This window comes from Medicago sativa, chromosome 7 (genome assembly GCF_051527215.1).
Source record: "Medicago sativa cultivar Bolivia chromosome 7, Bolivia_mono, whole genome shotgun sequence".
Lineage (NCBI taxonomy): Eukaryota > Viridiplantae > Streptophyta > Magnoliopsida > Fabales > Fabaceae > Medicago > Medicago sativa.
Window position 1 is genome coordinate 47,240,155 of NC_140755.1, and position 144,179 is coordinate 47,384,333.

The 144,179-nt window shown below is 34.4% G+C and overlaps 1 protein-coding gene, 3 long non-coding RNA genes and 1 pseudogene across 6 annotated transcripts; 1 reads left to right on the plus strand and 4 right to left on the minus strand.

The window, feature by feature from the left end:
- The first annotated feature begins 19,204 nt into the window (after positions 1-19,204).
- LOC146906273 (uncharacterized) lies at positions 19,205-83,625 on the plus strand. 3 transcript variants are annotated; one of them, XR_015020531.1, is made up of 7 exons: positions 45,579-45,830; positions 45,926-46,036; positions 46,660-46,689; positions 62,988-63,451; positions 66,325-69,175; positions 69,264-69,377; positions 83,383-83,625. It is a non-coding gene; the product is annotated as an uncharacterized LOC146906273 (long non-coding RNA). The 3 variants fall into 3 exon arrangements; XR_015020532.1 differs by lacking the exons at positions 45,579-45,830; positions 45,926-46,036; positions 46,660-46,689 and adding exons at positions 19,205-19,461; positions 19,557-19,667; XR_015020530.1 differs by lacking the exon at positions 46,660-46,689 and having other exon boundaries at positions 45,576-45,830.
- Positions 44,056-45,451, minus strand: LOC146906274 (uncharacterized). Its single transcript, XR_015020534.1, has 2 exons — positions 45,157-45,451; positions 44,056-44,930 (listed from the first exon to the last, which is right to left on the minus strand). It is a non-coding gene; the product is annotated as an uncharacterized LOC146906274 (long non-coding RNA).
- Positions 83,383-83,704, minus strand: LOC146906275 (uncharacterized). Its single transcript, XR_015020533.1, has 2 exons — positions 83,493-83,704; positions 83,383-83,456 (listed from the first exon to the last, which is right to left on the minus strand). It is a non-coding gene; the product is annotated as an uncharacterized LOC146906275 (long non-coding RNA).
- A 16,584-nt stretch (positions 83,705-100,288) lies between these two features.
- LOC146906276 (uncharacterized) lies at positions 100,289-101,282 on the minus strand (annotated as a pseudogene).
- Positions 101,283-122,117: 20,835 nt separating this feature from the next.
- LOC146906277 (cyclin-U2-2-like) lies at positions 122,118-124,365 on the minus strand. Its single transcript, XM_085730324.1, has 2 exons — positions 123,770-124,365; positions 122,118-122,573 (listed from the first exon to the last, which is right to left on the minus strand). Exons 1-2 carry the CDS (start codon positions 124,177-124,179, stop codon positions 122,306-122,308), a joined length of 678 nt encoding a protein of 225 aa, XP_085586450.1. The 5' UTR covers positions 124,180-124,365; the 3' UTR covers positions 122,118-122,305.
- Positions 124,366-144,179: the final 19,814 nt, after the last annotated feature.

Below are 144,179 nucleotides of genomic sequence, written 5' to 3' on the forward strand. Positions count from 1 at the left end.
AGTTGTTAAATCTAAAGTTGTGATCTAATCAGAACCCGAAGCTTTTGATTCTAAGAATGTGAATATTTCAAAGTCAAAAAATCCTAGGTCTAAGGTTGTGCCCAAATCTGAATGTAAGACTCCAAAGATTCAAATTTTGAAGAGACCATAACCTAAATCTCAGGTTCTGAAGAACTCAGAGTCTGGAGTCTTAAAGTCTAAGGATTAGAGGAGGAAAATAATTGAAGCTTCATGGGATTTAGGACCAAATGGTGCTAAACAAAAAGTCTTGAATGAACATAAGCCAATTAACTTCACGCATAAGGCACAAAAGAAAACTAAAGCTTTCAGGACTGACCCTATATGACTCATAAAGATATGAGTACCTAAGTATAAAATTCTTGATGATGTAGACATGCTTAAGAGGAAAGGATAAGCAGAGGTCATAGTACCTGTACAGTAGCTTCTCATGACACATGACAGGAGAAAAGTCTATGTTCATAACCCTAACAATGAAAGAGGGAGGAACAATGGTATTTGGAGGAAACCAGACATGCAAGATCATTAGTATGGTAACTATTGGTAACTCTTCTATCTCTATTAATAATGTGTGGTTTGTTGATGGACTTGGACATAACCTACTTAGCATTAGTCAGTTTTGTGATAGTGGTTATGAAGTGATGTTTGATAAGAGAAACTGCACAGTAATGAATAAAAATCATAAGTCCATAGTGTTCAAAGGTAAAAGAAAGAATAATGTCTATAAAATTAATTTTCAGAACTGGCTGATCAGAAGGTAGTTTGTCTTCTATCAGTGAGTGATAAGAAATGGTTGTGGTACAGAAGGATGAGACATGTTAATTGGAGATTAATCTCTAAGCTTAATAAGTTACAACTGGTCATAGGCTTACCAGAGATTGACTATGACCCAGATACAAATGGTTAAAATCTTCTTTTAAATCTAAAAATATTGTTTCTACTTCTAGACCCTTAGAACTACTTCATATTGATTTATTTGGACCAGTAAGTATTGCATCTATCTATGGAAGTAAATATGGATTAGTCATTGTTGATGATTACAGTAGATGGACTTGGGTTAAATTCCTTAGAGCTAAAGATGATGCATATGATGTGTTTAGCAACTTCTGCACTCAAGTACAGTCTGAAAAAGAAATGAAAATTTTAAAAGTCAGAAGTGATCATGGTGGAGAATTTGAAAATGAGCCATTTAAATCTTTTTGGGAAAACATGGAATTGTCCATGAATTCTCTTCTCCTAGAACTCCACAAAAAAATGGGGTTGTAGAGAGAAAAAATAGATCTTTACAAGAAATGGCCAGAACCATGATTCATGAAAATAATTTGGCTATATTAGACCAATTTTGAATAAAACAACATATGAACTCTTTAAAGGAAGAATGCCAAGTATCTCTTACTTTCGTCAATTTGGATTGACATGTTACAATCTAAATAACAAAGTCTACCTAAAGAAATTTGATGATGAGGCTCAAAGAGAAATCTTTTTAGGTTACTCTGAAAGATCCAAGGCATACATAGTGTGTAATTCAGAAACACAATGTGTTGAAGAATCAATTCACATAAAATTTGATAACAAAGAGCTTGGAAGTTAAACACCAGAGCTAGTTGAAAGTTTTGCAGATATACAGGTGTCTGAAGAACCTTTAGAACCTGATCAGACTCCAGAATCTGATGAAAGTTTAGAACCTGAACCCATTCCAGAAGCTCAAGATGAAGAAGCTTCTGACGAAGCTCAAGATGGTTCACATCAGGCTATTCAATCCAGAAATACTTTCAAATACAAGTCTTCACATCTAGAGGATCTAATCATTGGAAACAAAGATATCCCCAGAAGGAAAAGATCAACCTTAAGACAAAAACCTTCAATGTTGAGATTGTTATCAGTGATAGAACCTACTATTGTTGATGAAGCACTTTCAGATGATGGATGGATAGTAGCTATGCAAGAAGAGCTCAATTGTAATATCCCGCCTGACAATATCGGTATATTACCCGTTGACCGTGTTAGAGGAATTAAATTATGGAAAAGTAAGTTAATGGAAATATTTTATGACATGTCAGCTTTTTATGAGAAAAGTATCTGAGTCGTTTTTAACACGTTCAAGGCAAGGGTAAAATGGTAATTTCACGTGGAAATGTTATTTATTTGGATTTACCCGCAAAATATCTCATTCTCTACTTTCCTTTCTCTCTCTAGGTTTTGGATTTGGTTTTTGCTCTTCCTTCTCTCTTCTCTCTCACGTGTCTTTCTCTCTTCCTCTCCCTTCTTCAATCTTCTTCTTCCCTAGCAAGGTTTTATGCTTTGATCTCTCATGTTGTCCTAAGTTTGAGAAGCTTGGGGTTTTGCTTGACTCTCCCCTTTCCTCTCTAGAAACCTATATCATCTTTTTCCCTTTGAGGTAGCAACTTTACCAAGTTTTTGGAAGTGGTGAGTCAAGTATGGATTGCTAGCAATTAGTGAGCAAGAAACAACCTTGATTTTGGATAGAAGCTTTGAGAACATCTTGTAATCAAGAATTAGGGTTATGGAGAAGAAATCATTGGGAATGGAATAAGGATGATCAAGCAAGGATCATGATGTATTATATTGCAAGAAATGTCAAGATGGTTATGGTTTAAGCAAAAGAAGCAAGTGATCACAAACTAGGGTTTTGTCATGTTGGAGCTTGGAGCTTGTTGATGCTTCAAGAACTTGGTTTAGGTGAGTTCCATAGATAGAATTCCCACCCTTTGGGATTATGATTATGCCATGTATGTTTAGTATGAATAACATGAAATTCTAGGGTTTATGCATTAGTCTAGTTGCCCCTTTCTATGTCATGCATGCTATACATGTTAATACTTGCCATATGCATGTTTTATAAGTTTCCTATGATCAAATATGTTCCAAAACTAATAGAGACACTTGGTTTGAGGTTTTTGGGTCAAAAATACCATTTTTTAAGTGTTCTGGACTGTCCTAACTCGCCACGGCGAGCTATTACTCGCCACGGCGAGCTAGAACTCCGAAAGGGGGGTCCTGCTCGCCCCCAACTCGCAGCTGCGAGCTGCTGCTCGCCTCCCCAGCAAATCTACTCGCCTAGGCGAGTAAGACAGGGAGAAATCCCATTGTTTTGCTAGCTTCAGGCAGGCGTGGGGATACGCGACGCAGTTTTCTCTGTGGTGTCTTTTAACGAATGTAAACCCCTCAAACCAAGGTCCTAAATGATTATCAATGAAAGCATGATCTTTATGATATGAGGCAAGTATTAAGCATGTTAGTAAGGCATGGCATACGAGAGAAATCATGTCATGAAACGGGTAGCAAACTATCTATTAAGCAAGAAGAAGATTAGAGCCTCGACATAGTCGTTGAGAACTAGCAAGACTCCTAGAATGCTAAGACGCGAAGTATAAACTCTTCGCATATGTTAAGAGTGTTTAGAAAGCATGATAAGATGTGGTTTGATTAGTTAATCACTCCACCACGATTAAGTATGTACATGAACAAGTATAAGTTTACCGCTAATCGGATCGACTCAAGGGTCCGAGGTAATAAGCAAGTAAGTATGTATATGTTTAACTTATGCACGACAAGACCATGACTAATAAGTGTAGGTGGCATGTCTCTTGATATCCACATCAGGGGGATACAAGGGGTTCTCATTATGAGAACGATTTAAGCCGTAAGGGACCCGCATGTCACTGAGTAACAAGACGTAGGTGCTCGTGTCTCTTGTTATCCACGCCAGGGGGATACGGGAGGTTCTCGACCTAAGGGGAACGGTTTAAGCCGCAAGGGACCCGTACGACACCGAGGGAGTCCGATGTACGTACATCGGTCATGTATGGGATTGATCTCGGGGTTACTCCACCCGGGACTATCCGTAAAATGAATCAAGATAATAATTGTTTGTTCAACGCTAACATAATTGAATGAACTTAGATACGTTTATGTATGATATGATTATGATTATGTTATGTTATGGTTATTCAAGAGTGAATCCATGCAAGTTTATGTTTAAGAATAAGAGCATTAGATGCTACATGACAAGAGTAAGTAAAGAACATGTTATACCGATGACGATCTTAGGTTTCCCCTAATCGTCCGGTTTAGAATCGTGCCATGATTATGTTATGATTAGGCCTCGATACGTAAGCGTATTCTTGGCAATGCGGTCCTAGGTTCCCTCGGCCGCCATGACACGTATAGGAAGTGAAGCCTATAACAAGTTAAGGTAAGACTATGACGGCCCTAGTATGCACGACCGTCAAGTATGCAAGTCCCCACACACGTATAATCAACCGTCAGGTTGTAATGTAGACACGTGGTGACCGTAGGTTTCCCCTGAGGTTACCTATAGCCTAGGATTTAGGGGAACTCACTGAGACATTATGTCTCATCCCAATCCTTATTTGTTTCAGATAAACAGGATGGATGGCAAGCTAGTAGCCGAATGGATTTTCAGCAAGAGCTCGTTCGTACCCGAAGCATGAAGAATATGGAATCCAAGGATGCATTTATTCTAAATTAGTCAAGTTATGTTGTATTGATATTGTACGAACGCGTTTTGTTGTATATAAATTCATTCGAAGTTTTTATGTTGTAAATATTTAATGTATCCAGTACTAAATTCAACGCACATGCTAGACTTTCTAGATACGTCTAGTCTGGGATGTTACATTTGCCAAGTGTAACATCCCAGACTGCTTACAGGATTGCCGACTAACCCCACAAACCAACACGAGTCTTTTCAGCATGCTTTGTCCTCACTCACATGCTTACCGGGAAACTTCCCGGTAGGTCACCCATCCTAGTACTACTCCAAGCAAAGCACGCTTAACTATGGAGTTCCTATGGATTGAGCTCCCGAAAAGAAGATGCATCTTGTTGATATGGGTAGTACCTAACAATTCTTATAAGCCTTCCTTCAACCATGTAGTCCCATACCTACACGGCCTCCGGATCCCTCTCATTCCGATGTGTTTTGGTTCCTACTATTGTCGTGGGGGTCCCTTGCGGCTTAAACCGTTCCCCTTAGGTCGGGAACCTTTCATATCCACCTAGCGGGATATCGAAAGCCACGACGTGGGTGTTACATGCCCACCAGCTTCCGCCTGGTTCGTCCCCGAACCACACCGTACTGGGAGAGGTCTGCTCTGATACCAAGTGTAACATCCCAGACTGCTTACAGGATTGCCGACTAACCCCACAAACCAACACGAGTCTTTTCAGCATGCTTTGTCCTCACTCACATGCTTACCGGGAAACTTCCCGGTAGGTCACCCATCCTAGTACTACTCCAAGCCAAGCACGCTTAACTATGGAGTTCCTATGGATTGAGCTCCCGAAAAGAAGATGCATCTTGTTGATATGGGTAGTACCTAACAATTCTTATAAGCCTTCCTTCAACCATGTAGTCCCATACCTACACGGCCTCCGGATCCCTCTCATTCCGATGTGTTTCGGTTCCTACTATTGTCGTGGGGGTCCCTTGCGGCTTAAACCGTTCCCCTTAGGTCGGGAACCTTTCGTATCCACCTAGCGGGATATCGAAAGCCACGACGTGGGTGTTACATCAATCAATTTCAAAGAAATGATATCTGGGATACGGTAGCTAAACCTTATCAGAAGAACATTATTGGAACAAAATGGGTGTTCAGGAACAAGTTTAATGAACAAGGTGAAGTTGTCAAAAACAAAACGAGGCTTGTTGCACAAGGATATAGTCAACAAGAGGGTATTGATTATACTGAAACATTTTCTCCAGTTGCAAGATTGGAAGCAATCATTTTACTTCTATCCTTTTCCGTTAATCATGACATTATATTATATGAAATGGATGTTAAGAGTCATTTATCACTGGTGTGATCTTTGAAGAAGTGTATGTCAAACAACCTCTAGGTTTTGAGGATTTAAAACATCCTGATTATGTTTATAAGCTTAAGAAATCAATATATGATATGAAACAAGCTCCTAGAGCTTGGTATGATTGACTAAGTAATTTCTTACCTGAAAATGATTTTAAAAAAGGTCAAGTTGATACAAAACTTTTCAGAAGGACACTTGAGAAAGATATCTTAATTGTACATATTCTACACCCTCGACTTTACGTTATTTTATTTTGACTCCTCCTTTCATTTTAATTAAATTCTCATATAATTCCTCAATCATCATCAATATTCCATTTTCTCAATAACAAAATAATAGTCAAGCATAAGCAACATCAATAATAGTATTAATCAAAACTTCGCCTAATGAATATGAATGAATTAAATAGAAATTGAAAGTTGGGGTGTTACAGAGGCTCCTAAGAAAACCACTTTCTTTGAGCCTCCTTCTGTCATACCATTGCATACTCTGCAACCTGGAGAAGATTATGATGGTGATACCTTGATCCCCCAGGAATACCTTGATGAGCAAGCTAGACTAGATAGGCTAGATGATCAAAGAGTTAAGTGTGACTACCAGAATCACATTAAGGAAAGTCAGCTTAGGGCTAGAAGAGCTGCAGAATTAGCTTCTAGTGTCTCTAGTACTTCATCATCAACCAATCCTCCTCAACCTACACAAAGTTCATCATCTGTTATAGTAAGTTTATCACAACACTTACATGGTGAACTCCCGTCATATCAACTTCAACCAAACCAACGAATAACCTCTGAAACAGTCCCTGACTTAATTGTTTTAGAAAATCAACAACAACATATACCCTCACCACAAAGAGCCCCTGGCCTATGTACTACTCTCATAGTTTTAAAACATCAACAACAACCAAGCTCTCCATCACAAACAACCTCTGATATACAAAAACCAAGATTGGATGATAATGGTGTTTTGATGTTTCCTGATCGAGTTTGTGTACCGGATATACTTGAGCTTAAGACGCCGATTTTGGAGGAAGGTCACAGGAGTAGTTTGAGTTTGTGTATGCTTTTTTGGTTCGTCAGAAATCTAAGATTGAACATCAGAAGCTGTCGGGTTTGATGCAACCGTTGTTTATGCCTGAGTGGAAGTGGGATAGTATTTCTATGGATTTTGTTGGAGCGTTGACGAAGAATGTGAAGGGATTTGATTTGAATGGGTGATTGTGGATCGGTTGACGAAGTTGGTACATTTTATTCCTATCATGACCGATATGTCTGTAACGAGGTTAGCGGAGATTTACATTGTGTAGATTGTCAGATTGCATGGTATTCCTTCTAGTATTGTGTCAGATTGAGATCCGAGGTTTACTTGTAAGTTTTGGGAATATTTACAAGCTCCTTTGGGAACTAAGTTAAGATTGAGTTCAACTTATCATCCTCAGACTGATGGGAAGGCATAGAGGACTATTAAGAGTTTGGAGGATTTGCTGAGAGCTTGTATTTTGGAACAAGGTGTTAGTTGGGTTGAGTTTTTACCGATGATTGAATTTACTTACAACAACATTTTTCATTCTAGTATCGATATGACGCCGTTTGAGGCATTGTATGAATGGAGGTGTAGGACGCCGTTGTGTTAGTATGAGTCAGATGAGAGTGCCTTGTTAGGATCGGATGTTGTGCAAGAGATGGCGAAGAAGGTGAAGATGATTCAGGAGAAGATGAGAGCGTCTCAGAGTAGGTAGAAGACTTATCATGATAAGAGGAGAGAGGATATTGAGTTTCATATGGGTGATCATGTGCTTTTGAGAGTGAATCCTGTAACCGGTGTTGGATATGCTTTGAAGTGTCGAAAGTTGACACCGCGTTTTGTTAGACCATTTGAGATTATTGAGAAGGTTGGATCTGTAGCGTGTCGAATTGCGTTACATCCATCGTTGTCGAATATTGATGATGTGTTCCACGCATCTCAGTTGGGGAAGTATGTTTATGACACGTCTCACATAATTCAAGTGGATGATTTGGATGTAAGAGATAATTTAACTGTTGAGACTTGGCCAGTTAGGATTGAGGATCTGGAAGTGAAGGGCATAAGAGGTAAGGATATCGTTTTGGTGAAGGTGATTTGGGTTAGACCAACTAGTGAGAGTGCTACCTTGGAATCAGAGAGTAGGATGAGACTTTCGTATCCGGAGTTGTTTTCTTCTGATAATTTTCGAGGACTAAAATTCTTTTAGTGGGGGAGAGTTGTAACAGCCTGTTTTTTGCTAGAATTATTTTATTCATTTATTATGTGTGTTTAAATGCACTTGTGTGTGATTATTTGAAACTGTGTATATTTTATTTGGGATTAGTGGATTTTTGACCTATAAGGTTATTTTAGGCATTTTTAGATTCAGGGGTATTTTGGTCATTTGGTGAGTGAGGGCAAATTAGTCATTTTATTAAGAAGGGTATTTTTGATGTTTTAAGTGGGAATAATTATTTTTACCAAGTTACTAGTGAGTTGGTGTAATTATTTAGAGACGGTGATTATTCGTTATTTTGACGGTTTAAGTGAGTAGTAACTTTTGAGAATTAGTTGGTAAGAATGTTGAGCCCATTAAGACAATTAGAAACCTAACCCAATTAGAAAGTTGTATATAAGCATAACTCTTGTGAGAATTAGGTTAAACCTTCATTATTCATTTCACAAAAATATAAGAGGTAGAGAGAGAAAGTGGATCAAGAGTATAAAAGAGGAGCTAGAGAAAGAGAGCTTGGGGTTTGAAGAGCTAGGAGCTTTAGTGAAGCCAAAGTTAGGATTCTTAAAGACTAGAGGTAAGGGGGATGGTTTCCTTTTCATAGTTAAGCTATAATCTTCTATTTTCAATTATGGGTTTAAGTGATTTTGTGTTAATTGTGACTTTTGTCAATTTTGAATGATGAAATTCGCGCTCCCAATTCAACTGAATTTGTGAGAATGATAAACTTCATGAAATTGTTCTGTTAAGAGCTTAAACATCATAGTTGTTGTTGATAAGTTGTTTTAATGATTTTTGAGTAATTGAGTGTAAATCATGAATTGGTGAGTGATTGTTGTTGAAACATGTTTAAATTCACTTCATGAATGTTTGTTATGATTGCGTATTAATGGGGTTTGAATTGGTGTGGTTGTTTGTGAAGTTTGGATGAAAATGAGAAAATTGAGGGTTTTGATGAAAAATGAACATAATGATGATTTTGGTGAAAATTGATGTTATGATTCCATTTTTGATTGTCTTTTGATGTATAGAAACTAATGTACAAGTTTTGGGGACAAATTTGGGTCAAATGGGATCAAAAACGGGAATTTTGGGTCAAAATTGGAGAGTTCCTGAGAGGGAACAACCAAGAACAGGGAGTCTGTTCTGGTGCAGCTCGATGTGGCGAGTTGCATGTGCAGAACCCTGTGTTCTTGGGTGTTCTGGGTGCTTTGGGGCCGATATGGACTGTCCAAACTGATTCTTTTGATGTATTTAACTGTTGTTATGTTTTTTTGTTATGCTTATTGTAACCTTGATTTATAAAAATGTTTTGGATGGTAATCATGAGCCTTAACATGGTTTGGCTTTGAAATTTGGAATTCTTTGGAAAAATGACAAAACGATACGAACTTAGTGAAATTTTGGAATTAATTGGAATTGACCTATGATGCCTATATGCATATGCTACTGTGATCATATGTGAGTAGTGTATATGCTTAGTTGGGGTGTTGGATCATGTTTACCTTGTTTTGTTGAATTTCTTTGAAAATGTAAAAAGTTATGGAAATAGACGAACTTTGTTAAAATGTGATTTCTTGACCGGATAATTTACAATTTGTTTTAGAATGTGAATGAATTAATGTGAGTTTGGTGTTTAAGATGATGAATGTCATGGTGTGCTTAGTTATCCGTCCTTGTTGTGAAATATGAACCTGAAACGATAATGTTTCTTTTAGGCGAAAGATGTTGTTTTCAAAGATGATTCTTTTGGTGAATTTTGATTTGATAATATGGTGATGACTCTTGTTTGAATTATGACTTGTTGATTGTGTGGATTGTAAAACTTGATAATTACTATGGTACCACATGCATCTAGATGAGTCTAGAACATTGCACGTATTTATTAATTGGTGAGTCGAGTCATACATGGATATACGAATCAATGTTTATGTGCATTGGTGAATCTTTGGTGACTGTTGTGAATACTTGAAAAAGATGAATTGTATGCCTTGCTTGATTGTGCTTGTATACTCAATGGTTTAGAGGTGTCCGTATGTTTATTTACATTTATGACTTGTGGAGATTTTATTCCCTCAGTATGTTCAGTTGAGATTTTATATTTGGTGATGTAGTATGATTATGTGACATGGCTACTTGAAGATGTTTTATTCCGCTGCGATGTTTGAGAAACTTTTATGCATGTTGAACTTATAGAAGAAGTAGCATCTAAATCCTTTGCATAATTTGTATTATTTACGTAATTTATCGCTTTAAGGGTTTAGGGTGTTACAATGATCCTTTCAGGGTCGGCCCTAGGCATAAGCCAGTTGTGCGACGGCCTAGGGCCCTAAAAAAAATTTACGATAGGGGGTGTATATAGAAATAATTGGTTTTTGTGGGGGTGTGTATAGCAGAGTTTACTGAAAGGCCCAACCATGTTGAAAGGTTGTGCTGAAGCCTGATAATGTTTATGGCCCTTTTGTCTTAATTTGCTATATATACCACCTTATATACAAAGATTTCTATATACACCATCCCTATAAATTTGTTAGTTTTTCTCAAATAAATTTGTGATATTTTTTTGGGGCCTTTGTTTCTAATAATGTGCCTCACTAATATTAAATATATTGGTCATATTTATTATCAAAGAAATTGAGAATTTTATAACAAAACAAATTATATTTTAGTTGAAAATAAGTCTACTAGAGAAATTAATTTTAATGTTGTCTTTCTAATGCTCTAAAAAATTAAATTATATCATTATGCTAAATCATGTGAGACGAATTTAGGATCATGTGGCCCACTCATCTTTCTTTGTTTTTTTGTTCTTTTTTTGTAGTAAAAAGCGGAGAAAAACGAAAAGAAGACCTGATAAAATCACAACAATGAGCTAAAAAAAATTATGATGTATTATGTAAGTGGCCCTGTTGGAACATATGTGGAAATTGAGTAATTGACTAAACACAAATTCCCACAATGGGTAGAACCAGATTAGTGTGAATTGAAAAAAGTTGAAGTCCCACATCAGATGGATCAAACATTAGTAGTGTTTATATAGTGGGGGTGTACCTGTAATTAATAGGGGTACATAATTAAGTGAATGAAGTAAGCACTAGAAAAAATATATATATTGATATATATTTTATTATTTGGAAATGATAAATTAAATGATTAATTTAAGGCTTAATAGCAGTTTTCGCCCCCTAACTTTCACGAAGTTGCAATTTTGAACCCAATGAAAAAAAACTATGAAACAGCCCCCTAAGTTTTGCAACTGTAGCAGTTTTGGCCCCCCCAAGGCCAATTTTTTTTTGCACCTACATGAATTTGAAATAAAAAATAAAAAAAATAACACATGGCACCTCACTTAGGGTGTCACGTCAGAGTAGACCGAGTCAAAATTGGTCTTGGAGGCAAAAACTGCCACTTGTGCAAAACTTAGGGGGCGGTTTTGTAGTTTTTTTTCTTAGGGGACCATAATCACAATTTTGGAAAAGTTAGGGGGCTAAAATTGCTATTAAGCCTTAATTTAATCATTATTAGAAAGTGTTTTCTTAGTCCCTAAGTTTTGCTAAAAAAAATTTGGAATGCAATCTAGAATATTTTGGAACACAATCTAAAATATTTTAGTAGGTAATCTAATATATTTTAGTGCATGGTCTGAAGTATATTTTGATACTCAATAATATATTTATGTTCTAAATAATATATTTTTGTACTCAATATGATATATTTTGAGACTCAATTTGAAATATTTTTGTACTAGATCTAATATGAGAATTACTTGCTCCCAAAGTTTCTCACTTATTAGTTGTTAACTTTCTCTATAAATAGAGAGCTCACACAGTGCATTCTATACACCAAAATTCACAGTTGATGCTTCCTATGCTTTTCCTCTCTTCTCCCTCCTTCGACTTGTGTTGATAAGTCTTTCTCCTTTTTCTACTCCTTTCCGTCCCTTCAGAATTAAGAGTGTTCTTAAGACCATAGTCCATCTTCCATTTATTATTCTTTCAGAAATAAGAATAGTCTTAAGAGCATAGTCCCTTCAATTATTTATGTCTCTTTAGAATAAATAATATTTTAAGATCATGCTCCTTTTTTTGGTATAATAAAGATGATCATAAATATATATTTTTCTTCAATTCATGGAGAAGTTAGATGTTAGAATGGTCGTAATACCATATTTGAGTGGTCATAGTACCATAGTTGGAGATGTTAAAATTAGAATGGTGGTAACACCATATTAGAGTGGTCTCAACACCATTATAGAATGATAACAATACCATATTGGTTTCAGTATTAATGAGTGGTCTTAGTACCATATTAGAGGGTGTTATTTCTGAAACGATTATTTACAGTCCATTATTTAATCGAACAGGTGAACTGAGCTGTTTTATCCTGGAGGCATATGGTTGCTAGTCTACTTTGCACAATTTCGGGTAGTGTCGTGATTTTTCCTAAAGAAAGCGACCTGGTCGTGACTCAACCCGGTAGGACTTCAAGAAGACTCAACATGGTAATATCTTCGATGGTGATTTTGATTTTTATCAAAAAGGTACGTTTCTGAATTCGAAAAACAACAATTTTAAGACAAATCAGCTGCTATGTCTATCGAAGAAATTACTTATTGAGGTTTCGTTGTCCCTAAATACAAGAAGGATAAATAAAGTTATAGAAATACATCTTTTCGACTGAAACAATGAAGTGCTTGTTGTTATAACAACAACACTAACGAAATTCATATATGCTACTTTGAATCTGTTTGAAATTTATTTTCAAAAATCAGAACCAAATAGTGAATTAATAACTTTAATTGTCAATAGAATCGGAACCTCAAAAATGTCCTAAGTGAAAATCAGCAGCCACCATCAAGAATTGACATTGGTTCACGATTTATTTTAATACAATTGTGAGAAACCATGTCATATATCCCGCAATTATATGAACATGTCAAGTGCTGCTTTGTAGCCTAACATGACTAAAGAGGAATTCACTGATATGACTAGTTAAATCATTTTAGTTGGTGAATAAGTAAATGGTGAATAAACATTAGCGTATTACACTATGTTTTCTATGATTATGTTATGTTCAAAAACAAATGTTACTGCTAAGAATAAGAAAGTGTTGTTACAATATTATAACACCATTAATGTTGTTGGCATTGGAGATATGAAGTAAGAAAGAATTTGAATTTCAAATTTCTACTGAATAAGACTAAGTTGAATCAGACTTAAAAGAGAGACTTGTGGAAAAGACTGCGCTTTGATGGTATGTTCAAAATTAAATTCTTCTTCTATTTTATAAGCTGTGTGATTTTAATATTTGACATATCAAAATTTATTATGTGATCAAGCGTTTAATTTTATACTTGATTAACTTGGACTTACTTCCAAAGTTATATGATTAGACAATTTTATTTTTTGCAGTTAAGATAAAAGAACCAAAAGTTCATATAAATAGTTTTTGCAATTAAGATAAAAGAACCAAAAGTTCATATAAATCTGTGTTTAGAGAATTTGAATCTCTAAACTTAAAATTATGATATGTGCAAACTTGATGGCACATAACCTAGAAATGATAAAATGATATTTTATCATATTTACTGACGACTGCGAATTTTGAAAAATAAAATTGATATGCTTGATATGTTCAATTTACATAACGAAAATTGCAATCTATGTTGGATAGAGTACCAAAGTCTATGAAAAAAAATTCTTATTAAGAAATTTTTGAAGAAAAGATAATTCAACTTGTCTTATTTTTTGAACTTGGGATTGTGTGACATAAGTTCGGATTTCGAACCCAAGAGATTTAAACTCACTAGTAGAGCCTAGGTTGATTTCTATGGAGTAAGTACGCCTGTAAATTAAAAAATAGTGGGGGCACTAGTGGAGGTAAACTAAATTCCTCTTCTATATTAAGAACTAGTGGGGGAACTATATCTGATCACATTCCAGTAATCAGAAATAGTTATGAAAACATCGTACGAGATGTTATAGAACCTCGAGGAGGTAAGAAAACAAGAATTGTTAAAGAGTATGGACCTTATGGTTTATACATTGGAAGAAGATCCATTAAGCCTTAAAGAAATTATATCCTCATTGGATGTTGAATTATGGAAAGAAGCAATAAACGATGAAATGGATTCTCTAAAGTCTAACGAAACATGACACTTAGTTTTCTTGCCTCATGGTTGCAAACTAATCTGTTGGAGTTGGATTTTGGGAAAAAGAACTAAAACCTGATGTTACGGTTTATGAATACAAGGCCCTCCTTGTAATCAAAGGTTTTAGACATAGAAAAATATAAACTTCTTCGACATTCATTCACCTGTCACTAGAATCATATCCATAAGAGTACTAGCCCCTTTAGCCGCCGTTCATAACTCGATAGTACTCCAAATGGATGTGAAAGTTGCCTTTTTTATGGTGAAGTAAAAGAAGAAATCTATATGGAACAACATGAAGGTTTTGTGATTCAAGGACAAGAAAACGTAGTTTGTAAGTTAGATAATTCTTTGTGAGGTCTAAATTAAACTCCTAAGGAATAACATGATAAATTTGACATTCTAATGTTATCGAAGGAGTATAATGTGAATGAAAGTGACAAATGTATCTAAAATAAATATGAAAATAATATTTGCACGATCATATGTCTCTATGAAGACAACTTGCTCATATTTGGTTTAGAGATTCATGTTATGAATTATGTGAAATCATTGTTTATCAACAACATTGATAAGAAAGACTTAGACAAAGTTGAAGTAAAACTTGGTTTCAAGATTACTAGATCAGAAAAGAGAACTTTTCAGATGAATCTCACAAAGTTGAAAATATCTTAAGGAAGTGTAATTATTTGACTGTAAACTTGCAAGCACACCTTATGATCCATGGGTAAAAAATTTCAAGAACACTTGAGATGGTGTTAGACAAACATAATATGCAAGCATCATTGACAGTCTTTAGGTATGCCATTGAATGTATTAGACTTGACGTTGGCCACGTCGTGAGACTTTTCTTAAGTTTACTAGTATACAGATGAGAAACATTGTCATGCTATTGAAAGAGTCATAAGGTGCCTTAAGAAGATTAAGACTCTAGGATTACATTATGAGAAGTATCCTATTGTACTTGAATGGTAGAAGATACTTATGAAAAGTGTCGTATTGTACTTGAATAATACAAGATTTAAATGAGAAGTATCCTATCATACTTGAATGGTACAAGATACAATATAGAACATCCTTCAGATGAGTCTTAAGCAACCAATTACTACACATTGGGCATCATTGGAGCAGTTGTTTGTTGAAACAAATGATATTGACTCAGTCCACTATAGAACGAATCTGAGATAAGAACACTAGAGAAAACTAGTGAAAAAGCAAGTTGATAATATGCCTGCTAGTTGAGAACCCTTAGTGGGTAAAACTGTTTCCAGAAGTGTCAATTCATTATGATAGTACCACAACTATTACAAAAGTTAAGGATTAGAGAGCTAGCTACTCTCAAAAGGAACGGTTAAAGTATATCATGTACGTACTGATAAAGAATTAGTCAATCCTTTGACGAAAGGAATTACTAGAAAGAAAGTCCTAAACACATCCAATAGGATGGGACTAATGCTTATAGATCACTGAGTAATGGGAACCCGACCTACATGACTGGAGATCCCAAGACTTATGTTCAATGGGTAATAACAAGTCATGAAGTGATAGAACATGCTATGATAAGGATTAAGAAAGCATGATCCTGCAACGAAAGAAGTCTGAGGTAATAGAAACTCTTAATGAGATCTATACTCTATGTTGAGTGGGGTACCTAGTTACAGGAGTACCTTTGATAGACTCACTTATACGAATGTGGAACTGAGGCCGGTCCAATGGAATTTCGTGGCAAAATTCCTAGAGCGTTCGTTAAAACTGGGATACACGTGCAGGGCCTTAACACACACAGGCTTTTAGAATACACCTTAAGGAAAAGGTTTGTGTGTGGGTTCTATGTCTGAGATAGAGTTCAATGTTGTAGGTAACTCTTGACAAGTTAGAGTATTATCCGTTATGCACAGGTTCACTTTGTTTACAACACCTTTGTTTATTAGTAACCTTATGGAAACGTCTTTGACGTTATTACTGAAATCATTTTTTTAAATTCAAGTCGGGGATTGTTGGAACATATGTGGAAATTGAGTAATTGACTAAACACAAATTCCCACAATGGGTAGAACTAGTGTAGTGTGAATTGAAAAAAGTGGAAGTCCCACATCGGATGGATCACACATTAGTAGTGTTTATATAGTGGGGGTGTACCTGTAATTAATGGGGGTACATGATGAGTAAAACCACAAGTGCACGGTTTATCGAAGTAGTAATAAAAGATATCGTTCTGACAGGGAGTTATGAATTCAATTAACTTTCGATAATGATTAGAGAAGAGTTTTAAGTTATAAAGTTTGGATTTTTAATTAAAATAAAATAATAAAAATAAAAGAGCCTTGAGATTATTGGTTCATCTAGATGACAAATCCTTCACAAAACAAACCCTAAACCTAAACTTTATATTGGACCCACTTTCTAAAGACAAGTTTCTCTTAAGCGTATCAAAGCTTCTCTCGAAGTCAGTGAGTGTGTTCCTGTAGCAACCATGCCTATTCTCATGGTTGATTGCTATTAGAATCCTTGAAGAACGAAACTTTATATGTCTCAAGGTTTTCTAGACTATTCTCATGTTTTGCAACCCTTGTCTAATTTCACTTGTTCCAATATCAAAGCTCCGTGTTCGCTTTATGAATTGATATTTGAGATGATGAATTAACAATTACTAAACCCTCCGCGTTCGCTTCTTAGTTTGGTAATTGTTAATTCATTATAAAAACGGTGAAATTAGATTAGAAAGTAGATTTATCTAAAATTAGGGTTTATGGTTTGGTTTGATTAGGATTACGTCATTAGACTTATTCAACAATCCCAAGACAAGAAGAGTCTACTCACTAACGTTCATTGTAGACATAGAGAAGAAGAAGAAGAAGAACATAAAATAAAATAAAGTAAATAAAGATGAACTTTTATTCAAAGAAACTAACGTTCATTGTAGACATAGAGAAGAAGAAGAAGAAGAAGAAGAACACAAAATAAAATAAAGAAAATAAAGATGAACTTTTATTCAAAGAAACAATTGTCACTTATTATTTCAGAGAACAAAAGATGAATTGTTGTGATAGCTAGCTACTCTATTTATAGTCTATAACGACTTAAAACCTAAGCAATACATCACTAGAATGTTCCACAAGAAACCAAGGGCTTTTACATCAGAAATAAACTAATAGGTAGCTTGTCCGGAAAGCAGAAGCAGCAAAAGGACTAAAGCGCGCCTCTTGTATATATTTGTACAAGATCCTCAAATTATTTGCACAAGATATTTTTGTATGAGATATTCATATTTTTGTCCTCAATCCTTGCACCATATATTTTTGTATAAGATCTTTTATAATTTTGGCACGAATCAGCTTCAATTCTCCTTTCTTTTGCTCCAAGACTCAATCTTTAGAATATTTGTTCCTGAAATATAATAACTTGCAATTGTAGTAAAAGAGTTCTAAAAAGGAAATAAACTTAAATAAAATAAACTCAAATATAAATAAAACGGACTTAAATATTATATTCAAATAACTAATTATTGACTCATCAGTACATAATTAAGTGAACGAAGTAAGCACTAGAAAAAATATATATTGATATATATTTTATTATTTGGAAATGATAAATTAAATGATTAATTTAATCATTATTAGAAAGTGTTTTCTTAGTCCCCAAGTTTTGCTAAAAATATTTTGGAACGCAATCTAGAATATTTTGGAACACAATCTGAAATATTTTGGTAAGCAATCTAATATATTTTAGTGCATGATCTGAAATATATTTTGATACTCAATAATATATTTATGTTCTTTTGTACTCAATATGATATATTTTGAGACTCAATTTGAAATATTTTTGTACTAGATCTAATATGAGAATTACTTGCTCCCAAAGTTTCTCACTTTTTAGTTGTGAACTTTCTCTATAAATAGAGAGCTCACACAAGACATTCTATACACCGAAATTCACAGTTGATGCTTCCTGTGTTTTTCCTCTCTTCTCCCTCGTTCGACTTTTGTTGACAAGTCTTTCTCTTTTTTCTACTCCTTTCGGTCCCTTCGGAGTTAAGAGTGTTTTTAAGACCATAGTCCATCTTCTGTTTATTATTCTTTCGGAAATAACAATGGTCTTAAGAGCATAGTCCCTTCGATTATTTATGTCTCTTTAGAATAAATAATATTTTAAGATCATCGGCCCTTTTTCGGTATAATAAAGATGATCTTAAATATATATTCTTCTTCAATTCTTGGAGAAGTTAGATGTTAGAATGGTATTAATACAATATTTGAGTGGTCATAGTACTATAGTTGGAGAAGTTAAAATTAGAATGGTGGTAGCACCATATTTGAGTGGTCTCAACACCATTATAGAATGGTAACAATATCATATTGGTTTCAGTATTAAAGAGTGGTCTTAGTACCATATTAGAGGGCGTTATTTCTCGAACGATTATTTAAGGTGCAGTATTTAATTAAACAGGTGAACTGGGCTGTTTTATCCTGCAAGCAAGTCTACCTTGCACAATTTCGGGTAGTCTCGTGATTTGTCTTAAAGAAAGCGACCTGGTCGTGACTCAACCTTTCAAGAAGACTCAACATGGTAATATCTTCGGTGGTGATTTCGATTTTTATCAAAAAAGTACGTTTCTGAACCCAAAAAACAACATGCCCTTTTATCATATTATGCCTAAGACCTGTAAAACTCTAGGAACGGCCCTGGATCCTTTATATTTGCATATTAAATTCAATGAAATGAAAGCGTAGACACTTCATCAAATTCAAGAGCTAGAAAACAATAAACTATGTCAAATATTACAAAATTTTGAAAGGTTGGATAAGAAATAAAAATATAATGAAATGTTGGTAAAGAAGAATTAACTCTAATTATAATTTTTTTTTTGTTTGCTCTAGTATATGAGCTAAAGGGCAAAACATGATACATTAAAAAAAGAATGAATTCTAATTAAAAGCAATATTTGTTTGAGCCTAAGGGGAAAAACTGATATATCGATGTACTTAACAGACATTTATAAATTATTTTAATATTAATGAAGGAAGTCTTGCAAAAATATTTTTATTAAAAACTATTTAATTTACATATACATAGCACGACATTTATTACAAATGATACAAAATTGATATGTTACTTGCAAAGGCAAAAAAAATGGTTAAAATTTTTAAGCTTGTTTATACTATGATCCTTTTTAGTTTTCTATTTCTTGTTGTAGCCAACATTGAAGGTGAGCTCATTCTTAATTTTCTTTGTTTATGTTGTACACAATATTTCACCTCTTATCACTAATATTTTTTATTTTTTTCTTATTTTACATTATAGAAGAGAAAGAGTGTGTCACTGACGCCGATTGTTATAATTTATATCCCAAACAAAGTTTTTTAACTTTGAGATGCGATGAAGGTATATGTATGGCCAAACTTGCTGGATGAGGTAAAACTATTTATATATTATCTCTAGGTCTTTTCTTTTCTTTTCTCATTGTAACGTTGTTACTCTTATAATTTTTTTTCTCAGTTTCACATATTTATTTTCTCTTGCAATTTCTTTGGTATGATTTATTTTGTTTACTAACTCATAATAAATAATTAATTTAACTACTCATACCATTGATTAAATCATTATATATTAATGATTAAGTAAACAAAGTTTTCTGATAAATCTAAACTTCGTAGCTATCTAATCTAACAATTGACATTTATTCATGTTTTTGAATAGATTATTATGTCTATTTGAAATTATTCGGTGATGTAGTGTAGTAATAGTTTTAAATTATTATAAACACCTGTGTAGTAGATTAGTGAATTTCATCGTTAATAATGCGTTATTAAGCAGCGTAAATCATCTCATTGTTTCTCCTAGAGTAAATATATTCCCACCAATTGAATAACTATTACAGTACAAAACAAAAAACCTTTTGCATTTGATTTTGTTTCATCCACTTGAGAATTTTGTATATATATATATATATCAATTTTTTATTTTCTTTTTCTAGGAGTTGGGGATCAACTAATTTATGAGACTGGTGACCTTGTTAGCGTCACTGTACTTGCATTAATTAGTATTCTCATAATTCATTTCCAATTTTCTTTGAAACTTAAGATGATATTTTTCTTTATTTTCTTATTTATACTTGGTTTCCTCAATTAATACTCTAAATGCATCCAATTCGATGAATTAAAGAAGATATTTCTTTTTATAGTTCAAATTGGGCATCTAATGGATAAAAAAAATAAAAAAATTCTAAAATCATAGAGTCCTTCATTTTTCATCAGACATTTTTCACAGAGAAATTAGTTTTAAATAAGGTTACATCTCAAGCTCTAGATGAAAATATATGAGATTTTTCACTCAAAACAAGGAAAAAGGGTACAGAAATTAATCTCACATTTACATGGTTTATACTCAACGGGAACTAGTAGATTGAATTTTCTAAATCAAACCTAGATTTGGTATTTTCCTTCTACCAACACATACACAAGAATAAAAGTTATATGTACAAGATTTCAACAAGATTGTTCAAGCAAGGAGTCATTTGATTGTTTTAATAAAAGCAAGAAAAGCAAAAGAAAACATAGATCAAAGAATAACAAAATGAAGTCCCCATGCTTAAATTTGACTTTCCTCAATATTTGAGCATAGAAAATTAAACAAAGATAGAGGGATAAGGTGAAATTTTTTCATTACAGGTGGTGGTAATCCCCTCTAGTTTGTGTTGCGTGGACATTTTCTGAGAGTATTACTTTTCCCACCCTATAGGACTCTCGCGCGCCCTGGTTTTTTTCCAAAAATGCCCTTGAGGTTTCCGGATTTCATAATCCGGAATGGTGTTTTCCTTTGTTATAAGATGAAAAATGGAGTTACGGATTTTTCCGGATTTTGTAATCCGGAAACTTCAAAAAATACGGTGCGTTACATGATGTTTCCGGATTACATAATCCGGAAACCCCCTAAACACCCTTTTTCAAGGTAAAACAGTTCGGATTATATAATCCGAACTGTATCAGCACAAATTCTAAACATGTTTGTAACATGGATAGTCATTTTAGGAACAATATTAATCTTCCTAACTCTCATCCTTCTGTTTTTGGGTCATTGTTACCTGTTCTTAGTCAAAAATCGGGTTTTTCAGGCTACTTGATCGGATTGCTCCGAAACTTCCCCATAAAATCAGAAAAAATTCAAGGACCATGATTCCTTCTTACGGGACGCCGCCCCTCAAAATCCAAAATTCCATCGTTTAGACCCATCTTTCATTTTTTTTTAATTTTTCATATTCTCAGAAAAATCCGAAAAAATTTGCATTAGTTTTATTTGATTTTTAAAAAAAATTTGTGCTATTTTTATATTTTTATGATTTTATTTGACAGGTTTTTAGCGTTTTTTTACTTAGTTTTTTTTGTTGTTTTTAAAAGCAAAACTCAAAACTGCTGAAATGTGAAAGAGTATGATGACTGATTATACATAAGAATTGTCCGGATTATAAAATCCGAAATAGTAAACATGAATCCGGATTATAAAATCCGGAATGCACAAGGGCATTTTTGGAAAAAAAACGCAGGGCGCGCGAGAAACCTATAGGGTGGAAAAAGTAATACTCATTTTTTGAAGGTGATGACGCCCTAGAGCATTACTGTCTCAATAGCCCATTGCGAGTGGCCGTTTTGCTCCTGTTATTTCTGGTTGGGTGTGTTGGTTTCGGGTTGTGGTGGCTTGGCTTTCTTTCTTCATATTTTCGTGTGATTTCTAACTTCATTTGGACTTTAAAAATATACAAAGCAAGTTTTTTTTACCATCCTTCAATATCTCTTTCGGACCTTCCTCTGCCCGGTGTTTCATCTTTTTGTCTAGGTTTCTTTGGATTACGCTACGAGCTTCCATAACTTCTTCATATTGGACGTACTTCTTGGATTAACCTATTAAGTGGTTGAAATCTTTGGGGCGTATCAGGATCCTCTTGAATGTTGATGTTATTATGTTTTTCCTGAAGGGTCAAATTATTCATGATTCTCCTAGATAATCCTTATTGAAATAGCTAACAATCACAAACAATTGGATTCAAAAGAACTAGGTGAGTGATTCAATGATAACTTTCAATGATGATTGTCAGATAGCCCATTTAATTTATTTTTGTACCTTGCATATTAATGACTTCCCTTTAATTTAAAACAAGAATATGAAGGTAAGAAAAACATAATAAGGGAAGTTGAATTGTGTTGGCATTTTCTTAGAAGAAAATTCAAAGAGTTTAAACAAAACAGATAAAGCAAGATAATCAGAGAAAGACACCATAAGCAAATATTTCGGTTCACCCCACAATCCAAGGATCATCCCGACCCCTTGCACTTTCAAAAGATTTTTCACTATAATCGCCCAAGATTACAATTAATTAGACACACAAGACAGAGATTTATTTGCCTCACATAAGAGCACTTATACAATCAGAGTTGTCAAATAAATTTTTATTTTGCTTACAATTTGTACTCAAAGAGTGGTAAACTAACTTTAAGTTCAAGTGACTTCTGATATTTAGGAAACTCTAAGATATAAAGTTTGAAAGAATTTTTGAAGTATTTGTGCGTTATTTAATTTGATAGAAATTTGGCTCTTGCAAAATATATGAAGTCTCTTATATTTTTAAAATTGCTCAGGTCCTTATATAGGAGAGAATGAGAGAGCCGTTGTTTGAAGAGTGTCACTGTGTAACACCCTACTTCTAATAAGCGGTAAAACGCGCGAATATACAAATATATTCTAGAAATAGATGCTACGTCATCAAAACGAAACGACATACATGTATAAATTATCAGGTTTCATAAACATAGCAGCGGAAGATATATAACCATACGAATAACATCTCCAAATCTCATGATAATAAATACATCTCTCAGATACAATCAATATCTCAACTCCAAAATTACATAGTCAAAAACAGAATCCAGCATGCAAGTACAACCCTAGATCAGAGCCCTAATCTAGACACTTGTACATAAAAGAGGAACTCCACTCTCGGCAACATCAAGCATACAAACTAAGCATCATGCACTCCATCTACCCATCCATACGGAAAGGTAGGTGGTAAACCACTGGGGGTTAGCATTACATCATCATAATCCATATTAGAATTAAGAAGAGCATTGGAAATGAAAAATATATTCAAGAACGATGAATAACAAATCATACATATACTCACAAGTATTCACAACATTCATATCATTCCAAAGCAATCAATATCATCATTCCAAGTTCACATCAACAAGTGTATCGTACACATATCACAATTTACACCATGTCAATTATCAATTAACAATTTAATCATCATGCACAATTCAATGCATTTCAATTCACCAAAAATATATGCAATGCCTCTAGACTCATCTAGATGCATGTGGCACCAAGTCTCCTCCAAGGTCGTCACCTCCGATGCAACAAAAACATCGTAATCACCTCAATTGGATAAAAAATCCACCACCATCAGTCATGTATGCATGAACATATGACTCGACTACAAATGCATATGTTCACACAAAAAATCACCACACCATCACCAACATTTAGTATATATGCCCTAGGCAACAATTCCCCACAACTTGACATATACACAATCAACAATATCATCATCATCCAACATCCACTCACAAGTCTACAATTAATCATAGAAATCCATTTACAAAAGGGTTCATCAATCAAAGGAACTTTAAAGCAAGTTTGCACAAGTTCGTCTCACATTTCAAAACTTTGAAAATATTAGAAGTTATGAATCAAAGCCAATTTAACAAGCTCAAATGCCTATGTCATGCATTCTAACAAGTCACATATGTGTGCAGTAGAGGTTACATAAGCATTTCATCGGCCACATATGAAGAATTCATAAAAATCACGAAGTTCGTCTCACTTTTGCCACTTTTCCAAAATTCTAAGTTTTCAAGGTAAAACAAGTAATTAATCCATGGAACCAGTTGTAATCATCATTAAATATCATATAAACATTATTCAAGTATAATCCCACTTGGTTTCCTTGAAAAGAATCAAGTTCCGGAAAGTCCGTGTTCTTGACCATTTTCAAGTTTCCAGCTCAATCTTTCAAAATCAATCCAATGCGATTCAAATGCTACTCCAGTAGGATTATAAATGCAAACAGTGTTTATAAGGTTGAAAGAAGTGTTAGAAAATGCTCGAATAGGTCCCAAAGTTCACAAAACAAAAGTCAAAAATTGTTGTACAGGACCCAGCACGCTTAAGCTTCCACCGCACGCTTAAGCGTCCCAAACACCGTAGCTCAGTGTTTCACGCTTTCAGCACGCTGGCAGCACGCTTGCTGCTCGCTTAAGCGTGGTGAGCACCCTTAAGCGTCCTCCTTCAGTATGTCAAAATCCAGTCACGGGTTTCAATCCCAATTCATCCCAAAATCCCCAAATTCGATTTTCTAAATGCCCAAACTTGTTCCAAAAGGTGTTTATAGGTCATATATGTTACAAAGCACTCAAACATACATCAAACATGAAATTATAACATCAATTGCACATAATTCATCAAACTATCATCACTTTATCAACTTTCAACAACAACATAAAATCTCTTCATCAATTCATCAATCTTGATACCCAAAGCATCAATCCAACAACCACATGTTCCAAATCAATAACAACAATTAATGAACACAAATTCATGCACCAATCAACAACACAACTTCATTTCTCAACAAATTTTCTCAAGAATACAATATACCAATATTTATGCATTTCATCATGTTAATTCTCATACTAACACACAATTATCATACAAATGATGTTCTCAAACATAACAACAACAATCATGCACGAATTTACAACAATTAGGTTCAATTCATCAATTTCACAAATGGGTAAAAAGAAAAGGTTATGAATTATGGTTGAATTCTAACCCTCTTACCTCTAGCACCAAGAATCTCTAACCCAAGCCTCAATTTAGCTCCTAGATAATGAATTCCTCTTCTAGCTCTAGCCTCCAACCCCTTTCTCTTGTTCTTCCTCTTCAACCCTTATCTTCTCTCTAACTCTATCTCTACTCAAATGAAAATGTTTGTGAAAACCTATTTTCTCTACTAACAAGAGTTTATATAGGCTCACCTAATTGGGCTTAACTCACAAAGTCTTAATGGGTCTAACCCATTTCTATTCTAACCCAAAATGTTACTACTCACTTAACGGTAAAATGTAACACTAATGGTCAACTACTGGTAATTAAAATAAATTACTACAACTCCCAAGCACTTAGTAAAATACAACTCTCACTAGGCACTAAAAATAATCTTCAACAAAATTACAAAATCACCCTTACTCTCAAAATGACCAAAATACCCCTGAGTCCAAAATGACTAAAATACGCTTCTAACACCGAATTCCACAATTCCCGCCCAAAAGTACACACAGAGGCAAATAATCACATAAGAGCACATATAACACACATAAATAAATAATAAAATAAATCTAGCGAACAATCGGGCTGTTACACACTGCATCAAAAAAAGTCCTTGAGAAGCTTTGACCCATTTTGAATAATTTGCCTCCAAGAGGGATCCTTTGTTTCTTTGGGAATGATTTGTTACATTGTCTTTAACTTTCAAGTTCTTTGTTCTTTCTTACACATGGTCAGAAGATGAAAAACATCATAATTAAAATTTTGAAAGCAACATTTCTTCAGAAAAAGACAAAACTGGGCAGAGTCTCATAGATTGCTAAAGTGTCCATCAGAACTTGTTTTTAAGATAACTTATTTTCATTAGAGTCGTCAAGGCTTAATGCGACTTCTAAAGCTTTGACTTTTTTATTACCATTCTTCAGATCATATTCTAAGTCTTCAGAAGTCCTTTTAGCTTGACTTTGAAGTCAAAATTTAATTCTATGGTCCTACACACTTGATTGTACATTAGAGTATCCAATTGCACTTTCATACATTGTTCTAAAACCCAGTTTGGGTCAACAAAATATTCTCATTTTAATTTTAATGAAAACGTGCCTATTTATTTAAATGTTTTGAAGAGGATAAGTCAAAGATTGTTAAAATTCTACAACGAGGTTGTGATCGGTGTAACGCCCTATTTCTATTAAAGCGATAAACACGCGAATATAACAAATATTCAAGAAATAGACGCTACGTCTCACATAATCCAAAATCTCAACATGCATATATAATAATATCTCCGACATAAATATGCCATGGTCAACAATACATCATCATACTAAATCCTCCAAGTCTGACATGTGGACAAATCTCAATAAACAAAACAGAATCCAACAAAACAACAAGACACGGTAACCTAATCAGAGCCTAACCCTACGACTCCAACCGATAGCGGAGATAGCTCCCGCTATGCAAGCACTCACCAAAAGCAACTACTCCTGCACAGCGTCTACTCATCCATACAGACAGGTAGGCGGCAAAAACCACTGGAGGTTAGCATTACATTAATCATAATTAATACATAAACAGTTTACATAAATGAACAATTCCATTCCTTTCCTAAATCATCATAAACATTAATTTCCACTTACGTATTCATATAACGATTCCAATCATCACAAGGATATATATTTATTCATCATATACACTTATCACCAACATTCATCATTCAATGCAACATTCGACTCATGTAAATATGATATGCGCCTATACTCGACACATATATGCATGTGGTACCAAGTCACCTCCAGGTCGTCACCCATGATGCAACAAAAACATCATAATCACCTCAATTGGATATAAAATCCGCCACCATCAGTCATGAATGCATGAACATATGACTCGACTACAAATGCATATGTTCACACAACAAATCATCACACCATCACCAACATTTAGTATATATGCATTAGACAACAATTTACCACAACTTGACATATATACAATCACCAACAACATTCATAATTCAATCAACATATAGTTGTCACATATATACACCAAATCAACTTCACATAATAATATCAACTATCCACAAAGGATTCATAAGGCAATCAACTCTTAAAGTCATTTTCAATCAAGTTCATCTTTCAAAATCACAACATTAGAAATAATTGGGCAATTGAACCAAAACCAAGTAAACAATATCTAATGCCTCAACTAAGTATTCCTCTAGGCTACGTATAAGTGTAGTAGAGTGTACTTTGGCGTTTCACCGGCTAAACACGACGAAATCATGAAATTCACAAAGTTCGTCTCTATTTATCACTTTTCCAAAAGTATGCAATTTTCAAAGCAAAACGAGTTAAAACTTGATGAAACCAATCACAACCATTTTTTGAAATCATATAAACATCATACAACCTTAACCCTACTTCAATTTCCGGAGAAAAACAAGTTTTCGGAAAAATCAACGTTTTGGACCATTTTTCGAAAGTTAAGTGAATTTCACAAATCCAAGTCCAACTTGATTCAAATGAAGTTCCAGTAGGATTAAGTGTGCAAACAAAGGTTAAACAAGTCAAAAGAAACATTTTAGAAACCCGGCTTTCTACCCAAGTACACGAAGCGAAGAAATAAAAATGGCTGAACTGGGTGTTGCACGCTTAAGCGTCCTCTGCACGCTTAAGCGTCCAACTTCCAGTAGCTTCTGGAACCACTCACTTGGAGCACGCTGGTGGGTCGCTTAAGCGTCCTCTGCACGCTTAAGCGTCCTACACCAGAACAGTTCAAAATCAGTTACGGGTTCCAACCCATTTTCATCCAAAATCCCTATTTTGATCTTTCCAAACCCCAAAACTTAACCCAAAACGTGTTTACAGGTCATATACACTATAGAACACTCAAACATACACAAGTTTTGAGATTACCACATCAATTCATCAATAATTCACCAAGCTTCCACAACTTTCAACAACAACAACAACAACTCTCATCACAATTCATCATTTCATTGATACCCAATGCATCAATTCAACAACAACATATGTCAAGATCACAACAACAACATTTGAACATGATTTCATCAACAATTCAACAACCACAACTTCATTCATCATCAAATTTACACCAAAACACATCATGTTCATATATACCCATTTTGACATACAAATTCAACAACAACAACAACAACACAATTATCATTCAATTCATGCATATAATCTTATCATCAGAATTAAGCACGAATTTCTACAACTAAAATCAACTTAACCACCTAACCACAATTATGGAAAGAATTAGGGTAGAAATTAAACTACTAGATTATGATTAAAGTCTAGGCCCCTTACCTCAATTCTTCACAACCACCAACTAAGGTTTCACTTTAGCTCCCAAAGCTTGAATCTCTAGCCTTCTCTAGCTCTCTCTAGATCTTCCTATTCAAACTCTTATCTTCTCTCTATCTCTATCTCTTCTCAATTGTGAAAAATTTTGGTAAAACCCTATTTTCTCTACCAACTAGAGTTTATATAGGTTCCACCTAAATGGGCTCAACTCACAAAGTCTTAATGGGCCTAACCCATTACTAATCTAACTCCAAAATGTTACTACACACTTAACGGTAAAATGTAATACTAACGGTCACTTACCGGTAATAAAATAATTACTACACTCTCTCTAGTAGCTTAGTAAAATAACAACTCTCACTAAGCACTAAAAATAATCCTCAGCAAAATTACAAATTACCCCTACTCTCAAAATGACCAAAATGCCCCTAAGTCCAAAATGACTAAAATACCCTTCTAACACCGAATTCTACAATTCCCAACCAAAAAATACACACTGAGGCAATTAATCACATATGAGCACGTATAACACACATAAAAACAATTAAATAAATAATAAAATAAATCTAACGAAAAATCGGGTTGTTACAATCGGATTGCCTATAGTATAAATAACGTTATAAGAACTACCAGCTAACGATGCCGAAATAATGAACAAACTGTGAATTAAATCTTACACAGCAAGATGAAAACTTCATTATTTTGGAAAGGAAAAGAATAAAATTTGTAGCCACAAGAGGTTGACTACCTTGCCATTTTTTCCATAAAGTATTCAAGATGATTTCTGATCATTGATGCGATCAATGAGCTTATGGGGAACTGACGTTTTGATGTTAGATATGGAAGGAAGTGGTGAGACTTTTGTTGGAACTTGTGTTGGGGGTATGCTGCAATAACTTAATCAAGAAGATGATGAAGATGAATACGATGAAGTGTGCACATAAATTCTAAAGATTGTTGTATATCTTAATTGTTGGGAAGAGTCTGCTGCACTTGAAACCTGAAATGTTCAATGGTTATGCATGTAAAACTCAAAGCGCATGGGGTTGTCACACTAACCTTTAGGTTCGATTCACCCCCACCAATAACTGTATATTGGATGCAATGAGGAATGATCGGCAAATCCCTTTCAGGATACTATGAGTTCCTTGACACGTATTGCACAACCACATAAAGTGTATCTCCTAACAATATTTTACATATTTATGGTTTCAGCAATTCAATCATGCATTAGTGAATTGATGGATGATTTAGAGTAAGAGAATAGGGGTGAATTATGTTGTTAATGCAAGAAAATTCATGTTCTGTGTGTCTTGTCCTTGTTGTTCCGACTAATGCCCAAATATCAAGCATTTATAGTGCATTATATGACTCTTCACATGAGAGAAAACACTCATTTGACTTGAATCAATGTTATGGTTCATTAAGCACCCTTTTGCCAAAAGTTATGATCCTATGCACTTGAATCAATTCTAAGGTTCATTAAACACCCATTTGCCAAAGGTCATGATCATATACACTTGAATCATTGTAAAGGTTCATTAAGCACGTCTTTGCCAAATGTTCCAATGTATATGAAAGATTCTCATGAAGAGTTATAACTCTTGGTCAAGAGTTACAACTTTTGGTTCTAAAGTGATTCCATTATTTTGAAAATCGTAGGTAGACTATATCGGGAATCCCCCATAAGTACGCATTCCAGAAAAATCTCATCATACCTTTTTTCTTTTTTTGGTCCAAGTACTTTTACCCCTTGGGATGTATCTATTGTCAAGTACTTCAATCACTCTAATAGTGTACTTTCACCATTGAACCCAAAACTTGATGCTACTCAAGTGTGGGTTGAGTTTCCACCATTGGTGATCAATTAGATTTGGGTTTGTACCGCATTCCTAATAATGTCTTCAATGTATTCAACATCATTTCCAAAAACATCATTCATTGTCAATCATTTCGTCAAATAATTGCAAGATTTTCTTTTAACTTTTATAAACTTTAAATATTCAATTCTTCGCATAGATTTTGTATTCTCATAACTATGTCTATGGATCAACTTACTATATACTCTTGATAGTATTCACCAACTATCATCAAACCATGACACGTTTGTCAATTGAGTATATTGTAATAATACACAAACTTTTACGTCATTACACCCTTGCTATAAAAATATTTAACATGCATTTTAATTTGAACTTCAACTTTTCTTTTATATCCCAAGATATATCATACATTGAATGCATTAAACATACATAGCAAAATAAAACTTGATCATAAAAGAATGTCATAACCAAACTTCATAATATGAGATTAAACATGCAGGTCATATACTCCACATAAAATTAAATATAACACAAACATTTTGATTTTAGTTATCATATAACTAATAAATATATCATAAATTCATTGTGTTAAATTCAAGTTTATGTTTAAATATGTTCAATGCTAAATTTCAATAAACAATCACATCGAAAAATAAACAATAAACCAAAATCATTAATATTCTCTGACTTTCTTCCATGAACATATATCAACTTACAATAATTCAAAACATTCCCAAATTATTTTAATATCATGATAAACAAGAAATTAACAATTACTTTTCATATTATCATATACTTATAATATAAACATAATATTAATGATAATAATTTCTTACACAAAGCAAATAATATCATTAAAACAACCACTTGATATTTTGACGATTTACATGCACTATCTCAAACAAACAATTTTCATATCATATACATATAATATCAACATAATATTAATGATAATAATTTCTTACACAAAGCAAATAATATAATTATAACAACCACTTGATATTTTGACAATTTACATGCACTATCTATTTTGACGATTTACATGCACTATCTCAAACAAACAATTTTCATGCATCAACAAGAATGAAAATCTACATAAGCAAGCACTATCTATATTCAAACATGTATTTATATTTTCAACTATTAAAATAGCAAACCATACAATATATTCATTTTAATTAAATAATTAACTTTCCAAGGCATTTTAACTATGAACATTAAAATTCAGGCAACGTTCAAATTATAAACCAAACATTGCCATTGTCTGGTGCTTGAAAAACACAATTTCTCTACCTATGGGTTACAAAATTCATGACATTCCTTTTCGTGAGATGCAGCCACTAGGAATTTACGTTCTATCCTATATATGCATGCTTACTAATGGGTTTATTTCAAATCATATGACCATTTGATTTTTCAATCACAGTATGTATTCTAATCATTTATGACTATTTGAACTTCACTTAACATACAGATATATGCTACGTTAATCAGAACATAAATAAATTATTTTTAGATAATACACATGCATTTAGAACACCAAATATTTCATAATATATTATCACTTATATGCTTATTATTTCATGTTTAAATTAACATCAAATGGATTTCAAACGATAAATTTCGTACATATCAAAATTTACCATGCATATATTATCTACTACCACATGTAAATTTAACACAAACACATCACATATGATATATTTATCCATAAATTTCCATAACATATATTCATAAAAAGAATTAGTTTACCGTTCACCATAGTCATGGATGAAAATGTAAGCTTTCATCTCTTCTAAAAATTGCAGCCATTAATTACAAGTAAATCAAAATTGAACCTAAAGATTGTTGGAACTTGTGTTGGGGGTCTGCTGCAATAACTTGACCAAGAAGATGATGAAGTGTGCACATAAATTTCTAAGATTGTTGTATATCTTGATTGTTGGCAAGAGGCTACTGCTCTTGAAACCTGAAATGTTTAATGGTTATGCATGTAAAACTCAAATCACATGGGGTTGCCACACTAACCTTTAGGTTCGATTCGCCCCAACCAATAACTGTATATTGGATGCAATGAAGAATGACCGACGAATCCCCTTTAGGATAATATGAGTTCCTTGATGTGTATTGCACAACCACACTAAGCGTATCACCTAACTGTATTTTACAGATTTATGATTCTAGCAAATCACTCATGCATTAGTGAATTGATGGATGATTTGGAGTAAGAGAATGAAGGAGAATTATGTTGTTAATGCAATAAAATTCATGTTTTGTGTGTCATGTCCTTGTTGTGTCCAACTAATGCCCAAATGTCAAGCATTTATAGTGCATTATATGACCCTTCACATGAGATAAAACACCCATTTGACTTGAATCAATGTTATGGTTCATTAAGCACCCTTTTGCCAAATGTTATGATCATATGCACTTGAATCAATGCTAAGGTTCATTAAGCACCCCTTTGCCAAAGGTCGTGATCATATACACTTAAATCAATGCAATGGTTCATCAAGCACCTCTTTGCCAAATGTTCCAATGTATATGAAAGATTCTCATGAAGAGTTAAAACTCTTGGTCAAGAGTTACAACTTTTGGTTCTAAATTGATTCCATTAATTTGGAAATCACCAACAACTTTGGCTTGTTGCCATGAACAAGTCAAATGATCCTATAGCAAACATTTAGTGCTCATATCAGATATGACTATATAAAGGTCGACTTTTATGATTTGTGTAACATCTCTTACAATGTTAAGTAATGTCGACTAAACCCACAAATAACATGAGTATTTTTAACGTGTTTTGTCTTCTCTCGCACGCTTTATGTGAAACTTGCCAAAAGATCATTCATCCCAAAATTGCTCAAAGTCAAGAATGCTTAATTGTGGGTTTCTTAGGGAATTAGTTGCCAAAAAGAAGGTGCATCTTGCTTGTGTATGTAGTACCAAACATTTTTTTATAAGCCTTCCTTCAACCATGTAGTTATGAACTTGTAGGACTTTAGGATTCATCTCATTTCGATGTGAACTCGATCCTTTTTTCCTAGAAGTTGTTAGGAGCCACTCATTTTCAGGCCTTGTGTATCGAAAATCACTCCCCACCGCATCAGGCTTGGGCGTTACATTTTGACTTAGAGGGAGTACAACATTCAAGTCAGCATCAGCGATAATAGACTTGCCATACAATTTCATTTTTTGATTGGTAGCCATTCTCAACTAATCATCCAACATAAAAGATTGAGGAATCAACTAATCGAAATCAACTTTTATGGCCTCTTGTTGGTCTAGTAGGAGATCCACCCTAGCATTCACCACTGGACGACGCCGCAACAAAGCTTCGTTCTCTTGCTTAAGTATAGAGAAATCAATTTTGAAGTATGATTTGTCCTTTCATATCATGATTATATTGTAAATACCTCTAAAAATATTAGCAGGATGGGAGATGAAGACAAGATAGTCTTTTGAAGCGATTTTCAAATCAGGAAGTAGATTTTTTATCTCCTTGTGATAAGGTAAGTACATATCCTTTGTTGTCGATAATCGATCTAGTACTGCTCTAAAAATGACTATTTCATCTACATATGAGGGGAGGTCATTTTGCAATGGTATTAAACTTGATTAGATACTCTATGAAGGTTAGAGGATTCACCAAAGATGAATCTACACCTCATAAGTACCTTTAACACAACTATGAACCTTGAAGGATATATGAGGCAATTGAGACAAGGAGGAATGCTATTTTGAAGGGTGAATCATGAGTTTCATTATATATTCAAGCACAAAACATTCACAAACTAAATTTGTAGAAAACTGAAATGAGTAGAAATTGGAGAAACAATGAAGCACTCGAAGTAAAAAGGAGGGGAAGCCATTACCATTATTGCAAAAATCCACGAGAAACTAGAGTTGGAAGTTTCTCCCTTTTGAATTTCATGAAGTTTTATTCTACTCTGGCAAGTCAAAGGTTTCTTGTTATTCCTCTCATTTCTAATAGACGATGGATTGGCTCCTATTTCTAAGTTTTGAGCCTTGGAGGGTCTTTGAGACCTAAAATTAGATTTTGGGGCAGAAGGATACACCATAACTCAGGATGTCATTCCATACTACAAAAAAAAAAAAAAACTTGTTTCTTTTAGAAGAAATGCATAAAGTTTTGTTGATTAAGTTCTTCGGTGATAGGGATACCATGAAAATGGCAAGAGAGAAGTGATAACAAGTCTCTCTGCTAAGTTTAAGGAAAGAATGATAACAGAAAACATGTGGGTCCTACAAGAAAATTTCATTAATATCCACCAAAGAAGGTAGAAACACAACCGACTACTTTGCTGACAGTTGCAAAGGGAATTGAGCATCACTTAGGAAAAGCTACATCTTTACTTGACTAAAAGAGAAAATATATTGTGACTAAACTCAAATATAATAAGCCTTTTATTTTTCCTACACAACCCTTTCCCATATCTGGTCAGCTTCCTATACCATAGGTGCTCCGCATCCCACGAAAGAAGACTCTTATTGGCCTACAAAAAAAAAACTAAAATAAAGGGTCATTAGTGCCTGAGATAAGAAAGGGAAGATGTTCGTTAAGAAGAATAAACTCTATTCGACAAGAGTAAGAACCTAATTCTTTGTCCCAATCAATCTAATAAAAGGAGACAAGGAGATGTTTGTTGGCCTAAAACTCCCACCCTTGAGAGGTTTCCTTTACAAGCAATAGATTTCGAAAGAGGTTAGAGGAGCTAAAAATATGTTTGATCAAGGGAATATGAGTCGAGTATTGTGAAAGGGTTTTGCTAAGCTTTTATAGGAGATGAATTGCAAAAGATAAAAGTATCATCTTATGAGGAAAGTAAAGATGGATATTGTAAAGAGTGATCAACATAAATAGACGAGAATAACACTGTTCAAGGGCATCTCTTTGGTTACATCTAAGCTTTTTCTTTACGCTGCAATGATGACACTGTTCACACTTAACTGCAAATAATGCGTCACCTTGTCTAATTTATCAAGGCTTGAACATTTATATAACATAGGTGGGCATTTTTTTATATCTAAGAATATTTTTCCCGTAAGCAAAACCCAGAAAATAGGCAAGTAAACCATTAGGGGAGGAGACCCCTGAGCCGAGTGATGTATATACGACACTAGAGCAGTAGAGAGAGTGGGATGATTTTTTCTCTAGGCCACTAACTCATATTATGGGTTGTCCAAGGCTTAGTAATTAGTCGAAAGCATAGTGGAATTGGAGAATAACCCATTACCCACGGTCTCCGCTCACAACGCCAACAACTGTTTGGGTGAATAAGGGATGATACATGATATGTAGTAAAGTTACGCATAAAGCGACCTTGTAAATGGATCATGCTGAGGAGAGTACGTTGAAGTCAAACATGGGGCTCCATGATCCCACTACCATAGGAGTCACCACACAACACTCATGAAGATTGTCCAAATAGGGGTTACAAACTATAGACACGATGTTCGGCTAACAGGGAATAATTACACTATAAGTACCTTATTTATGAATTGTAATTAATAACATATAATCAATCAAAAAGTTTACTTTTCCAAATTTATCCCTTTATCTTTCTATTTTTTTATTTAAGCATTTCTTAGTGTAGCTTAAATCCCAAAAAAAATCGTACCTAACACTCTATTGGAGTAGTTAGGGAATCCATAACTGAGGGACAAAATTGCTTCCTCAACATTAATTGCTTCAAGCAAAGGGATCACAATTTAGGAAACTCAACTGACCTCGTAAAATTTCAGCTTCCTTCAACAAATGTGAACGTATCTGGATCAATGTCATGCATTAGTATTTATAGGGAAAGGTTGGGGTTGTGGTCCTTGATCCTTTACCTAGACAGTTATCCTTTATGGACACTTGTAAGTATCCTATGGAGAGTCTTCATTATATCCTGACCGGATGGTCCAGACTACTGTTTGTGGCCTTGATCCAATGAGAGTTAGGGAGGGTCGATGTTATGGTCCAGCTTATCATAAGTTATAGAGGTAACCCAGATACAGATAAGGTCTTGGCCTAGCTTGAACCAATATTTTAATTATAATCAAACAAGCAGTAAATAGAAGGAAAAAAAACACATAGAAAGGTAATCCTAGCCTACATTTTCTCTCAAGCCACATGAACTTCATCCTCAGCTTATCAAAAATAGAAAAGTTATAAGCCTTATTTATCTCTAGAACTCGTGTAAGATCAAAGATGAGATAAATCATCTTTTAGAGTTCGTAAGCCAGTCTAATTAATTAAGTCTTACTATAGTTAGCATTGCCATAGTTAATTAGACTGGTGTAAAAGTCAAAGTTGGATGATTATAGATCAAATGAACAAGTAACTTGACTAGAATAATGTTTAAAATGAGTTTTCATCTAGTTAAACGAAATGTCAAACATTGTTGACCAAAACCATACTTAGCTTGGTTAGTAAGCTAAGTCTTACTATAGTTAATTAAAATAGTCAAAGTAGGATGAAAATAGAACTAATGAGCAAATAACTTGACTAAAATATCATTTTAAATCAAATTTTCATGCAATTGAAAGAAAAGTCAAACATTTGATAGCCAAAACCATAGTTAACTTGGTTAGTAAGCTAATTCTTACTATAGTTAATTAGCTTAGTTACTTGAAATAATGATTATTTCATCTTACTATAGTTAATTAAGCTAAGTCCTACTATAGTTAGCCTTATTTATCTTACTATAGTTATTCATCACTAGCCTACATTTTCATTCATTTGTTCCCATCGCCTTCATATTTTAAATCTCTTGTTATCTTTTCTCCTTGGTCTTAGACTCTTAAGGTCTTTCTCCCCGTACATTCATGCTAGGCTTAGGGTCTAATTTATGGAATGATAATAGAATGATTTAACCACTAAAAAAAACAACCTTTATCAGTTTAAGAATGTTTTTTTCTAACTTTTTACCCTATTTTAGGAAGTTTTATAATTTATATGTTTGGCGGCTAGTTGTAGATTTAGATATTGTGTTAGTTTTCATTAAAATTGTCGTTTTCGTATTTTATTTTACTTTTGGATAAATCATTTTTGTAAATTATCATAATAATAATGCATTAATTTTTGGAAGAAAAAAAACTTTGAAAAGGATTATTGGTTGATTTAAATCTTAAAGGCTGTTCATCACATTTTTGAGACATGGATCATGTAGTGTGCATGGTAGTGCTTCATGGATGGGTCTTCCATGGCAGCGCTTCATGGATGGATCTTAGTTGCAGGTTTTATCTTTATTTTATGGTTTTTTTCATATTGTAGCTGGATTTTTTCGGATCAAATTGAGTCTTGAATATTCATTCAAACGTTTTTTTTTTATTAAAAAGAGTTTCTTGCATCGATTATATTTTAATTCTTTTCTATGGTCCATTATTTTTTAATTTTTTCATAATATCTACCTTCAGTTTGGCATGATTCGATTTCGAAAAGGAAATTAACCCGTACGTTATTGTTGTTGTAGGTACCAAAGATGAAGTATAAATTTGATATCTCTTGGAAGTATACACGGCGACAAAAATAAGTTTTAGTTAATACCTAGAAGATTATATTAAATAAGTTCCCTTAAATAATTACATGATTTTACATTTTTGTAATTTCGAATCGCGTACAAGTGCTGAGTTTTCCTATGTTAGGGAACTCAAGTTTAATTGTCTATTTTAAATAAGTTTCTATTCTTAGAAGATATGAGTGAAAGAAAAATAATTTTAATTGAATTAGCAATTAGGTAACTTTTATTATAACTGAGTACTAACTTAAGTCAATTTTAAATTATGTAGAAGAATCAATTACCGTTTAGTAAACAAAGAAAAAGAAATTAAAAGATATAGTCACACTTTTTAAAGAAATAAAGTGTTTTCAAGAAATCCCTTGAATCAAAATCATGATTGTTACAACTAGCTCAAGAGAACCAAAAATGGTGTTTGGGTCTTGATTTGTCTAAAAAAAATTATGAGAATTAAAATATGATATTTGTTTACATTTACATTTTGTCTTTGAAACATGTTTGTTTTACATGCGATAGAAAAGCGAATGACTACATGTTATAGTATGGAAACCTTAATGACTCTTGATAATCTTTAGAAATTTGGGAGTACTTATGAAGTCGAACAACCCCCCTCCTAATCACCCAAAAAAAATATACGAGTGACAGTGTGATGTACTAAATTTCATCAACAAGGATATGGAATAGAGGAGTAGGAATGTTGCTTTTGATATGAAGCTACTGAAAATACAAGAAAGTGATACTTTAAATTGTATTCACAATTTGAAAATCTTTTCTTTTAACTAAAAATATGACACCTATCAAAATATTTAACTTCTATTTAAAGTGGTTTGTTAGAGGCATAAGTAAAACTTCAACGAACATACCAAATAAAGATAAGACTATTAATTTAGCGATAGTGATGACTAATTTTGCATGTGCATCAAACCGTTTTTAAGTAATATAAAGCGAGAAGTAAGAACGTCTTCTAAAAAACATAAATTTTGTAGGTTATCACGTTGCACTTAAACCCCATAATCTATGTGAAATGAAGTGATTTTTAATGGCCTAAAGCATCTAATCCGTGACTATTTAGGAGTTTATGGTTTTAACTACTCTTTACTTGTTAGTGTTATTTAATTATTTTGAACTAGTAATTCTTGATTTGGATGTTTGATGGAACAGAGTGAAGAATTGCATTGGAGATCTACGAAGCTACAACGTGGAGTCGACACCTATGAAAATATTTAACTTCTATTTAAAGTGGTTTGTTAGAGGCATAAGTAAAACTTCAACGAACATACCAAATAAAGATAAGACTATTAATTTAGCGATAGTGATGACTAAATTTTGCAAGTGCATCAAACCGTTTTTAAGTAATATAAAGTGATAAGTAAGAACGCCTTCTAAAAAACATAAATTTTGTAGGTTATCACATTGCACTTAAACCCCATAATCTATGTGAAATGAAGTGATTTTTAATGGCCTAAAGCATCTAATCCATGACTATTTAGGAGTTTATGGTTTTAACTACTTTTTACTTGTTAGTATTATTTAATTATTTTTGAACTAGTAATGCTTGATTTGGATGTTTGATGGAACAGAGTGAAAAATTGCATTGGAGATCTACGAAGCTACAACGTGGAGTCAAAGATGCATCACTAAAGCTATAGGAAGATGAAGCGCATTAGATCGCCAACCGGGGTCGTACAATATTATGAACTCATGTGACCATTCTGATCATTGTTTAATGAATAAGTTATATGAGCTAGCGCCAATGACTGGCAGTACAAGGAATAAAGAACATGCATGATGTTGAAAGGATACGATAAGGACAACTCAAATGGGAAATGACCCGAGGGTACAACTTGTAGTGGTTGGCCTTAAAAGGACAACCATATGTTAGAGTCAAGTGTCTAGAATTTTACATTGTGAATTGAGCGGCCAAGTTCCAGCTAAAGTTAGAAGCCTTTAGAGTTCTCACTTCATCTCATCTTCTCCATAAATGAGCATGAGTGCTAGATCTTAGTGATTTAAACTTAGGATTACATAGGTGATGCTTCAAGCTAACTCTTTTCCTTGTTGGATTGCAATCTTTTATTAACTCTATATTATATATCAAGTTAGCATATAATGTTTTCATTTATGTTTCATTTCATCTTCATCTTCGTAATTAAGCTTATTATGAACTATAATCCCCTTCACGCGGGTTAGGCATGATGAGGTTATGATATTCTTCGCTTAAGATTTATGAAGTTATAGCTCTGTGCTTCTTTCAAACAAATTGTTTTAACTCGAAATTTTTTAAAGTAAAACTTGATCACTTTTATTCTTAATGCTATAGTTCTCTGAAACCGATAGGATATGAGAATGAAAAATGTTTTTTTGATGAGTTACGCCCCTAAGTACCGAGTAATGTTGCTTGTTAGCTACTCTGATTGTATCCCGAGAGGTGTATCTTCACATGCTTAACATGATGTCTAATTCGAGAGACCCCAAAGCCACCAGGTTGTCATGAAGCCATAAAAAGCTATAACTTTGTAGATTGTAGTGAAGCTCTGTCGTAACTTATTCATTGTTTAAACCACACTTTTACCTTTGATAACTTCTAAGTTGTTTTTACTGCATTCTTTGATCGTTATTAATATTGCTGTAAAACTTTATTTTATTGTTGTGACACATATGAATTATTTTATTTCTTGGCAAAAGTTATTTACTTGAAAGCTATAGGAAGCTACAATTAGGGGTGGCAAAATGGATGCATATGGATTTAGATCCTAACGGATGGATAAAAAAATTCTATTAATCAATTACAATCCACTATATTTTTTGTTGAAAAAAAACCATTCAATCCATATACTAAATATAATGTTCATCCAATCCATCTATTACTAGATTTTAATGGATGAGATATCTATCCATCCATCTAATAATTATGTTATTTTGTTAATTTGTTTCACATTAATGTTTTGTTGATAAATTGGTGCAAAAAGTAAACATATTCAGCCCAAAATGTATATTTATGTATAAGCTCAAAAGAGATTTTTCAATCAAGCCCAAAACAAAATTTAAATAGTTAATAATTCAATATACATACTAATAGAAAAAATTAAATATATATTAAAATCCGTCAAAAAAAATTTAAATATTAAAAAAATCTTTTTTCAGTCAGTTTTTTTATTAAAATAATTTTATTTTATTTAATCAAATATATAATTATTTACTAAAAAAGATAAATATTATTTGAATTATCCATTGGACTTTTTTTTTAAAGAGGTGATCCAATGCATTTTTAAAATAAGGTGGATGGGTCAAATCCATCCATAGTTTTAAATGGATGGATATAAACCAATCTATTAACAAATTTTTTGTTTGCTGAATGGATTTTATGGTGGATTGATTGAATGAATATGAATCTCATGGATCATATTGCCACCCCTAGCTACAATGCCACAATCCCTTTAGGATCGATATCTTTTTATACTATAACTTAGAAAGCGTATACTTGGACTTAGTCATTCCACCCATTAATACTCATAGTGTTTTGGGAAACACCAAGTTTTTGGCGCCGTCGCCGCGGATCACAAGGTTTTATAAGTCTATTAACTACTCTTGTGCTTCTGGTGCTCTCATATATGTTCAGATATTGATATATTTTAATCTATGGTTATGCACATTTAAACATATATTAGCATACCTAGTTGTTCTTCAATACTTTGTTATCATCAAAACTTTAAATTAGCTACTCATGGCTAAATAATAAACAAGTTATCAGCTGAATACGTTACATGTAACAAGGACCAACTATGACTTGAATGGTGAAACAACACCAAAACCTAGTGTTTGCAACTACAAAAGTGTCTTCAAAATCTCCAAAAATTTAGCTCTTTCTCAGACTTGCAATTAGGACTCTGTATACCAGGTCCAGTTCACGTAAGTCGTGCCACGATGCTCATAAATCGTTACGCGATTCAGCGATTCATCACTTATCCTATGTGTCCAACATCTTCAACGAAAAATGACGCCACGTTACTTCAGACCGTGTCATGATCATATTCATATTTCAAATCTTTGCATTGGCACTCCTCAGAATGTAGTACAAAATATCTAAATCGTGCCACTACATTTTGTGAATTGAAATGCTCAAATTGAAGCCAAAATCGCATCACGAAGGTCTCAAATCAGTGCGTGATCTCTTAAATTCAAACTTTGATTGTCATAACTTTTTCCAATCTCCAGACTAACCCCGTAAAACCTTACTTAAAGACACTAAAATGGGTAAAAAAATGTAGTAGGACACAATGTCATAAGTTAGATATAAACTTAAAGTATTTACAACTAGTACATCCTAAAGTGTAGTGTGTGTGTGTCGAGATATATATATATATATATATATATATATATATATATATATATATATATATATATATATATGTGTGTGTGTGTGTGTGTGTGTGTGTCTATATATATATATATATATATATATATATATATATATATATATATAGGGGGCTGTTAACTTGCACCCACCTAAAAACACTAAGGTGCAAGTTAACAAGCTGCACCTACTTGTACTTTACTAAAACACCCTTTTGTCTCTATTAAACTTTATTTTAATTAAAAGGTCATTTTTGTAAATAGCATAAATAATATTTGTTTATAATAGAAAAACATGGGTGTTTTGGTAAATAACTAGTAGGTGCAACTTGTTAACTTCCACCTTAGTGTTTTTAGGTGGGTGCAAGTTAACAGTGGGGGTTGTTAACTTGCACCCACCTAAAAACACTAAGGTGCAAGTTAACAAGCTGCACCTACTTGTACTTTACTAAAACACCCTTTTGTCTCTATTAAACTTTATTTTAATTAAAATGACATTTTTGTAAATAGCATAAATAATATTTGTTTATAATAGAAAAACATGGGTGTTTTGGTAAATAACTAGTAGGTGTAGCTTGTTAACTTGCACCTTAGTGTTTTTAGGTGGGTGCAAGTTAACAGCCCCCATATATATATGTATATATATATATATATGTATATATATATATATATACATACATATATACATATGTATATATACATACATATATACATATGTATATATACATACATATATACATATGTATATATACATACATATATACATATGTATATATACATACATATATACATATACATACATATATACATATACATCCATATATACATATATACATATATACATATATACATATATATGTATATATACATACATATATATGTATATATACATACATATATATGTATACATATATATATATATATATATATATATATATATATATATATAGGGATAAGATCAAATGACACCAAGGTGTCAAATTAAATTTGACACCAAATCCTAACCATTAATCCAACATTGATGTTCCTATTTCTTAACATTACTAACAATGTGAGAATTTTTAACATGTATAATTTGACCAACACCAACAATTTTTTGGAAAGACTGAAAAATGCCTAGAGAAAAAATGAGCATGTGCTTCAAAATCACGAGAGTGAGATGTCACATAGTCCAGAACTCACCCTTAAACACGGAAATTGATAAAATTATAGTGTCAATACATGCATACAATATGCGAAGAAATATCTATGTTTTAGACTTTAGATTAATATAACGGCCCATTCATCAGGCCCATGAATAGTCACACCGCCTTAAGGGCGCTTAATAAAGGAAGGTCATGTGTGCGCTTTACCGCATAGGAGCATTGCTTCGAACGATCATGACCGTCCAACTCATCTCCAGCTATCTTATGCGTTCTACGCCGCATTTCTCGAAAGCAGTTATGATGTTGCTCATCTACATAAGCATGTCTTCACTACCACACTCATGTACAATCATATTTACACACTTTTTCACTCTTTCTCCTCCTCATTTAGACACTGACTTGAGCGCCGGTCCAGAGCTTTTGCATCGCGAACATGATCGTCACCAGCACGAACATCGAGATCAGGTCATCCTAAACTCTGTTCCCATATGAATCAATTTGTTTGATAGAAATGTGGACAGAGACACCATTTCTCTCTTTCTCACACACACATTTGATTTGCTTGTTCTCTCTCTTCCCACACCAATGTCCACGCTCAATGGTATGTATATATGGTGTTGAGATATGAATTCGGAAAACGTGTGTCTAAATAACACAGCTGTAATATAAGGTAAGAGAAGCAAAATACCCAAAATCTATGAAGAAAAAAAAACATACGGATTACATGTTATGAAACAAAACAAACTTTTACATTTCTCAAAACTGTCTATCTTTATTTGCAAACGTGTGTGAAGAAACCCAACATAGTAGTAGAGGTTGTGTCTAGAAACGATGGGATGGGATGGTACGAATCATGTTGTCACTGTGATTTTTACAAACTCACCGCTCATTCAAACATACACAAATTTAGCCTCTCGCAATATCGCAGCAATACATGATTCAAATAACAGCAGAAAGATAACAAGTGGATTACAACATAACACGAGGAATCTGTGTGTAACCCCTAATTTCTTCTCTATGTCTAGCTTTCAGGGGCGGATCCAGACTTTAGGTACATGTGGAGTTAAAATTTCAAATAAATAATAATACAAACAATTTTTTTTAATCGACAAATATTATTACCTCATTGTTTGATACAATACATTACAATGAAAATCATCTCATATCCATTTGTTGAAAATGAGATAAAATGACATTATTGCTAATTGTTAATAGAGCATCTCTTAACCACTGACTACTCATTTTATTATATAGGTTACTCTTCACAACTTTCATAGCTGAAAAAACATGTTCAACACTTGCAGTTGCTACCATGCGTGTGTGTATTATATGTGTTTTATCTATTAAAAAAAAAAAGGGAAAAGCATGTGGAGCTATAATCCCACATAGCTCCAACATGCATCCGCCCCTGCTAGCTTTGATTTCTTCTGCACACCTAAGTGTCTTCTCAATGTGATACCCTCCTCCAATTCCAACTTCCCTCTCTAAATGAGAACAATAACTCTCAAAAACACTCACATTTACATGTAATTTGAAACCCATCATGAAAAGGAATTCCAACTCTAACTTGTTTATCTCACTTGTTGTTAATCCACCAACTCTTCCAAAGTATGAATTTCTGTAGTTCCTGTGATCAAATCAACGAAATTGTCTCTGTTAGCTGATCATCCTCTGTAGTTTCACTTTTCAATTTTAATAGCAAAACTATGCAGTATATTCACTCTGTTTTGCATTTTATTGATTTATACCATATACCAAATATATTTTTTTAATGTTTCATGTCAAAAATCTTTGTAAACAAATTAGGAAAATGTTTCATGAATAATTATGATTGACTATTTAACACATTATACATTGTGTTTTCGGGCTCCGGCCCTCTTTGTAATAAAAAAAATGGAAAATACTAACAACTGTCCTTAATTAGGACCCGAAAAACAACAGACTTTTTTTATCATATTATGCCTAAGGCCTGTAAAACTCTAGGATTGGTCCTGGATCCTTTATATTTGCATATTAAATTCAATGAAATGAAAGCGTAGACACTTCATCAAATTCAAGAGCTAGAAAACAATAAACTATGTCAAATAACTCAAAATTTTGAAAGGTTGGATAAGAAATAAAAATATAATGAAATGTTGGTAAAGAAGAATTAACTCTAATTATAATTTTTTTTTGTTTGCTCTAGTATATGAGCTAAAGGGCAAAACATGATACATTAAAAAAAGAATGAATTCTAATTAAAAGCAATATTTTATATGAGCTATATTGTTTGAGCCTAAGGGAAAACCTGATATATCGATGTACTTAAAAGACATTTATAAATTATTTTAATATTAATGAAGGAATTCTTGCAAAAATATTTTTATTAAAAACTATTTAATTTACATATACATAGCATGATACATTTATTATATAAAATGATACAAAATTGATATGTTACTTGCAAAGGCAAAAAAAATGGTTAATAAGTTTGTTTATACTATGATCGTTTTTAGTTTTCTATTTCTTGTTGTAGCCAACATTGAAGGTGAGCTCATTCTTAATTTTGTTTGTTTATGTTGTACACAATATTTCACCCCTTATCACTAATATTTTTTATTTTTTTCTTATTTTACATTATAGAAGAGAAAGAGTGTGTCACTGACGCCGATTGTTATAATAAATATCCCCAACAAAGTTTTTTAATTTTGACATGCGTTGAAGGTACATGTGTGACCAATCTTGCCGGATGAGGTAAAACTTATACATTATCTCTAAGTCTTTTCTTTTCTTTTCGCATCGTAACGTTGTTACTCTTATAATTGTTTTCTCAGTTTCACATATTTATTTTCTCTTGCAATTTTTTTGGTATGATTTATTTTGTTTACTAACTCATTATAAATAAAAAATTTAACTAATCACACCATTGATTAAATCATTATATATTAATGATTAAGTAAACAAAGTTTTCTGATAAATCTAAACTTCGTAGCTATCTAATCTAACAATGGACATTTATTCATGTTTTTGAATAGATTATTATGTCTATTTGAAATTATTCGGTGCTGTAGTAATAGTTTTAAATTATTATAAACACCTGTGTAGTAGATTAGTGAATTTCATCGTTAATAATGCGTTATTAAGCAGCGTAAATCATCTCATTGTTTTTTTTGGTTACAAAATCATCTCATTGTTTCTCCTAAAGTAAATATATCCCCATCAATTGAATAACCATTAAAGTACAAACCAAAAAACCTTTTGCATTTGATTATGTTCCATCCACTTGAGAATTTTGTATATATATCTATTTTTTATTTTCTTTTTCTATGACTTGGGGATCAACTAATTTATGAGACTGGTGACCTTGGATCATCCAGATCTCTTGCACTTCCAAGCGACACTGTTAGGTAAATTTCACCTCTCTTTCACTTAATTTTATTTTGTTTTGTTTCATGTTTAAAAGTTCGTCTGATTCTGATTTTTTAATAAAGTCTATTTACACACAAAAAAAAAAAAATATTTTACTGGGGCCTATTTTAAAAATAAAACTGAGCCTCCTATTTCATAGGAACGGCCCTGCGTCTAAGATATAAAGTTTGAAAGAAATTTCGAAGTATTTGATCGAAATTTGGCTCTTGCAAAATATATGAAGTCTCTTATGTTGTTCAAACTACTCAGATCCTTATATAGGAGTGAATCAGAGAGTCGTTGTTTGAAGAGTGCCACTGCATCAAAAAATTCCTTGAGAAGCTTTGACCAGTTTTGAATACTTTGCCTCCAAGGGATAGTTTCGTTGAATAGTACTAGAGGGACCCTTTGTTTCTTTGAGAATGATTTGTTGCATTCTCTTTGGCTTTCAAGTTCTTTGTTCTTTCCTAAGCATGGTTAGAAGAAGACAACATTATGATTAGAATTTTGAAAGCAACATTTCTTATTAGAAGAAGACAAAACTGGCCAGAGTCTCATAGATTCTAATGTGTCCATCATAACTTGTTTTCATCGTAACTTATTTTCATCAGAGTCGTCAAGGCTTAATGCAACTTCTAGAGCTTTGATTTTTTTATTACCATTCGAGATCATCTTCTAAGTCTTCATAAGTCTTTTTAGCTTCAATTGAGTACCAAATTGCTTTCCTTTGTGTTCGTCGTTTGACGTTTCAGAGCCAATAACTTGACTTTGAAGTCAAAATTTAATTATATGGTCCTGCTCACTTGAATGTACATTAGAGTATGCAATTGCACTTTCGTACAATGTTCTAAAACCCACTTTGGTTCAACTGAATATTCTAATTTTAATTTTAATAAAAGAGGTGCCTATTTATTTAAATGTTTTGCAGAGGATAAGTCAAAGATGGTTAAACTTCCACAACAAGATTATGATTGGATTGCCTATAGTACAAATAACGTTATAAGAACTACCATCTAACAATGTCGAAATAATGAACAAACTCTGAATTACATCTTACACATCAAAATGAAAACTTCATTATTCAGAAAAGGAAAAAAAATAAAATTGGTAGCCACAAGAGGTTCACTACCTAGCCATTTTTTCCATGAATTATACAAGATGATTTCTGATCATTGATGCGATCAATGAGCTTATGGGAACCTGACGTTCTGATTTTAGGTATGGCAGGAAGTGGTGAGACTTTGGCTTATTACCATGAACAAGTCAAATGATCTTATAGCAAACATTTAGTGCTCATATTAGATATGACTATATTGTCGATTGAACCCACAAAGCAACATAAGTATTTCCAACGTGTTTTGTCTTCTCTCGCACGCTTTATGTAAAACTTTAAAAAAGATCATTTATCCCAAAGTTTCTCCAAATCAAGCACGCGTAACTGTGGATTTCTTAAGGAATGAGCTACCAAAAAGAAGATCCATCTTGCTGGTATAGGTAGTACCAAATATTTTTAAAAGTCTTCCTTCAACCATGCAGTTCCAAACTTGCACGACTTTAGCATCCATCTCAATCTGATGTGAATTCGGTCCTTTTTCCCTAGAAGTTATTAGGAGCCACTCATTGTCATGCCTTGTGCATCAGAAACCACTCCCCACCTTGTCAACCTTGGGTGTTACAATTTGACTCAGAGGGAGCAAAGCTTTCAAGTCAGCATAAGCGATAATAGACTCACCATACAATTTCATTTTTTGATCGGTAGCCCTTCTCAATTGATCATCCAACATAGAATATTGAGCAATCAACTAAACCAACTCAACTTTTATTGCCTCTTATTGGTCTAGTAGGAGATCCACCCTAGCATTCACCACTTGACGACGTCGCAACTAAGCTTCTTTCTCTTGCTTAGATACTCTAGGAAGGTTAGAGGATTCACCAAAGAAGAATCTACATCTCATAAGTACCTTGGACACAACTATAAACCTTGAAGGATATATGAGGCAATTGAGACAGGGAGGAATGTTATTTTGAAGGGTGAACCATGAATGCCTTTATAGATTCAGGCACAAAACATTCGTAACCTAAATTTGTAGAAAACTAAAATGAGCAGAAACAAGAGAAACAATGAAGCACTTGAAGTCAAAAGAAGGGAAAGTCATTACCTTTATTGCAAAAATCCACGAGAAACTAGAGTTGGAAGTTTCTCCTTTTGGAATTTCATGATGTTTTCTTCTACGCTGGCAAGTCAAAGGTTGCTTGTTATTTGATGGTCGGATTAGACAAGTGTACCAAATCGTTTACCAAGTAGAAATGTGATAAGTAAAGTATCGTATCCACATGGATTGTCGTTTCGTCCAAACAATACGCGTTACTTATTTTAAGTTGACGATGTAAAATAAAATAGATAAGGGTTAGAGATTGCAACTTTAATCTGTTTGGAACAGAGCAAGTTACCTGTATTCGAATGCAGAAAAGGAAAAAACGGTTAGGACTCATTGAATCCCCTCTATTTACTTTGTTGGATATTAAATAATATTCATGTCATTTCTAGTTATCTTAAGTAGACCATACAAGTGATGATCCCGTCAGGACGTTCTAACCTAGTTGGTTGTCAAGCTGCACCTACTGATCGCACCGTGATCCTTACGTGCGGGGTCTATATTGTCTCCGTTGATCTAGGTTTATCCCTCCGATGGCTATCTAGGTTGTGAATTCAAAGGTAATTGAAATGTAGACTTAAATTGGTGTTCCAGATTTTTCAAAGCTAATGAAGCCCAATGTTCTAGTAGGTCGGCCCATCTATGAATCTTAGGATACTCATAACACCTTATCCTCCCCCCCCCCCCCCAAGTAGTTATACAAACGGGCAGCCCTATCAGTGTCTACCTTACCTAAAGGTCGATGACAGTGGTCTTATTTAGGTTTATCCCCCTCTGTGCTTGTTTCCCTAATTACTAAACTAGTTACATCCTAGGTTTAGCAGATTTTACTCAATATTAGTAATGTAACCTCGTAAGTAGTTACTACTAGGGTCAACTCTCTTTCGATATTTTCCGCTAGTTTACTAATCACTTACTTCCTAGACAGATAGTTACTAGTATAAGGAAATGAATATTAAGATAAAAGCTTCCATTTAGTAGTAGAAATGTTAAGCCCTATCACAACCTAAGTATCTAATCTAGGGTTGCACCTCACCAAAATAAATTAATCCTAAACAAAATTTAATTGAAAACAGAAAAATAAACTAAAATAAAACGACATTAAATTAAATAATTATCCAACAAAAGTAAACAGAGGTTCATCTTAGAAATCTAACCTATAAATATCGAGCTACACATGATAACTAAGACAAGAATACTAAAAAATAAAAACATACCCTAGAAATGATATGAGAATATGGAACTTCTCCAGTTCTGAACGAGAAATTGTTCCACCTAACTTGGGCTAAAATCACGGACTTCCAGGGGCAAAAAAGTCACAAAAAGTGACTTTTTCCGCAAGCAATACGCTCCTTGTGCCTATGGTCATGCACCTAGCGCGTGTGCCTTGGACTTTCAGGTGCCATGCGCCAGGCGCCTAGGTACATGCGCCAGGCACTTTAGTTCTTTACATTCATTTGTCTAGGCGCTTCATTTTGTGCACCAGGCACTTTAGTGCTTTACTTTCCTGTCTTCCTGTAATCTTCACCTGTTGAGGTGTTTTCTTCATCGTTAAGTTGTCTTAGAGATTGGGAACGGACTTCCTCCCTAAGTAAAGTCTTCTGAGACCTCTTGAATCTTCTTTCTTCATCTTCCTAAAGCCCAATAATCTTCTGAGGTCTTGATCTACCTCATTTGCTTGATTTCTTCGTGAATTACTTCAAGAACCCCCTAAAATTGCTATGTTTCGGAAAGAATATAATTACATACTCAAATATATAAAACATTACAAATGTCCTGAAATCATAGGCAATTTCTCTAATACTCCTCTAGTTTGCTGGTAAAACCTACTAAAATTGACTGAAAAACATGCTAAGAATAACGTAAAATGACATGTCATCATTATTCTTCTCTAAGTTTTGAGCCTTGGAGGATCTTAAAGACCTAAAATTAGATTTCAGGGCAGAAGGATACACCATAACTCATGATGTCATACCATACTACAAAAAAAACTTGTTTCTTACAGAAGAAAATGCATAAATTTTTGTTGATTAAGTTCTTTGGTGATAGGGATACCATGAAAATGGCAAGAGGGAAGTGAAAAAAAGTCTCTTAGCTAAATTTAAGGAATGAATCATAACAAAAAACGTGTGGGTCTTACAGGAAAATTTCATTAATATCTACGAAAGAAGGTAGCCACACAATCGACTACTTCGCTGACAATTGCAATGGGAATTGAGCATCACTTAGGAAAAGCTACATCTTTACTCAACTAAAAGAGAAAAGATATTGTGACTACACTCAGTTATAATAATCCTTCTATTTTTCCTACACAATCCCTTCCCACATTCAGGTCAGCTTCCCATACAATATGTGTTCCGCATCCCACCAAAGAAGACTCTTATTGGCCTACAAAAAAAAAACCTAAAATAAAGGGTCATTAGTGCCTGAGTTAAGAAAGAGAAGATGTTTGTTAAGAAGAATAAACTCGACTCGACAAGAGTAAGAACTTAATTCTTTGTCCCAATCAGTCTAAGAAAATGAGGACAATGAGATGCTTGTTTGCCTAAAACTCCCACCTTTGAGAAGTTTCCTTTACAAGCAATAGATTTTGAAAGAGGTTAGAGGAGATAAAAACATGTTTAATCAAGGGAATATGAGTCGAGTACTGTGACAAGGTTTTACTGAGCTTTTATAGGAGATGAAGTGCAGGTGATAAAAGTATCATCTTATGAGGAAAGTAAAGTTGGATATTGGAAAGAGTGATCAACATAAATAAAGGAGAATAACATTGCTCATGCGCATCTCCTTAGTCACGTCTAAGCTCTTAATTTACGCTGCAATGATGACACTATTCACACTTAACCGTAAATAGTTGTGTCACCTTGTCTAATTTATCAAGGCTCGAACAATGATATAACATAGGTGAGCATTTTTTTTATATCTAAGAATATTTTTCCCGTTAGCCAAACTCAGAAAGTAGGCAATTAAACCATTACGGGAAGAGACCTCTGAGCCGAGTGATGTATATACAATGCTAGAGCAGTAGAGAGAGTGGGATGGTTTTTTCTCAAGGCCACTAACTCAGATTATGGGTTGTCCAAGGCTTAGTAGTTAGTCAAAAGCATAGTGGAATTGGAGAATGACCCATTACCCACGGCCTCCGCCCACAACGCCAACAACTGTTGTGATGAATAAGGGATGATACATGATATGTAGTAAAGATGCGCATAAAGCGACCTTGTAAATGGATCATTGTGAGGAGAGTAGGTTGAAGCCAAACATGGGGCTCCATGATGCCACTTGTAACACCCCGTTTTCCCAACATAAAAATTTCTTAAATATAAATCAGAGTTTAACAACTTTAAACGGAATGCTACACTTCTTAAAAATTCATAAACTGAATAAGTAACAATTTATTCTTCAAAATCATTTAACATAAGTAATTCAAAACTTCGCATCGGAATTAGTTCAACCAACATAAAAAGCCTTGGCACGCAGGCCTTATCATGAAATCTCATAAAGTCTTGTTTCGTCATTTATTCATAAAAGTTCATAAACAATAAGTAAGGAATAGAAGTAAAGTCAAGGTCTCGTCCCGTTACGTATCAGAGCACCTAGACACATATGTGAGGAGTCCACTCACGACGCCTCTAATCTTTATTACCTGCAAGTTACTCATACGAAGAGCAACATTTTCAAGCAGAAGGGGTGAGATTTGTCAAACAATAATATTAAGCAGGTAACTCATTAATTACATTTAACAACTTAAGCTCCATATAATTCAACAATTATATTCAAATACATAGTTAGTCATCAATTCATATTAGCAATATATGTCATCACAATCATAAACAATCATAATCATATTCACATGTCATCATAATCATAAACATCTTCAATTAATACATTCATAAACGTCATCAGATAACATCAAATATTAATCATAAAAACATCATCACATGTCATCAAATAATGGTCACAAACAATCATCTACTAGCATCAATATTAATTACAACAATAATCACATTTCATCAACTATATTTATAGCAACATCATATATCATCAACATATTAATCATAAGCATCATCATCTAACATCATCAACAATCATAAACATCGTCATGTAGTTCACATAAGTATTATTATCAAAACATAGCATTATCGAAAACAACTTCATAATCAAATTCATAATCAACTTCATATGTCAACATAATCATAAACATCATCTTATAGCATCCTAAGTACAAATACAACGTCATCATGTATCATCATAAATATATTCATAAAACATCACATATCGTCACATCATAATTCACATAACATCTTATCATAAATCACATAAAATCATATCATGAATCACATAACACCTTATCATAAATCACATAACATCATATCATCAACTTTTCATAATAATAATCGTGTGGCATTATAGCATTAACATAAACATCATCATCGTAAACCACTTCTTAATCAATCATTATAAACAACTTCATAATCTTTCATCAACATAAGCATCATAATCATTCGTCTTCCTAAACATCATAATCATTCATCAACATAAACATCATAATCATTCGTCAACATAAACATCATAATCAATCATCATAGCACTTCATTAATAACTCATCATCTTAACCTCTTAACATCTTAACAACTCGACAACTTGACATCTTAACATCTTTAACAACTCGACAACTTGACTATGCAACTTCAACGTCTCAAAACATCTTGACAAATTCAAATGCATGCGGTACTAATACAGGGCATCAAGCCCCCAACATATATGAGCGTAAATAGGGTCCAGGGCATCAAACCCCAACGTAATTGAGCATAAGCTCCAAGGCATCAAACCCTCAACATAATTGAGCATAAGCTCCAGGGCATCAAGCCCCCAACGTGGTTGAGCAATGGCTCCAGGGCATCAAGCCCCCAACTTTAATGAGTATGCAATGGACTCAACTTCTTACAACTTAGAAACATCATGAACATCTATGACATCTTCATATCTTAACATCTTGACACATACCATCTTAACAACTTGACGACTTCGTAACGACTCTACAACTTAACAACTTTATATCATCTTAACATCTTAACATCTTAATATCTTAGCATCTTAAAACATCATATATAATTGACATTAATACTCATATAACAATATCACATTGATAATATTAGTAGCAGCAGCATTAATCAACATATAAACAATTCATGACATTTCTTCATTAATGAATGAACAACAACAACTTAAACATCTTAAATACTCCTCATAATACATATACATTAACATCATATTAATAATCACATTAATCATCTCAATTCAATAATAACGACATGGCAGCACAGAAAAACAGCATCATAGTATAGCAAGATCAAACAATAATCAACAACAATTTTAACATCTCATATAGTTCACATAAGCATATATATATATATATATATATATCATTATCATCTTATTATTAACATAAAATCATATTAACTTAAGCTCTCTGGATATATTACAATCTCAGGAACAACTCTCATTCCTACCCTAAGGATCAACTCTTAACACGTCGTGCAACAAGGGTCACAAACCCTAACAAGATTGGCAGCTAATTAGTTGCTCGCGAGGCGAGCTCTTCTACTCGCCGTTGCGAGTTCATGAAAAAGGGCTACTCGCCTTTGTGAGTTAAGTTGCTCGTGACGCGAGCAGATTTCTGGGTGCTCTCGGGTTCTTGACATTTTTCACCAAAAAGTCATATTTTTAACATCCCTAGGTCCAATCTTGACCCCAAAACTTGTGTAATAATTCTTATAACTTTTAAGGCACTCAAAACCATATAAAACTTGACCTAAAACATCAATTCTCACTGAGTTAATCGCAGTGGCGAGCGATTTGCTCGCGGTGGCGAGCTCTTTCTGGGTTTACTCGCCGTTGCGAGTGGTTCTTCTCGCTAGGCGAGCGATGAAGTTCATCGCTCGCAAGGTGATCTAAGCTACTCGCCGTTGCGAGCGATGAAGGTCAGTATGGCCAGGATTCAGTTTTCTCCAAAATTTCACCTAATCTCTTGGTTCTAATCACAAAACAACTTCTAATAATCATCCTATGGATTATCTAATGCTGTTCAAAGTTTCTACATCAATTTATCCAATTTCCATCATCTAATCATCAAAACCGATCAAACCCTAATTTCTTAAAGTCTCACAAATTCATCCTAACTCTTGTCGGATGCAATCTAATGATTCACAGGCTTAGTATAAGTGAAAGATAGTCTCACCCTTACCTTAGTCAATGAAAATCACAACTCTCCTTGTCTTCTCCTCTTCTCTTGACTTTTCTCCCTTTTTCTCCTCTTTCTCCAAAAAGCGGTTTAACGTAAAAACTCTTTCTAACTTAAGCTTCCTTATTTATAATACCAATCACTCTTCCTAAATCTATTTAGGCTCAATAACTTATTCTTCTTTCTATTCTAACCTGCAATTCTACTTACACTAATAATTCTCATATTCTAATAAATAATAGAATAATGGCACATAATAAAATACTAACACCTCATATATATAAATAATTCACATAAATAGATGCTAATTTAATAAAAATAATTAATTAAAAGGAGGGGGTTACAACTCTCCCCAACTTAAAAGAATTTCGTCCTCGAAATTCAAGGCACAAGAGAAAATAAATTTAGTCATTGCTCATTCAAACAAGACACAAAACCACATCAAAGTTAGTCAGTTAAACATGATCACACAATAAAACATAACTACTAACCAGAAAACATGAAGACACGACACAACGACTCATCTACTTGGCCGGACGGACCGACCTGCTCTGATACCAATTGTAACACCCCGTTTTCCCAACATAAAAATTTCTTAAATATAAATTAGAGTTTAACAACTTTAAACGGAATGCTATACTTTTTAAAAATTCATAAAGTGAATAAGTAACAATTTATTCTTCAAAATCATTTAACATAAGTAATTCAAAACTTTGCAGCGGAATTAGTTCAATCAACATAAAAAGCCTTGGCACGCAGGCCTCATCATGAAATCTCAAAAAGTCTTGTTTCGTCATTTATTCATAAAAGTTCATAAACAATAAGTAAGGAATAAAAGTAAACTCAAAGTCCCATCCCGTTACGTATCAGAGCACCTAGACACACATGTGAGGAGTCCACTCACAATGCCTCTAATCTTTATTACCAGCAAGTTACCCATAAGAAGAGCAACATTTTCAAGCAGAAGGGGTGAGATTTCTAAAACAATAATATTAAGCAGGTAACTCATTAATTACATTTAACAATTTAAGCTCCATATAATTCAACGATTATATTCAAATACATAGTTAGTCATCAATTCATATTAGCAATATATGTCATCACAATCATAAAAACCATAACCATATTCACATGTCATCTTAATCATAAACATCTTCAATTAATACATTCATAAACGTCATCAGATAACATCAAATATTAATCATAAAAACATCATCACATGTCATCAAATAATGGTCACAAACAATCATCTACTAGCATCAATATTAATTACAACAATAATCACATTTCATCAACTATATTTATAGCAACATCATATATCATCAACATATTAATCATAAGCATCATCATCTAACATCATCAACAATCATAAACATCGTCATGTAGTTCACATAAGTATTATTATCAAAACATAGGATTATCGAAAACAACTTCATAATCAAATTCATAATCAACTTCATATGTCAACATAATCATAAACATCATCTTATAGCATCCTAAGTACAAATACAACGTCATCATGTATCATCATAAATATATTCATAAAACATCACATATCGTCACATCATAATTCACATAACATCTTATCTTAAATCACATAAAATCATATCATGAATCACATAACACCTTATCATAAATCACATAACATCATATCATCAACTTTTCATAATAATAATCGTGTGGCATTATAGCATTAACATAAACATCATAATCGTAAACCACTTCTTAATCAATCATTATAAACAACTTCATAATCTTTCATCAACATAAACATCATAATCATTCGTTTTCCTAAACATCATAATCATTCATCAACATAAACATCATAATCATTCGTCAACATAAACATCATAATCAATCATCAACATAAACATCATAATCATTCATCATAACACTTCATTAATAACTCATCATCTTGACCTCTTAACATCTTAACAACTCGACAACTTGACATCTTAACATCTTTAACAACTCGACAACTTGACTATGCAACTTCAACGTCTCAAAACATCTTGACAAATGCAAATGCATGTGGTACCAATACAGGGTGTAACACCCCGTTTTCCCAACATAAAAATTTCATAATAAATCAGAGTATTTGAATCATAAACGGAATGTCACATACTACTTGAAAGTCATAAAATGGATATTTAACATTTATCCTTCAAAATTCAACATCATAAAATCTGAAACTTCACAGCGGAAAATAGTTCAACATACTAAAAGTCTTTGGCACGCAGGCCTCATCAGAAAAATCTCATAAGTCTTGGTTCAATATTTATTCGTAAAAAGTTCATAAATGACACGTAAGGAATAGAAGTAAAAGCAAGCCTCATCCCGTTACGTATCAGAGCACCTAGACACAATGTGAGGAGTCCACTCACGACCGCCTTTAGTCTTTATTAACTGCAAGTTACCCATATAAAGAGCAACATTTCCAAGCAGAAGGGGTGAGATTTCACAATCAACAAATTAAGCATATAATTCATCAAAATGCATTTAACAACATAAAACATTATTAACATATCAAACATTTATCACTTAGCATCATATCAAATCGTAATCAATTATCATCATCAAATATCATCATTAATTCATAAGCAAAAATCATCTTTAAATTATAATCAAGTATCATCTTAAAATCATCATCAGACATCTTATTCGACTCAACACTTGACTCGACAATGCGACTCAACTTGACAATGCAACTCTTAATCATCTTAAAACAACTTAAAACTTCTTGATATGCAAATGCATGTGGTACCATTCAGGGCATCAAGCCCCCAACATTTATGAGCGCAAATAGGCTCTTCAACAAGTGAGCATAAAGCTGTCGGGCCTCAAGCCCCCAACGTAGTTTGAGCATTAAGCTACCGGGCCTCAAGCCCCCATCTTTAATGAGTATGCAATGGACTCAATCTTCCTACAACTTGGCATCTTAGACAACAACATGAACATCTCTTATAATTCCATTATTATGGACCACTTCTTAAACCTTTACAACTTAGACCGACTCATGCAATTTCAAGACATTAAATGGTCAACAACATTGAACAACAGCAAAATACAACATTTAATAGTGCCTGAATGTTTTAACATCATTTGAGAAATGAATTACATCAACGTAAATATCATAAAGCATCATAATAGTACGCATACATCATTACTAATAATCTCAGTCATTTAAACAGGCTTCTGGACATCTGAAAGTATCCTAAACAACCCTCATTCTTACTTCTAAGATCAACTCACGACTACATGTGCGAAAGGGATCACATGAAAAACAATTTGGGCAACTACAGCTTAACTCGCAATGGAGAGTGTTCTTGCTCGAAGTGGCTAGCGGTTCTTGGTTACTCGCAATGGCGAGTGACTTTGCTCGCAATGGCGAGTATTGGGTTTGCTCGCAATGGCGAGTGGTCTAGCTCGCAATGGCGAGCGATGAACTTCATCCCTCGCAATGGCGAGTGTTCTTGCTCGCAATGGCGAACGATGAATGTCAGTACGGCCAGAATCCTAAAAATCTCAACTTTTCATCTACTCTCGTGTTTCTAACCATTAAACTACTTCTAATAACATTCCTATGGGATATCTAAGGTCTGTGCACTATTTTCACATCAATTCAACAACTTTTCATGGTTCAATTCTCAAAATCGGTCATAAACCTAATTCTCAATTCTTACCAAAAACTCAACTTAATCATGCTAAATCCATTTTTCAGAATTAGAGGCTTAATATCCCTTACCTTATAACAGATGAAACTAGCAGCCTCCAGGTCTTCTCTCTCTTAGGTTCTTCTCTTCTCTTTTCTCCAAAAGCGTTTTTTACGTAAAAATGTTTCTAACTTACGTTGTTATATTTATTTCTCCTTATTACTCTACTCACCTCTAAACTTACTCATCTCACATCACAGCCCCACTTCTAATATTTTTATTTTATTTTCATATCTTATTTTATTTAATAATAAAATAAGTCACACCATCATTATAACCTCACAAAAATCATATACTTCACATAAATCTTAACATCACATAATTCATCTATAAATCATGTAAATCACTTAAATTCATAAATCATATAAATCACACATATAAATCATATAAATATATGCTAAAACTCATTAAAATAATTAAATAATTAAGACGGGCGTTACACAGGGCATCAAGCCCCCAACATATATGAGCGTAAATAGGCTCTAGGGCATCAAGCCCCCAACAAAAGTGAGCAAAAGCTCCAGGGCATCAAGCCCCCAACGTAAATGAGCATAAGCTCCAGGGCATCAAGCCCTCAACATAATTGAGCATAAGGGCATCAAGCCCCCAACGTGGTTGAGCAATGGCTCCAGGGAATCAAGCCCCCAACTTTAATGAGTATGCAATGGACTCAACTTCTTACAACTTAGAAACATCATGAACATCTATGACATCTTCACATCTTAACATCTTGACACATAACATCTTAACAACTTGACGACTTCGTAACGACTCTACGACTTAACAACTTTATATCATCTTAACGTCTTAACATCTTAACATCTTAGCATCTTAAATCATCATATATAATTCACATTAATACTCATATAACAATATCACATTGATAATATTAGCAGCAGCAGCATTAATCAGCATATAAACAATTCACGACATTTCTTCATTAATGAATGAACAACAACAACAAAAACATCTTAAATACTACACATAATACATATATATTAACATCATATTAATAATCACATTAATCATCTCAATTCAATAATAACGGCATGGCAGCACAGAAAAACGACATCATAGTATAACAAGATCAAACAATAATCAACAACAATTCTAACATCTCATATAGTTCACATAAGCAATATATATATATATATATATATATATATATATATATATATATATATATATATATCATTATCATCTTATTATTAACATAAAATCATCTTAACTTAAGCTCTCTGGATATCTTACAATCTCAGGAACAACTCTCATTCCTACCCCAAGGATCAACTCTTAACACGTCGTGCAACAAGGGTCACAAACCCTAACAAGATTGGCAGCTAATTAGTTGCTCGCGAGGCGAGATCTTCTACTCGCCGTTGCGAGTTCATGAAAAAGGGCTACTCGCCATTGCGAGTTAAGTTGCTCGCGAGGCGAGCAGATTTTTGGGTGCTCTCGGGTTCTTGACATTTTTCACCAAAAAGTCATATTTTTAACTTCCCTAGGTCCAATCTTGACCCCAAAACTTGTCTAATCATTCTTATAACTTTTAAGGCACTCAAAACCATATAAAACTTGACCGAAAACATCAATTACAAAATCTGAATTTCTCACTGAGTTGCTCGCAGTGGCCAGCGATTTGCTCGTGGTGGCGAGCTCGTTCTGGGTTTACTCGCCGTTGCGAGTGGTTCTGCTCGCGAGGCGAGCGATGAAGTTCATCACTCTCAAGGCGAGCTAAGCTACTCGCCGTTGCGAGCGATGAAGGTCGGTACGGCCAGAATTCGGTTTTCTCCAAAATTTCACATAATCTCTTGGTTCTAATCATAAAACAACTTCTAATAATCATCCTATGGATTATCTAATGTCTAATCACAGTTTCTACATCAATTCATCCAATTTCCATCATCTAATCATCAAAACCGCTCAAACCCTAATTTCTTAAAGTCTCACAAATTCATCCTAACTCTTGTCAGATGCAATCTAATGATTCACAGGCTTAGTATTAGTGAAAGATAGTCTCACCCTTACCTTAATCAATGAAAATCGAAGCTCTCCTTGTCTTCTCCTCTTCTCTTGACTTTTCTCCCTTTTTCTCCTCTTTCTCCAAAAAGCAGTTTAACGTAAAAACTCTTTCTAACCTAAGCCTCCTTATTTATAATACCAATCACTCTTCCTAAATTTATTTAGGCCCAATAACTTATTCTTCTTTCTATTCTAACCTCCAATTCTACTCACACTAATAATGCTTATATTCTAATAAATAATAGAATAATGCCACATAATAAAATACTAACACCTCATATATATAAATAATTCACATAAATAGATTCTAACTTAATAAAAATAATTAAATAAAAGGAGGGCGTTACACCACTGCCATAGGAGTCACAACACAACACCCATGAAGATGATCCAAATAAGGGTTACAAACTATAGACCACATTGTTCGGCTAATAGGGAATAATTAAACTGTTAGTACCTTGTTTATGCATTGTAATTAATTATATATAATCAATCAAAAAGCTTATCTTTGCAAATTTATCCCTTTATCTTTCTGGTTTTTATTTATGCATTTCTTAGTGTAACTCAAATCCCCAAAAAAATGGTACCTAACGCTCTATGGAGTAGTTAGGGAATCCATAACTAAGGGAAATAATTTCTCCCTCAACATTAATCGCTTGAAGCAAAGGGATCACAATTTAGGAAACTATACTTACCTCCTTAAATTTCAGCTTCCTTCAACAAATGCGAATGTACCTGGATCAGTGTCATGCATTAGTATTTATAGGGAAAGGTTGGGGTTGCGGTACTTGATCATTTAGCTAGACAATTGTCCTTTATGGACACTTGTAAGTATCCTATGGAGAGTCTTCATTAGATCATGTCTGGCTGATCCAGACTACTGTTTCTGGCCTTGATCCAATGACAATGAGGGTTCGGGAGGGTCGATGCTATGCTCCACCCTATCATAAGTTATAGAGGGAACAATTTTTTAATTATAATCAGACCAGATACATATTAGGTCTTGGCCTATCTTGGAACAATTTTTTAATTATAATCAGACAAGCAGTAAATAGAAGGAAAAAAAACACATAGAAAGGTAATCCTAGCCTACATTTTCTCTCATGCCACGTGTACTTCATCCTCAGCTTATCAAAAATAGAAAAATTCAAATCATTATTTATCTCTAGAACTCGTGTAAGATCAAAGGTGTTACTTTTTCATTCATTTGTTCTCATTTCTTTCATATTTTAAATCTCTTGTTATCTTTTCTTCTCGGTCTTAGAATCTTACGGTGTGTTTGGATTGAAGGTTTATGAGGCGAAGGGATGAGAGGGTTTAGTTTTCTTTGTTAAACTACGGACTTTATAGCATGTTTTTTTATAAAATAAATCAAGTGTGATTGAAGTATTATATTATCGTTTATCATGTTAATATGTTAACTTTTTAAAAGATATTTCATAGTGTCTGTAATTTAAAAATGAAAAGTGAACCCTCCCCTCCCTTCCTCTCCTAAACCCTCCATCCAAACACACCTTTAAGGTCTTTCTCCCCGCACATTCATGGTAGGCTTCTTAGGTCTAAGTTATGTAATGAGAATAAAATGATTTAACCCCTAAAACACGACCTTTATCAGTTTAAGAATGATTTTTCTAACTTTTTACCTTATTTTAAGAAGTTTCATAATTTATATGTGTGGCTTGTTGTGGATTTAGATATTGTGTTAGTTTTCATTAAAATTATCGTTTACGTATTTTATTTTACTTTTGGATAAATCATTTTTGTAAATTATCATAATATAATGCATTAATATTTGGAAAAAAAAAATCTTTGAAAAGCAATATTGGTTGATTTAAATCTTAAAGGATGTTCATCACATTTTTTAGACATGCATCATGCAGTGTGCATGATAGTGCTTCATGGATGGGTCTTCCATGGCAGCGCTTCATGGATGGATCTTAGTTGCAGGTTTTACCTTTATTTTAGGTTTTTTTCCTATGGTAGCTGGATTTTTTGGGATAAATTAGAGTCTTGAATATTCATTCCAACATTTTTTTTTTTTATTAAAAAGAGATTCTTGCATAATGTTTTCCTATGGTCCATTATTTTTTCATAATATCTTCCTTCAGTTTGGCATGATTCGATTTCGAAAAGGAAATTAACCTACGTTATTGTTGTTGTAGGTATCAAAGATGAAATATAAATTTGATATCTCTTGAAAGTATATGCGGGGACAAAAATAAGTTTTTGATATACCTAGAAGATTTTATTAAATAAGTTCCCTTAAATAATTTCATGATTTTACAATTTTGTAATTTCGAATGGCGTACAACTGCTGATTTTTCCTATGTTAGGGAACTCAAGTGTAATTGTGTATTTTAAATAAGTTTTTATTCTTGGAAGAATATGCGTGAAAGAAAGATAATTTTAATTGAATTAGCAATTAGGTAACTTTTATCATAACGGAGTATTAACTTAAGTCATTTTGTAGAAAAATCAATTACAGTTTAGTAAACAAAGAAAAAGAAATTAAAAGATATAGTCACACTTTTTAAAGAAATAAAGTGTTTTCAACAAATGCCTTGAAAATCATGATTCTCATCATAATGAAAATCATGATTAATAAGCGAATGACCACATGTTATAGGTGAGAACTACGTTACCCTCTCTTGTTTAGGGGGTAATTTACCCTCTCATGATATCAACCAATCAAAATGTAATATGTATAGACAACATTAAATGTCAAATAAATGAATAAATTTTTTCTAAAAATAAAAAAGTTCATCTTAATCATAAGGTAACTTTTAATACTTTTAATTTTTATTTAGAGTAAATTACACTCCCCTCCCCTCTTATGTTAAAATATACACTTCCCTCCCTTTAAAAAATAAAATCTACACTCCTCTCTAAGATGCTTGAATTACAACCCTCTCCCTTAATAATTAAATATGTAATACACTTTAATCTATTTTAACATAAATAAATATTTTTATGATATATACTAATTTTGAACCACCATTTAAGAAAAATAAATTTATTTCTTTATAATTTAAATATCAATGGTAATTAAACTTAAATATTTTGCTATTAAGTTTATAATTTATAGTATAAAACTAATTTTTATATAACCATATTTTATTGTATTTGGTAATTATTGTAATTTTATTTTTTGGTTGTTTCATATTTTATAATAGGGTTTAAAATTATATGTTAATGTAATTGTGAATAAAAAGTAGCGAAAAATATGTATTCAAATTTTGATTATGTTAAAATAGACCCGCGGTACTTTTTTTTTTTAAGTGTGTTAGATTATTTTATTTTATTTTTGCTAGATTATTGAGGAAGTAAAGTGTAGATTTTAACATAAGAAGAGAGAAGAATGTAATTCAAGCTTCTCTTAAGGGAGGGGAATGAAATGTTTTCTAATATGTTTGGAATAAGGGGGGAGGAGAGTGTATATTTTAACATAACAGGGGAGGGGAGTGTAATTCAAGAATCTTTGAGGGGAGAAGAGTGTAATTTACTCTTTTATTTAATTATATTAATGTGTTCAATCTTAATTAATTTACACTGCAAGACTTATAACAAATAAAATTTTTACATCAAATTTTTTTCATCTGGATGTCCTTAAATTCATCACTTACATTCATAAAATTTCTTCCATTCCACAACCCCTAACGTGAGAACAAAAACATCTCCTTCATTTAAATTTCTTCTTTATTCTTCCCTATTGATCAATTCTTGTTTCTTTTTCGTTTTCTTCCCATTTTGATTGTTCAATTTTGTCGTTCCAAACTGCTGCAGTTTCAAATTATAGTGAGAATTGTTGTTGTTTCTAGAACCGCATCAGGTATCCTGATTTTTTTTATTTAAGTAACCAACCTAATAAAATCTGCTAACACGCATAGACCTGCCCCACTATCAGCCAAAGCCTTTAAGTCCAAACAAAAGAACAAAAGCCTCGTGACATAACCATTTCAGCAGCAACCGAAAAAAATGCTAGCAAACTCCCAAAACATCACAGCAGCAACACCTGCTAGCAATCCTTAAAGTATAACGGATGACTTACTCAATTGTTATAATTAACTACCTCACAACCAAGAAAAATCAAATCAAAAAGAAAAATCAACTCCCCATATCTGACGTGCTTCTGGAAATAACGGTAATTCTCACGATATTTGGAATCAAACGAACGACGGCGATTCTCACGAAAATTGAAAAATGCGGCAGTTTAGAACGACAAAATTGGACAATCAAAATGGGAAGAAGAAATTTTATGAATGTAACGGATAAATTTAAGGACATTCAGATTAAAGAAATTTGATGTGAAATTTTAATTGTTCTAATCCAGTCTTGTCGTGTAAACTAATTAAGATTGAACAACTAAATATAATTAAGGCAAGATTACATTTGGGGTCCTTTATCTTATTTTTTTGTAACAATTTGGTCATTTATCTTTATTTTTTCCCGTCTAGGTCCTTTATCTCTCTTAAAAGCACATATACATCTTTTTTCTCATTTTTATTAAAAAATACATAATTTTATTTCTAAAAATATATTTTTTATTAAAAATGAAAAAAAATATCCAGAAATATGATGAAGATGTTCATCATCTTCATCTTCTTCCTTTGAATCTTCATCATCTTCTTTAAATAAAAAAAATTCTACTAAAATATATCTCCAAATATCATGAATTAATGTTATATTCACCTCAAATCTTCTTTTAAACACAAAAATCAAAACCTTAATTTCACAAATGTTGCAAGGCAGATGGTGGGGGCTTAGTCACTGGCGGAAGGGTTATGCTTTACAAAAGTTAAGATTGTTCTGGAAACAACAAAATTGATGTGCAAAGCTGCTCTCAACTTTGGGGTTATTTTTATGTCGGTTTTGAATATTGAGTTAGAAAATAATAATAATATGTGACAATTTATATAACTAATTTTTTTTTTTTTGTGATGAAACTAAATCTCTTTTCTATAGGGTTTTGATTTTTGTGTTTAAAAGAAGATTTGAGGTGAACATAACATTAATTCATGATATTTGGAGATATATTTGTGTAGAATTTTTTTTGATTCAATGAAGATGATGAAGATTCAAAGAAAGAAGATGGAGATGATGAACATCTTCATCATATTTCTGGATTTTTTTTAATTTTTAATAAAAATATATTTTAAAAAATAAAATTATGTATTTTTTTAATAAAAAAATGAGAAAAAGGATGTATATGTGCTTTTATGAGAGATAAAAGACCTAAACGGAAAAAAATAAAGATAAAGGACCAAAGTGTTACAAATAAATAAGATAAAAGACCTATAATGTAATCTTTTCTATAATTAAATAAAAATTAAAAGTATTAAAGTTACCTAAAATTGATTTTTTTTTTTTATAGAAAAAATTTACTCATTTATTTGACATTTAATGTTGCCAATGTATATTACATTTTGATTGGTTGATATCATGAGGGGGTAAATACCCTCTAAATAAGAGAGGGTAATCTAGAAAAAACCCATGTTATAGTATGGAAACCTCAATGACTCTTGATAATCTTTAGAAATTAGGGAGTACTTATAAAGTCGAACAACACCCTGCCTAGTCACCTAAAAAAATATATGAGTGAAAGTGTGATGTACTAGATTTCATCAAGAAGGGTGTTGTTTCTTCTTTGACCTCTGTTGTTCTCCTAATCTTGTTTATTGAGTATGAATTATGATTACAACACGGATATCAAAATCAACATTCATACTCATGTGACCATTCTTATCATTGCTTAATGAGTAAGTTATATAAGCTAGCGCCAATGAGTGGCAGTACAAGGAATAAAGAACATGCCCGATGCTGAAAGGATAAGATGACGATAACTTATATGGGAAATGACCTAAGGATACAACTTGTAGTGATTGACCTTAAAATGACAACCATATGTTAATATCAAGTGTCCAAAATTTTACATTGTGAATTGAGCGGCCAAGTTCCAGCTAAGGTTAGAAGCCATTATAGTTCTCACTCCATCTCATCTTCTCAATAGATGAGCATGAGTGCTAGATCTTAGTGATTTAAAGTTAGGATTACTTAGGTGATGCTTCAAGCTCACCTTTTTCCTTGTTGGATTGTAATCTATTATTGACTCTATATTATATATCAATTTAGCATTTGGTGTTTTCATTTATGTTTCATTTCATTTTCATCTTCGTGATTAAGCTCATTATGAACTAAGCCCTTTCTCGTGGGTTAGACATGATGAGGTTATGGTATTCTTCGCTTAAGATTTATAAAGTTATAACTTTGTGCTTCTTTCAAACAAATTGTTTTAACTCAAAATCTTTGAAAGTAAAACTTGATCACTTTTAATTTTAGGGTCTTGCTAACCAGTGCCCTTAGGGCAATAGTTAAAGATTTAAAAATGGAAATAATTTTCTTCAAAAAAAAAATGGAAATAATTTATAAATTTCATGTAAAAAATGTTACTTTTTAAACTTTCAATGTCTTGAATGCATCATTTCCAAGACAAAACTTCCTTTTTAGACTTCTTAACCATTGCCCTGAGGGCAATGGTTAGCATTTCCCTTATTTTTAATGCTATAGTTCCCTGAAACCAAGAGGATATGAGAATGAAAAGGATTTGTTTAATGAGTTACGTCCCTAAGTACCGAGAGGAGACGGGAACAAGAAAAACAGTCTTTAATGAAAACTAAATCTTAGAAGAGTTTGGAAGCGCTAAGATCTAACAGGGGTTCTTGTCATAGGCAACAGCTCAGCCTCTCCCTAGATGGAGAGCTTCTAATGACGAACCTAGTAATTGTTGCTTGTTAGGTACTGTGATTTTAACCCAAGAGATGAGTCTTCACATGCTTAACATGATGTCTGGTTCGAGAGACCCCAAAGGCCACCAGGTTGTCAGGATGCTATAACTTTGTAGATTGTAGTGAAGCTTTGTCATAACTTATTCATTGTTCAAAACCACACTTTTACCTTTGATAACTTCTAAGTAATTTTTACTGCTTTCTTTGACTGTTATTGCTTTAAAACTTTATTTTATTGTTGTGACACATACGAATTATTTTATTTCCTTGCAAACAAGTTATTTACTTCAGAGATATAGGAAGCTATAAAGCCACAATCCAAGTGAGATCAATATCTTTTTATACTATAACTTATACATAGTATATTTGGACTTAGTCATTCCACCCAATAATATTCATAGTGTTTTGGGAAACACCAAGTTTTTGGCGTCGTTGCTGCGGAGTGCAAGGTTTTATAAGTCTATTAGCTTCTATTGTGCTTATGGTGCTATCATATATGTTTAGACCTTGATAAATTTTAATCTATGGTCCTGCACACTTAAACATATATTAGCATATCCAATTGTTCTTCAATACATTGCTATCATCCAAACTTTAAATTAGCTACTGATGGCTAAATCATAAACAAGTAATCAGCTGAATACATTACATGTAACAAGGACCAACTATGACTTGAATGGTGAAACAATACCAAACCCTAGTGTTGGGAAGTCTTTCTCCTTTTTCTACTCCTTTTTGTTCATTCGGAATTAAGAGTGTTCTTAATTTCGGAGGCAAGTCTACCTTACTGATGGCTGTTTTATCCTGGAGGCAAGTCTACCTTGCACAATTTCGGGTAGTCTCGTGATTTGTCTTAAAGAAAGCGACCTTGTCATGACTCAACCCGGTAAGACTTCAAGAAGACTCAACATGGTAATATCTTTGGTGGTGATTTCGATTTTTATCAAAAAGGTACGTTTCTGAACCCGAAAAACAACATGCCCTTTTATCATATTAAGCCTAAGGCCTGTAAAACTCTAGGAACGGCCTTGGATCCTTTATATTTGCATATTAAATTCAATGAAATGAAAGCGTAGACACTTCATCAAATTCAAGAGCTAGAAAACAATAAACTATGTAAAATAACTCAAAATTTTGAAAGGTTGGATAAGAAATAAAAATATAATGAAATGTTGGTAAAGAAGAATCAACTCTAATTATAATTTTATTTTTGTCTGCTCTAGTATATGAGCTAAAGGGCAAAACATGATACATTAAAAAAAGAATGAGTTCTAATTAAAAGCAATATTTTATATGAGCTATATTGTTTGAGCCTAGGGGAAAACCTGATATATCGATGTACTTAAAAGACATTTATAAATTATTTTAATATCAATGAAGGAAGCCTTGCAAAAATATTTTAATTAAAAACTATTTAATTTACATACACATAGCACGACATTTATTATAAAATGATACAAAATTGATATGTTACTTGCAAAGGCAAAAAAAAATGTTTAAAATGTTTAAGTTTGTTTATACTATGATCCTTTTTAGTTTTCTATTTCTTGTTGTAGCCAACATTGAAGGTGAGCTCATTCTTAATTTTGTTTGTTTATGTTGTACACAAGATTTCACCCCTTATAATATTTGTTTTCTTCTTATTTTACATTATAGAAGAGACAAAAGAGTGTGTCTCTGACGCCGATTGTTATAATAAATATCCCAAACAAAGTTTTATAATTTTGAGATGTGTTGAAGGTATATGTAGGACCGATCTTCATGCATGAGGTAAAACTATTTATATATTATCTCTAAGTCTTTTCTTTTCTTTTCTCATCGTAATGTTGTTACTCTTATTTTTTTTTTCTCAGTTTCACTTATTTATTTTCTCTTGCAATTCCTTTGGTATGAGTTATTTTGTTTACTAACTCATAATAAATAATTAATTTAACTACTCATACCATTGATTAAATCATTATATATTAATGATTAAGTAAACAAAGTTTTGTGATAAATCTAAACTTCGTTGCTATCTAATCTAACAATTGACATTTATTCATGTTTTTGAATAGATTATTATATGTCTATTTGAAATTATTCGGTGATGTAGTGATAGTTTTAAATTTTTATAAACACCTGTGTAGTAGATTAGTGAGTTTCATCGTTAATAATGCGTTATTAAGCAGCGGAAATCATCTCATTGTTTCTCCTAGAGTAAATATACTCCCACCAATTGAATAACCATTAAAGTACAAACCAAAAAACCTTTTGCATTTGATTTTGTTTCATCCACTTGAGAATTTTGTGTGTGTGTGTGTGTGTGTGTGTGTGTGTGTATATATATATATATATATATATTATTTTCTTTTTCTAGGAGTTGGGGATCAACTAATTTATGAGACTGGTGACCTTGTTAGCGTCACTGTACTTACATTAATTAGTTTCCTTTTATCACCTTTCATTTGTATTCTCATAATTCATTTCCAATTTTCTTTTAAGCTCAAGATGATATTTTTCTTTATTTTCTTATTTTATACTTATTAATTAGTTTCCTTTTATCACCTTTCATTTGTATTCTCATAATTCATTTCCAATTTTCTTTTAAGCTCAAGATGATATTTTTCTTTATTTTCTTATTTATACTTGGTTTCCTCAACTAATACTCTAAAGGCATCCAATTCGATGAATTAGAGAAGATATTTCGTTTTATAGCTCAATTTCGGCATCTAATGGATAAAAAAAATTAAAAAATTCTAAAATTATAGAGTCCTTCATTTTTCATCAAGACATGTTTCACAAAGAGAAATTAGTTTTAAATATGAGATTTTTCACTCAAAACAAGGAAAAAGGGTAAAGAAACTAATCTCACATTTACATGATTTATACTCAACGGGAACTAGTAGATTGAATTTTCTAAATCAAACCTAGATTTAGTATTTTCCTTATACCTACACATGAATAAAAGTTATATGTACAAGATTTCAACAAGATTGTTCAAGCAATGAGTCATTTGATTGTTTTAATAAAAGCAAGAAAAACAAAAGAAATTTAATAAAAGCAAGAAAAACAAAAGAAAACATAGATCAAAGAATAACAAAATGAATTCCCCATGCTTGAATTTGACATTGTCCTCAATATTTTAGCATGGAAAATTAAACAAAGATAGGGGGACAAGGTGTAATTTTTTTTTGGGCTTTATCGCCATAATTATCATTACAGGTGATAATAGTCCCCTCTAGTTTTTGTGTTGGGTGGAAATTTTCTGAAGGTGATGACGCCCTAGAGCATTACGGTCATAATAGCCCATTGCGAGTGGTGGTTTCGGGTTGTGGTGGCTTGGCTTTCTTTCTTCAAAATTTTGTGTGATTTCTTGCTTTCTAACTTCATTTGGACTTTACAATTATACAAAACAAGTTTTATTAGCATGAAAATGTCAAACAGAAGGTTTTTCATTCATATTTTCCTCTGTGTAACTTACAGAGTATATAGATATTACAAGGAGGATTTTAGCTTCTTCAACAAAAAAAAAAGATATTACAAGGAGGAATTTCAGGACGTGTCAACCTATACAACTAGAAATCAGGGATTATACAACTAATTATAATAAATACTAGTGATTCTAATGACTCAGCTAATAATTACATTTAATATTGGTGATTCTAGTGACTCATGCCAACACCCCCCCTCAAGTTGGTGCCTAAATGTCTTCAATGCCCAACTTGTCAAGGGAGTCATGGAAGTTCCTACCAGAAACTGCTTTTGTAAGAATATCCGCCAACTGGTCTTCCGACTTGACAAAAGGAAAGCGAATAATCTTCTCTTCAAGATTCTGCTTGATGAAATGTCGATCTATCTCCACATGTTTCGTTCGATCATGCTGGATAGGATTTTGTGAGATATCAATTGCTGCTTTGTTGTCACAAAACAAGTTCATCTCAGTGCTAGGACCAAAGCCAATCTCTATGAGTAACCTTCTAAGCCATAGTAGTTCACAAAGTCCTTTTCCCATGCCCCTGAACTCAGCTTCAGCGCTAGACAATGCCATTACCCTTTGCTTCTTACTTATCCAAGTAACTAGATTCCCTCCCACAAATGTGAAATAGCCTGATGTTGATTTTCTATCTAGAACATTCCCTGCCCAATCTGCGTCGGTGTACCCTTCAAATTCAAGTGATTATCAACCATTTTTCCCGATGAGGATTTTCAATAGCAAAGTATCCGGTTTACTGCACCCATATGTTCATCACTTGGATTGTGCATAAACTGACTCACCACACTTACGGCATAGGCAATATCGGGGCGAGTATGTGACAAATAAATAAGCTTCCCCACCAATTTTTGATACCTTATTTTATCTGCGGGCACTTGGTCTGTGTATTCAGTGAGTTTGTGATTTTGGGCTATGGGAGTATCCACTGGTTTGCAATCCAACATCCCCACTTCAAACAATAGATCTAACACATACTTTCTTTGAGACAAGAAAATTCCCCCTTTGACCTTGCAACTTCTATTCCCAAAAAATACTTCAGTCCACCCAAATTCTTCATCTCAAATTCAGCTGCTAGTTTTTCTTGTAGTATTGAGATTTCTTCAGTATCATCTCCTGTAATAATCATGTCATCTACGTAAACAATTAGAGCTGTCACCTTTCCATGTTTATGCTTTAAGAATAGAGTATGATCTGCATTGCTTTGGATATATCCATACCTTCTCATAGCTGTGCTAAATCTTCCAAACCATGCCCGAGGTGATTGTTTCAGTCCATACAATGCTCGCTCTAACTTGCATACTACCCCGGTACCAGAAGGACACATATATCCCGGTGGGATATTCATATAAACATCTTGCTTTGTATCGATCAACGGACCTGTCAACCTTGTATTTAATCGAGAACACCCATTTGCACCCCACTGTCTTCTTCCCTTCAGAAAGGGGTATTAGCCTCCACGTATTATTTTTTTGTAGAGCCTCCATTTCCTCTTGTATGGCTTCTGCCCACTTAGGATCATCCAAGGCTTCCTCCACATTATTTGGAATATGACTGGAGAACAATGTCTCTGTGAAGGACTGAATAGGCTGTCATAAATGTTGAGTAGCAACATAATTTGCGATGGGGTAATTTGACCGCCTTTCTTCTACATCAGGGGAGTATCTATTGGGTGGCTTTCCTCGATTGTTCCTTGAAGGCAACTCATATCTCATAGGAGCATTAGTAGATGATGAGATAATAGGAGAGCTTACCTCATGATTGTTCTCAGTGAGAGGGTCGGGTATTGTGGAGAATGGGGACTCTTGAGTTCCTTGATCGATATACTCTTCATTAACGGGAACCACTTCGCTAGTAGAAGTTTTTTCACTAGAATGATCCTCTTCATTCTCAACATCAGTTATGCTTAAATTTAGCATTTCTAAAAGTTCGCCACGTATTTTTCCTTCACCTATAGATTCATACTCTCCACTTTGTTTCTTTTCGACAGTTGGTGGAGCTGCCATGTACCAATTCAGCTCTTTATTTATGGACTCCCCCTTAAGGGCTGAATGGGATATTGTAGGAGAAAAAAAAGGTTCAGACTCTAGAAAAGTTACATCCCTAGTGATATAAGTTTTATTGGTGGTGGGCTCAAAGCATTTGTAGCCCTTTTATGTACTCCATAGCCAAGAAACAAGCACTTAACAGCACATGGGTCAAGTTTGGTGCGTTGGTTTTTGTGAAGATGAACAAAAACCACACACCTAAAGATCCGAGGATCAAGCATCAATACAGTGGGTAACTCTACATGAGAAGATAACATTTGTAGAGGAGTTTTAAAATTCAAGATCTTTGAGGGCATGCGGTTGAGAAGGTACACAGCTGTAGTCACGGCGTCATCCCAATGGCGAGTTGGAACATTTGTTCCTAGAAGAAGAGCACGTGCTATCTCTAAGATACTACGGTTTTTCCGTTCGGAAACCTCGTTCTGCTGTGGGGTTTGAGAGCATGAGGTCTCATGAAAAAGACCATGTTGTTGGAAATATGCTTTGAAACGATGATTAACAAACTCCCCTCCATTGTCTGATCGAAGAACATGAATCTTGGCAGAAAATTGGTTTTGAACCATGGCATGAAAATTCTGAAATATGTGAAACACTTCGTCTTTAGTTTTCATTAGGTAAAGCCATGTCATTCGAGTGCAATCATCGATATATATTACAAACCAACGATAACCGGATACAATAGTATTAGGGGATGGTCCCCACACATCAGAATGTATAAGAGAAAAAGGAACACTGCTTTTATTTAAACTTGTTTGATAGGAGGTTCTATGGCTTTTAGCCAAAATACAAGTATCACATTTAAATTCAACATTCTAAAAATGTAAAAATAAATTCGGAAACAAATGTCTCAAATAGCCGAAAGATGGATGTCCCAAACGGCGATGCCATAACCATATTTCTCGTTCTTTGCTATTGAACTGATGGTGCACATGATAAGCTGCTCCTTTGCTAATGTCATCAAGGTAGTATAGCCCCCCTCTCTTAGTACCACACCCAATAATCTTCTTGCTGAGTACATGATGAGTCATAGATAGTCTAATTTAATGTTTTATTTAGTTTAGTTTTAAATAAGATTTGATTTAATTATATTGCATTTTATTTCCTTTTAGAATATTTTACTTTAAATTGTCTTTTATTTTATTTTAGGAACGAATATATGGTGGAAGGTGTCTTGGAGCAAAAGAAAGAGGACTGGAGCAAATACAGTGCGAAAATACGAAGATACGGAACAAAAATATGTTCCCACCAAGTCAGAAGCTTGGCACGGCCAGTGCCAACATGTGGCACGGCCGTGCCACCTCCAGAAGCCCCTTTTGCTGCTTTTTCTTCGGGCCCAAGTTACCCTGTTGCAGCTTTACTGTTTTACCCTTTTAGTTGCTTAGTTTCTAAGTCGATTGTAAAGCTATAAATAGAGTAGCTCTCCACCATAAACATTCACCTTTTACTTTGTTTATTTCAAGTATTATTTCAATAAAAAGTATTTATTTCCTTTTTACTTTCTTTGCAATTTATTTTACTGTTTATCTCTCTTCTTCCCCCATGTCTACGATGAACATGAGTGAGTAGACTTCTTCGTCTTGGGATTGTTGGGGAGTCTAATGACTCAATCCTAAACAAAACAAGCCTAAACCCTAATTTCTATGTAACCCTAATTTCTAATCTAGATTCACCGTCTTAACGTGGATTAACAATTATCAAACTGTGGAAGCGAAAACGGAGGGTTTGATAATCGTTAATCCATCATCCCTAACATCAATTCATAAAGCGAGAGCGGAGTCTTGATGTTGGAACAAGTGAATCTAGAAAATAATTGCAAAACAGTGAAATAGTCTTTGCAATTATTGAGACAAAGAGTAGTTTCAATCCTCTATGCATCTTCTAGTAATCATGTCAGCGAAATAGGCTTGGTTGCTAGAAGTAAACTCTCACCGGACTTTCATCGGAAAGGTGAGGGGCTAAGGGAAACCGGTCTTTAGAAATTAGTGTGTAAACCATGAAATTAGATGTTTAGGTCTTGTCTAGTGAAGGATTTGTCATTATGATGAACCAATGATCCCGAGGCCCTTTATCATTATTGTTATTTACTTTCAGCAATTAAACCCCCTTCTTATAAACTTTTCTCTCTTCTAATCATTCTCTAAAAGTTAATTGAATTCACAACTCCCTAGCGGAACGATACTCTTCTTACTACTATTACTTCGATAGGCCGTGCACTTGCGGTTTGGCCCTATCAGTACATCCTGAAGAAGACAAAATGTAGAGTACATCAATACCACACAATTGAGTTCTTCAGTTATTTGACTCACAGACATTAACTTATTAGACAATGTAGGAACAAGGAGGGTGTGAGATAAAGAGAGTGATGATGATAATGACACAGTTCCAGCGCCGGTGACTGGGTATGCAACTCCATTTGCATTAGAAATGCAAGTTCTACGCGGTGGAGTTGAATGAGAGAAATCGCTCGGGTCAAAGGTCATATGGTTTGTTGCCCCAGAGTCAATAATCCATGTATTTGCATCCAGATAATTAGAACTACAAAGAGCTTGGCCACAATTACCTGGTGTTATTGAAGTGGAGGAATTGGCCATGGGAATAAGTGAGAGTTGGGACTCGGCAGTAACTACAGCAGCTTTACCAGTGCCTTCCTCAAGTGTTGTGTTGTTTTTTTTCTTCTTGGCATGCAGCTCATGCCACCATTCTGGATACCCATGTAACTTGAAACATGTATCACGAGAGTTGTTTTTCCCAGCCACTAGTGTTGGTAATTGGCCAAATTTTGAACCTTTTGTGGCCATAACAGCACCGCTTGTTATGTTCTCTGCCCCAAATGTCATCGCAGTCTGACGGGTGTCCTCCTTTCGAACGTGTGCGTAAGCCTGCTCGATTGTGGGAAATGGCTTCAGCTGAAGGATATCACTCTGAATGTTATCTAGTCGGTCATCCAACCCATCCAAAAAAATATAAACTCTTTCCTCCTGTAATAGAGAAATGAATTTATGTATGTCATTTGGGCACTCCATGGGGTTAGGTCGTCGAAAGTCTATCTCACGCCATAGCCCTTGTAGATCATTGTAATATTTTTCAATCGATCCTCCATTCTACCGCATCCGAGTTAACTTACGTCGAAGGTCGTAAACCTGCAAAGTATCAGATCCATCAAAATATGTTATAGCAATGGAATCTCAAACTCTTTTGACTGTTGGGAAGCGGATGAAATTTCCTACCAGCGAGGGATCCATTGAGTTTATCAACCATCCTTTCACTATGGCATTCTCAGTCCGCCATTTACGAAATGTCGGATCAGTTACCGACGGTTTAGGGAAGGTTCCGTCAATATATCCCAGTTTGTCTTTGCCTGAGATGTACATCTCAGCCACCTGGGACCACAAGGCATACTTGGATCCATCCAACTTGATGTTGATCGGTACTGTAGAAGAATCGGAGATCTGTGATTGTGGTGTATACTGAGCTTTTAACAAAACCTTAGTCATTTTGGTTGCAAGAGTTTCCAAAATGGAATCAGCGGAAGTGGCTCTGTCGGAAGTGGATGTGTGTGTGAGATCAGCCATTTGTTCTGAACTGTTTGGGTTCCAAGATTATGCTCTTGATACCATGTCAAACAGAAGGTTTTTCATTCATATTTTCCTCTGTGTAACTTACAGAGTATATAGATATTACAAGGAGGAATTTCAGGACGTGTCAACCTATACAACTAGAAATCAGGGATTATACAACTAATTATAATAAATACTAGTGATTCTAATGATTCAGCTAATAATTACATTTAATATTGGTGATTCTAGTGACTCACGCCAACAGAAAATGCATGTGTCGCCTCCCATGAAGCGCTTGTTTAAAGTCTTAAGCCTAACATTCCCCGGGGGGGGGGGGGGGGGGTCAATTTTGTCTTTCATCTGAATATAGTGGTCCGTCGTGTCCGTGGAAATTATGGAAGCTGCACCATTTTCGCTTGTCACCTCCTCCATGCTCACGGTAGATCGCCTCAGGCATTCGAGTTGCTTATCTTTGAATTTGACATTGGTACACTCCTGCAGAAGCGTTGAGAGGAGTGTCCTCACGATTTCTTATGTGCTACCTTCTTTCAATATATCTTTCGGACTTTCCTCTGTGCGGTGTTTCACCTTTCTTGTCTAAGTTTCTTTGGATTACGCTACGAGCTTCCATAATTTCTTCATACTGGATGCACTTCTTGGATCAACCTATTAAGTGGTTGAAATCTTTGGGGCGTATCAGACCCCTTGCACTTTCAAGAAATTTTTTTCTATAATTACCCAGAATTACAACTAATTAGACACACAAGTCAGATATTTCTTTGCCTCACATAACAGCACTTATAAAATCAGAGTTTTCAAATAAATTTTTATTTTGCTTACAATTTGTATTCAGAGAATGGTAAACTAACTTTAAGTTCAAGTGACTTCTGATATTTAGGAAACTATAATATATAAAGTTTGAAAGAATTTTCGAAGTATTTGTGTACCATTTAATTTGATAGAAATTTGGCTCTTGCAAAATATATGAAGTCTCTTATGTTGTTCAAACTACTCAAGTCCTTATATAGGAGAGAATGAGAGAGCCGTTGCTTGAAGAGTGTCACTACATCAAAAAAGTCCTTGAGAAGTTTTGACCAGTTTTGAATATTTTTCCTCCAATAGATAGTTTCGTTGAATAGTACTAGAGGGACGCTTTTGTTCTTTGGGAATGATTTGTTACATTCATTTTGGCTTTCAAGTTCTTTGTTCTTTTCTACACATGGTCAGAAGAAGAAAAACATTATGATTAGAATTTTGAAAGCAACATTTGTTCAGAAGGAGACAAAACTAGCCAGAGTCTCATAGATTGCTAACGTGTCCATCAAAACTTCTTTTCATCATAACTTATTTTTATCATAGTCGTCAAGGCTTAATACAACTTCTAGAGCTTTGACTTTTTTATTACCATTCTTCAGATCATCTTCTAAGTCTTCATATGTCTTTTTAGCTTCTATTGACTACCAATTTGCTTTCATTTGTGTTCAGCGTTTGACATTTCAGAGCCAATAACTTGACCTTGAAGTAAGAATTTAATTATATGGTTCTGCACACAATGTACATTAGAGTATCCAATTGCACTTTCATACATTGTTCTAAAACCCACTTTAGTTTGACAGAATATTCTCATTTTAATTTTAATAAAAGAGGTACCTATTTATTTAAATGTTTTGAAGAAGATAAGTCAAAGATGGTTAAAATTCCACAACGAGATTATGATTGGATTGCCTAAACTACATATATAGTTATAAGAACTACCAACTAACAATGTCGAAATAATGAACAAACTGTGAATTAAATCTTACACATGAAAATGAAAACATCATTAATTAGAGAAAGGATAAGAAATAAAATTGGTACCACAAGAGGTTGACTACCTAGCCATTTTTTCCATAAAGTATACAAGATGACTTCCGATCATTGATGCGATAAATGAGCTTATGGGGAACTGACGTTCTGATGTCAGGTATGGCAGGAAGTGGTGAGACTTTGGCCTGTTGCCATGAATAAGTCAAATGATCATATAGAAAAAATTCAGTGTTCATATCAAATATGACTATATAAAAGTTGACTTCTATGATTTGTGTATCATCTCATTCGACGTTAAGTATTGTCGACTGAACCAACAAACCAACATGAGTATTTTCAACGTGTTTTGTCTTCTCTCCCACACTTTATGTGAAACTTTCCAAAAGATCACACATCCCAAAATTGCTCAAAGTCAAGCACGTTTAACTATGTATTTCTTAATGAATGAGCTACCAAAAGAAGATGCATCTTGTTGTTATAAGTAGTACCAACTATTTTTTAAAAGCCTTCCTTGAACCATGCAGTTCGAAACTTGCACAACTTTAGGATCCATCTCATTCCGATGCGAACTCGGTCCTTTTTGTATAGAAGTTGTTAGGAGCCACTCATTGTCATGCCTTGTGCATCAGAAACCACTCTCCACCTCGTCAGCCTTTGGCGTTACATTTTGACTCAGAGGGAGTAAAGCTTTCAAGTCAGCATCAGCGATAACAGACTTACCATACAATTTCTTTTTTTGATCGGCAACCATTCTCAACTGATCATCCAACATAGAAGATTGAAGAATAAATCCAACTCAACTTTTATGGCCGCTTGTTGGTCTAGTAGGAGATCCACCCTACCATTCACCACTTGAAGACACCGCAACCAAGCTTCTTTCTCTTGCTTCAGTATGGAGAAATCAATTTTGAAGTATGATTTGTCCTTTGATATCATGATTATATTGTAAATAACTATAAAAGTATGAGCATGATGGGAGATGAGGACAAGATAGTCTATTCAAGCAATTTTCAAACCAGGAAGTATGTTTTTTTATCTCCTTGTGATAAGGTAAATACATCTCTATTGTCGATAGTCGATCTAAAACTGCTCTAAAAATGACTATTTCATTGGCATGTGAGGGGGTGCCATTTTGAAATAGTAGTAAACTTGATTAGATACTCTAGGAAGGTTAAATGATTCACCAAAGATGAGTCTACATCTCATAAGTACCTTGGACACAACTATGAACCTTGAAGGATATATGACGCAATTGAGAGAGGGAGGAATGCTATTTTGAAGGGTAAATCATGAATTCCTTTATAGATTCAGGCACAAAACATTCAGAAACTAAATTTTCAGAAAATTGAAATCAGCATAAACAGGAGAAACAATGAAGCACTCGAAGTCAAAAGGAGGGTAAGCCATTACCTTTATTGCTAAAATCCTCGAGAAACTAGAGTTGGAAGTTTCTCCCTTTTGAATTTCATGAAGTTTTCTTCTACACTGGCAAGTCAAAGGTTGCTTGGTATTCCTCTAATTTCCAACAGACGATGGATTGGATCCTATTTCTAAGTTTTGAGCCTTGGAGGGTCTTTGAGACCTAAATTTAGATTTTGGGGCAGAAGGATACACCATAACTCATGATGTCATTCCGTACTAAAAAAAAAAAAAACTTTTTTCTTATAGAAGAAAAGGCATAAAGTTTTGTTGATTAAGTTCTTTGGTGATTGGGATACCATGAAAATGGCAAGTGAGAAGTGATAACAAGTCTCTCAACAAAATCTAAGGAAAGAATCATAATAGAAAACACGTGGGTCCTACAAGAAAAATTCATTAATATTCATGAAAGAAGGTAGACACACAACCGACTACTTCACTGACAGTTGCAAAGGGAATTGAACATCACTTAGGAAAAGCTACATCTTTACTCAACTAAAAGAGAAAAGATACTGTGACTAAATTCAAATATAATAAGCCTTCTATTTTTCCTACACAAGCCCTTCCCATATCCAGGTCAGCTTCCCATATCATATGTGCTCAACATCCCACCAAAGAAGACTCTTATTGGCCTACAAAAAAACTAAAATAAAGGGTCATTAGTGCCTGAGTTAAAAAAGGGAAGATGTTCGTTAAGAAGAATAAACTCACCTCGACAAGAGTAAGAACTTAATTCTTTGTCCTAATCAGTATAAGAAAAGGAGGACAAGAAGATTCTCATTGGCCTAAAACTCCCACCATTGAGAGTTTTCTTTTACAAGTAATAGGTTTTGAAAGAGGTTAGAGGAGCTAAAAACATGTTTGATCAAGGGAATATGAGTCGAGTACTATGAAAAGGTTTTGCTGAGATTTTATAGGAGATGAATTGAAGGAGATGAAAGTATCATCTTATGAGGAAAGTAAAGTTGGATATTGGAAAGAGTGGTCAACATAAATAGAGGAGAATAACATTGTTCATGCACATCTCCTTAGCCACGTCGAAGCTCTTACTTTACGCTGCAATGATGACATTGTTCACACTTAAGTGCAAAGTATTGTGTCACCTTCTATAATTTATCAAGGCTCGAATAATGATATAACATAGGTGGGCATTTTTTATATCTAAGAATATATTTCCCAGTAGCCAAACTCAGAAAATAGGCAATTAAACCACTAGGGGAGGAGACCCCTAAGTCGAGTGATGTATATACGATGCTAGAGAAGTTGAGAGAGTGGGATGATTTTTTCTCATGGCCACTAACTCAGATTATTGGTTGTACAAGGCTTAGTACTTTGTTGAAAGCATAGTGGAATTGGAGAATGACCCATTACCCACGGTCTCCGCTCACAACGCCAACAACTGTTTCGGTGAATAAGGGATGATATATGATATTTAGTAAAGTTCCGCATAAAGTGACCTTGTAAATGGATCATTCTTAGGAGAGTAGGTTGAAGCCAAACATAGGGCTCCACAATCCCACTACGATAGGAGTCATCACGCAACACCTATGAAGATTATCCAAATAGGGGTTAGAAACTACAGACCATGATGTTCGGCTAATAGGGAATAATTACACTATAAGTACCTTGTTTATGCTTTGTAAATAATAACATATAATCAATCAAAACGTTTATTTTTGCAAATTTATCCCTTTTTCTTTCTGTTTTTTATTTATGCATTTCTTATTGTAGCTCAAATCCCCAAAAAATCGACCCTAATGCTCTATTGGAGTAGTTAGCGAATCCATAACCGAGGGATAAAATTGCTCCCTCAACATTAATCGCTTCAAGCAAAGGGATCACAATTTAGGAAGCTCAACTGACCTCGTTAAATTTCAGCTTCCTTCAACATATGTGAACGCACCAGATCAGTGTCATGCATTAGTATTTATAGGTAAAGGTTGGGGTTGTGGTCCTTGATCCTTTACCTAGATAGTTGTCCTTTATGGACACTTGTAAGTATCCTATGGAGAGTCTTCATTAGATCCTTACCGTATGGTTCAGACTAACTGTTTGTGGCCTTGATCCAATGAGAGTTAGGGAGGGTCGATGCTATTGTCCTATCTTGAAACAATTTTTTAATTATAATTAGACAAGCACTAAATAGAAAGAAAAAAACACATAGAAAGGTAATCCTAGCCTAAATTTTCTCTCATGCCACATGAACTTCATCCTCAGCTTATAAAAATAGAAAAATTCCAAACCTTATTTATCTCTAGAACTAGTGTAAGCAGAGGAGGAGCCCTTCATGGGCTGGGGTGGGCCACGACCCATTAGGAAAAATAAAAAAATTAACAATAGTAGGTCTATTTTACGAGATTTTAAACAATTTTGCTACAGTTTTAGTACTCGACAGATCTAAATCCCCATTAATTGTTGTAGTGGCCCACCTAAAAAATTTAAAAATTAAAAATCATAGATCTATTTTACGAGTTTTTAAACAATTTTTCAATGGTTTGGATTTTTGGTGGTTCTAAAAGTAATTTTTGTCATGCTTATACTTGGTTGGGTAGCAAATGTTTACCGACCATCTAATTTTTTGGGGTTTTAACTCTCCTTTATATTATCCTGTCAACTGAAAATTCTTTCAATTAACAGTTGTATTATAAAAAAAAAGATTTGTAATTTATATAAACTATGTAATTTATTTTTTTAAAGTATCCGAGCTCTTGGTCAATCTTTTTATGGCTCACCCAAACTATTTTTCTGGCTTCGCTACTGCTTGCCTGTGAGATCAAAGGTGTTATTTTTTTCATTCATTTGTTCCCATCTCTTTCATATTTTAAATCTCTTGTTATCTTTTCTCCTCGGTCTTAGAGTTTAAAAGGTCTTTCTTCCCGTACATTCATGCTAGGCTTAGGGTCTAATTTATGGAATGATAATAGAATGATTTAACCACTAAAAAAACAACCTTTATCGATTTAAAAATGATTTTTCTAACTTACTATCCTATTTTAAGAAGTTTTCTAATTTACATGTGTGGCTAGTTGTGGATTTAGATATTGTGTTAGTTTTCATTAAAATTATCGTTTAGGTATTTTAATTTACTTTTGGATAAATCTTTTTTGTGATTTATCATAATAATAATGCATTAATTTTTGGAAGAAAAAAAAACTTTGAAAAGCATTATTGGTTGATTTAAATCGTAAAGGTTGTTGATCACATTTTTTAGACATTCATCATGATGGTAGCGCTTCATGGATGGGTCTTAGTTGCAGGTTTTTTTTTTCCCATTGTAGCTGGATTTATTTGGATCAAATAGAGTCTTGAATATTCATGCAAATATTTTATTTTATTAAAAAGAGTTTCTTGCATCGATTATATTTTAATTTTTTTCTATGGTCCATTATATTTTTATTTATTCATAATATCTACCTTCAGTTTGGCATGATTCGATTTCGAAAAGGAAATTAACCCGTACGTTATTGTTTTTGTAGGTACCAAAGATGAAATATAAATTTGATATCTCTTGGAAGTATACACGGGGACAAAAATAAGTTTTTGATAATACCTAGAAGATATTCTCAAAAAAAAAAAAAGATAATACCTAGAAGATTTTATTAAATAAGTTCCCTTAAATAATTTCATGATTTTACATTTTTGTAATTTCGAATAATGGCGTACAAGTGCTGAGTTTTCCTATGTTAGGGAACTCAAGTTTAATTGTCTGTTTTAAATAAGTTTTTATTCTTAGAAGAATATTCGTGAAAGAAAAACAATTTTAATTGAATTAGCAATAAGGTAACTTTTATTATAACTGAGCACTAACTTAAGTCATTTTGTAGAAGAATCAATTTCCGTTTAGTAAACAAAGAAAAAGAAATTAAAAGATATAGTCAAACTTTTTAAAGAAATAAAGTGTTTTCAAGGAATGCCTTGAATCAAAATCATGATTGTTACAACTAGCTCAAGAGAACCAAAAATGGTGTTTGGGTCTTGATTTGTCTAAAAAAAAAATTATGAGAATTAAAATATGATATTTGTTTACATTTTGTCTTTGAAACATGTTTCATATGGAGATTGTTTTACATGCGATAGAAAAGCGAATGACTACATGTTATAGTATGGAAACCTTAATGACTCTTGATAATCTTTAGAAATTTGGGAGTACTTATAAAGTCGAACAACCCAAACAACCCCCTGCCTAATCACCTAAAAAAATATAGAGAAATGATATATGTACATCCACTTGACAGTGTGATGTACTAAATTTCATCAAGAAGAATATGGAATAGAGGAGTAGGAATGTTGCTTTTGATATGAAGCTACTGAAAATACAAGAAAGTGATACTTTAAATTATATTCACAATTTGAAAATCTTTTCTTTTAACTAAAAATATGACACCTATCAAAATATTTAACTTCTATTTAAAGTGGTTTGTTAGAGGCATAAGTAAAACTTTAACGAACATACCAAATAAAGATAAGACTCTTAATTTAGCGATAGTGATGACTAAATTTTGCAAGTGCATCAAACCGTTTTTAAGTAATATAAAGTGATAAGTAAGATCGTCTTTTAATAAACATAAATTTTGTAGGTTATCACGTTGCACTTAAACCCCATAATCTATGTGAAATGAAGTGATTTTTAATGGCCTAAAGCATCTAATCCGTGACTATTTAGGAGTTTATGGTTTAAAGTACTTTTTACTTGTTAGTGTTATTTAATTATTTTGAACTAGTAATGCTTGATTTGGATGTTTGATGGAACAGAGTGAGGAATTGCATTGGACATCTACGAAGCTACAACGTGGAGTCAAAGATGCATCACTAAAGCTATAGGAAGATGAAGCGCATTAGATCGCCAGCCAAGGTCGTACAATATTATGAACTCATGTGACCATTCTTATCATTGTTTAATGAATAAGTTATCATTGTTTAATGAATAAGTTATATGAGCTAGCGTCAATGACTGGCAGTACAAGGAATAAAGAACATGCATGATGTTGAAAGGATAAGATAAGGACAGCTCAAATGGGAAATGACCTAAGGGTGCAACTTGTAGTGGTTAGCCTTAAAAGGACAACCATATGTTAGTGTCAAGTGTCTTGAATTTTACATTGTGAATTGAGCGGCCAAGTTCCAGCTAAGGTTAGAAGCCTTTAGAGTTCTCACTCCATCTCATGTTCTCCATAAATGAGCATGAGTGCTAGATCTTAGTGATTTAAATTTAGGATTACATAGGTGATGCTTCAAGCTAACTCTTTTCCTTGTTGGATTGCAATCTTTTATTAACTCTATATTATCTATCAATTTAGCATTTGATGTTTTCATTTATGTTTCATTTCATCTTCATCTTCGTGATTAAGCTTATTATGAACTAAGCCCCTTCACATGGGTTAGGCATGATGAGGTTATGACATTCTTCGCTTAAGATTTATGAAGTTATAGCTTTGTGCTTCTTTCAAATAAATTGTTTTAACTCGAAATTTTTTAAGGTAAAACTTGATCACTTTTATTTTTAATGCTATAGTTCTCTGAAACCGATAGGATATATGAGAATGAAAAATGTTTGTTTGATGAGTTACGCCCCTAAGTACCGAGAGGAGACGGGAACCAGAAAAATAGTCTTTAAGAAAACTAGATCTTAGAAGAGTCTAGAAGCGCTAAGATCTAACAAGGATTCTATCAGAGCAGGTCGATTCAGATCGTGCCTTGGGTCATTAATTTACAACTAAGGTAGTGGGGCCATTGGGTTCTGGGTAAATGTTCTAGTTGTTGTTGTTAGTTGAGCCTAATCAACTCAATTTAGCATTCGACGATTAGAACGGATGCCTGAGAGCTGAATAGGACCCAGGAGGAACGAGGTATGAGATGGAGATGCACTGAAAAGTGTGAACTCAGAGGTAAGGACTCAGAATGAGTATTAGTAAGAAGTTGATCGTGCCCGAAAGTGGCCGGTGAACTAAGCAAGTAGAAGTGTGAATCCTCCGGGAATGTAAGGTAATGTTAAGAAGGAACGTTCCGACAATATTGGGTAAGATGTTAATGATACTTTGTACACCCGTAAGTGAAGAACTTGGATATTTCTAAGTATGACCGGAAGCTTCAGTAAGAGTCGTTGTTGGAACGGGGTTGCGTATGGAAATGGACTGTATTCTGGAACGTTAGTGCCGGACTACAAAATAGGGAGAAGTCGACTTATGTTGACGGATTAGTAGGCTCTCAGGAATATCGTTATATGATTGAAGCTAAGGACTTGTATGTTCAGAGTGGACAAGGTTTTAGTGTTCGGGAAGTTACGTTAAGCGGCAACGTAATGAGGTAAGCTACTCGTAGTGGAAGAAGATAAGGATTTAAGTGAAATTTTTATGTTATCAGGACTAAGGCATTGATTTCTGACATGCCGAGAATTGTATCAAAATAGGTTGATGCTTGCCATGCATATGTTATAGAATATTTTATGATGTTGGGAATGACTGATGTGCATTGGGTTACTTGAGAAATTAGATATTTATGCAAAGTATGTTTTCTAAAAAAATTGAGCTGAAGAAACTCTCCAATAGCGAAAATTTCGCTAAGAGCGAAATTGCTCCTGAAGCATTCGCTGATAGCGAACCTGGAGCAAAATTTTCAGTTTTTCCGAAAACTGTCAGTTCGTCTCTAGCGTCTGCAGGGACTATTGGGGGGTTGTCTTTACAATCTTTGACACGACGAAAACCCTTTATGACATCAAGTAACGAATGCATATCACATCCTAAGGTTTCCAAAGGAAAAAGCATGAGCAACCATTAACGAAATCGATTCGGTTTAAGGTAACTTTGGAAGTTAATGTGTCAAGAGTCAAGAAGGAGCTTAGACCAAGAGTTTAAAGGTTCCGGTATTTGGAATGGACGTCACGGATGTGAAGACATGAAGTAAAGAGTTAAAGTGGTGAAGAGTTATGTGAAATCACAAGATTCTCGGATTTTGTGGAGTTATGAGCATCCCTCGAATCTATGTTTTGCTTGATTGACTTACTAAGGCTCGTTAGGATGTTTAAACATAAAGTTTACATAATTTTAGGAAGATATACGCATATGGCTGATTGAAACTGACGTTTTTGAAATTAAAATGGAATTCTGCAGGTATCGGTCGGTCACGACTCGTATAGAGTAAGCTAAATTCACTTGGAACACGGTTTGATGGCACGGTTGTGTTGTCAACTCGTTCTGTGATTTTAGAGTAACGACTGGGGCCTGGGTTCAGTATATATATTTTTATAGTGGAAAATCATCAACGTCAATGACCCGTGTGCTAGTTTATGAAGTTTTCTTTAAAAGAAAAACCAACGAGCAAGCATTGGTATGATTAAGAAAGGTATGTCCAAGTGCAAGATGAGTCTGTCATGGGAATTCGAGATTGCTCGGAAACAAGTTTAAGTATGATATGTATATATTAGGAGGTAAATCCAACCAGCAAGAACGTAAGGTCTATCTCCAAGTAAAGTATTATGAGTATACAATAAGTTTATCGTGAGTTTTAATCTTACAAGCAGTCGTAAGTGTAAGGTTGCGACGTGGTTGCAACATGGAATATCTTGAGAATAGTTCAAGAAGATAGTAATCAAGTGGTGAACAGGAATGTGAAGTTTCACTCGCTCTAACGGATTAGAGTATTGGTTTAAGTCAACCGGTGGGAATCAGAGTTGCGCAACAGAAGTTAGTCCGTAACCATGGAACATGGATTTTTGGTAGTAAGAATCGTCGTGAAGAATGTTCAGTGTAGTAAATACAGTTTTAGTGAGAAGCATTATGAAACGAGCGGGGAGCTCTTTATATGATAAATAAGTATTGATACTTATACAGTTAGTGTTGGTTAAGGTAAAAGTATAAAGGATGTATCTTCATCTAGGTAAGATGAGAAACACTAGAGTCGCTACATATGAATTAATCAGGTTACTGTAATTGGTGATATTGAATACATGTAAGATTCAGAAGGTTTCCTCTTGTGACTCAAAGTAATGATCAAAGCATTAAGAATGATGACCAGTATTCGGAAAAGGGGTACCATTCAGGGAAAAAGTAGTAACACTCGAGCAATATCCGAGTGAGATATTTTGAAGATTCAAGTTTAGTGTTCCTGGAGAAGAGGAACAAGTCAACGTCAAGTGGGTCAAGGATCTTCTATGATTTATGTTATGCAGTAATGCGTGTCCGAGGTATATATATCAGTTAAGAAGGGAAAAAAATTCACTTTCAAAGTTTAAGCATGTTATCACGAAAGGAGATGCAATTATTGAGTTTTGTGCAATGAGATTCATACCCTCGTATGCAATACTTGTTAAATGATAACGATACTTGCTAGAATAATGTCAAGCCATGATTTTATAACTTTTAAAGTTAAGATTGGTAATAAGGAACTTGGGAACGATGTTGTTTTAAAAACATGAAATTTTATGTAATATCCCGCATGTCAGTATCAGAATATTACCAGTCGATCGTGTCAGAGGACGAAAGTTCATGGAAAGTAAGTGTAATGGAGAAAGTTTATTACATGATGTCAGCTTAATACGAGTTAAGTATCAGTGTCGTATTAAACAAGCTTACGACAAGGACATTTTGGTAATTGCACGAAAGAGGGTTATTTATGTGTTTTGGTCCCAAAATTATTTAATTTTCCATTTGCTTTCTCTCTCTAGGGTTGAGAGAAAGAGTTTTGCTCTCCCTTCTCTCTAAACTCATTGCCCTCTTCCTCTCTTTCTCTCCATCAATCCTTTCTAAATCTTCTTCCTCTAATGGTACGGCTTTAACCTATGTTCTTTCGAGACATCATAATCATGTGGAAGCTTGGTTTTGGTTTAAGGTTTTGAAGGTTGGTTGAATCAAGAAGTTAGGGTTTGATGATGAAGTGGTGAGTTGGAAGAGAAACCTATAGATTGATGAGCTAGCAAGAATTATGGTGCTTTAGATTGCAAGAAAACATCAAGATGGAAATGGTATGAGCTAAGCATCAGGGAGTGATCAAGAGCTAGGGTTTTGGTTGCTTGAGCATGGGACTTGGAGCTGCTATAAGAATCTTGTTTAGGTGACTTCCTAGATAGATCATCCACCTTTGGGTTGTATGAATTGTTATGTAAGAAATCATGGTTTGCTAAGGGTTTATAGAACCCCCTTGTGCCTTAGATTGTCCAAAACATGTTAATGATGCCATGTATTCCATTTTTATCTGTTTTTATGTGTTATGGAAGTGCCAGGTACCTTATGATGCTTGTAATTGAGGGGTTTTTTTTATGCAAAATCATGTTTTCTGCAGAATTCTGGACTGCTACAGTTCGCCAGGCGAGCTAGAGCTCGCCATGGCGAGCTGGGGATCATTGCTCTCTGGAGTAGCTCACCATTTAGCTCGCCATGGCGAGAAAACAGCTCGCCTGGCGAGGAGATATTTGGCCAGGCGAAATTGACTGCACAAAAAGTGTTGTCAATTCGTTTTGTGGCCATCATGGGCTATCCGAGGCTCGATCTTGCAGTAATTTTTTAAACTATGAAACCCCACAATTCCAAGTGTTTAAGGTACAATTTCAAACAAGGTTTTAAATAAGGGAAAGGCATGGCAAAACATTAACAATGTTTGGTAATAATGATATGCAAAGAGTTTAATCACAATTACTTGGGTAGTGATAAACTAAGAAAGGGATTGAACATAGAGCCTCGACATAGCTTGTCGAGAACTAGATAGTTTAGAATGAATTTATTTATGCTAAGATGTGAACAATTAGATATCTATTCACATAGTAAGTTAAGCAAGCATTAAGTTTACCTCTAGTAGGATCGTTAAGGATCCGAGGTAAAAGAGATAGTGTAACGTCCATTTCGATTATTTAAATTATTTTAAATGAGTTTTAAGATATATTTATATGATTGACGTGATTTATATGAATTTTTAGATTTATATTTATATAATCGATGTGATTTATATGAATTATGTGATTTTAGAGAATTTTATGAGATGTTGTGACTTATTTTATTATTTAATAAAATAAGATTTGAAAATAAAATAAATATTGAGTTGTGGGGCAGTTTTGTGAATTTAGAAAGTTTGGTGTATAAATATATTTGTTATTTTGTGTAGAAATATACATGTTATCTGGTGTAGAAATATATTTGTTATTTTGTGTAGAAATATATATGTTATCTGGTGTAGAAATATATTTGTTATTTTATGTAGAAATATATATGTTATATGGTGTAGAAATATATTTGTTATTTTGTGTAGAAATATATTTGTTATTTGATGTAGAGATATATTTGTTATTTGGTGTTAAAATATTATATACATATATATTTTGATGAAATATGCTATTATGTGTTATTTGGTGTATTAATATTATTTAGTGAGAGAATATATTTAGTGGAAGAATATATTTAGTGAGAGAATATATTTAATGGAAGAATATATTTAGTGGAGAAATATATTTAGTGGAGAAATATAATTTTTTAGAATAAAGAGGCTTTGGGGAAGAATTAGAATTAAGAGAAAATAAGTAGGTTGAGATTTATATATAAAGAGGAGAGTCAGAGTTAGAAAATAAGGATTACGTGCAAACTGTTTTGGAGAAAGAGGAGAAACCTAGAGAAGAGAAGAGTCAGAGAAGGAGAAGATTGTAGAACCTTGCTGTCAATTAATCTAAGGTAAGGGTGAGACTAACTCTCATTAATATTAAGTCTGTAATTCTGATAATTAGATTTAACATGTTGTAGGTTGAGTTTGTGAGGTTTTGAGAATTAGGGTTTTGGGAGAGATTTGATGATTAGATGATGAAAACTTGTTGAATTGATGTAGAAATTGTGTACAGACCTTAGATAATCATTAGGATGATAATTAGAATCAGTTTTGAGGTTAGAACCATGAGATTAGGTGAATTTTTGGAAATGAGATTATTAGTAATGAGATATTGTTATATATGTACTTTATGTATTGTTTACGATGCTTATGATGATGTGATTCATTCTTTAATGTTGATATGATATATAAGAGCTGTTTATATGCTGCATATGTTGCTGTTTTGCTGTTGTTGACCATTAATGTCATAAAGTTGTAAAGTTGTAAGATGTCGCCCAAATTATTGGAGTCATATAAGATGTTCATGATGTTCAAGATGTTTAAGATGTAAGATGTTGAGTCCATGCATACTCATTCAAAGTTGAGGGCTTGATGCCCTGGGGCTTTTGCTCAAATATGTTGGGGGGCTTGATGCCCTGGAGCTTTTGCTCAATTATGTTGGGGGCTTGATGCCCTGGAGATTTTTTACGCTCGAATATGTTGGAGGCTTGATGCCTTGGAGCCTTTTTATGCTCAATTATGTTGAGGGCTTGATGCCCTAGATTGGTACCACATGCATTTGCATTATTGAGATGATTTAAGATGATAAGAGTTGCATAGTCGAGTTGAAGTTGCATAATCGAGTCAAAGTCGTCATGTTGTTAAGATTGATTAATGAAGTTGTTTATGATGAATGATTATGAAGTTGTTTTTGATGATTAATTAATGAAGTTGTTTATGATGAATGATTACGAAGTTGTTTATGATGATTGATTATGAAGTTGTTTATGATGATTGATATGTTGATGATGTTTATGTTGACGCTATAATGCTACATGATTATTATTATGATATGTTGATGATATGATGCTATATGATTTATGATATGATGCTACATGTTTATGATGATGATATGATGCTATATGATTTATGATATGATATGTTGATGAAGTTTAAGTTGTTAAGTGTAGTTGATGAATTATATGCTTAATATTGTTGTTGGTAAAATCTCACCCCTTCTGCTTGAAAATGTTGCTCTTCGTATGGGTAACTTGCAGGTAACCAAGATTAGTTGCGGTCGTGAGTGGACTGCTCGCAAGTGTGTGTCTTAGGTGCTCTGATACGTAACGAGATGGGAATTTTGTCATTGTTTTATGTTCCTTACGTATTACTTTATGAATTTTTCAAGAATTGTTATTGAACTCAGATTTTATGAGAATTTATGTTGAGGCCCTTGTGCCAAAGACTATTTAAGATGTTGAACTATTCCACTGCGAAGTTTTAAATATTATGTTGTTGGATTTTGAAGGATTAATATTTATTATTCCGTTTATGATTTTAAGAAAATATTGTGACATTTCGTTTATGATCGAGAAACTCTGAGTTTTATTATGAAATTTTTATGTTGGGAAAACGGGGTGTTACAGATAGCATGTTTAAGTTTAACTTTCATGCATGCATAAGACTAAGACTTTAAAGAAGCAAGTGTCATGTCTGTTGCTATCCACCTTAGGTTGGATACAAGTGGTTCTCATGATGGGAACGGTTAAGCCGTAAGGGAGCCGTATGTCACTGAGTAAGCAAGAGTAGGTGTCGTGTTTTTTGTATTCCTTCCAAGGTTGGATACAAGAGGTTCTCCAAGGGGAACAGGATAAGCCGTAAGGGACCCGCACGCCACTGAGGTAGTCGGGTGTGCCTTAGCTAGGCTTTTCACCGGTAGTAAGGGATTAACTTCCGGGGTTACTCCACCCGGGACTAATCCGTAAAATGAACTCAGATAATGTTTGTTTGTTAAACGCCGACTTAAGGAATGAATCTGACTATGCATATTGATTAGACATTTATATGTTATGTCATAGAGCCTTGATGTAGATCGTCAAGAACTAGTAAGATAGCAAGAATCACTATTTGTGGTAAGGTATGATATGTTGTTATATACAGTGTATTCATGCAATTAGAAGCAAGTAAAGAAAGTTATGCCGACAACGATCTTAGGTTTCCCCTAATCGTCCGGTTTAGAATCGTGTCATGATTGTAGTATGTGAAAGCCTCTATGCGTAGAGCGTATCTTGGCATAGCGGTCTTAGTTTTCCCCCTAACCGCCATGACACGTATAGTGATAGCAAAGCCTATAACAAGGTAATAAGTACCTATGACGGGTCTAGTATGCACGACCGTCTAGGAAAGCATGACCACACACATATAATCAACTGTCAGGCTGTATTGTAGACATGTGGTGACCGTAGGTTTCCCCTGAGGTTACCTATAGCCTAGGATTAGATGGAACTCACTGAGATATTATGTCTCATCCCAATCCTTATTTGTTTCAGATAAACAGGTTGGTTTAGAACGCTAGTAGCCGAATGGATGTTTTAGCAAGTGTTCGTTCGTACCCGCTGCTGGATGATATGGATATGCAAGGATGCAATTGCTATGTTTTAGAAAGTTGAGTTGTATTATTATTGTACGAACGCAGATTGTTGTATAAGATATTCATTCGAAGTTTTAATGTTGTAAATTTTTAATGTATCCAGTACTAAACTAATGCACACGCTAAACTTTCTAGATACGTTTAGTGTGGGTATTACAAATCGTATCAAAGCCGACCTCTCCCAGTACGGTGTGGTTCGGAGACCAACCAAGCTGAAGCTGGTGGGCATGTAACACCCAAGGCTGACGAGGGCGGGGAGTGGTCGCTGGTGCACAAGGCACGACAATGAGCGGCTCCTGACAGCTTCTATAGGAACCGAATCACACCGGAACGAGAGGGTTCCCGAGGTCGTGCAGTTATGGGACTGCATGGTTGAAGGAAGGCTTATAAGAATTATTTGGTACTACCTATATCAACAAGATGCATCTTCTTTTTGTTAGCCCATTCTATAAGAACTCCACAGTTAAGCGTTCTTTACTTGGAGTAGTCTTTGGATGGGTGACCTACTGGGAAGTTTCCCGGTAAGCGTGTGAGTGAGGACAAAACACGCTGAAAAGACTCGTGTTGGTTTGTATGGTCAGTCGGCAATGCTTAAAGTCGTCTGGGATGTTACAGATTATTGTCATAGGCCACAACTCAGCCTCTCCCTAGTTGGAGAGTGTAACACCCATACTAGACGTATTTAGAAAGTCTAGCATGTGTATTAGCTTAGTACTGGATACATTAAAGTTTACAACATAAAAACTTTGAATGAATATTATTTACAACAGCATGCGTTCGTACAATGATAATACTACTCATCTTTTCTAAAATATAATACATACGTCCTTGAAGTCCATAACATCCTGCTGCGGGTACGAACGATCACTTGTTGAAACATCCATTCGGCTACTAGCTTGCCATCCAACCTGTTTATCTAAAACAAATAAGGATTGGGATGAGACATAATGTCTCAGTGAGTTCCCCTAATTCCCATACCTACAGAGTACTGTCACCAAAAGACCATAGAAGCACAGAAACCTAAATTCCTATACTTACATGTGACAGACTAGGATGTCTTCACATACCTATCACCAACAGCAACAGAAGTCAGGAAATAGAAGTTCCCAAACTTACAAGTGATAGATGCAGATGTTTAAACCTTTGACTCAACATCCTTCACCCAGCTTGGACTTAGCACAAGCACACATAGAAGTATCACTCCCCCTGAACCTATGAGTGACTACTTACAGAAATATTCCATTACTCCCCCTGAATACATGCATATAGAAAATCTGGACATTTTTAAAAAGCTCCTAATACATAGACATAAAAGATTCAGGATCTGGACATAGACATTCAAGGAATATTCACAAACTAGCAACCATCAGCAGATACATGCTAGCAGACCTATCAAAGGTCACACACATAACTTAGACTTCAAGAAGTTATCAGACATGTTCCATAATATAAAGAAGTAGCAGGGAACATGTACACTAAGAATCCTAAGAAAAACAAATTCTCAGAATTACATCAAGATGTTGCAACTAAAGTGCCAACATCTACACAGAGTCACACAGACATGTTCCAACCTTTAATAAAGCATTTGCAGGGAACATGTACAGCTTTTGAGAGAAGATTCTCTTCTCAGAGATGTTTTAGCATAAGTGCTAACATCTACACTAGTCTTCATAGACATGTTCCAACATATCAGAGAATGTCAGCGAGGAACATGTACAAAACAAAGTTACTGAGACAGATTCTCAGATTATCATGAAGACCTATCAAAACATCAAGATGTTGCAACATGAGGACCAACATCTACACATAACCTAAAATAGTTGCAAAATAAATGCAACAACATAGAACAGCAGACGCAGTAATAACATTCAGGCATACAGAAAATATAGGCATATTATAGATACATGCAAGAGAGCACATTTACAGATAGAGAAACATCATTTTTCTCCCCCTTTTTAGCCACAAAATATGCCAAGTAAGAATGTTCAGAGCATCAGGAGTACATCATTGAATGTATACACCATTACAAAGACGTGCAAAAGTAGAAGTTTGTCAGCACGCCTCACACTGTAGATGATTAGGCTTCCTCATGTAGGCAAATTCCTAACTTGCCTCTTAGATGTTCAAATTGTTTAGCATCCAAAGCCTTAGTAAAAATATCTTCCAGTTGCTCCTCTGTGTCTACATGCTCAAGAGTAACAACCTTTTCTTCAACAAGATCTCTGATGAAATGATGTCGAAACAAGATCTCTGATGAAATGATGTCGAATGTCAATGTGCTTTATTCTGCTATGATGAATAGGATTTTTTAAAATGTTGATAGCACTTAGGTTGTCACAGTATAAAGTTAGAACATCTTGCTCCACATTATACTCCTGTAGCATCTGCTTCATCCAAACAAGTTGAGAACAGCTACTCCCAGCTGCTATGTATTCAGCTTCAACAGTAGATAAAGACACACAATTCTGTTTCTTGCTAAACCAGGAAATCAGATTATTTCCTAGGATGAAACATCCTCCAGAGGTACTTTTCCTGTCATCAGCACTTCCAGCCCAGTCAGCAACACAGTATCCTATCAGCTTAGTATCTTCACAGGATGAGTACAAAATTCCATAGTCACTGGTGCTATTGATGTACTTCAGTATTCTCTTCACCTGTGTAAGATGACTCATTTTTGGGTCAGCTTGATATCTTGCACACACACCTACATCAAAGGTGATGTCTGGCCTGCTTGCAGTAAGGTATAGTAAACTCGCAATCATGCTTCTGTACATGCTTTGATCAACAGATATGCCTCCTTCATCCTTTGTCAGCTTCAAGTGAGTGGCAGCTGGAGTTCTTTTGTGACCACCATTATCCAAGCCAAATTTCTTCACAATGTTCGTGGCATACTTACTCTGAGAAATGAAGATTGTATCCTCCATTTGTTTAACTTGAAGTCCAAGAAAATAGGTCAATTCACCAACTAAGCTCATTTCAAACTCTGACTGCATCTGATGAATGAAATGTTGAACCATCTTGTTCGACATTCCACCAAAAACGATGTCATCAACATAAACCTGGGCAATCATCAGTCTCCCATTGTCATCCTTTACAAACAAAGTCTTGTCTGTACCTCCTTTCATGTACCCTTGACCTACAACAAATTGAGTGAGTCTTTCATACCAGGCCCTAGGTGCCTGCTTCAATCCATAAAAAGCTTTCTTCAATCTGTACACATGATTTGGAAAGCTAGGATCAATAAATCCTTTAGGTTGTTCAACATAGACTTCCTCATTCAAGTACCCATTCAGAAAGGCACTCTTAACATCCATCTGAAACAGCTTAAATTTAAGAATACAAGATACACCAAGCAGTAATCTTATAGACTCCAGTCTAGCCACAGGAGCAAATGTTTCATCAAAATCCAGACCTTCTATCTGGGTGTAGCCTTGAGCTACTAGTCTTGCCTTGTTTCTGGTCACAATCCCATGTTCATCAGACTTGTTCTTGAAGATCAACTTGGTGCCTATCACATTCACACCTTCAGGTCTTGGAACTAAATCCCACACTTCACTTCTTTTGAACTGATTCAGTTCCTCTTGCATTGCTTCAATCCAAAACTCATCTGTCAGAGCTTCTTTGACATTTTTAGGCTCAATATTGGACATAAAGCAAGAGTTGGCAATGACTCCAACTGATCTTCTGGTTGAGACACCTTCATCAGGATTTCCAATAACAAGTTCTAATGGATGATTCTTCTGAACTCGTGTGGAAGGACCCTTCTTAGTGGACATTTGATCTGGCGCAGTATCATTATTTTCATCTTTCTCTAGTTCAGACTCAATCACCTGAGTAGGTGCATTAGTTTCCCTAGTAGGTGTTGAAACATCATCATCAACATCAGGAATCCTCTCTTTAGGCACATCATCAATCACTACATTGATTGATTCTATTATAGTTTCAGTTTTAGAATTGTAGACCATGTAGGCTCTGTTGTTAGTGGAGTACCCTAGAAAAATTCCGTCATCACTCTTAGGGTCCATCTTCCTTCTATAATCTCTATCAGACAAAATATAGCATTTGCTACCAAACACATGAAAGTATTTAACAATAGGTTTTATTCCCTTCCAAAGCTCATAGAGAGTTGTAGTGGTACCAATCCTTAGTGTCACCCTGTTGTGAATGTGGCAAGCTGTGTTCATAGCTTCAGCCCAGAACCGATATGGTAGGTGTTTAGCATGAAGCATGACTCTTGCAGATTCTTGAAGAGTACTATTCTTTCTTTCCACCACACCATTTTGCTGAGGAGTTATAGGTGATGAAAATTCATGTTTAATACCCTCTTCAGCACAGTATTCACTAAACCTAGTGTTTTCAAATTCAGTTCCATGATCACTCCTGATTCTAACAATACCACACCCCTTTTCTCTTTGTAATTGTGTACACAACTCTTTAAACACATCAAAGGTTTCTGATTTTTCTCTAATAAAGTTTACCCAAGTGAATCTAGAAAAATCATCAACAACTACAAGAACATACCTCTTTCTACCAATGCTTTCAACTTGCATAGGTCCCATCAGATTCATGTGCAGAAGTTCAAGAACTTGAGAGATTGCTTGATGTTCCAACCTTGGATGAGACATCCTCATTTGTTTTCCAATCTGACATTCACCACATATGATGCCTTCAACAATCTTCAGATCTGGTAAACCTCTGATGGCTTCAGATGAGATGGCCTTCCTCATCCCTTTCAGATGCAGATGTCCCAACCTTTGATGCCACAGTTTGATCTTTTCCTCTTTGCTCAAGAGACATGTTGAGATGAATGATTCTTCCTGAGATACCCATGAAGGGATTTTAAGAGAGGTTTTTCAAAAATTCATAATCCTCTTAGCGGAACAAATCCCATTGAAACAGATCTTGATTAAATCATTAATCACAAATCAAACAGAACACATGCTTAAACACTTTAAGGATTCATGTGTTTACCTCTTGAAGCGCAGAAGCTTTGTAGAAGAAATATTTCTGATCACGAGCAAAGCAAAGCAGCGATGCCTCTACTCAGTCCACACGAACAGAACTTCTCCGATGACCGGTGCTAGCCAATTCCAATGGAGATTCAGAGAGAACAAGGTTTAGAGAGCGGCGGCTAGGGTTTCACAACTTTTGTGAATTAGGTTAAGCACTCACAAAAGGTTAGTAATGCTTCAACACAAGGGTTCTATTTATAGAATCACTTGTGTGGTCAGCAAGACAACACTTAAGTACACCGTACCTTACGGTGGACCACGTTTCTCTATTTTTCGTAAATTAAATAATAAAGTCATATTTAATTATTTAATTACTAATAAGTCTTACTTATTATTTTATAAATAAGTCTCACTTATTTATTTTATAAATAAGTCTTGCTTATTTATTTCTCTCATCTATCTGTCCTTTGTGTGTGACCCTATAGGTTCTCATATCGTTGGCAATAATATTAAATCACATATTTAATATTATAAACAGTGAGCGGTATCTAGCAACACATCACTGCTACCTAGGTGACGAGAATGTCATGTGATCTGACGAAACCTTTCCGTGATAATGATCATGTGTATAATTACCCTTTTGCCCTCATGTCTATATTGAACACAAGGCATAGACCGTGTCATCCTTGTCTAGTTCAATATTGGGCCCGTAGACATTTCTCCTGTTATGTAGGAGGGGAAAATTCCATCTAGGTCACTCATGTCCCTCAGCATGATTCATGGAGTACCCATCAACCAACTTTATAGTTATCCTGTTACGGACAACGTTTGAATGGTGACAAAGCACTCGACTCCAACATCTAGGGTACATAGTGGTTTCAGGTCGAAGGGTGGAATACACCACTATCACTATGAGAATATCTTATGACACTTTTCATAACTTTTACTATGTAGTATTCTCACGGCGGGTCAATCCAATATAAATATTACTCCTAATATTTATATCTATGTGAAGACTTGATAACTCTTTATCCATGATCTGTGAGATGTGATCATCAGTCTACCCACATAATAGTCTCTATGCTTTAATGATATCCCTCTTCTCAATAAAGCTTGACTACGGATACTTTAAGAATATTGTCCTTATGTTTAACGGGGTCTCACAATTAAGTTATACTTAATGTTCCATAAAACAGACTAACTATTCTAGGGACTTTCTTATTTTAAAACAAAACAAAATCAATAAAGAAATGCCTTATTATTTATATATTCACAATATATATTTATATCAATATCATGATACAAAGCCAAACCCAATCAATATAGTTTGGCTTTTAGGGCTTATTCCAACAACCCACAAATAGCAATTGTCTTTGGATCTTGTACCTCTCATAAGAACTTCTCCTTTCTCATCTGAGATCTGACATTCTGGTTTGGTGAAGTTTACTTTCAGACCCAGATCACACAACTGGCTGATGCTAATCAAGTTTGCAGTTAGTCCTCTGACTAACATCACATCATCAAGTCTTGGTAACCCATGTTTTATCAGGTTTCCAATTCCCACAATATTTCCTTTAGCTCCATCACCAAATGTGACATAACTGGTTACATACGGTCTCACATCCTCCAGATAAGTTTCAACACCAGTCATATGTCTTGAACAACCACTATCAAAATACCAGTCTTCTTTAGATGATGCTCTCAGGGATGTATGAGCAATCAGACCAGCCTTGATGTTTTTGTGGTTCCACCCATTCCTGGATAGATTCTATTGAAAGTGCATGAACTCACCTTTCAGCTTGAAGCAGTAGGGTCTGATGTGTCCCTTCTCTTTACAGTGATCACACACCCATATCTTTAATTTCTTCTTAGTCTGATGTTCCTCAGAATGTTTGAACATTGACTCTGCTGACTTTATTTCAGTCTGTTCATTAATCTGGTTCAGTTGAAGGTTCAACCTTGACAGTTCATCATTAGGTTCTGAGATATGTGCCAGATTATCAAACCTTTCATCCTGCAGTTGTGCAATCTCTCTTGCTTGCTGTTCAAGTTTCTGGGTTAGTTCACTGCTTTTAGCCATCAGGTCATGATAAGATATAGCAAGCTCTTCATAGGACATTTCTTCCTCACAAGACTCAGTGTCTGACATTATTCTACCTGCTAAGGCAGATACATGATTAGCAGATTCAGCTTTCACTTCATCATCTGAGTCATCCCCATCTAACCAAGCACAGCCAAACTTTTCTTCTGTTTCTTTAGAAAAGTGGCACACTCTGTTCTGATATGACCATATCCTTCACATTCATGACATTGTACCCCTTTGTAGTGGGAGTCTACTTCATCAGGTCTTGTCATCTTCTCTTTACTTGGTTGACTGTCAATGTTGGGTCGGATGTTCTGCCCATTTGGTCTGGACCTTCTGTCAAATCTTTTGAAGATCTTCTTGAACTGTCTCCCAAGTAGTGCCAGAGACTCTGCCATGTCTTCATCATCTTCAACATCTACTAGTGCATTATCAGCATTCACACTAGAAGAAAAGGCAATACCTTTCCCCTTTTTGTCAGACTTGCTGTTGACAGTTAATTCAAAATTTTGCAGGGATCCTATCAATTCATCAACCTTTAGACTAGATATGTCCTGAGCTTCTTCTATAGCTGTAACTTTCATGTCAAATCTCTTAGGTAGAGATCTGAGAATTTTTCTCACAAGCTTTTCATCAGAGATTTTCTCTCCAAGGGACTCAAAAGAATTTGCAATGTCCAGGATGTTTAAGTGATAATCCTGAATGCTCTAATCTTCCAACATTTTCAGATTCTCAAATTTAGTGGTAAGAAGTTGAATTTTAGCACTTTTTACCTTAGTTGTGCCTTCATGAGCAGTTTTGAGAATCTCCCAAGCATCCTTAGCCACAGTGCATTGCTTGATCAATCTAAACATATTTTTGTCCACACCATTGAACAGAGCATTCAAAGCTTTTGAGTTTCCAAGAGCTAATTCATCTTCATCAGCACTCCATTCTTCTTCAGGTTTCAACACATCAGTCCTGTTGCCATCAGCATCATGTTGCACAGGATGTTCCCAACCTCTCAGAACTGCCTTCCATGTTTTTGCTGTCAATAAATTTGAGGAAGTCACTCATGCGTGATTTCCAGTAATCATAGTTGGAGCCATCCAACAGAGGAGGCCTGTTTACAAATCCACCTTCCTTATCCATAGTGCTAGAATAGAACTCCCTGGAGCTCACCCTAAAACAGGCAGGGTGCCTGCTCTGATGCCAATTGAAATTCTAGCGCACTTGTTTTAATATGTTCTGTCGGATGTTTTAACGTTTACGATGTTTCGATTAATGTTTCAACATCATGCGATAAACAGAAATAAAACAAGAAAAGAAAGTGCAGAAAGTAAAGAACACAGAAAGTTTGTTGACCTAGTTCAGCACAACACGCTTACATCTGGGGGCTACCAAGCCAGGAAGGAAATCCACTAGTGTAGTCCTTATTCAATAGCTCTCAGCAAACTCCTCGTTTACACTATATGACCTAGGACCTACCCGTCTAGACTTCAACCTAGGAACGCCTAGATCTGAGATCCCATCTCATTATCCTAATGGTCAGTCACTGCCCCAGCGACCTATCAGACCTCAAACACAAAAGATAGAAGTTACCTTCCAACACAAACAACCAAACCTTGTTTCACAACTTCGGTTTGATGCACAAGAGTATCAATACTCACAAAATCAGTCCTAAACAAGTATCTAACACGACACTAGAAAGAACACAGTAAAGATTCTAGACTTGCATCACAAACGATACAAGAACAGAATACATGAAGACTCAAACCCTAAAAATCTAACTTTTAGAATGACGGCTTGAATACTTAATTAGGTCTTGAAGTCTTCCTTTTATACTGAAGCAACTTGGGCTAAATAATTCATTGGGCTTCAGTAAACTTGGAGATCGGTTCAGCAAACCTGCAAAACAGAATCAGAAACAAATCTGGAAAGTCCTAATATGTCGGAACCTATTTAGAAACATTCCAAATCGTAACAAATATTTCCTAAAATAAAATATCTATTTTAGTAATATTCCACAGCTGATTCTTATAAGATATGCGCGTTACTTGGTCAGTAAGTAAAGGAAATATGGTTTCCTTAAACGATAAAATACGCGCGTACAGATAAGGCAGAAACTCAGGCACACTGAACCGTGCCAGAATGTTGGAACATTGTATACAACATCTTACAGAGTTGCCTAACCACATGCTGGAACATTGGTTCCAACTTACAGAACAAGGATATTTGTTTTAGCAATAATGTAGCCAACACAAATACCCAACACTTTGCAGCGGGATTAGTTCAACACCATAAAAATAGTCTTTGGCACCAAGGTCTCATCATAAAAGTCTCATAAATCTTAGTTCAATAATAATTCTTAAACTTCAAAAGAAAAACGTAAAGGAACAGAAAATAGTATCAAAATCCCCTTCCCGTTACGTATCAGAGCACCCAAGGACACACTTGTGAGGAGTCCACTCACGACCACGCCTATTCTTGATTACCTGCAAGTTACCCATACGAAGGGCAACATTTTCAAGCAGAAGGGGTGAGATTTCTCAAACAATAATATTAAGCAGGTAACTCATTAATTACATTTAACAACTTAAGCTTGATATAATTCAACAATTATATTCAAATACATAGTTAGTCATCAATTCATATTAGCAATATATGTCATCACAATCATAAACAATCATAATCATATTCACATGTCATCATAATCATAAACATCGTCAATTAATACATTCATAAACGTCATCAGATAACATCAAATATTAATCATAAAAACATCATCACATGTCATCAAATAATGGTCACAAACAATCATCTCCTAGCATCAATATTAATTACAACAATGATCACATTTCATCAACTATATTTATAGCAACATCGTATATCATCAACATATTAATCATAAGCATCATCATCTAACATCATCAACAATCATAAACATCGTCATGTAGTTCACATAAGCATCATTATCAAAACATAGCATTATCGAAAACAACTTCATAATCAAATTCATAATCAACTTCATATGTCAACATAATCATAAACATCATATTATAGCATCCTAAGTACAAACACAACGTCATCATGTATCATCATAAATATATTCATAAAACATCACATATCGTCACATCATAATTCACATAACATCTTATCATAAATCACATAACACCTTATCATAAATGACATAACATCATATCATGAATCACATAACACATTATCATAAATCACATAACATCATATCATCAACTTTTCATAATAATAATCGTGTGGCATTGTAGCATTAACATAAACATCATCATCATAAACCACTTCTTAATCAACCATTATAAACAACTTCATAATCTTTCATCAGCATAAACATCATAATCCTTCGTCAACATAAACATCATAATCAATCATCAACATAAACATCATAATCAATCATCAACATAAACATCATAATCATTCATCATAGCACTTCAGTAATAACTCATCAACTTGACCTCTTAACATCTTAACAACTCGAACACTTGACTATGCAACTTCAACGTCTCAAAACATCTTGACAAATGAAAATGCATGTGGTACCAATACAGGGCATCAAACCCCCAACATATATGAGCATAAATGGACTCCAGGGCATCAAGCCCCCAACAAAAGTGAGCAAAAGCTCCAGGGCATCAAGCCTCCAACCAACATATATGAGCGTAAATAGGCTCTTCAGGGCATCAAGCCCTCACCAATCGTGTGAATGACTAAGCATTCCAGGGCATCAAGCCCTCACCATTCGTGTGAATGACTAAGCATTCCAGGGCATCAAGCCCCCAACTTTGAATGAGTGTGCAATAGACTCAACTTCCTACATCTTAGACAACATCATGAACATCTCTTATAATTCCATTAACATGGACAACTTCTTAAATCTTTATAACTTAGACCGACTTATACAACTTCGTGACATTAAATGGTCAACAACAGTAAACGACAACAAATGCAGCATATAACAGTGCTAGAATATCATTTCATCAACAAGAATAATTCACATCAAATTAATCATCAAAAGAACCACTTAAAGCATATTTATCAATATCACATTAATCACAATCTATATCATTTTAGGTGCTTGCGAGGCGAGTTCTTCTACTCGCCGTTGCGAGTTCATAATTTGGGTTACTCGCCATTGCGAGTTGGTTTGCTCGCGAGGCGAGCAAACTTCTGGATGCTCTCAGCTTCTTGACATTTTTCACCAAAAAGTCTCATTTTTAACTTCCCTAGGTCCAATCTTGACCCCAAAACTTGCCTAATCATTCTTATAACTATTAAGGCACTCAAAACCATATAAAACTTGGCCTAAAACATCAATTACAAAATCATGATTTCTCACTGGGTTACTCGCCGTTGCGAGTTGATTTTCCCGCGAGGCGAGCGATGAAGTTCATCACTCGCGAGGCGAGCTAAGTTACTCGCCGTTGCGAGCGATGAATGTCAGCTCGGACAGAATCCTAAAAATCTCAACTTTTCATCTATTCTCATGGTTCTAACATCAAAACAGCATCTAATTATCACCCTATAGAATATCTAAGGTCTGTACACAAGTTTGGCATCAATCTAACAATTTTTCATGGCTCAATCATCAAAATCGCTCACAAACCCTAATTCTTAATTCTCACAAAACTCATCCTAACTCTTGTCAGATGCAATATAATGATTCACAGGCTTAGTATTAGTGAAATATAGTCTCACCCCTACCTTAATCAATGAAAATCGTAGCTCTCCTTGTCTTCTCCTCTTCTCTTGACTTTTCTCCCTTTTTCTCCTCTTTCTCCAAAAAGCGGTTTAACGTAAAAACTCTTTCTAACCTAAGCTTCCTTATTTATAATACCAATCACTCTTCCTAAATCTATTTAGGCCCAATAACTTATTCTTCTTTCTATTCTAACCTCCAATTCTACTTACACTAATAATTCTCATATTCTAATAAATAATAGAATAATGTCACATAATAAAATACTAACACCTTATATATATAAATAATTCACATAAATAGATTCTAACTTAATAAAAATAATTAAATAAAAGGAGGGGGTTAAACAAGAGACACGACACCGACAAGCGGTTATAATCTTAGTCTTATCATCGTGAAAGATTAAACCTATTAATACTTAGATGTTTACCTCGGAACCTTGATCGATCCGATTAGCAGTAAATGTTCATACTTAATCATAGTGGAGAGATTAACTATCCTATCAATGACTTATCATGCTTGCTATATCATCTTGATCATGTGCGAAGAAAACATACTTTGTGCCTTATCCTACTTAGGATTCTTGCTTAACTTTCTAGTTCTCGACAAGCTATGTCGAGGCTCTATACTCTTCCTCTTGCTTAATGAATAACTTGCTACCCCAATTCGTATCGTATCATATCATTCTCTCGTGTACCAAGCATCACTAAGCATGTTAAATACTTGCTTCATTCTTGAGAAAACTTTTTTAAAAGATCATCATATAGGACCTTGGTTTGAGGGGTTTACTTTTATAAAAGTACCACAGGGGAAAACCCCACGCGAAACTGCCAAAAACTGCCCGAAACGAGCCAACAGCACGCTTTGGTGCTGTCAGCTCGCCATGGCGAGTTGGTGGCGAGTAACCACTCGCTGTGGCGAGTTGGGGGTGAGCAGGACCCCCTGTTCTATTTTCTAGCTCGCCTTGCGAGCTACCAGCTCGCTGTGGCGAGTTATGACAGTCCAGCACTTGTAAAAATGGTGTTTTTGGCTCAAAAACCTCAAAACCAAGTGTCCCCAAGCATACTTGAACATATTTAATCATAGAATACTTGTAAAACGCTCATATGGCAAGTATTAACACATTTAGTAAGCTTGGTAAGAAAAGGGGCAACTAATCACATACTAGAACCCTAGAATTCATATTATTCTACATGATATAAACATAATCCCAAGGGTAGGGAATTCTATCTATGGAACTCACCTAAACCAAGTTCTTGTGATAGCTCCAAGCCTCAAGCTCAAGAAACCCAAAACCCTAGCTCTTGGTCAACTCACTTTCTTGTTCATACCATTCAATCTTGATATTTTTCTTGCAAATTAACTAAAGCACTATGATCTCTTGTTGATTACCAATTTTTAAGTTCATACTCCAACTCAAAGCTTACACCAAAACCCTAATTCTTCATGAACTTCTCTTGAGGAGGAAAAGTAGTAGAATCAATTCATTACAAACTTCATAACACTTCTTTGATCAAGGGAGAACCATAACATAAGCAAGCTCTAGCTCCCTCTTTACCAACAACAAAACCCTAACCTTTGAATCCATTCTTGAGAGGGGAAAAGAAGAAATCAAACAAAACCCAAGCTTCCTTAAGCTTACAAGATCATGAGGGAACCTAACTTAGAAGCTTGCCATGAAAGGAAGAAGATTTCGAAGATTATGTGGAGAAGAAGAGAGAAGGGCGTGAGCTTCCTAGAGAGAGGGAGGAGGTAGTCTTGCCAACAAATATAGAGAGAGAGAGAGAGAAAGGATAAGAAGTTATGAAAATATCTTAACCAAAATCTTATAAATATCCTTCTTCGTGAAATTACCAATATGCCCTTGCCTCAGGCGTGTTTAATTCGACACTGATACCTTATTCGTATTAAGCTGACATAACATAACAAATATTCCATCATACTTACTTTGCGTAACATTAGTCTTCTGACGCTTTTAACTGGTAATATTCTGATACTGACAGGCAGGATATTACAGAGAGCTACTGATGACCAACCTAGTAATGTTGCTTGTTAGCTACTGTGATTGTATCCCGAGAGGTGTATCTTCACATGCTTAACATGATGTCTAATTCGAGAGACCCCAAAGCCACCAGGTTGTCATGAAGCCATAAAAAGCTATAACTTTGTAGATTGTAGTGAAGCTCTGTCGTAACTTATTCATTGTTTAAACCACACTTTTACCTTTGATAACTTCTAAGTTGTTTTTACTGCATTCTTTGATCGTTATTGATGTAAAACTTTATTTTATTGTTGTGACACATATGAATTATTTTATTTCTTGGCAAAAGTTATTTACTTGAAAGCTATAGGAAGCTACAATTAGGGGTGGCAAAATGGATGCATATGGATTTAGATCCTAACGGATGGATAAAAAAATTCTATTAATCAATTACAATCCACTATATTTTTTGTTGAAAAAAAAACCATTCAATCCATATACTAAATATAATGTTCATCCAATCCATCTATTACTAGATTTTAATGGATGAGATATCTATCCATCCATCTAATAATTATGTTATTTTGTTAATTTGTTTCACATTAATGTTTTGTTGATAAATTGGTGCAAAAAGTAAACATATTCACCCCAATGTGTATTTATGTATAAGCTCAAAGAGATTTTTTTTAATCAAGCCCAAAACAAAATTTAAATAGTTAATAACTCAATATAAATACTAATAGAATATGCAAGGTCCAGAGTTCGAATCCCGGCCATCACAAAAAAAAATAGAAAAAATTAAATATATATTAAAATCCGTCAAAAAAAATATTTAAATATTAAAAAAATCTTTTTTTCTGTCAGTTTTTTTTATTAAATTTATTTTATTTTATTTCATCAAATATATAATTATTTAAATAAAAAAGATAAATATTATTTGAATTATCCATTGGACTTTTTTTTAAAGAGGTGATCCAATGCATTTTTAAAATAAGGTGGATGGGTCAAATTCATCCATAGTTTTAAATGGATGGATATAAACCAATCTATTAACAAATTTTTTGTTTGGTGAATCGATTTTATGGTGGATGGATTGGATGGATATGAATCTCATGGATCATATTGCCACCCCTAGCTACAATGCCATAATCCCTTTAGGATCGATATCTTTTTATACTATAACTTAGAAAGCGTATACTTGGACTTAGTCATTCCACCCATTAATACTCATAGTGTTTTGGGAAACACCAAGTTTTTGGCGCCGTCGCCGCGGATCGCAAAGTTTTATAAGTATATTAACTTCTCTTGTGCTTCTGGTGCTCTCATATATGTTCAGATCTTGGTATATTTTAATCTATGGTTCTGCATGTTGGAACAAAATATGTTTAACAATGAACCTTAAAGAGTTTTGATGATAACAAGGTATTAAAAATTGTAAATTGGACTAGCTAATATTTGTTCAAGTGTACAGGACCACAGTTAAAAAGTTACATCATTAATTGGTTCTGAATGAGAAAATAAAGAGCAAAAGAAAATGAAGCTTAGATGATTCTGAAGGCAAAGCGCTCCTGAAGTCAAGCTGCTCCTGAAGAAATAGCGCTCCTGAAGTAAAGCTGCTCCTGAAGAATAGTGCTTCTGAAGACAAGAGGTCCAGAAGCCACATCATCAGAAGCTGAAGAAGCTGCACCATCAGAAGCTGCAGAAGCTGCTTCATCAGAAGCTGCATCATCAGAAGCTGCCTCATCAGAAGTCATTTCACCAGAAGCTGAAGATCAACTGGATTTGCAAAAGATTCAAAGATTGAAGAATCTACATTGCAAAAGCTGTCTATTGGATTCGAAAACATAGCAGAAAATTAGTGGAACATTGCAACGGTCATTTCAAAGGCGTTTGAAGGCATGTGCTTGCAATTTGGACGAAAGCGTTGACATTGTACTATTGTACGAACTGTACAACCACCTTCTCCACTACTCTGTTTTGTGTCCACGCTTCAAGACAAGAAAACAGCTCCAGAATACGGTCTCGCCTGCATATATGTTCCTTTGGATAAGGAATGGATTTCAAATTGGTTCTTCATAGGACAACAACCAAATCAGGCAAAAGATCATTGGTGAAAGATCAAGCTTCAATAACGACTCTTTGGTGTGCTGGCAATTTCACAACGTCTCTTTCACACCTCTATATAAAGGAGTGAAGACCTAGAGTTTTGGTAATGCAAGAACGCTGAACGAAAGACTCACAAGATTTTCACAAGTACCAAACCTCTGCTGAAATTGTTCTGCATTCACTTAGAATTTCTGTGTCTCAAAGTCATATCTTAGAAATTCTTAAGTCCATTGAGTCTGTATCTGATTTGTATTGTGAGCACCTCTGATTGTATATCAAGTGTTCAACCTTAAACAATTTTCTGTGTAATTTTGTTTAGTTAGGAAGTCTCTTGCAGTTGTGCTTGAGCAGGAAGTCTCTTGATTGTGTTCTTGAGCAAAGGAAGTCTCTTGCTTGTGTGCTTGAGCATTGGAAGTCTCTTGCTTGTGTGCTTGAGCATTTGTAATCAGATATTACTCATAGTGAAATCTCCTTGGAAGTGCAAGGGGGACTGGACTACTTCCGGATTGTGGAAGGAACCAGTATAATTGCTTTGTGTCGTTCTTCTTCTCTCTCTCTGTTTTATTCTGCTGCATTTAGATTCTGATTATCACTTCAGAAGCTATCTCACCTAGCTTCTGATCAGTGTGTTCAGTTTTTAGGAGAAACGAAGAATTTTTCAAAACACAATTCAACCCCCCTTCTTGTGTTTTTCTCACCTTCAATTGGTATCTAGAGCCTTGGTCTGTTGTGTAACACTTAACCGTGCAACAGTCAAAGATCTGAGAAAAACATGTCTACTCCTCCTCCTACTGGTCCTAGTGATACTAGCTATAAACATGTCTCACATGATTATAGTGATAGTAAGAAAACCAGTGTTGGAAAAGTTCCAAAGTTCAATGGAGATGCTGAAGAGTTCTCTTGGTGGAAGACCAACTTTTACAGTTACATCATGAGCCTGGATGAAGAATTATGGGATATTCTGGAAGATGGTGTTGGTGATTTAGTCCTTGATGAAGAAGGAGCTGCTGTGGATAGAAAGAAACATACTCCAGAACTGAGGAAACTTTACAAGAAGCATCATATTATCAGAGGAGCCCTTGTCACTGCCATACCCAAAGCAGAGTATATGAAGATGAGTGACAAATCCACTGCTAAAGCTATGTTTGCTTCTCTCTGTTCAAATTATGAAGGGAGCAAGAAGGTCAAAGAAGCAAAGGCTCTCCTGCTTGTACATCAGTATGAGTTATTCAAGATGAAGGATGATGAAACTATTGAGGAGATGTACTCAAGGTTTCAAACCTTAGTTTCTGGGCTACAGATTCTAAAGAAGAGCTATGTTGCTTCTGATCATGTAAGCAAGATACTCAGAAGCTTACATGCCAGATGGAGACCAAAAGTGACTGCCATTGAGGAAGCTAAAGATTTAAACACTTTAAGTGTCGAAGATCTTGTTAGTTCTCTCAAAGTTCATGAGTTAAGTCTTAATGAACATGAGTCTACTAAGAAGAGTAAATCAATAGCTCTTCCATCCAAAGGCAAGTCATCAAAAGCTCTCAAAGTGGTTGAATCTGAAGAGGAAGAACAGTCAAGTTCAGATTCTGAACCAGATGCTGCTGAAATGGCCATGCTCTCAAACAGACTTCAATATCTGGCCAAGAAGAACAGAAAGTTTCTCTCCAGAAGGGGTAACTCCAGAAGCTCAGAGAAAGAAGATTAGAAGGGATGCTTCAACTGTAAGAAGCCTGGACACTTCATTGCTGAATGCCCTGATCTTCAAAGAGAAAAGTCAAAGGACAAGTCAAAGAGGTCTACATTCAAACCAAGCAAACTCAAGAAGCAGATTAAGCAGAGTTTAATGGCAACCTGGGATGATTTGGGTAGTGAATCTGGATCTGATAAAGAGGAAGCTGATGAAGATGCAAAGGTAGCTGTTGGGTTGGTAGCAACAGCAACTTCAGAAGCTGGATCAGATTCAGACTCAGAAGATGAAAATGAGGTATATTCCAAAATTCCCAGAGATGAACTTGTTGAGTCACTTAAAGAACTTCTTACACATTTTGAAGTAAGAACCAATGAGTTGAAGGATTTAAAAGAAAAATATGCTGATTTGGTACAACAGCAAAAATCAACTCTATTGGATCTGAAAGCTTCTGAACAAGGACTTAGGGGCTTTGACTTCATGTGTAAAACATATGAAGATCAGCTCAGGTTCTTATGTCAGAAGCTACAAGAAAAGTGTAATGAAAAACCTTTAAGTAACCATGAAATTGCTCTTGAAGATTTTGTTATATCTGGCATTGACAGAAGCAGAGTGGCTTCTATGATTTATAGCATTTACAAGAACAACGGCAGAGGAATTGGTTTTCCAGAAGTGAAACTTGAGAAAACCAATCTAAAATCTTGTTGTGAATGCATCAAGGAAGGTCTGAAAACATTTTTTGTACCAGAAGGGGCTGAGTTGGAAACTGTTGTTCAATCAGAACCTGAAGCTTCTTGTTCTAAGGCTAAAATTACTTCAAAGCCAAAGAACTCTAAGTCAAAGGCTATGATCAACTCTGATTCCAAGACTTCAAAGGTCAGGATCCTGAAAAGATCAGAACCTATTCCTCAGAGTCTGGTGAAACCAAAATCTGGGGTTCTGAAGTCTAAGTTTCAGAAGAAGACAGTTGCTGCTTCTGAAGTACCAAAACCTAAGGTGATGGTTAATCAGAAGCAACCCAACTCACAGCACAAGGTACAAGAAGTGAAGAGTAAAGCCTTAAGTACTAACCTTCCAGGACCCATAGAACAATGGGTACCTAAAACTAAAAATGTCAATGATGCAGGTATGTCTAAGAGCAGTGCCAAAGCAAAGATCATGGTACCTAGACAGCGGTTGCTCAAGACACATGACAGGAGACAAGCCCATGTTCCTCAGCCTAACAATGAAAGAGGGAGGAAATGTGAAATTTGGAGGCAACCAGTCAGGCAAGATCATAGGTACAGGAACTATTGGTAATTCCTCTACCTCAATTAATAATGTATGGTTGGTAGATGGTCTTGAACATAACCTTTTGAGCATTAGTCAATTTTGTGATAATGGTTATGATGTGCTTTTTGAAAAACCCAACTGTACAGTAATCAACAAGAAAGACAAATCCATTGTGTTCAAGGGAAAGAGAGTTGACAATGTCTATAAAATCAATTTTTCTGAACTGGCTGATCAGAAGGTGGTTTGCCTACTATCAGTGAATGATAAGAAATGGATGTGGCACAGAAGGTTGGGACATGCTAACTGGAGGTTAATCTCTAAGCTTAGTAAGTTACAACTTGTGAAAGGGCTACCAGACATTGACTATCATTCAGATGCACTCTGTGGTGCATGTCAGAGAGGGAAAATTGTGAAATCATCTTTTAAAACCAAAGACATTGTTTCAACCTCAAGACCTTTAGAATTACTCCATATTGATTTATTTGGACCAGTGAGTACTGCATCCCTATATGGAAGTAGATATGGATTAGTCATTGTTGATGATTACAGCAGATGGACTTGGGTGAAATTCATAAAGAGTAAAGATGTTGCGTGTGATGTATTCAGTAGCTTCTGCACTCAAATTCAATCTGAAAAAGAATCAAAAATTTTGAAAGTCAGAAGTGATCATGGTGGAGAATTTGAAAATGAGCCATTTGAAGTTTTTTGTGAAAAACATGGAATTTTCCATGAATTCTCTTCTCCTAGAACACCACAACAAAATGGGGTTGTAGAGAGAAAGAATAGAACTTTACAAGAAATGGCCAGAACCATGATTCATGAAAACAATTTACCAAAACATTTTTGGGCAGAAGCAGTGAATACAGCATGCTATGTTCAAAACAGGATCTATATTAGACCTATTTTGGAGAAAACAGCATATGAACTCTTTAAAGGAAGAAAACCCAATATCTCTTACTTTCATCAATTTGGATGTACATGTTACATTCTGAACAACAAGCTCTTCCTAAAGAAATTTGATGCCAAGGCCCAAAGAGAAATCTTTTTAGGTTACTCTGAAAGGTCAAAGGCATACAGAGTGTATAATTCAGAAACACTCTGTGTTGAAGAATCTATGCACGTTAAATTTGATGACAAGGAGCTTGAAGATAAAACTTCAAAGCAAGGTGAAAGTTTTGCAGAGATACAGGTTCCTGAAGCTACTCCAGAACCTGATCAGATAGCTGAGTCTGAAGATAGTCCAGAAGCTGAACCCACATCAGAAGCGCAAGATGAAACTGCTTCTGATGAAGCACAAGATGGCTCACATCAAGCAGATCCTCCCAGAAACACATTCAAACACAAGTCTTCACATCCTGAGGAGCTAATCATTGGAAACAAAGATAGTCCAAGAAGAACAAGATCACATTTCAGACAAGAGGAGTCAATGATTGGACTAATCTCAATGATTGAACCTACAACAGTTGATGAAGCACTTTCAGATGATGGATGGATCCTAGCTATGCAAGAAGAGTTGAATCAATTTCAAAGAAATGATGTGTGGGATCTGGTACCCAAACCTCAGCACAAGAACATTATTGGAACAAAATGGGTATTCAGAAACAAGCTGAATGAGCAAGGTGAAGTAACAAGAAACAAAGCCAGGCTTGTTGCACAAGGGTATAGTCAACAAGAAGGCATTGATTACACTGAAACGTTTGCTCCAGTTGCAAGATTGGAAGCAATCAGGTTACTTCTTTCCTATGCAGTTAATCATGGCATAATATTATATCAAATGGATGTCAAGAGTGCATTTCTAAATGGTGTCATAGAAGAAGAAGTGTATGTCAAGCAACCTCCTGGATTTGAGGATATTAAATATCCTGACCATGTTTTTAAACTGAAGAAATCACTATATGGCTTGAAACAAGCTCCCAGAGCTTGGTATGATAGACTAAGTAATTTCTTAATCAAAAATGATTTTAAAAGAGGACAGGTTGATACTACACTCTTCAGAAGGACCCTTGAGAAAGATATTCTTGTTGTGCAAATATATGTTGATGATATAATATTTGGTTCTACTAATGCATCTCTTTGCAAGGAATTTTCTGAGTTAATGCAGGATGAATTTGAAATGAGCATGATGGGAGAGCTGAAGTTCTTCCTGGGCATTCAAATCAATCAATGCAAAGATGGAGTCTATGTTCATCAATCAAAGTACACAAAGGAGCTTCTGAAGAAGTTCAAACTTGAAGATTGTAAAGTGATGAACACTCCAATGCACCCTACGTGCACCTTAAGCAAAGAAGATGAAGGAGCTAAAGTAGATCAGAAGCTGTATAGAGGTATGATTGGTTCTTTGTTATACCTCACTGCATCTAGGCCAGATATTTTATTCAGTGTATGCTTGTGTGCAAGATTCCAATCAGATCCTAGAGAATCTCATATGACAGCTGTCAAGAGAATCTTCAGGTATTTGAAAGGAACAACTAATCTTGGACTCCTTTATAGGAAATCCTTAGATTATAAGCTAATTGGATTCTGTGATGCTGATTATGCTGGTGATAGGATTGAAAGAAAGTCAACCAGTGGCAATTGTCAATTTCTGGGTGATAATCTTATATCCTGGGCTAGCAAAAGACAAACAACTATTGCTATGTCTACAGCAGAAGCAGAATACATTTCAGCTGCAAGTTGTTGTACACAACTACTTTGGATGAAACATCAGTTGGAAGATTATCAGATAACTGCTAACAGTATTCCCATTTATTGTGATAATACTGCTGCTATTTGTTTGTCTAAAAATCCAATTTTGCATTCAAGAGCGAAGCACATTGAAATCAAACACCATTTTATCAGAGATTATGTTCAAAAAGGAATTTTAGATATACAATTCATTGATACTGAAAATCAATGGGCTGATATATTTACTAAGCCTTTAACTGTTGAAAGATTTGATTTTATAAAGAAAAATTTGAACATGCACTTTGTATCTGATTAAATGCTTGCTTGCTCCTGAATAGGATTTTAGGTTCTGAAGTTAGTTCAGAAGCGGTAGTCCATCAGAAGCTCTTTATTGAGGTTCTGAGGAAAACTCGCTTCTGATGATGACGTCAGCATCTGAAGTCCAGAAGCTGGATTTGTTGCTTCTGAATAGTTGAATTAGTGGAAACGTTGGAAGTTACCTTTTAAAAAGTAACTTCTGGCCCATTTAACTTGGTAGTTACTCTGTGAACTTCTTACGTGGCCTGTATGTGTTGGTGTATAACTAAAAGGGCAATGAAGATTTAATAGCTTTGAAAGTACTTTTCACGCGCCCCCAATTTTGTCATTAATGTTATGTTTGTTTGTCTCTTTTGAATTGCAATCGTTTTACTTTTAACACTTTGACAATTCACACACTACTCACTCACAACAAACACATTTGCTCTCAAACCTCTTGCGAAGTAAGCGCATTCTCTCAAACTTAGAACCCTAAAATCTTCATCTTCTTCAAATCTTCGTCAATCATCAAATGGCATCATCAAGCTCAAAAGTTTCAGAATCTACATCAAACAAGCAAAGCGTATCAGAATCTGGGTCCATCTACAAAGAGAAGACTATGGATATTCCATGGAAATCCTTAATCGTCCAAGTAGAATCACCAGTGGACTTCACTTCACTCAAGAAGTACAAAGTGGACATGGAAGGCTACGTAGAAACTCAGAAACTGTCTGGCTACTTCAACATGCTAAATGGGCCAACATATGTGAACTTGGTCAAAGATTTCTGGTTAAGGGCTGAAATTGTCAATAGAAAGCCTGTGAAGGCAGCAGATAAACCAGCTGGGTCGAAGAAAGGAAAGAAGGAGATTGAGTTGAATCCCACTTCCTTCAGTAGCCTTGAGATAAGGTCTGAAGTGATGGGCATTCCCGTAATCATCACAGAGGAGGTAGTTGCTAAAGCTTGTAGAATGGATGCAGAAGGAAGGTTTCAAGAAATTGTTAAGAAGGATGATGTCCTGCTGCAAAACTACTACAACACTCTTCTGGGTGGTAACAAAGATGCTAAGCCTTCTGAAATGGAGATTCACAATAGAATGTTGGTGAAATTCAGCAACGATTGCTTCTTTCAAAGAGCAGGTGGGTCTGATCAACCCAACAACCAACAGAAGCTAGCAATCTATTTCATGACCAATCTGGAGAAGATAAACTTTCCAAGATATGTATTGGATCATCTCTGCTGGGCTATTAATGAAAGCACAGTCAAAGGAAGGAAACAAGTGCCCTATGGAAGATTGCTCTCTGAGATCTTTTATCAAGGGAAAGTGCTGGATTTGTTGAGAAGAACAAGGGATGCTTCTGATAAATGCTTCGAAGTTTCTACTGCAGAGAAGACTATCAGTAGCAAGACTTTGCATTCAATGCACTTTTTCAAGACAGCTCCTAAAGATGAGAAATGGTTGGAGTTGACCACAGAAGAATCTGAGATTATCAGGGACTTTCCTTCCATAGTTAAGGAAAGTAATCCTGAACACTTAGCTAGATTAGTAGCTGAATACGTCTTGGAGGAAGATGCGAGGTCTCAGGAGGAAGCTGCTCTTGCTAAAGGGAAAGGCAAGAAGGCCAAAGCAGTTGCTGTGTCAGAAGCTGCTGTTTCTGATGGACCTAAAGGGAAAAGGGCCAGAACTAGTTCAGAATCTGATGCTGCTCCTACTAAAGGAAAGAGGGCCAGAACTAGTACTGAGTCAAAAGCTGCTATAGCTAAACCTGTTTCTATCAAGGACAAAGGAAAGATGCAGAAGGTTGGTGCTGCCTCTATTCCTCAGAAAAGAAGAAAAGGTAAGGCAGATTTGGTAATCACCCAAGAGCAGCTGGAGGAAGCTCTTGAAGAAATGGAGAAAGAAGAGGCTGATCCCAAGCTGAAGAAGAAGAAGGCTCCCCTTCAACTTGTGAGTCCTATGGTTGAGATGACTCCAATAAGGAAAAGGATGGCAGATGAACGTGCTTCTGATCTTATTTCAAACAAAAAGGATCTAAAAGCACAATACACTCATCAAAGAGATGAAAAGCTTAAGGCCTTGGGTATGGAAGATTGTGATAGGTACTTCAAAGAGAAATTGGCTGAAGTAAGAGCCATTGCTGGTAAATCTTCTGAAGACAATGAGGATGAAGAAATGATGATATTTATGGAGAATGCTCCAGAAGAGGGAACTTCAGAAGTAGTTCCTCAAGCTGCTAGTCCACAGAAGATCTCTTCTGAAGCTGGTCCTGTAGTTCAGGAAATCCAGATTCCAGTCACCTCTATCCCCATTTCACCTTCTTCACCATCAGTACCTGAACCAATAGAAGACACTTCTGTCTTAGACAATCTTGCTCTCCACTACTCAGGTGAGTTACCCATAGACAAATCTACTTCAGAAAAGGCCTCTGAAGCAACTCCAGAAGCAGCTGCTTTTAAAAATGTTGTTTCAGAAAACCCCCATCAACAAACACCTGAACCACATAAACCCACAACACCCCCACAATCACCAACAGCTACCATTGACCCCAACTCAACACTCAAACATCAACTTCACCACAACAACCACCAACTGAAATTGAACACTCCCCAGAACCAACTCCCATGGATGTTGACAACTCCCTAGTCAATGTTCAAGCCTCAACCTCTACCACACACATTGCTTCTGACCAGCCTTCATCTTCAAACACACAAACACACTTTACCATTCCAGTTCCTAACCATGTTCAAGATTTGGAAATCAGTGATTCTGATCTTGAAATCCTTGAACAACCACCCTCAAACATCCTGGAATCTGGATATATTAATTCTGAGCTTCTCACAATCCTGAGTCAGATGCATAATCTTGTGGATCAACGAAGGACAATTGATCTCACAAGTGCATATGAAGACTCCTGGGCATCTCTTAAGAACCGGGCAACTGAGCTAATTGAAAGCATAAGGGCTAAGTGCATCAGAAGCAAGGAAGCTTCTGTCAGGAAGTTAATGGAGCATCTGAATCAGAGTCTCAGAGTAAGAAGTTCTACACTGCTCCTGGCAAACCAGCCTTTCTTCTCAGAAACGGCCTACTTGACCAGAGAAGCAAGGTTGTGTAAGCTTCTGAAGAAACAGATGGCACAGCAGCAGCAAGAAGCTAGAGAAAGGGAACAAGCTCTTCTCCAGAGGCAACAACAGCTTGAAGAACTGTTGCAGAAGAAAATTGAAGAAATGGAGGAGATGAAGAAACAACAACAAACCAACCCTTAGTTGCACACCTTTGTGTTATTTTGTTTGTTGTTTGTTTTAAATTCTTAGTCCTTGCTTCTGAAACCATCTTGTTTTATCTATGCTTCTGAATGCTTACTACTTCTGACTGCTTACTGCTTCTGATAATTGGATATTCATGTTCATATATTTTGATTTGATTTATTTAATTAATTTCTTGTATACTCTCTTTTGTTTGAGTTTTTCTCAAATCTTTTTGTCTTTTATGCTTATTTGTTTATTTCATTTTTTATGATAATGACAAAAGGGGGAGTATATGTGACAAGTATATAAAGGTTCTGAGCCCCATTAATGGCATTTGAAATTTTTGAAAAACTTCTATCATTGTGACCTTATTGGTATAAGCTATGAACGAACTAAGAAATATCAAAATTCAAGTAAAATTAATTGAACCATTCTTCTTTTCTATAAGTTAATTCTTTCATTGATTCAATTTTTTTTTAAAAAAGCTCTGATATTTTTATTATGCGAAAAATGAATTTAATTAACCTGGATAGAACTTAGGGGGAGCTTACAAACCTCACCTTAAAGACTATCAGACTCAGGGGGAGTTTGAGCTTACAAACCTCAGACTCTGAGCTTACAAACCTCAGAACCCCAAAGTCAACTTGTTAATTAGATTAACAACAATTGATCAATTTTAAATACTTTTGTTTGTCATCATCAAAAAGGGGGAGATTGTTGGAACAAAATATGTTTAACAATGAACCTTAAAGAGTTTTGATGATAACAAGGTATTAAAAATTGTAAATTGGACTAGCTAATATTTGTTCAAGTGTACAGGACCACAGTTAAAAAGTTACATCATTAATTGGTTCTGAATGAGCAAATAAAGAGCAAAAGAAAATGAAGCTTAGATGATTCTGAAGGCAAAGCGCTCCTGAAGTCAAGCTGCTCCTGAAGAAATAGCGCTCCTGAAGTAAAGCTGCTCCTGAAGAATAGTGCTTCTGAAGACAAGAGGTCCAGAAGCCACATCATCAGAAGCTGAAGAAGCTGCACCATCAGAAGCTGCAGAAGCTGCTTCATCAGAAGCTGCATCATCAGAAGCTGCCTCATCAGAAGTCATTTCACCAGAAGCTGAAGATCAACTGGATTTGCAAAAGATTCAAAGATTGAAGAATCTACATTGCAAAAGCTGTCTATTGGATTCGAAAACATAGCAGAAAATTAGTGGAACATTGCAACGGTCATTTCAAAGGCGTTTGAAGGCATGTGCTTGCAATTTGGACGAAAGCGTTGACATTGTACTATTGTACGAACTGTACAACCACCTTCTCCACTACTCTGTTTTGTGTCCACGCTTCAAGACAAGAAAACAGCTCCAGAATACGGTCTCGCCTGCATATATGTTCCTTTGGATAAGGAATGGATTTCAAATTGGTTCTTCATAGGACAACAACCAAATCAGGCAAAAGATCATTGGTGAAAGATCAAGCTTCAATAACGACTCTTTGGTGTGCTGGCAATTTCACAACGTCTCTTTCACACCTCTATATAAAGGAGTGAAGACCTAGAGTTTTGGTAATGCAAGAACGCTGAACGAAAGACTCTCAAGATTTTCACAAGTACCAAACCTCTGCTGAAATTGTTCTGCATTCACTTAGAATTTCTGTGTCTCAAAGTCATATCTTAGAAATTCTTAAGTCCATTGAGTCTGTATCTGATTTGTATTGTGAGCACCTCTGATTGTATATCAAGTGTTCAACCTTAAACAATTTTCTGTGTAATTTTGTTTAGTTAGGAAGTCTCTTGCAGTTGTGCTTGAGCAGGAAGTCTCTTGATTGTGTTCTTGAGCAAAGGAAGTCTCTTGCTTGTGTGCTTGAGCATTGGAAGTCTCTTGCTTGTGTGCTTGAGCATTTGTAATCAGATATTACTCATAGTGAAATCTCCTTGGAAGTGCAAGGGGGACTGGACTACTTCCGGATTGTGGAAGGAACCAGTATAATTGCTTTGTGTCGTTCTTCTTCTCTCTCTCTGTTTTATTCCGCTGCATTTAGATTCTGATTATCACTTCAGAAGCTGTCTCACCTAGCTTCTGATCAGTGTGTTCAGTTTTTAGGAGAAACGAAGAATTTTTCAAAACACAATTCAACCCCCCTTCTTGTGTTTTTCTCACCTTCACTGCACACTTAAAAATATATTAGCATACCTAATTGTTCTTCAATACTTTGTTATCATCAAAACTTTAAATTAGCTACTCATGGCTAAATAATAAACAAGTTATCAGCTGAATACATTACATGTAACAAGGACCAACTATGACTTGAATGGTGAAACAACACCAAAACCTAGTGCTTGCAACGACAAAAGTGTCTTCAAAATCTCCAAAAATTTAACTCTTTCTCAGACTTGCAATTAGGATTCTGTATACCAGGTCTGATTCACGTAAGTCGTGCCACGATGCTCATAAATCGTTAGGTGATTCTGCGATTCATCACTTATCCTATATGTCCAACATCTTCAATGAAAAATTGTGCCACGATACTTCAGATCGTATCATGATCATTTTCATATTTCAAATCTTTGCTTTGGCGCTCCTCAGAATGTAGTTTAAAATCTCTACATCGTGCCACGACATTTTGTGAATTGAAATGCTCAAATTGAAGCCAAAATCGCATCACGAAGGTCTCAAATCGATGCGTGATCTCTTAAATTCAAACTTTGATTGTCATAACTTTTTCCAATCTCCATACTAACCCCCTAAAACCTTACTTAAAGACACTAAAATGGGTAAAATAATGTAGTAGGATACAATGTCATAAGTTAGATATAAACTTAAAAGTATTTTCAACTAGTACATCTTAAAGTGTAGTATGTGTGTTTGTGTGTGTGTGTGTGATTGATGTTCCTATTTCTTAACATTACCAACAATGTGAGAATTTTTAACATGTATAATTTGACCAACACCAACAATTTTTTGGAAAGACTGGAAAATGCCTAGAGAAAAAATGAGCATGTGCTTCAAAATCACGAGAGTGAGATGTCGCATAGTCCAGAACTCACTCTTGAACACGGAAAATGATAAAATTATAGGGTCAATATATGCATACAATATACGGAGAAATATCTATGTTCTAGACTTCAGATTAATATATCGGCCCATTCATCAGGCCCATGAACCGTCACACCGCCTTAATGGCGCTTAATTAAGGAAGGTCACATGTGCGCTTTACCACATAGGAGCACTGCTTCGAACGATCAGACCGTCCAACTCATCTCCAACTATCTTATGTGTTCTACGCCGCATTTCTCGAAAGCAGTTATGATGTTGCTCATCTACATAAGCATGTCTTCACTACCCCGCTCATGTACAATCATATTTACACACTTTTTCACGCTTTCTCCTCCTCATTTAGACACTGACTTGAGCGCCGGACCAGAGCTTTTGCATCGCGAACATGATTGTCACCAACACGAACATCGAGATCAGGTCATCCTAAACTCTGTTCCCATATGGATCAATTTGTTTGATAAAAATGTGGACAGAGACACCATTTCTCTCTTTCTCACACACATTTGATTTGCTTGTTCTCTCTCTTCCCACACCAATGTCCACGCTCAATGGTTATATATGGTGTTGAGATATGAATTCGGAAAACGTGCATCTAAATAACACAACTGTAATATAAGGTAAGGGAAACAAAATACAAAAAATCTATGAAGAAAAAAATAATACTGATTACATGGTAAGAAACAAAACAAACTTCTACATTTCTCATGCATTGCTTGCACTCTCCCTATTACTCAAAACCTGAACAAACATTTCCTTTTGTACCTCGATCTGCAAACAAAATCTGCATATCTATATTTGCAAACCTGTGGGAAGAAACCCAACATAGTAGTAACAGGTTGTGTCTAGAATCGATGGGATGGTACAAATCACACTGTGATTTTTGCGGATTTGGATTTAGTGCTGTAAAAAAACAACACAGTTGCTATTCCAACCATTGGATTGGCTTGACAAAAATATAATAGTATCATCCAATAAGATCGATCCAATGGTTATTATTGAAAACTGTGTGAAACTGTGTTGTTTCACTACAACATCAAATCCTAGTCCAATTTTTACAAACTCACCGCTCATTCAAACATACGCAAATTTAGCCTCTCGCAATATCGCAGCAATACATGATTCAAATAACAACAGAAAGATAACAAGTGGATTACAACATGACACGAGGAATCTGTGTGTAACCCCTAATTTCTTCTCTATGTCTAGCTTTGATTTCTTCTGCACACCTAAGTGTCTTCTCAATGTGATACCCTCCTCCAATTCCAACTTCCCTCTCTAAATGGGAACAATAACTCTCAAAAACACTCACATTTACATGTAATTTGAAACCCATCATGAAAAGGAATTCCAACTCTAACTTGTTTATCTCACTTGTTGTTAATCCACCAACTCTTCCAAAGTATGAATTTCTGTAGTTCCTGTGATCAAATCAAACAAAATTTCTCTATTAGCACATCATCTCCTGCAGTTCCAATTCTCAATTTTAATAGCAAAACTGTGTAGTATATTCACTCTGTTTCGTATTTTATTGATTTATACCATAACATTTGCTTGATGTCAAAAATCTTTGTAAACAAATTAGGAAAATGTTTCATGAATAATTATGATTGACTATTTAACACTTTTTATACATTGTGTTTTCCGCCAAATCGAGAAGTAAAGCAACATTCCAATTTGCTTTGAATAAAAATAGGGTCTTGTTATCTTGTGCCCTTAGGGCACAAGTTAAGAATCTAAAATTAGAAGTTTTGCATAGAAAAAGAACAAAATGTTAACTTTAAAACGTTGAATAAAGTTAAATATGCACATCTTTTAAGACATTTATTTCTATTTTAAATTTTTTAGCATATGCCCTTGGGGCACAAGTTAACATTTGCCATAAAAATATTGTGCTTTGTGAAATTTCATGAATAAAAAATTTGTAATATATATATGGCAACTAGAAAAAAAAAATAGTCATTTTTGTCTCTGAGTAACGAGTAGCCACAACAATCTTTCAATTTATCAAAATTTTAAAATAGTTAATGATTGTGCACTTCGTTAGTCAAAATAGTCTCTAATATTAAAATACTTCATCAATATTTTGATATCGGTCCTTCAATGTACTTACTTATTGTTATATCGGTCTTTATAAAATTTACTTAGTGTCATTTGAAACTCTATATGAAAAGAGTTATTGTGAGTATTGAAATATTATTTTAGCATAAAAGGCTATTTTGACTAACAAAGTGAACAATCACGAACTATTTTAAAATTTTGATACATTAAAGAACTATTGTGATTACTCATTACACATTAAGGATCAAAATGACTATTATCTAAAAAAAAAATATAACAAGCCATAATCTTGTCAACAAAGGTAAACTCAAAAATTAAAAATAAAATATTATTTTTCTCAAATGAAACATATGCCCTGAGTCTTGATTTACTCAAAAAACATGTTACCAAGTAGAATCATTGATGGACATTGACATAAACAAACTATCCCAATTACCAAAATACTTAAAATATGTTGAATATGAAAAATACTAAAAGGAACAAAAAAAAAAAAAGTAACAATTGAATTCAGGTAATTTGATGTATCAACAATAAACAAAAGGAGAAGAAAACTCACAAGTCTTCAACATATTTGGAAGCCACCATGATAGTTGTAATAAGAAGCCTATGAACATTCCTAGCATTGATTCTAAATCCAGGATTAATCTGACAAAACCTATCAATATAAACATAAGCCACAACATAAACTGAAGGTCCTGCTTTAGTGTACCTAAAAATTCTCTCAAGATAAGATTGAATTGTCAAATCTGGGATCTCTCTACAATCAAAGATATTTGTGCTAATGGCTTTGGACAAAGATCTTGAACAATTTTTTACTATTCTCTTTGTTCTTGCCATGTTTCTCTCAATTAGTGAAGCAAGAACATTTATAACTAATGGTGTGCTTGAATCTTGTTGGTATGAAAATGAATATACATCTGAACGAAGCTTTCTTGGTGAAATTGTTAGAGATGAAGATGCCATCATGAAATGGGAAAGTTGGGTTATTTTTCTATTTAGTGAGTGTGGGGTTTTATTGGTGTAGAATGGTTTTGTCAATAGCCTATATATATACACACATGAAGGAAATGGTAGAGATGGGAATGGAATGAGTGAGGAAGTGAGGTTTTGAAGAGTTGAATTAAGAAAGAGTGAAGTGACATGGATTTTTTGCCATATGGAAGGTGAGTGGAAGGTTGAATGGTTATAAAATCGAACAAGATTTTGTCAAGGCAAAGTACAAACATCAACAGCTAAGCTATATGCATGTACTATCTCCGTCTCAATTTAATTGACACAATTTTGTTTTTCACACTTATTAAGAAAAATGTATAAATAAAGGGGAAAGTAGAATATATTGTATTGGGAATGATAAAAGTAGTATTATTTAGTGTTATATTGTATTGAGAATGATGAAAGTTGTATTGAAAATTGAAATGGGTCAGTTATTTTGAGACACTTTTTTTTAGAAAATGGGTCAGTTATTCCAGGACGGAGGGGGTAAAAAATTAGGTGAAGGGAGGAAAAAAATGTACTTGTCTTTATGTGATTAACAAATTATTTTACTAGGTTTCAGTGAAAGTTGACACGGTTGCTAACATTTTTTATTTTGATATTTGATGAATCTGAGCTGTCATTTTAGATTTCATATATTTTGTGTAGATGTCTTAAATAAGGCTCCATAACCTTAAAAAAAAAAAATAGTTTTCTTGTGACATCTCTTTTATCCTGTGATTAACCCGTAATTAAACAACTTTCAAAAGTAATAATTGAAGTATTGGTTCTTTGTTTAAAAATTTACAATTAAGATAAAATGTGTTTTGATTATGTAGAGCATCTTCTATGGTTGTTTTTTCAATAGACTCATATTGAGTTTCATAGATTATTAATAGGTTAGTTTATATACATTTTGTTTTAAATGTAAAATTGTTCCGGTATGAATCAAGGCTCAATTGAAGATATGTTTTAAGAGGCTCTTTGCACATGGCTTATAGAGACCATAATATGGACATCGCATCACACAAGACTGCACATGAATAATGATCTCTTGAAGCAATATGAATCCTCCGGTCTGGATTTAAGGTCATTTTCTCATTATCGACTCACAGTTGTCCCTTAAGGAGTACAACTATCCCTCAAGGGCAGTGGTCAAGGTAAAAGTTTAGGTATTAAAACTCTAAACCTACACTATAAGTAATTACTCAAGAACATTGAGTCAATTAAGCTCACTTTTACCCTAAAATATATATCTTTCCATGATGTTTAATAACTTGACCGTTGGAGTTTGCGCAAATACACTATCCCCATTCGTTTGGAGAAAAAATTTAATGCTAACAGTTATTCATCATCAACACCCAAAAATCTTAGTTCCGACAAGATCAAAAATATTATACAACTCTTAAGCAACTCACATTTTTATTTTCTTATTTCTATTCAATTTTGTATTAAGTAAAAATATTGATTGATTAAATTCTATTGATTGATCAAGTTTTATTTTATCACGTCCCCGTGAGCATAGCTCAGTTGGTAGAGACATGCATTGTTATATGCAGTAGCCGGGGTTCGAACCCCGGACACCCCACTTATTCACCTTGAAGAAGGTAAATTCTTGGCACTAGGCTAATTGACAAAAAAGAAATCTATTTTATCACATTAAATTGCTTCAATAAACTAAAAAATTAGGATCTTAGTTCATATTGCTTCAATAAACTAAAAAAATTAGGATCTTAGTTCATCAAATAACGGAACTTCTAGAACGGTATAACAACCCTTCCCACTGAAGATGCTTGAGTGTATTGCAAAATCATAAAGACCACCTATTTAGGTTCTTTATTTACTCCCTGTTGGGAATGCTAAGTATCGCCGACAGTGTGATGAGGGTATTAATGGAAATCAAGTAAACATTTGATGGTTGATAGCCTGGTCGGTTACATGGGGTTGATATTTGGACCCACAAATTTAGGGCCATTTAAGCATTGACCCTTGCCTTCGAGATTTGTGCTACGAGAGTCCCGATTCATGAGTAGGACTACACAACTCTATAGTGAGGAATATGGTTCCTACCACACGTGCATGGGGCTTGACCCATTTGGATCGTACAATCTTGGTTTTTGCAAGTTGCTCCCGTACCACGTGCAACTTATTGTATTCGTCTTCCATGTTGTTTCCTTTTACATGTAAGGCATTTAATGTTAAGAAGTGTCATGTATATGTTGTTTATATAATAAATAACACAGAAATGATATTTGTATAACCATTTTATGACAACTTTTGTATAACTTTCTCTCTCATGCTCACATGATGTATTTATCATCTTTCTTCCTTCTTCTCTCTCTATTGTTTTTGACCAATAAGAAGAAAGGAAAGTAAGGTTGTCACAAAAGTTGTCATCAAATGGTTGTCAAGATATCATTACTCTAAATAATATTGGCTTCTAAGCTAAATCTCTAGGTGAACTTGTGAGTGGTTAAAACGATGAGTATTTGCAAAAGACTATGACGATTAAGTCGGTATGAAAGTTAGAAATATTAAAGTTTAGGTATTAGAAGATTGTAGCATGGAAGATTGTCTGAAATCCTCTTTTATAGATGAAAGGGTTGAAGACTCAAAAGTCGTTGAGTTGACGGTTACAGATAACGGAATTTGTAACCATTGGACGTTGTGCTTTAAATATGCTCCAAGAGACGTTACAAATTGACATATCATGATGATTTTCTCATTGTAGTAGCAAAATAGGGGTGTTAAGGATGGAAGACTGTTGGAACAAAATGTGTTTAACAATACCACTTAAACCTAATATAAACAATATTCATATTTAAAACATCCATATGTTGGATCACAAACAACCCAAAATTTCAAGAATGCCCTCACCCTTAACACTAACATTTGACTAAATTTTCACAAGAAAAGAAAATCCATATAAAACTAACAATGTGCATACAAGGGATTATGAACACTTACTTTTGAAGAAACAAATTGATGGAGTTTGATTTGAGTGTGTTCGAAAATGGGAGTTGATGTTGTTGTTCTAGAATAAGGCTAGAACACAACGACAATTAACTATCGTTGGGAAAAGAGCAAACGATAATTAACTATCGTTGGGGACCAATCGATAGATAACTGAAATTACGGGCATTAAGGTAATTTTGGGGTGGTTGAGAAAAAACCAGAAATTTAAAGAGTAATTTCCATTTCTTTCAATCATATAGGTTAAATGTTGACAGGTCATCTTATGTCATTTTAAGTTTGTTTTTCAGTCATTTTAGTAGTGATTTGAGTAGTAGGAGTTTTAGAGAAGTTGTTCATGAATTAAAGAACATTTTCTAATGTTTTCATATTGAGCCATGAAATTTTAGTTCCTCACGAAGTCAAGCAATTCATAGTTGTTTTTGAAGTATATTATTGAAAATTCATGTAATTCGGAAAAGAAAGACACCTCATGAAGATATGGAAGACATCAGATGAAAATTCAAAAGGCCTCCGATGACATTACAAGTTGGGATAATTATGTCCCAAGGGCCAAGACCAATATTCGGAAGAGAAAAGCATTCAAAAAGATGAAGAAAAAGGTAAAAACAGATTGAGGGCTGAAGTCCCACATGAAGTGCTTACCTAAGGTATAACACCCTTAAACCCCACAAGCAATATTTAATGCAAATAAATCCTTTAATCAAAGAGTTCAAGATGTTACGTCATCATTTTCTCAAAACATGCATAATTCGGTTTCATAAAACTCGCAGCGGAATAGAAACATGTCAAATATCTCAGATACATCCAGAAATCTCAACAATCAAATGAAATAATTAACATGAATCAATTTCACATGATTAATAAATTCAACATCATCATAAGTCCTCGAGTATACAAACACAATCAAATAATGTTTACAATTAGAGCCTGATTCAAATATTCACAACCATCAACAAAGTCCACCAATGCACATATACACCGATTCACATAAGACTAGACTCACCAATTATTAAATGCATGCAATCTTCTAGACTCTTCAAGATGCATGTGGTACCATAGGATTCCGTAGATAATTTTACCGTTAATGAATCCACCAACATAATAAACATCACCAATTATGTTCGGCAGAAGCTATGTAATAAACATCACCAATTACATTCTTCAATTCACCTTAAACGACTATGAATGCATGGACATCAAGTAAGGACTCGACAATGCATACTCACCGAAATATATTCATCAACATAATAATCATCACCAATTATGTTTTTTGCCAACATTTGCATTATCAAATACTTACATCCATACGATCAACAATTCATCATCAATTCATCAAATTAAAGTCACCAAAGGAAACTATAAAGTTTCAATTTCACATTTCACCTAAAAGACGGACATCTATCCTCATCATGACATTCATCAATTTAAACACTCTATCCTTAACAATTCATTCACATTCAATCAAACTACATAAATTCAAAGTCTACCACAAGTTATCTGACCATAAAACATCAATTTGACAAAGTTCCTCTATTTTCGTAAAAACTAGCATTTTCCGATTATTTTTCTGAAATGAAAGTAAACAAGTTCAAACACCTCAACTGAGTATATATACACAATTCACATATGAGTGCAGTAGCATATACATATACGTTTCATAGGCCAATTTCGGTTAATTCTGAAATTTCACTAAGTTCATATTGTTTTATCTCAAAACACCAATTTTGCCAAAAATCAAGTTCCATATTATTATAGTCCTATAACAAGCCTACCTATTTCCTTTAAGTCTACCATTACAGTTAACAAGTCAAAACATCACCATTGTTCTTAAGAAAAGTCGTTGTTCGATTTTCGCTAATCAAGTTCTTCTCAAAAATAAAGTTTCCTCCCATTTATGAAAATCAAATTAAGTATAAGCATACTATTTTTCAGCAAGTATATTAGTAAAAACAGCAAAAGAATACCCTTGAAAGATCGCCTAGGGACCATACGTGTCACCCCCAAGCACCCGACGCGAGACAACATTGGTTCTTGTCCCTGACAGGGCGCCTGGCACCAAGACTGCAGCGCCCAGTGCTGGCTATCTGTGACTGGGCGCCTAGCGCCCCTGTGCAGGCGCCAGCTCTGCGAACGGTGCGTTTGGTGTGTTCTTGCCTCACATTTTCGCCCAAAACGCCCAAAAAAAGCTTATTTTGATTCCGCCATTTCCCAAAACGATTTAAATCATCATCCAAGACTTAAACACATCAAATGGCTCGTTTCACAACCCTCAAAATAGCTTAAGAATGAATTCAATTAATTTTCAAAGTAACCACAAGTTTCAACAACACAACACTTTGATTCTCCAAAATTCAACTCAACAACAACAATCACTTGAATCATCATTACCCAATCTTTGAATTATCATTATCAACAACAATCAGCAACATTCATAGCATGTACGTATGAATTCACCAACAATCAACAACAACTTCATTTTCATTATTTTAAGCAAAAATCACCAAAGTAACTTATCAACAAGAACAATTATGAGTTGTAAGCACATAACACACAAATTTCATGAAGTTTATAATACACATAAATTCACATGAATTAGGAGCACGAATTTCATCATTCAAAAACACAAAAGGTCACAATTATCACAAAAGCACATAAACCCATAATTGAAAATAAGTGATTATGACTTAATTATGAAAGATCACTATCCCTCTTACCTCTAGTTCTTCAAGAATCCAAACCGTAGTTTCACTTTAGCTCCTAGCCTCCAATCCCAAGCTCTCTCCCTCTAGCTCATCTTTTCTCCTCTTGATTCACTTTCTCTCTCTACCTCTCTCTCAAAATGTTTGTAAAGTGAGTGAATGAATGTAATGGCATAATTTTCTCACAAGGCTTGTGTTTATATAGTCACTACATAAATGGGCTTAGTCTCTAGTTGTCTTAATGGACTCAGCTTCTTACCAACTAATTCACCAAAGTTACTACACACTTAAGCCGTCAAAATAACAAATAATTACCGTCTCTTATATAATTACCCCAACTCACTAGTAACTTGGTAAAAATAATTATTCCCACTTAAAACACCAAAAATAACCCTCTTAGTAAAATGACTAAAGTATCCTTGTTCATCAAATGACCAAAATACCCTTGAGTCTAAAATGACTAAAATATCCCTCTTAAGCCAAAATCCACTAATCCCAAATAAAATACACACAGAGACAATTAATCACACATAAACACATATAATAAACAATTAAAATAATTCTAGCGAAAAACGGACTGTTACATTCTGCACTCCTTGCCCAGCAAGCTCAGCAGGAACAAGGAACCCAGAAAATGAGTTCCCTCTCGGGAACTCACACCAAAATACCCCAAAAATACGATTTTTGATCCCAATTGCCCCAAAATTGTTGTACAAACTTGATCATCAGATAGCACAAGTAAAAGGAACAATTAAAACACATTAAACATGGATTCACATCATCAATTAATTAAGTTTTCATAATCATGACCATTTTTCACAAAAACTCCAAAACTTCACAATTCAAACCAAACTTCACAACCAACACCAACAATCATAACCCATCAATATTCAAACATACCCAATGATTCAACAAGTGATTTAAAACATGTTTGAGCAATAATCATCAACAAATTCATGGTTTCACACAATTAAGCAAAATTCTCAAAACAACTTATTTCAAATCACCAAACTTGATTTTGAACACATAAACAAGTTCATTTCATAATTTTCATCATACCCATAATTACCACTTAATTGCAAGCACGAAAATTAACATACATAATCATCAATATCATAAATTAAGCAAATCAAACATGATCCAAAAGCTAGAAAAATGATTATAGCTTATTATGAAAATCAAACATATCCCCCTTACCTCAATCTCCTAAAAGCTTAAGCTAGAGCTTCAATCTCCTCTTCTCTTTTGCTTCCTAGTTTGCTTTCCTCTTCTAAGATCTTCTCCTTCTTTCTTTCTTTTCTCTCTATCTGTCTACTCTCTCTTTAGCCACCTTTTGGTAAAACTTATGAAATGAATACACAACCCTAATTTCTTACTAGAATTATCCTTATATAGTCTCACTAAATGGTCAGGTTTCCCTCAATCTTAATGGACCTAGTAACTTCTCATGTCATTAAAATGTTACTACTTTGTTAAAACCTCTTATTAAATACTCATACACCACCATCTTAATAATTACCTCAAGTTACTAGTAGCTCTACTAAAATAACTCACCACACTAAAATTATTGAAATACCCTTCAGTTCCAAGATTACTAAAATACCTTCCCTCGTCAAATGACCAAAATGCCCTTAGTCCTAAAATGACCAAAATACCCCTCTCGTTTAAAAATCCACTAATCTTAAATCACACACAAACAAGCAATTAAACAGATAATAAATAAATAATTCTAGTAAAAACGGAATGTTACACCAGGCGCCTAAGGCACGTGGAATAGAGAGCAAAAGCTCTTTGTTTTGTGCCACATGCGAGGCATATGCCTCCATGCCGGGGCGCGTGCGGTTCCAGGAAAATACAACATTTTGTTGTATTTTCTATGTGGGTATGGGGTAAAAGTCCAATTTTTCGACCCAAACCCAGCTGGAAATATGCATGTAATTACAAAAGCTTTCCCTCACAGTTACTTATTATGAACTTGACGGTTTAAGAGGAAGGCAAGCACTAGGAACATCAAGGAGAAGTCTCTCGTCAACCTTTGTTCCTAGAGCATGGTTTATTTCTTTTGTAATTTATCTTTGGTTACTATGAGTAACTAAACACCTTTTGATTAGGGTTCTAAGATGAACCTTTTATTTATTGAATTTTATTAATGCAAGTCTTTTATTCAGCTATGATTTGAGATGAATTTAATTTTTGTATTCATCGGCCATAATGCTTTCGTAACCATAGGGAGTCTGACGTGCCTGGGAAGTATGATTGAACTTATAAATAGGTTACATAAGTTTATCTTGCTTATATTCAAAATTGTTGCATATGAATTTTATCATCTTCCCTTATTGATTTAGGGTTAGACATATCCATTTAATCCATTAGGGACAAGCAAGGGTATGTGGTGAAATTCTATGATTCATAACTTTGACTTTTATTTGCATTAATCCCAATAAAGAGATATAGGGGATTTGAAAAATCCTAATCGCCGCTAAAACTCTGAATCAAAACCTTTACTTTTCTACAAACAACTCAACTCTTTTGCCCAATCAAAATCAAACTTGTAAACTCCCTCCATTTTATTGCTTTTTATTTACTATTTTAATAAGTTTGGCTAATTGCCTCGTTGAAGTTGAAACGACAATTCCTATAAACATGATTTTGCTTGCTAGTTTATTACTTGAAATAGTTTTAGCCGAGATTAAACCCACACACTGTTTTTTTCCCTTCTTTTAATTAAAAGGTGTCTTTCATTGTTAAACATCACTCTTTTCAATATTTCATTGTAAAGATAATTTAATTCATGGTAATGTCTATTTTAAATGATTTGCTATACCATGGTAATTTAATTATTGATAAAGTGGTCAACGTACGCTAAAGAGTGCCCTTGTGGCATTGGTTAAGAAAACATAAATAAAAATAATTTGTTGAAAAATGGTGAAAAGTGTTGAATTTAACTTTTTAAAAGTCAAAAAGTTGTAATTTCTAATACAAAACTACTACTTTTAGTTTCTTTAATTATTGTCCTGAGTGCACCGGTTAGCAAGACCCTTTAAATTAACAACATGTGAGGGGAAAATGCTTGTTAAGGGAAAATGCAGTGACCGAGTTCTTAGTTGCACAATTAAACCATAGACCGCCCCTCAAAAAATAAAGTTAAACCACAGACCGCAATAACGGGACGCTTGCACAATTTACCTTGATCTTATAAGGATTCTAGTTCTAGTTCTAGATAGAATGTTTAGTATAACACTAGATCAATTTCATTGATATTATGAAGTATAACTTACATCAATTTCGTTCATATTATAACACAACATTTTCTTTTTACTATTGTAACACAAAAACCAGACAATAACGAGTTTGCTAGTTTAGTGGCACTCTAAATTTTTGCAATTTTTTCATAGAGAGGAAATGTTGCCAAATGTTTTAATACAAGTTATGACTATATCATAGTACAACTGACATTAGACATTTCTAGAAATGCTCTAAAGGCTTAATAGAGAACACCAGATAACGTCCAAACCGAACCAAACTGATATACAACGGGTTAATTTGGATCAGGTTGATCTGATACACTAAAAGAAATGTGCAGAAGTATTTGAGAACGTTGTCAAATTTAAAATAACTCCAAAATTAAAACGTTTCATTAGCCAAAGTCTCATGTCAAATTAAAAAAGAAATTTGAGTGCAAGTCTCACACACCAATTGTACCAATAATACAAGTCAAAATATTAAAATTTCCAAAATAAAAACAAATGTGGGCATAAAACATTAATAAAAAATTTTAATTAAAAATATAACATGTGCGACTAGGTTGGACATGTGTGTGACCGAATAGGAGTTTTTAAATCCATTCCCCAAACCAAAAATGATCGAGTTTGAACAGTTTGACTCGGTTTTGTGCCTGGTTAAAAAGTTGTCCAACCCAAATATTTTGAATTGGTTTAGAATGCGGTTTGGTTCAGTTTTTTCAAACCGATGAACTCCCCGTCGACAATTGCTCTTTCTTGAATCTCATTATTAAATATCCTAATGACTACCAATACAAGACCAAGATATTTGGAGGATTCTTCATAATAATCAAATACAGTTAGATAAAATCATAGGCAGTAATAACCAGACGTTTACACAATTTACTAATTTACTGTCCTCGTGAGCTTAGCTCAGTTGATTGGGACAATGCATAAAATATGCAAGATCTGGGGTTCAAACCCCGGCCACTACTAAAAAAAAATTTACTAATTTACTCTGACCTTATAAGTTATAATGATTCTAGTTCTAGATGATTCTAGTTCTAGATAAAAAGGATTTAGAAAAACATTACAACTACTTCATTCATATTTTTTTTAATAGCAAATATATAATATATAATAAATGAAAAAAGCAGAAGTAGAAACATATATAAAATTGAGTACAAGAAGTACTCAAGTTAAGGATGACAAAATCAAAAATTTCTTCCATAATAAAGCTAGAGCGAAAACTAAAACTAACACCAGAAAATCAACTACACTCCTATTAGGAATTGATTTCATTCAAATATAACACATGATTTTTATAAATGAAACAGATTGGCATTTTTTTTTATTACAGGAAAACAGATTGGCATTGACATAGGTACATATACATAATGATGTAGCAGACGGTTTATATTGTTCAGTTATTATGGTTTTATGACACAAGTAAAAGTGACATAACCTGTCAAAAGTATTGTTTTATTATAGGGAAATGTTAACCAGTGCTCCCGGGGCACTGATTAAGGAGTTATAAAAGGAAATTATGTCTTGGAAGTTGTGTATTCTACTTTTTAAAAGTTAAAAGAGTGTTCTTTTCAATGCAAAACTTGACTTTTCTTTCTACTTTTAGTTCTTTAACTAGTGCCCCGGGGGCACTGGTTAACAAGACCCTTTATTATATTAACGCTTTGCATGCGATCAAAATATTGTATGGAACCCTACCACTCAACAATAAATCTTTATCGCAATTTTTTCATAAGGCAAAGAGGAAATGTGGCCAAGAATTTTAATACAAGTTGTGAATATAATATCATAGTACAACTGAAATTAGACATTTCTATAGATTCTCCAAAGTAAAGGCTATAGATACACATCACAAAATATCCAGCTGAAACAGTGATTAGTGGGCACCTTTTCAATACAATAATTGAGATTTCTTTGTCTCCAACAATATCAGTTCATATGTACCAGTACCAAATTAGGAACCGACACACATAATTGCTACATGTAATTTGTAATAATTGATAAAACGAAAAGAACAAAACAGAACAAACATAAGATGGAGAGGAAATCTGCCAGTTTGATTTCTAAAGTAGGAAATCTACCAAGTTGACATAATCTGGGCCAGTCATTAAATTTATATATGTATGATTTATGATATTTGCATATCTTAACAAGTGTACTCTTATATCTTCTTAAAAAAATAAGTGTATTCTTATATAATTGCCCAACTATACTTTAATTTGATTAATAACTTGTACCGTTTCGTATATAACCTATCATAATTGATATGGCACGTTGCAGAGATTATATAATGAGTACAAATAGGGATTTAGATTCATGTTGTAACTGCGTGACAATTTTATAGATCTCGGTCGTTCCATCTTTTTTGTTTGAATAAGGCGTTCGATTTTAAATCAATGATCGAGATGGTTTAAATTTAATTCATTAATTGTTAATACAAAATATCAAATCTAAAATCAACGACCAGATCGCCCACCGCATAAAGATGCTATTGCTGGCGATCTAGGTTCATAGAAGTTGTTAGTTAGTTAGTTGAAGAACATCAATCGGTTAGCTTAGCTAGCTGGGTCAGTTAGTTTAGTTGTTGCGTTTATTAGCTTTTCATTCACAAACAGGTTTTGGCACAAATTTCATTTGAAGGAATTCGTTATCCATACTTGTGGTGCTTTTGCCACACTTCTCTCAACCTAGGGTCATAGAATTTTCAACTCAACGTGTCTCTTTTTTTTTCTTTTCTTAATAACGAAACTATTATGAGTGAATGAAATAATAATTCATTTATTGAATATTGAGGGTACAATTGTTATATATACACAAGGGGAAGACTATACTGACTTACAATGCAATTAATCACATACGATCGCTACTAACTAGATCGCTAACAAAATTTGTGCAGAAAACAAGATGAAAAATAAAGATCAGAAACCAATAATTTTGCTCAAAAATCATAGAAATGGAGTTCACAGTTGTACTTGCAGCAAGTACAATATCAGAAACTAGGGTTTTGTCTGTTTTCGTGATGCCTTGAGAATGATCTCAAGAGGGGTATTTATAGCCTTTCTTGGGCTTGTATTTTCATGATTTAAGCTCCAAATGACTTGGGACCTAAGTCAGGTTTAGAGCGTTCTAGATGTTTCTGGAAGCCTTTTGAGGCAGCGCCCTTAAGAGGGCGCGTCTAAGGCCGTTTTGGCCCTTCTGGAGGGCGTTATGCCCTTAATTATATATTGACGGTCCACAGCCCCCCAAGCACGAGTCTTGGGACAAGGCCAATGGATGATTTGTGAAGTTGATGGTCCACAACCCCTAAGCACGAGTCTTGGAACAAGGCGAATTGATGATATGGTTCAGGTGGCGGTCCACCGCGCCCTAGGGCATTCAGGCCCTTCTAGAGGGCATCAGGGCCCTTCAAGAGGGCTTCAGGTCCCTAAATGAATATTTGATGGTCCACAACCCCCCAAGCACGGGTCTTTGAACAAGGCGAAGTGATGATAATCATGGTTAGATTATGATGTCATTGGGCGATGTAGCTATGTTGTCCCTTTAGGGTGACTTGACATGAGTGATCTGGAGGGCGAGTCTTGTATGGCGTTTTAGAGCCCCTTTTGTAACTTAAACATGGGCGAGCCCTTATGACGCTTTGTGGCGCTCCGTACTCTTTGACCTGCTTTTAACTTATGTTGGCCTTGCTGGTTTTAATTTCAACTTTATCTTCTTAGTTCTCGCTTTGTTGAGATTCTATAAGTATATTTGGCCTTGGTGGCCGCTTTGGTGCAACGTGTAGTGTAAAACGTCTTTATGTTCAACTTTGTCTTGTAAAGATAGATAGATTCTCTAGGTTGATTACGTTTTGTCTTAATTTAATTTAATATTGGTGTGAACTTAACTAGGCGAGCCCTTTTTTAGGGCGCCCCCAGCATCTTCGCATGTTCGTGGTAGAATTTTTTGAGCGATGACTTGTTTTTGTTTAGAGCTCACTTGGGGTTGACGATTGTTTGCGTTCGGATCCCTCTTGGGGGTTGGCGACTTTTTACGTCTAGTGCCCTCTTTGGGGTCGACGACTTTTTACGTTCAGTGCCCTCTTGGGGGTTGACGACTTTTTACGTTCAGTGCCTTCTTTGGGGTTGACGATTTTTTACGTTTAGTGCCCTCTTGGGGTTGAGGATTTCTCAAGTTCAGTACCCTCTTGGGGTTGATGATTTTTTTACGTTCAGTGCCCTTTTGGGGGTTGACGACTTTTTACGTTCAATGCCCTCTTGGGGTTGACAATTTTTTACGTTCAGTGCCCTCTTGGGGTAGACGTTTTTTTACATTCAGTTCCCTCTTGGGGTTGACGTTTTGGACGTTCAGTGCCCTCATGGAGTTGATGTTTTTTGACGTTCAGTGCCCTCTTGGGGTTGACTTTTTTGACATTCAGTACCCTCTTAGGGTTGACGTTTTTTCTGCTTAAGAAGATTGTTATTTCCACCCCTCCACTGTTATTTAGACGACCTCTGCTTGAGAGAATTTTTATTCTTCCCGTCCATTTTTATTTAGATGACCTCTACTTGAGAGGATTTATTTCTTCGTGTCAATATGTTTATTTATTTGTACTGTGCAGAAATAAAGTAAAACATGCTATGAAATCATTGTGAGAAAGTAAGATGCCTCGTTAAAAATCTGCAAAACAAATCTCAAAGATCGAAAAAATGTTAGAATAATTTCGCATTTCATTTTCATGTTCTTAATGGCGGGACCGTTGCTCCTATATGCATTTCTTTTTTCACATTTTAATTCTGGCATGTTGTTTTGGTGAGCTCTATTCGAATCTCGCCCTTGATGAGCCTGTTTGCATTATGGACATGATCTATCGAAAACATAACAATACTTTCCAAATTTCAAAGTAACCAGAAGAAATAAAGGAGTTTTAATCGTATTCAATCATTTTCAATGAGAACTCATTACTCGTTGTCTTCTTTAAATTGCCCATATTTTCTACTCTTCTTCTTTTTCATTCTCCTATTAGATTCGAAGTAACTTTCTTACTTCATTATCTTGTGCTTTTAATCCTTTTCTTTTACAGGGAAACTAAGTTTTCTACATCCTACTACTTCTCTTAAATCGAAATTTGCTACTTAATATAATAGGTAGCAAAGTGATGCCTTAAAACGTAAAAAAAATAATTTTGAATCAATATTAAAACTATACATTCAGAAGCGTGCATACTATGATGAATTTGAGTTGTTAATAAATTACTAACTAGGTGAATATAATGTTATAAATTTTTCCAATACTACTACCTCCGTCCCTAATTATAAGACCCTTTTGAGAATTTTTTTGTCCCTTTTTATAAGACTCTTTTGCTATTTCCAACTACATTAATTATTTCTTTACATACATGCCCCTATTTATTATATATCTTTTTCTTCAATCAACAATAAATAACATGTTGAAAACATAAACCAACCCCTCTCTTAAAGGATAAAATTGTAAAAACAATAGTAATTACAAACATATTTAATACAACACTATCTTAATTCCCGTTATTTTTTCAAAAGGGCCCTATAATTAGGGACAGAGGTAGTATTAGTTAAATTAATGAAATATAAAAAAGATTTAAACATGTGGCAAATTCATCAATGTATAGAAAAAAGGGTTGAACATATGGTGGGAAATTCACTTACCCTAATTTTGACTTATCTCTGAGAAAATAATTATTGTATCATATTTTCTTTTCTCGTTCCATGTATATATATATATATATATATATATATATATATATATATATATATATATATATATATATATATAGTTTCCGCCGCTGGTTTATGGTTTTGACTTTTGATTAACCTATAAAATTTGATTGTTTGTGTCACTTGTGCATGCTCTGTTTCAGAGGTAGTTATACTATATTAGATCATTTGATGGGAAAGAAAATAGCATAATAGAGTTGAGAGAAGTTGGATTCGGTTGTAAGGGTTCGGTTAGATTGGACTAACAATAATGCACTGATATTTTGATGTCACTGTGATCTATAGGAAGTAGCCATGTGCACTTAATAGTTAATGATAGAATGGAAATGGACTAGATGACAATATGCTCAAAGAATAATAGTCACGTGTAAGTGAAATTAGTTGACTAGATGCTTGAATCAAATTATATATCCGAAATAATATATATTAGAAGATGAAGTAATTGATAGTGTGTAATTATGAATTAATTGATGAAGCATAATTGATGGGTTATTTAACGATGTGTAAATAATAAAATACTTGATGATGTGTAATTGATAAATTATTTGACTAAATGTGATTGTGAATTATCTGATGATGTGAAATTGATGTGACGATATGACGATATGTTGATATGATGATGATGTTGTATAATGTTGATTAATGACGACGTAAATGATGAGACTGATAGATGAATTCTGTTTTATATGTGAGTTATTGATGATGTGCTAATATGTGGTGTTTAGAGAGTCTTCCCTCATGCATCCTATCAGCTTTAGAACCATGTTGAATGACGAATGTTGTATGTATGTTCTGTAACACAACTCTGACATACAAATGTTGATTAGAAACCGGTACCGACATGCATATAGAGTCGAGTTAGGGACATTGCATACATAATTGCAAGTCTATTTGAAGATGTGTTATTTAAAGATGTTTAGCAATTTAAAGCAGTGTTATTCAATGATGTGCCTCTATATGGTTCTATATGAAGGGTTTGTATTTTGCAAAATGTCTATCCAATATTCTTAAATGTTGTTGATGCTTACATATCATTATAAGATGTTGATTGATGTCTATTGATTTTATTAAATGAATGTATATGTTTAAAAGTGAATATTTCATGAATGTGATGTACACATGCATAAATGCAATTGATGTGTTCTTTTATCTAAATCTATACATGTGCTTATGCATCTCTTGTGTTGGATATATTCTCACCCTCTATTTGGATTGTACCCTCACTTGGTACAGGTACGCAGGAAGAAGAAACCTAGGAGACTTTCTCGCCATTTTCTTTCGCTGCTTGGAGTCTTTTATTTTATTTTGGGTCAAATTTTGATTCTGTAACACTAGGGATTGGGGTTTATTTTCAATTATTATACTTTGTTTTGCAATCCATTATTTGAACTCAGTCTATTTTATTAACACAATGTGACGATAATTGAACTTAGTGGGACACCCTTTTGTGTTGAATTATTATTTGTATTTTAATTTACATACTTGTTGGGATTAGGATGTTACACACAGTCTGGGCATTGTCAGGCACGGCTATGCCTGATATTTTTGCATAGAATCTTCACATTTTTGGCTTCAATCAGCTCCAAATCATGCTATAGATCCTTCCTTTCCATAACCATGCTTCAAAACCCTTTCTTTTGCTCCAAGACTCGATCTTTCACCATATTTGTTCCTGAAATTAAATAACAATTTGAAGCACTAAAGTTCTAGAAAGTAATTAAAAACACATATAATCTTAATAAAATAGACACTTAAAACCACTAAATTTTTGACTTATCATATTCAAAGGCTTTCAGTTGAAGCACATAATCAATCTCTCAACAAGTGGTTCAAGGATGTAATCAAAAGCATGGAAGAAGTAGAAGTCAACAAAAAAAGCTTTTACATCTCAAACTCTCCATTTTTCTTAGATGCATCTTCAATCATCAGTTCATCTGTCAAAGAAGATTTGGATATGTCCTGGTTAACTAAGTTGAATATTAGTACTGATACTCCAATTATTCAGAAGCTGAAAGAAGAACCTGAACAGACAAAGAAGATCAAGAAACTGGAACAAGATCTCTTTGATCAGAAGATGTTAGTGGAAACTTTGAAGAGACAAAATGAAGAAATGAAAGAAGAACACAGAGCACAAGTAGAAGCACCTATCAGCAGTTCAGAAGCTCAAAACCGAAGGTCAGAAGCTCTTGAGGATTCATTAAAGAAACAATCAAAAGAGATGAAAACTATGATGACTGAAATGATGGCAATGATGAAGAAACTTCAACAACCTTAGTTGCACACATCTCTTGTTTTATCTTTGACTGCTTCTGGTGTTTTAAAATTGTTGCTTCTAATACTTTTGTACTGTTTTATGCTATGATACACTCTTTTTTATTGCTTCTCTAATTTTGTTGTTTGGATATTGTTATTCAGTAATATTTTAAACATGCTCTGCTAGAAATATCTCATGTTTTTACTTCTCTTTTTGTCTTTATTTTTTGTTGATGACAAAAGGGGGAGTAGAGTAGATATAGACTTTTAGGATCTGAGCCCACTAAATTAAAAGCTTAATTAATTTAGGAGAACCTGCTTCTCATATCTTAGTCTATAATTTCATGTGAGATTATTTCTTAGTGACGTTTTTAAGATTAAATAGAGTTTAATTAACATGGATAGACCTTAGGGGGAGCTTACAAACCTCACCTTAAGAACTATCAAACTCAGGGGGAGCTTACAAACCTCAGACCCTAAAGTCAACTTGTTAATTAGATTGTTGGAACAAAACGAGTTTATCATTACCACCTTTAAGTTTTGATGATAACAAAGGTAATAAAATAAGTCAATTGGATATGCTAATAAGTCAATTCGGGATTCTAATTTCAAAAGGTTTTCTTTTGAGCAATTAGTTTCTCTAAAGCATTTAAAGATTCAGCATGCATTTCTTCAATGGAGTCTTGTAAGTCCTTATAGGAATCGGAATCAGATTACCTCATTTTTAGCTTTCTTCATTTGACCCATGAAGCATAGGTTATCTTCATCCTTGTTTACGGCATCTCTAGTATTGGAGGTAACTTCATCTTCTTCCCAAGCAATGTAGGCCTTTCTTCCTCTTGAGTTTTGAATGAATCCGGATCTTCCTCTTTCTTTAGCCGGTTTTGAATGAAGCATAGGTTATCTTCATCCTTGTTCCGGGCATTCATTCTTGTAGTGTTCTACTTTGACGCAACCATAGAAACTAACCACTTTCTCATCACTATCCGATTCTTTTCCTTTTCTTGATGCCTTCCTAAAGTTCACTAGATTCTTGTCATTGTGCTTTAACCCATTCATTTTAATGTAACGGTTGTACCACCTAACAAACAAGCTCATTTCCTCTTCATTTATAGCATCATCATCAGATTCATCATCATTTTGAACCGTAAAGGTAGATACAAACGAAGTGGTGTTTAAAGCAATAGACTTCCTTTCTTTCTTCTTAGAGTCATCCTCACTTGAATTGAAGCGATTAATCGCATGCTCATGTTCCTTTCATTTTCCAAAGAGTGTGATCATACTAAGAGCATTGAGATTTTGTGATTCCTTGATAACGGTAACTTTGGGCTGTCATTCCTTTGTCATACATCTCAAAATTTAATTAGTGTAATCTTGGTTTGGAATTGTTTTAACAAGGTTTTGCAACTTGTTTACAATATGAGTAAATCTCATTTGCATGGAGGAGATGGTTTCGCCATCTTCCATATGGAAAAGCTCATATTGTTGTACAAGGGTATTAATTTTTGATTGTTTAACATCATCGGTTCCTTCGTGAATGATTTCCAATGCATCCCACATATCTTTAGAGGTTTTACAATGAGATACAGAGTGATACTCATTAACCCCAAGAGTGGAGATGAGAATATTCTATGCCTTGAAATCGTATTCTACCTTCTTTTTGTCATCATCGCTCCAATCGGCTTTTGGCTTATCTTGTGCTACACCGTTGGCAATAACTTGCGGTTGAAACCGTCTGTTCACAATGGCTTCCCACACATCCATATCGACCGATTGGATGTGAACGCTCATGCATTCTTTCCAATAGTCGTATTTTCTCCGTCGAAAATAGGTGCTCTATTGTACGCCCCCTTGGGCTTCTTATTAGCCATATGGATCAACTCTTCTGGTAGTTAGCCGTGAGAAGAGACCAAGCTCTATGATACCACTTGTTGGTCTATATGGCTAATTAGTTAATAAGCTAGAGGGGGGTGAATAGCTTTTTAGAAATGTTTTCCGGAGTTTATTTGAAAATTGAGTTTTACAAAATCAACTATTGGATTCGTGTGCAATAATATTTAATCTTAGAATTGAGAGATTCACAATACAAATCTTAATATACAATCAAACTTTAATCAACCTTGAACAATGTACAAAACTTATAACAATTTCAAACCAAACCTATATGAACAAAATTTACTAAGCTATCAAATCAAAACACAATACATGTGAAATTGAATAATTGAATAGATTTTGCAATCAATTGATCTAAGCAAATAATTTGAAACCTAATTCAATGAATTATATTATATTTCAATGAAAAACAACTTAGATCAACAATAGCAATTATCCTAACAATTATTCAATTAATCACATGCAATAGTAAAAAGTAACGAGGATAGGGAAAGAGAGATAACACCGATATTTTTATAGTAGTTCGCTCTTTCTCGTCCTTGCTAGAGCTACCTTTACTCTTCTTGATGAAGTACATCTTCACCACCCCCCTCTTCTTGTATATATTTTTTCCTTTTTTAATAAAATTTTAGAGTTTGGCGGCATAGGATGGAGGTTTCCCGGGGTGCCAACCTAGTTGGGATGTCGGTGTTTCCTCTTGATACATGTCCCCTCTTAATATTTATTACATAAATGTTTTTGGGAAATTTGATAATATTTATTAAAAATAGTTTGAAATAAGCTTTTAATAATATTTAATTACATTAATTTATAAAATTTTAAAGATTATTTTTAAGTCAAATTTAAAAAATAATATATTTTCTTAAATTAATTAATTAGGGGAATTAATTAATTTTTTAAACGTTGACACTATAAAAAATTCCTTATTTAAAAAAGTTGACCTGCTTGGTTCATGAACTTACTTTTTCTTTTTTTGTTAAAAACTAAAATTATTTTCAAATGGCTTTTTTTTTTTTACTTTGACCAAATATTTTGACCATTTTAACAAATATTGGATCCTTGTTGCCTATAAAAGGAGTGCCCAACCTTACATTATAGGCACATCAAAATTTAGCAATTTGCAACACATTTTTCGAGTCACTTCCCCTCACTCTTTTCGACACATTTTCAAGTCAATTTCCCCTCACTCTTTTTGT

Excerpts from the sequence above, each read along its gene's own strand:
- LOC146906277 (XM_085730324.1), bottom strand. The coding sequence starts at position 124,179 with ATGATGGCATCTTCATCTCTAACAATTTCACCAAGAAAGCTTCGTTCA. Across the intron at positions 122,574-123,769 it reads TCCAAATATGTTGAAGACTT|GAACTACAGAAATTCATACT; the intron begins GTGAGTTTTCTT and ends ATTTGATCACAG.